At 43.7% G+C, this 124,191-nt stretch overlaps 2 protein-coding genes and 1 long non-coding RNA gene across 32 annotated transcripts; 1 reads left to right on the top strand and 2 right to left on the bottom strand.

Moving 5' to 3' along the window:
- Nucleotides 1–8,224: 8,224 nt before the first annotated feature.
- On the bottom strand, nt 8,225–15,914 carry LOC115693351 (anaphase-promoting complex subunit 4-like). The gene is made up of 3 exons (XM_056302517.1): nt 15,767–15,914; nt 8,973–9,056; nt 8,225–8,647 (listed from the first exon to the last, which is right to left on the bottom strand). Exons 1-3 carry the CDS (start codon nt 15,839–15,841, stop codon nt 8,225–8,227), a joined length of 582 nt encoding a protein of 193 aa, XP_056158492.1. The 5' UTR covers nt 15,842–15,914.
- A 25,944-nt stretch (nt 15,915–41,858) lies between these two features.
- On the bottom strand, nt 41,859–65,425 carry LOC115693352 (anaphase-promoting complex subunit 4-like). Of its 30 annotated transcripts, none has more exons than XR_008814369.1 (7): nt 50,369–50,614; nt 50,146–50,211; nt 50,021–50,077; nt 49,882–49,937; nt 49,385–49,490; nt 48,628–48,693; nt 42,380–42,758 (listed from the first exon to the last, which is right to left on the bottom strand). XR_008814369.1 is itself a non-coding variant. In XM_056302609.1 (4 exons), the coding sequence occupies exons 1-4, from the start codon at nt 59,320–59,322 to the stop codon at nt 41,939–41,941; spliced, it is 576 nt and encodes a 191-aa protein (XP_056158584.1). In that variant the 5' UTR covers nt 59,323–59,490; the 3' UTR covers nt 41,859–41,938. The 30 variants fall into 30 exon arrangements, 3 of the variants coding, with proteins under 3 accessions (XP_056158584.1, XP_056158586.1, XP_056158585.1); XR_008814370.1 differs by having other exon boundaries at nt 49,385–49,474; XR_008814364.1 differs by having other exon boundaries at nt 49,385–49,539; nt 50,369–50,612.
- On the top strand, nt 50,010–65,393 carry LOC130134859 (uncharacterized). The gene is made up of 3 exons (XR_008814373.1): nt 50,010–50,101; nt 65,054–65,152; nt 65,310–65,393. It is a non-coding gene; the product is annotated as an uncharacterized LOC130134859 (long non-coding RNA).
- Nucleotides 65,426–124,191: the final 58,766 nt, after the last annotated feature.

Below are 124,191 nucleotides of genomic sequence, written 5' to 3'. Positions count from 1 at the left end.
GGGAAGAACAATTGCCTTTAGTGGAATTCGCATATAATAATAGTTTTCAGCAGAGTATCGGAATGGCGCCGTTTAAAGCGTTGTATGGCAGGACACGTAGGACGCTCGTGTGTTGGAACGAAGTGGGAGAAAGGACTATCACCGGGCCAGAGTTAGTCCAACAGTCGGTTGAGGCAGTTAAGATTATACGCGAAAGGCTGAAAACAGCAGAGCCGTCAAAAGAGTTATGCAGACAGAAGGCGGAGACCTTTGAAGTTTCAAGTAGGAGATCACGTATTTCTGAAGGTGTCACCCATGAGTGGTTTATCTTGGTTCAGTAAGAAAGGCAAGTTAAGTCCGAGATACGTGGGACCGTTTGAGGTGTTGGAAAGGATTGGGGATTTAGCGTATCACCTTGCGTTACCGCCAAATATGTCGCAAGTGCATAATATGTTTCACGTATCGATGCTGAGGAAGTACGAACCGGACCCAACACATGTGCTGAACTACGAAGAGATAGAAGTTGACGACAGAATGTCGTGCGTTGAAAGAACAATCAGGATCGAGGATCGGAAAGAACGAGTTTTGAGGAACAAGACGATCCCGATTGTCAAAGTGGTATTGGAACGTCATGGGACTGAGAGCACAACTTGGGAAAGCGAGGAGTTGATGCAACGTCATTACCCCCAATTGTTTTTCGAGGACGAAATTTTTGTAAGGGGGGAAGATTGTGACATTCCGAAATTTCGCCCAATTGGGAATTATGAAATAGCCGATTTTATAAATGTACTTGAATGCAGTCTCACCCGGAACTAATCATTGCGGGGATACTAACCATTAGGGAAAGGCTAATGGGGGATTTAAATTCGTACGACTAGAGGAATTCGATCGCGAACTGACTTTCGACCATAAAATCGTTGAGGTGACATTTTGAGCCAGTGTAGGCCGATCTTAGGATAGTGATGGGCCGATTCGTTATTGTCATACACGTGGATCACGAGTGATTCCGTTTGACCTCGAAATGAATTGACGAACGATCCATAATCTATTCCAAACGATCGTACTCATCGGAACTAGTGATCGATCCTCGCGATTTTATTGACAATCGAAGTCGTTACGGTCTAAATAAATTGCACGTGACTCGATTTAGTATCAGTCATGGGTCGATTCTGCGAATTTCCCGAAAAGCCGCCTGTTAGTCAGAGATATGCACGAGTTACATTATATAGAATTTAATTATTAAATTTAGACCAAATTGGGCATCGAAAAATTAGGAAGTCACGGCAGAACGTTAGGACGACGTTGCGGGTGTAACGTGCGATTTTTGGGTGTGCCCGAATCCTTCAGAAAAATTCAATTTGGGCAAGAAAATGAGAAAGTGACCATTTTACCCCTAAAGATTTCTAAAGGGCTAGTTATAAAGGGCAAGGGCATTTTGGTAATTTTGCTCTCAAATTTGGAAAAGACAATTTTGCCCTTGAACATTTTGAGAAATTACAAGATTGCCCATGGTTATTTTTTGAAAGATTCGATCTCGGCCGTCGGTTTCAAGATAAGATCGAATCTGGGCCGTCGGATGAAAAGATTAGAGAAGGGCATTTTGGTAAATTGCCAATTATGGGTCAAAACTTGGACAAAAAGCCTTGACCCATTCTCTCTCTCACCCTCACGGCTCCATCTCTCTCTCCCTCCCGAACTCTCTCTCTCTCCCCGTGAGCCTCCCCCTCCCGCCGTTCGCCGCCCCTTGGCCGTCCGGCCACCGTTCGCTGCAGCACCGCCTGTTCGCCGCCTTCACGCCGAGCCGTCGCCACCGTGACTCTCTCTCTCCCTCTCGGTCTCCCTCTCTTGGCCGTGAGTCCCACCGGCCGCCGCCCAAGCCACCGTCGCCCGCCGTTCCTCCCGATCACCGCCGATCGTCACCGCCGCCGCAAGCCGCCGTTAGAGCTTGGTTTTGCAGCCGCTTTCGCTCTAACCGTGTTAGTTTAAAGCTTGGTAAGTCGCGATCTAAACCTCGCCTAGTATATCGGGTTATTTCGGGCCCGTTTAGATGCGATTTGGTGGAAATTAGGAATTAATTGGATAAGCGGACCTTAGGTGTGACATCCTGAAAATTGTCAATTTGGGATTTGTGAAATATTTGGTTTTATAAATGTACTCGTAGTTAGTCCTCGCCCGGAACTGATCATTCTTGGGACACTAACCTTTGGGGAAAGGCTAATCAGGGATTTAAATTCGTGCGACTAGGAGAAAATTCGATCGTGAATTGACTTTCGACCATAAAATCGCCGAGGTGACATTTTGAGCCACTCTTGGCCGATCCAAGGATAGTTAGGGGTCAGTTCACCACTGTCATAGTAGTGGATCGCGGGTGATTCCGCCGAATCACGAAATGAATTGACGAATGATCCTAAACCTATACCGAATGATCGTACCCCTCGGATCTAGTGATTGATCCTCGCGATTTAAATGACAACCGAAATCGTCACGAACCGAACGAACTTGCACGTGACTCGATTTATTATCAGTCACGGGTCGAATATGCGAATTTCCCCAACGAGCCACCCGTTAGTTTGAGAAACGCTCGAGTTGCGTTTAATAAAATTTAAATTATTTGTTTGAGCCCAAATCGGACACCGGAAAATTAGGAAGTCACAACGGGGCGTTAGGACGACGTTGCAGTTGGAATGTGTAATTTTGGATTGTCCCGAATCCTTTAGAAAAATTCGATTTCGATGGGAAATGAAGGAAGTGACCGTTTTGCCCTTAAGGCTTTCTAAAGGGTTAGTTTTATGAGGCAAGGGCGTTTTGGTCATTTTGCCCTAAAATTTGGAAAAGACACTTTTGCCCTTGGACTTTTTGAGAAATTCCAAGATTGCCCTTGGATATTTTGGGCAAGATTCGATCTCGGCCGTCGGTTTCAAGATAAGATCGAATCTGGGCCGTCGATTTGGATTGTGAGAGAGGGGCAAGATGGTAATTTGCCACTTTTGGTCAAAATGTGACTATTTAAGTCCAAAACCCATTCTCTCTCCTCATTTCCTCTCTCTCTCCCTCACGGCAGCCCCCCCTCCTCACCGTGAGCTCTCTCTCTCCCCTCTCCCGTGACTGTGACCCACGGCAAGGAAGCCGCGCCGCCGCCGTGCGCCGATCGCCGTCCGCCGTGCCAAGCCGCGCCGTTCTCTGCCGTCCCCGTCAATCACCGCCGCTTGTCGCTCTAGCCGAGGTAGTCTAGGGCTCGGTAAGTCGCCCCCTAAACCCTATTTAGGATGTCGGGTATTAACGGACTAGTTTAGACTCGGTTTAGTGTGGTTTTAGGGGCTGTTTAGCGTTGGATTAGGGGTTGATTGTGCTGGAATTAAGTGCTGTAATTGTGGACCGATCATGGCTGAGAAGTGGGTTGGATTATGGTGATCTAGAGACCAATTTAGGGGCTAATTAAGGTTGATTTATGAGCTGGGTTAGAGCTAGAACTTGAATTTTTGAAGTTGTTGTGAATCTCGGATTCGCGGTTACTGTACCCGTCCAGTTTTATATTTTTGTGGAGAATTTTTTGGGCCTAATTTGAGGAAGTTTTCTTCATGAAATTTGCTCCTAACATCTTGAAGTATGACATAATTTAATTTGGGAATTTTTGGAAATCATTTGAGTCCATTCGGAAGTCCATCTTTGGACCGAAATGGGTCTGCCCGATTTACTGTTCACCAGACCTTCGGGTCTGTTCGAATTTTTATAAATTTTTCCAGGCCTATTTTCAAAATACTTCCTTCACAAAAATTGTTGGAGACATTTGTGGCTATAACATATAAAAATTTCAAGGCTTTCCAAAGTGATTTGGGTACTGGATGAGATGCATTTTGATGGTCAGGTGGCTTGACCGGACGGGTTGATTTTCATCTGATTCCAAGTGGCAAAAAGAGGTGTTTACAGTTGGAACTGGGTTTTGAGTTCTTCACGGAAAATGTTTATCAAGATGTTTTGCACAACATATCCAAATTTCAGAAATTTTGGAGTTCGTTTACTATTTAATTGAATGGGATTTCGGTCACTGTGTAAACTGCCCAATTTTACCCCGATTCTTTGGATGTTCGTTTTTATGAGCGGAATGGTGGGGGTGTCGGGGTTGAATAGTTGCTGCCTCGTGACCAGAATTTATGCTTGAATATGTGTTAGATGAGTTGATTTGAGGATGAAATGAGGATGTTTCGGGGCTGGAGTGAGACTGATTAGAGTGCCGGACGATGTGGATTGAAATGACGGACATATAGTCCGATTTGGAGACGAATTGTGTCGGTTTGAATGGGCTGTGATGTGGCTGTGTTGTGGTGCCCGTTATGACTTGAATTATGCGTGGAAATGTTGAATTTGTGCCTTTGAACGTGGCTGTGTTTGTGGGCCCGTGAGTGGCCTTGTGTGTTTATTGTACCGAGATTTGATGGATTGAAATATGCTTGATTGTGTGCACGCTGGGGCCGGATTGAATGAATTGTCAAATAGGCCATATCAAATGCTTTGTGAGCATGAAAAGTGTATGTGAAATGTTGGGTGCACGGGCCGCGTGTGATTGGCCAACTGAGTGGCAAGTGGTTGTTGAGCATGTGCATGAGCAAGAAAGTGAATGTGGTGTGGCATGTGCGATCGTGGGAATTGTGCCGTCCTGAGGCGTGTTCGTTTACGCGGGACGATGCCCGGTATTACCGGAAGACTGCCAGCCTGAGGCATGTACTTCAACGCGGGTTGCGCAGTAGGTGGCAGATGTTGAGCCTAAGGCGTGTACTTTAACGCTGGCAAGAAACATGGCCTGAGGCGCGTACGCTTACGCGGGCCCGAAAGTGTTGTGAAAATTGGTCGCAGTGAACCTGAGGCGTGTACTGTAACGCAGGTCACTGGCGAGTGGTATGGAAAGGAATGTGATGAGGCAAGTGGGAATGCGTGAAACATGAACTAAGCATGCATGTGTTTGCATATGATGTGGGTGCGACTAACGTGCAGGTAGCACGTGTGATAGGCCCAGGTAAGATCAATTGATGTGCCTGCTTTGTGATGATAGTATGTGTGTGATTGTGTTTTGTGTGATTGTCTGGAGGTACGTGATAGCCTAGGTGGGGTTTAGGGTGTGTGCTTATTGAGATGTGATCTCATGGTTATTTCAACCAATAATTTCAGAACCCTGGCCTGAGCGATGAACCTTCCGCCGCCGCCGCAGCGTTTTGCAATACCGTTGCACACCGACAATAACGTGGTAGAGTACCCGACAGACGAGCATGAGGCTCAGGAGGATTCAGACTCGAGTTCTGAGGAGTCGGATTCGGAGTGGACGCCATCTCGAGGGCGTAGGGGCTAGAGTAGGGGTTGAGAGTAGGTCTTTTGAGGTGTACCATTTTTGGATGTTAGGATATCCAGGCTATCGATCCTTTTGATGTTGATGGTTAATAGTTATAAGTTCGGTGTGCTGGTGCATATGTATGGTGGTTTTGTAAATTGTGAATATTGTATAAGTTTGGAAGAAAAATGAATATGTATCTTCTCCTTTGTTTATCCCAATTTTTATTTGCCCGGGTATTAGTGGCTTTCGGTGATCGTTTTTAAATCTCGATAAGTTTAATTGGGTCGGCGATATCTGGGACATCGCATTAATCGACCAGAGAAGTGTGTCGCGTGCTCGATGGGGTTCGGAGCGTGACATTAGGCGTGAAATCGGGAATTTTGGTGGAACTTTAGAAGTCAATTGATGGCTGTGATGTGTGGTTTGAAGTGCTGTGATGGGCTGTTTGGTACGTGGTTAGTACCATTAGAACTGGCTCGTAATTTGATGGAAGTGTCGTGAAGAGCCGAGAATGAAATATTGTGATTTTGGGTGTGAAAATGGCAAATTGATGGCTGTGATGTGTGGTTTGAAGTGCTGTGATGGGCTGTTTGGCGTGTGGTTTGCGCCATTAGATCCGGCTCGAAATTTCATGAAAGTGTCGTGAAGGGCCGGGATTGAGATATGGTCGTTTTGAGTGCGAAAAATGCCAATTTGTGTGTTGGTTGTATGTTGTGATGTGACTGAATAGGATTGATTGATTTGGGCGCGTCTGAGAGCGCGTATTTGATGCTCGAGTGTGTGCACGTGTGAGACTTGTGATGTGCGACGTGCGTGTGATCACTAAAAGGCCCTGATGCGTGTTTACGCGGGGTTCAGATAAAATCTGGTATGTTGGTGTGTACATGTGATCACTAAATCCCTAAGGCGTGTTTACGCGGGGAATTGAACCGGCCTGAGGCGTATTTACGCGGGTCGTGATACGACTGTGGGATCGGGCCGAGTATTATAAGCTCGGGTTGCGATCACGTATGCCTGTCGCATTTGGCGCGGGCTGAAGAAAGTGGAAATTGGTCCGAGGCATGATCAGCTCGGGTGAGATCGGGATCGGACCGAGGCATGGTAAGCTCGGGTTTCGGTCACGTAGGCCTGTCGCATTTGGCGCGGGCCGAGGAAATGGGATCGGACCGAGGCGTGTGATGCTCGGGACACGATCGTGTAGGCCTGAGGCGTGTTTACGCCGGCCGAGGAAATGGGATCGGACCGAGGCGTGTGATGCTCGGGGCGCGATCGTGTGGGCCTGAGGCGTGTTTACGCGGGCTGAGGAAAGTGAGATCGGGCCTGAGGCGTGTTTACGTGGGTCGCGATGGCAATTAACGAAAATGATGTGATTGGTGCGTGACCGAGCGTGGAATGTGGAATTGGAAATGTGGTGTGTTCGATGTGTATGTGGGCATGAGAATGTGAGTGATTTGTAGTGCGTGTGGTTGAGATGCGTGTGAGAATTGTTTGTTATGATTGCGGACTAATGTGCAGGCTATTTATGCCAAGAGTCTAGGTTAGTGTGATCGTGTGGATGACGATGTTTGTGTTTATTGCTTGGTTGTGTCTGGATATGTCTGGAATACGTGGTAGCCTAGGTAGGGTTTAGGTTGTGACTTATTGAGAAGTGTCTCATGGTTGTTTCAACCAAACCATTTCAGAGTCCCCGCTTGAGCCATGAACATATTGAGGCCGACTCGGAGCCGTCGGGTGAACAGACAGCTGAGGAGGATTCAGGTGGTGATGCCGAGAACAATGAATCAGAGGGGACGCCTCTGAGAGGGCGTAGGGACTAGTTCTGGGAGCGAGGCAATAGTTTGAGAGTGCCCCATTTTTGGATAATGCTGATCCTTTTTGTATTTTGGAAGTTAATAGTTACTGGTTCGGTGTGATTGTAAATTATAATGGATATTGTAAATCTTTGGAGGTGTAATGTATATGTATACATATGTTGGCGGTTCTGCGATCTAGTTATTCCTGGTAGTCTCCAATTTTATTGTCTTGGATTTTATAATTGTTTCCGCCGCGAATTAACTCTGATGGGAACATTGGGTCGGCGACGTGTTCCTGGGACGTCGCACTGATTCGACCGAGCTGGAGGGAAGTCACGGGTTCGATGGGGTTCGGGGCGTGACATAAACTGCATTATTCTCCAAAGCTAATCAATTCTAGCTCATAAGTTAGAGTTCTTTGCCTAAAATGCATCTAACCTAAAAGGCATCAAACATGAATGCAATATATCATCCTATACATATTTACCATCTCTAATAGGAAAGTATTAGGCATATTTACCATGTTAACTGTTGCGATATGCCTATCAATAAATACAATTGTCGATCATAAGTTTGACGAAATAAAGTTAACCTCTGATAACAATAAACACAATTTTATCGAACTCGATACAATATTGTTTGGTAAACAAAAAGTAACGCCATGACTTTATGTTTTTAAGTTTATCATATTGATAATTCATTATATGCATGCTATTTAGTTATGTAAATGTTTCTTTAAGTTTGTATTTGCGTTGTACATTATTTCACACTCGTTTTTACGACATCATATTGCATGAAAGTTTGACAAACATCTTGGCCCTCCAAGTAAATTTTCTTATGAAGTCTAGACTAAGGTTTCTGCAATGTCCTTGGCCTGGATTAAACTTGCTGGAAAGGGGAAAATTTTCATAGGCTCTCTCAATCTTCCTAGAACAGAGCAAAAACCCAATAGTCTGGAGTAGAGCAGAAAGTATGTAAGGCAGGCCAACCTTAGGCTAGAAAACAAAAAAGCCGCAGATAATTATTCAGTATCGAAGTTGGAAATGTCATTTCTTAAGTGACCAACAGAAGTGAAATCTAGCCTGGGAAATGGCATAAACATCTAGAACTTTTACAAGCATAACTTCACCTAGTATAGTTGTTTACTTAACCAGCCCATTACTTTCCAGGCAATGCGATTTCTTGCTAGTCGCCCATCAAATCCATTTATTAAGAAAAACTGCTGTATGAGAAGCAAGAACAAGGAAAGGACACATCGACTGAATTTGATAGACCATCTTGCTAAGTATTTGATTTGAACAGACAGGACGCTTACAATATTTCCAATTGGAAAGACACCAATTATACTGAAGCACAAAACCCCATCTTTATCTCCACCATAAAGGATATGGAAACACTGCTTTGAAGAATTTGAGAGCTCTACAAATGAATTTTGAACATCGTCAGTTAAACCAACATCTCTGGGTACTAGTCCAGGCATTCGAACTCTTGGAGCTGGAGGGAAGAATTGAGTAGTGCGATCTTCAAATGTCAAAGAGTTACCAGAAGCGTTCTATAAAACAAATGAATAATTACTTTCCAGTTGGAAAATAAAAAGATGAAAAAAAATATGAGATTAAAGCTAAGAAGCCAAACAAATCAACAAGTTACAGATGACTCCAAACATACGCTTTCAAAAAATCTTCCATAAACCATACTAAAGCTTTTGGACTGTGAAATAAGATTCTAAGTTTGAAAAAGAAGTACTTAAGAAAACCAGAATAAAATAACTACTTAACTGCAAAGGAAGCATTATGAAAGGTGTTAGCCATAAAATATCCGCTATTGGTAATAAAGATCACGAAGTTGTATCAACTTTTAAGTTGAAAGATGCATACTCTATTCACTTGGGCATCCTCCTCCCAGTTGAGACACACCACAGCTGCCATATGGGACTTCAAGCTTCTTAACAGTTTTCCATTCTGCTTAATATATATACTGTAACAGTCTGAATTTTCGACCCTTTTCCCGGGATTTAGGAAATGAATTTGACCAATGCACTATAGTGAGATTTCACCGGGACCCGTGCATTCTCGGGATGCTAACCTGGGGGTAAGGCTATTACGGGATTGAGTTCGCATGACCAAAGAACTCGACCTGGGTTCGATCTTCGACCATATGGATTGACAAGGGAATGTTTTGAGCCAACCGAGACCGGTCTATTTGATTGATCGTGTCCGAAGGGAACTAGCGACAGACCCTCGCAATTATATGACAATCGAGATCCTCCCGGGTAGAGTAAACTTAAACGTGATTTGACTTGGTGTCGGTCACGGGTCGAGAGCGCGTAATCCCAATGAGCCACCCGTTAGCCAGAGATAAGCTAAAGTTGCGATTGTTCAATTTTAGTCATTTCTTGGAATTCGGGCCCGGGAATCGAGAATTTTGAAAGTGACAATTTTGAGCGGCCGGTGACGTTTTTGGCTTGGCCAACCTTGGGGCCACCCATTTCTGCAAAAAAATAGATTTCGGTTCGAGATCGGAAAAATTACGATTTTGCCCCTCGGGACCCCAATGTCGATTTTGAGGCCGTATGAGATTATTTTCGAGGCCGATGTCATTTTAGGGTGGCACGCACATTTAGAGTCATTACGGTCAAAATTGGAATTTTGGCTCGAAGTGAAAAATAATATTATTTTATTCCTAGGACTTTGCAGTCGATTTTCGAGGGCTTAAGAAGCTATTTTCACGATTCCGACGCTATATTATGTTGGCCACACACATTTGGGGTCGGTACGGGCAAAAAATGGAATTTCGACCCGGGACCGGAAAAATGACCATTTTGCCCCTGGGCCATTTTTAGTTCCGAATTTTGGGAAAATTTTGGGGATAATTATTTGGATAATTCAGCTCAATTATTGGGGCCAAAGACCAAAATCCCCTCAATTATTTGGATAAGATCAACCAAGACCGTTGGATTAAGGGCATTTTAGTCAAATCTCCCCGGATCGGCGACACGTGTCCCCCACCGACCCCACTTTTTTACCAATATTGACTCTCTCTCCCCTTCACCTCCTCATTCGGCCACTCCCCCAACCAGAACTCCCCTTCCTCTCTCTCTCCACAATTTCTCTTCTTTGCCGATTCTCCCTTCGCCGATCGTGAGCTCGCCATCGCCGGAGGCTGCTGGGCAGCTGTTCCAGCCCCTTGTCCAGCCCGTTTGTCCGCCTTTTCAAAGTAAGTGACTTCCCCCAATCGACACCTAGGACCTCGGGTATTGCTAGGCTCGTTTAGGGTTCGGTTTAGGTGATTTTCGTGGTTGTTTTGGACTGAAATAGTGGCTGGTGGTTCGGGTGGTTGTGGACTGATTTGGAGACTGAAAATATGAGGTTTGGGAGGTTCGAATAGGGCCGTGATGATACGGAACGATCACGGTTTGAATTCGTGTGATTTGGTGTGATTTTCGGATTTGTGACTACTGTACCCGTCCGGTTTGCTATTTTTGTGGAGAATTTTGGGGGCCGAATTTGAGGAAGTTTTCTTCATGAAAGTTGTTCCCAACATCTTGAAGTATAACATATTTTAATTTGGGAATTTTTCGAAATCATTTGATGCCATTCGGAAGTCCATCTTTGGACCGAAATAAAACTGCCCGATTTACTGTTCACCCGACCTTCGGGTCTGTTCGAATTTTTATAAATTTTTCCAGGCCTATTTTAAAAATACTTCCTTCACAAAAATTGTTGGGGACATTTGTGGTTATAACATATAAAAATTTCAAAGCTTTTCAAGGTGATTTGGGTGTTGAAATAAATGTATTTTGAGGACAAAATAGTCTGTTAGAGCGAACAGATTTTGGTCTGATTTCGAGGGACAAAAAGGCATGGTTGTAGATTGAACCGGATTTCGTGTTCTTCATAAGAAATGTTTATCGGGATGTGTTTTGTAATATATCCAAAATTCAGAATTTTTGGAGTTCATATATGCGATTGTATGGTTTGTGATTGTTGGTTGATTCTGGATTGTGTCTTGGGCTGAATGTGCCGTGATCGTGTGCCGAGAGTGTGTGGCCATGAGGCGTGATGGTGTAATTGCGCATTGAGTTTGCGTGCCAAGCATGGGTGTTCAGGTGGTGTTCGTGTGACGAGGATGTGAAATTGTGATGTGTGTGTGAGGTGCGTGTGTTTGGCCGTGTGGTATGTGTGCAGAGTGTGAAATTGTGATATGTGTGTGAGGTGCGTGTGTTTGGCCGTGTGGTATGTGTGGAGAGTGTGAAATTAAGGTACGGGAATGTAGGATGGATTGGAAAAGTGATACCTTGAGGCGTGTTCGTTTACGCAGGGTAAGGTCCGTCCTGAGGCGTGTACGTTTACGCGGGACGATGGCGTCCCTGACGAGGTGACGATGCCCGGCCCGACGGGGTGTCGATGCCTGACGAGGTCAGAAGACCGTTGGCCTGATGCGTTTTACGCGGGTGCGGTAGAAGGAAAGTTGAGTGTAGGATTCCGTCCTGAGGTGTGTTCGTTTACACGGGACGATGCCGTCCCGACGAGGTGACGATGCCCGGCCGACGGGGTGACGATGCCCGACGAGGCCGAAGACCGTTGGCCTCGATGCGTTTTACGCGGGCGCGATAGTGGTGGAAAGGTTGAGGATGAGCTGGATTGGGCTTGATGTGCGAGATTTGTGAAAGTTGACGCGTGGTGTGAGTTCGTGTGCGAGTGTGATTTATATCGCGTAAGTAGTGCTCAATTATGGGGTGAAAACTGCTAGGCATGGTATGGGACGTGCCCTAGTGGGTTTTACCTTATAATCGAGGTATGTACGCGTCTGTGATGTATTACTGTGAGGTGCTGGCTGTATTATGGTCTAACGTGCAGGAACGTGCATGATGGGTTCCAGGTAGGTTCGTGTGTGATTGTTAGATTGATTGATCGTTGTGTGAGATGCGTGTTCTATTTGGTGGTACGTGAGTGCCTACATGGGGTTTGGGGTTGTACACTTATTGAGATTCGTCTCATAGTTGTATAATCCACAATTTCAGACCCCCAGCTGTAAACCCGGGAAGTTCGCCTCTTCTTTTTGGAAGGTCGAGGAACCGTTTTTGGTGCCCGGTGGAACTGCAGGTGAGTGTCCGGAGGCTCAAGCCCGAAGAATCAGGAGCAGAACGGAAGGCGATCCTTAGGTTTTTCCCTATGGTATTTTAGGAGTTGTTTAACTTGGGTTATCCGATAGTGAAGTTAAGATAACCAAACCCCTGAATTTTTGTTAATACGATGGCGGAGGATGTTCGTTGGTATTTATGTCTGTAATATGATGTTTGTATATTTGGTGATGTATGAAGATGTTGTTTGATTCTTATGGTGTTCTACCCCGTCGTCGTCATCTTTCTGTTCGGGGTTTTTATATTCGCTTCCGCATGTGGCTCTGATGTTTGGGTTGGGTCGGCGACGTTCCTGGGACGTCACAATATTTCGACCGGAGCAGGGGATGTCGCGAGCTCGATGGGGTTCGGGGCATGACATATACCATGTTAGAAATGATTATACCACGGTGTGCATAACTGCTGCAAGCACTAGCATATTAAAAGCAGCACACTGCATATCCATAGTTCCATAAAGACAACTACTTTGGTAAGATAACATTAATTATGTACAAACAATCTCTCTTCTCAGCAAAATTAATCCATGAAGTGGATGATTAGTAATAAACTGGTAGAAATCTCAAAGAAACAGAATTGCAGCAGCCTCAGCCGAGTTCTCAGCCATTCCACTCATGACCAAGCAGCTATAGCTTAATAAAACCATAACCAGTTATATACAAACTTTTCCACCAACAAGCATAATTGAGGCAGATACAAATCCTATTGCCTTCCTAATATTGACTGAACTTAACATATTTTACTAATAATTGATAGAAGCTATTAATTTTGATGAAAATGAGCATGTCACAGATGAATATATGATACCATCCACTTAGACCATAGATTCTCACAATGAGCTGGACCCCAGTAAACACTATGCTGTAATTTGTCGTTGACATTTGAAATAGTTTCAATCATTGATGACAACATTAGTAGCGAGGTGAAAATTTTTTGTCCTACACGAGAATGCAATTGAGCACATCAATCAGATTCAAGTCCTAAAGTATACAAATCTATTGAATGAGTAGATTCATTCTGTATGATATGTGATTAAAGTAATTCACCGCTGATTTCACCGATTAAATATGAGTCAATCAATTTCCTTGATTTATAACATAACTCATGCATCAAACAATGTAGTGTCAAAAACATTTCTTGGTTTTGATGTAGGACGATCTGTCCCACAATAAAGAATAAATATTTATGCATCACACAAACCGCCTAAGCATCACACCTAGGATTTCTTAAGCATCCCACCAAAGAGGAATTGCATCACACAATCCGCAAAGCAAACACTTGCCAAGTTCTATAAATTATCAACTTCGAAAAGTAAAAATTACAACTATATTTGTAGACTCTCTAAAAGTTCTACTCATAGTTGAAATAGGAAATCTCTAAACAAGAAACATAATTGCAGTATACATAAGATCCTACTACTCAAACTTAAAAAAAAGAAGGAAACTTTGTAAAATCCTAATAACACTCAAATCCTAGTGGATAATTTTAGTGATGAAACTTCAAGACGAATCCTGATCCTTGTTTGAGTTTCAAAGTCAATCTTCACCAAAACATTGGTAGTCATCTTGCATGATTTTGTCGGCTGCATCAGGCTTAGTGGATGGTTTGATTGTCTTATACTAAGTTCTATGAATGGGAAACCAAATACAATACTATGTACACGATCTTTGTGTCCTTGTAGTCAAATGGGTACTTATTTGACAAAAGAAAAATAATTTGTAGCAATATCTCATGTCTGTAACATTAGTCGAATTTGAAGTATCTTTATCATTAGTTATTACCTAACAATAAAAATAACACCATACTTTACAATTAATTTACATCTGTCATGGAATGCCAATCTCAAACAATATATCAAATTTTATGATTCCACTGGATGAAATTCAAGATCCACAATCCATAGATTTAATTTTTTGATTCATGACTCAAATTTCCATGTGACAACTAAGGGTGATCCTAAGTGGTTAACATGTGATGTCAAAATTGTGGCTACCTACTTAACAGTTAACACAATTAATAAACGAATATTGTTCCGGGTTCAAAGTTCAAACTGCGAAACACAAATTGACTCTTGTAATCTATCTAAGTAAACAATAGTGCCAACTTGATTAACAACCTGACCTATCATGACCTGTTTATATTTAGTTCAGTAAGTTCTCTAATAATAAATCATACATGAATTTTGTTCCATAGTGGTTACAAATTACAATTTGATCAGACCATATAAATATAACATTTCATGTAAACCTAGGATTTTGTAAGCTTACGGCTAGTTTCTTTTCAAACTTATTTGACATTGATGAAGATATGCATATTGTACATATGCCGTGTTGGTCATGTTAGGATTGGAATGACCCATTCAATTCAATCTAACTAGTTAAATGGGTATTCATCTCTTGTAATTTGTTGACCTATTAAACAAATGGGTCATTTCGAATAGAGTTTTTCTAATAAATTTTTTTGTTGAGCATATCCTCGCTTTCGATTGACCTATCTAGCAATCCATTGTTAACTTGAAATTGACAGACATGACCAATAAAAATGGATTGCCATCTCTATTAGCAGCTGAAAGTTCGGCCGAGCAAGTTTTCTATTTGCACTGCATCATGCAGATTTCGAACAATTCAGAATCTTTCCCAAGAGAGATTAGAGAAAAACAAGTGCTTGATGATAAAGAACTACACGGGGAGGAATTTCTAGTTGAGAAGTAATGAGGATAACATTCAAGTAACAACATAGAAAACTTCCTTTGACATCATACAGTAAAACTGTACCGTCTTCAAGCCCCAAGACAACAACCTTGCCATCAGGATGCCAGCAGGATCATGTTATACATTTACCTGGAGTGGAGTAGAATGATCAAGAAGAGCCAGTACTGAGGAGACGCATTGAAATGTGCAAAGAAAGTGAGTTCATTATAAACAAGAAAGAACAGAAAGAGAGAGATAATGAAAATTTTTTCCCAATAAAATTAACAGGAGAAGAGAAAAGATAGAGCACACACATTAACCGACAAAATGTTAATCAAAATTTGGGAAATGAGGCAAAACATCATAAGTGTACAAAGTAACTGAGAGGATATGGGATTTCTTTGGGTTAGTAGGTCATCTAAAGCGAGGGAAATTAGATCTTGTTGGCAGGCTCCAATCCAATATCTGAATCAAAAAACAAATCTTGTCGTTCAACTATGGAACCTCAAGGTGGAGTGGATGCATGAAAGCTTACTTCAGGCGAGGATTACAAGTGTACTAGTATTTACAACTTAGGATCGTAACAGAAACCATTCAAAATTTGCTCAAGTGCTATAGTGCACTCAAAACGTTCTTCATATCTAGAAGACAATATGACGAATGAAGCATTCAGATGTTTTTGGAGAAGAAATCTCCTCTCTAAATTTTTCCAGTGAGAATTGACAGCAAGAACTAGCAAGGCTAGGCATCTAATCCTAAGCTCTTAGCCTCTTACTAATTTGAATTACCAAAAGATTAAGTCATATAGGAACTTAACATACTCGGATGCAGCTCCCCTTACCCTCCTAGTCTCTTTGCATTCTCCAATTCCTTCCTCTGTCCCTCCTGACCAGATTGTCATACAAGTACGCAGCATAGCTCGAGATATATCCTATTCAAAAGTTGAACTCCCACCAGCCAACTTGATTAATCACAATGATGTGACGAAATGCCCTCTTGTAATGAGAAAAAGATAAATTAAACTTCAAGCAATACAAAACATGAGAGGCTTTCCGCCTATAGTCTATATTTTAGTAAAATTACATCGTGAGAGTTGCCATCAGAAATCTAAGAAGATCTTTTTAGATGCCTGATGACATTTATATGGTCTTCCTGCAGGGCTAAACTCGCCAACTCCAAGTGGGCATCAAGCATTTAGCTTCGACATAGCCGCTTAGCTAGTCTATCTAGCATAAATGGCATCCGTCCGATTCATGTTAATTATTTTCATGGACACTTTAACTGGTGTACAAAGAAGGGCAACAAGATGGCCGTACAGGAGTATGGTACACTTACGGTCGGTGTTGATGACTGTCGGCTAGGTTATGGAAAAAATCTCCCAAGGCAACAACCTGGTTGAGAAGTTGATGAGAATCTATCATGCCTGGAAATAAAATCCCTCAATTCAACTAATACCAGCTTGGAATTCTTTTACTTGCAACTAAGTCGTCTCTAGATCTCCACTCGCATCGCCATCATTCGCTCTTCGTTTCTGTGTAAAAAGACCAACTCCTCAGTTCGACGTTCACCTTCTCATTTAGACTTTCAAGCACTTTATACCTCTGTATTCGTTCAATTCTCTCCATCGAACGCAATTCGTGCTAGATCGGCAATCACAGTTGGTTCCTATAAGGAAATAGGAAGCGGACCACATTTAGGAAAAGCGAAAGAAGTAGAACGAGATAAGGGCAATGACTCACAGAGCACACCCCAAGCCATCGTTGAAGAAACGAACACACTGAACAAAGAGAAGAGAGAAATTTTCTCGAATCGTAGCAATTACCAGGAGAGGTTGTCCACAGCCTCTTGCCAATCGAAGCGACGAAGCACCACCCACCTTCGAGTCCTCCCGTGTGACCATGGCCAGCAAATCCTTCTCCTGATTCCACTCACGCCATATTCAATTAACGCCCATCGGAAGAAATCGAGCAACAGCCTCACCAAACCGAATCGGAAGACAATCGAATCGACCTTGAAGCCGAAACGGAAGCACGCGCCGGCGACCCTTCTTCGTCGGTCTCCCATTGCTAGAAAGCTCCGCCTGCTGGAGCAAACCGTGAGGAGTATATAGAAGCGTGCGAGGAAATGGGCCGGGCCGGACTTTATAACTATATAGCCTTGTCAAACAACGCACGAAGTGCCCCCTTCGGGCCCATGTAGGCTGCAAGAAGCGGTTGATTAATTATTGAAATGTAATTTGGAAAAAAAGCAATGTGATGTCTTGTCAATCATGTCATCCTCATTCACTTTGAATAAGGAAAGCAGGTTAAGGAGTTGTTCAAATTGGCAATCTTACAAGAAACATGTTCACGACCTGCTTAGAGACTACCTATATAAAAATTACGATAACGTATGGAGTCGATGTTTAAGCATTCTAATGTCAATGCCATTAAACTTATCCAAAAGCTCCTTTAAGAAAGATTTTCCTATATTCAGTACATACTCACCTATATTTTTATTTGCGTATTGTGGTTATAAATTAGATTTTCAAAGTTGACTCAAGATACATAACGTTTTTTTTGTACATCTCAATGTACGTAGGATATTATGATGGCCGCGATGGACAATCCATCGGACGCAAGTGGAATGGGCAACGGCGGAGATGATAAATCGGCCCAATCTCCTTCACGAAAGCTGAAAAGAAATAGATAGAGTCGTGGAAAAGGAGAAGTTAGTCCAAGAAGAGTTTGATATCCTCCGGCTCAACTACATTAAGGTATGTGCCAGGGAGGCCTTCAGGCTCCACCCGATCGCGCCCTTCGACGTCGCGCACATCACCCTGTCAGATGTCGTCGTGGCTGGCAACTGTATCCTCGGGGGCAACAACATCCTCGCGAGCCGGATGGGTCTTGGCTGAAACCCTAAAGTGTGAAGATGAAACACGCATGAAATGAGGGTTCCACATATTTTACCAAGCTCACTCTCCCTCCTTCCCTCCTTTTTTTTTCAAATTAGTATTTATTTTTTGCTAACGTGGCATGTGAATTAGCACCACCTGGCAAATTTTTGCCATGTAAGCATTGTGACGTCAGCAAACTGATAGAGTGCTTCCGAACATGCAAATTACATGACTCGATTGGGAGTAAGAAAATGTTCAAGAACCTAACTTTTATATTTAGCAAGAGCTAGTTATTTGAAAAATGTACTTAATCATTTGTTCTCTATCATCCCATCTTGGGGGGTCTCGTGTAACGGCCCGAATTTCGACGTAATTCCGGATCAATAAATTGATATTATTTCGCATTTCATTTTAGTAAGTCTCGCCTGTAACCGATCATTCTCAGGATACTAACCTTTAGGGAATGGCTACCTAGGGAAATGTACGTGGACCTAAGAACTCGATCATGAGTCGACCTTCGGTGACGATCGAGGTCGCCATGACTTAGAATAACTCTAGGTTGATACGCTAATCCCCAAACAGCCTGCGTTAGTGAGAGACCCTAAAATTGAGATTGGGCGATTTTGATCGCGAAATTGATCCGGACTTGGATGTTGATTTTCGAGGTCGTGCACAACTAATTTTACGAGGATGACGTCATTTTAGTGTGGCCAATGATGTTTGGGGTAAGTACGGTCGAAAAATGGAATTTCGACCAGGAACTCAGAAATTATAGTTTTGCCTTCTGTGGGCACCGAGAGGCTGAATTCGGAGGCCGTTTGAGGTTATTTTTCACGGCCAAGGTCATTTTAGGGTGGCCATAACATTTAGAGTGGTTTTGGCCAAAAATTGGAATTTCGACAAAAATTGGAAAATAATATTATTTTATTCGAACTTTGCAGAATCAATTTTCGAGGGCTTGCGCGATGAATTTTCGTGATTCCGATGCCATATTATGTTGGCCACACTCATTTGGAGTTGATTTAGCCAAAAATTGGGAATTTAGCCTCGGGACCGGAAAATTACGATTTTGCCCCTAGGCCTATTTTTGGGTATTCGAATTTTTGGGGATTTTGGAAATTGAATTTGGGGATTAAGTGTGGATAAATATCAGCCCCAAAATATTGGACAAAAATGCCCTTAGATATTTTGCGGTTTTGGAAGAATGTGGACCAAGTGTTATAGGGGCAAAATTGGAATTAAGAAAAAAAAATTGGTCAAACTCGGACCAAATATTTAATTGCTTCTCCCCCTCTCTCTCTCCCTCATTCGCCATTTCCCCTTCTCCTCCCCTCCCTCACCGAAATCCCCTTCTCTCCTTTCTCCCCTCACCAAACCATCTTTCCCTCTCTCGGCCGCGTGGACGCCTTCGATCACCGCCGGGAGACCGTCGCCGCCGCCATGTGCCGCCGTGAGATGCTCGGCCAGCTGCTCCCCCTTCGCTCTAGCCGAGTTAGTCTAGAGTTCGGGTAAGTCGCGATCTAATCCCTATTTAGGACGTCGGGTATTTTCGGACTCGTTCGGGTATGGTTTAGAGGATTTAGAGTTAATTAAGGCGTTGATAATGATTATTGGTGGTTGATCATGGTTATTGGTGGCTGAGTATGGCTGGTAGTGGTTGTTGCGGGTTGGATTAGACGTCGGGAAATGAGTTTTGGTGGTTGGAATTCGGTAGAAATCGGTTCGGGGTGAATCGCGGATTCACGGTTACTGTATCCGCCCGGTTTACTATTTTTGTAGAGAATTTTGTGGGCCGAATTTGAAGAAGGTTTCTCCATGAAAGTTGTTCCCAACATCTTAAAGTATAACATATTTTAATTTGTGAATTTTTGGAAATCATTTGATGCCATTCGGAAGTCCATCTTTGGACCGAAATAAAACTGCCCGATTTACTGTTCACCCGACCTTCGGGTCTGTTCGAATTTTTATAAATTTTTTCAGGCCTATTTTCAAAATACTTCCTTCACAAAAGTTGTTTGAGACATTCGTGGTTATAACATATAAAAATTTCAAAGCTTTTCAAGGTGATTTGGGTGTTGAAATAAATATATTTTGAGGACAAAATGGTCTGTTGGAGCGAGTTGATTTTCGTCTGAATTCAAGTGACCAAAATAGGTGTTTCTAGTTGGAACTAAGTTTCGAGTTCTCCACAGAAAATGTTCAGCAAGATGTTTTACGCAACGTGTCCAAATTTTAGAATTTTTGGAGTTCTTTTACTATTTATTTTGATGAGATTTCGGTCACTGTTTAGGGTTCGGTTTAGGGGTTTATGTGGCTGTTTTGGGGGCTGAGATGAAGGCTGGTATTTGGTTGTCGTGGGCTGATTTGGGGACTGATTTGGCGAAGAAATTGGTGAGGATTTGTAGGCTCGATGATGGCTGTGATGTGTGGAGCGATCGCAGTTAATTTGTATAATTGATTGGAATTATTGTGACTGTTTGGAGACTGAATTAGAGGCTGGATATTTGTTGGTTACGGACTGATTTGGCAATGAAAAATTAAGGTTTAGTAGATTTGGATAGGGCAGTGATATTGTGGATCAATCGGGATTAGGTGTTGGGCTGAATATGGCGTGGCTGTGTGTCGTGTGTATGTGGCCGTGAGGTGTGGCGGTGTGGTAGTGTGAATGCGCATTGAATTCGCGTGTTAAATGTGTATGGCCGTGTGTTGTATTCGTATGACAAGAACGTGTGTTTGTGAAGTGTACATGAGATGTGAATTGGTGCGTGGCTATGAATGCGTGTGAGGTGTGTATGTTTGGTCGTGCGGCGGTGACCGTGTGTAAAGTGCGGTTTGAGTGGAACGAGGATACTGAGAAATGTGGAATTGGTTTGGAAGGATCCGTCCAGGGGGCGTGCGTTCACAGCGGGGCGATTTACGTCCCTCGATTTATGGTAGACGATGCCCGCCTGACGGGGGTGATGATACTGGCGTGGTCAAGACCGTTAGCTTGATGCGTTTCACGCGGGCGCGGTAGAAGGAAAGTGTGTGTAGGATTCCGTCCTGGCGTGTTGGTTTACGCGGGACGATGCCGTTCCACGACGAGGGTGACGATGCCCGGCTCGACGGGCTGTCGACGATGCGTGCGAGGTCGAAGACCGTTGGCTTTGATGCGTTTGCGCGGGCGCGGTAGTGGTGGGAAAAGAGTTGAGAACGACGGGATTTGGCTTGACATAGTGAGGATTGTGAAAGTGATGCATGGTGTGAGTTAGTGTGCGAGTGTGTTTGTATCGTGTGATGCAGTACACGATTATGGGGTTAAAATCCTGCTAGGCATGGTATAGGGACGTGCCCAGAAGTGAGTTTGCTTTATAATCGGTGCACGCGCCGGGCCGTGATGTATTCTTTGTGGTATGATTAGCGCGTGTATTGATATGTGGAAAGTGTGTGATGACATGTGTGCAAGAATTGTATGTTGGGATTGTGGGCTAACGTGCATGGTGCGTATGCAGAGAGTCGAGGTATGTGTGAATGTTTGATTGTTGGTTGTGTGGTTGTTTGGTTGCGCGTTTGGACGTGTCTGGAATTACGTGATAGCCTAGGTGGGGCTTAGGTTGTGACTTATTGAGATGTGATCTCATGATTGTTTCAACCAAACCATTTCAGAGCTCCCGCCTGAATGTCGAGATTGAGGTCGACTCGGAGTCGTCGGGTGAGCAGATAGCTGCGGAGGATTCAGGTGGTGATGCCGAGGACAGTGAGTCAGAGTGGACGCCTTCGGGGGCGTAGGGGATGGATGCGGGAGGAGGGTGCAGCACAGTTTTGGGAAGAAGAAAACATGTGAGCAAGTTTCGCCATAGAAGCAATGAAAAAAAAAAAAACCAAATAATAAATTTATTGATTTCATTTAGTCAAATTTACTTATTGATTTCACAATTTTTAATTAATCCAAAGCCAAATTAATAAATCAAAATTTATAAGTTTTACCGGCAAATGGTTTTTCTTGGTTTTTTTTTTTTTTTTTTTTTGGTCAAGGTTTTTCTTGGTTTAGTTTAGCGCTCGCTCTAATATTTTTCCCTCCTTCTTGACTTGGTCAAAAGTAGGCTTTAAAAAAATAAAAGAAAAAATAAGAGATATAAAGGGAAAAAGGAGAGCACGCACCAGGGAGAAAGGAAAAGAAAGGGAAAAGAAGAGGAATAAAGGGATAGAAGAAAAAAAGGAAAAGAAGAGAAAGAGAGAACTTTGCGTGTACGAGTCAAGCGGACCTCAACCGCAAGAATAATCCGTCACCGTCAATCGTGACTTTTGCAAAGTCTCCAACACGGGTCATCTTTGCACGTGCTTTTGTTTAAAAGCTTAATGCCACGAAAATCTTGAACTCGATAATACGCGATAAATTTATTCCCAAATTAATTTTTTGATTACAAAAATCTCAAATTCCAGACATCTGCGATAAATTTACCGCAAACTAATTTTTTTACTAGAAAAATCCCAAACCTAAGATACCTATGATAAATCTATCTCAAATTAATTTTTTCGACCACCAAAATCCCAAACTGATACATATGTGATAAATTTATCATCCGTTAGTTTCCGTTAAATTTTACTTCATCAAATTACCGAGCTGGATGACACGTATAGCTTGGTAGGTGTACCAATTTGGAGTTTTACCCCTCCATTTGTCACAAGTGCTTATCAATTTCTGATTTTTTCGTGTAATTAATCCAATTTAGCATAGGATAAATTTTATCACAAGTGTACAAATTTGAAGTTTTTTGTGGTAAAAAAATTAGTTTTGGTAAATTTATCACAAGTGTACCGGTTTAGGGTTTTTCGTGGTCAAAAAATTAGTTTTTGGTAAATTTATCACATATGTAAGTTTTGAGTTTTCATGATAAAAATTAGTTTTAGATAAATTTGTCACATATGCATCGAGGCTTAGAATTTTTCATGGTATTAATCCTTTCTTTAAAGATAAAAATGGTTTTTTCTTACTCGGGTTCTAACTTTGAACAAAAAGTTGTTCAACTTCAAAACATTGCTAAACTTGATTTCGTTTTTTGGTTTGAAATTGAAATGATGGAGAAATTTAACCGTGAGGAGTAAAATTCTTGGAAATTAAAGTGCAACGAAAAAGTGAATTTGGATGAAAGAGTAGATTAAACAAACTTACGGTGAAATTGCATCTTTTTGCTCTTTGTCGCTTCCTCGTTCGTGCCCCGACAATTCTCTCTCTCTCTCCGTCTTTTCATTTTTTTTTTTTCTTTTCAACTCCTCCCCAGAAGCTGCCTCCCTCTGTTCTTCTTTTTCTTCCTTTTCTTTTGCCGACCACTTCTCAGTTTTTTTCTTTTTTCTTTATTAAAGTTTTCCGTCTTTGCCGACCATAACCCCTTTCTCTCTCTGTATTTCTCTTTCTTGGCCATGAAGAAAAGCTCCATCCTTTTCTTTTTTCGGAGCTCTCTTTGGCAATGATTATATGCTGAAATATCTCCCGCCCCACTTCGCGAGAATCCTGCGCCTTTTATGCCCTGAGATTTTCTTGTTTTCATTAGCCGTGAGTTCCGGTCCGCACTCACGGTTCTATCTTTGAACAAAAGTTGTTCAACTTGGAAAAATGTAATGAACTTGATTTCGTTTTTTTTGGTTTGAAATTAAAATGATGGAGAAATTTAACCGTGAGGAGTAAATTCTTGGAAATTAGTGTGCAAAGGAAAAGTGAATTTGGATGAAATGTAGATGCTTCGAGAGTAGAATTATAACTGGACTTAAAATTTGAGGTTTTTTGGGCGTTAGGATTATATAAAAAAGAGGGAAGTGAAAGTTGATGAGCTTCGCTTTGTTTTTAATCATCTAGGACAGATTTGTAATTAGATAGCATATAATTTTCTTTCTCGCCCTCGTGCCTAGTGGCTAGGTCTCACCAGTCCTTGCTTAACTTGAGGCTACTGCTCTTATCTATCAAGTCTTTGTCCATTTCTTATTTCGAATGAGTGGCTGTGCTTACCACTCTTCTCTCTACTTAATTGTGAAGTTATCAATTAATCATTTAATCAAATTTATTGATTTCACAATTTCTTAATCAACCCAAAGCCAAATTAACAAAGCAAAATTTACAATTTTTCCAGCAAATGTTTTTTCTTGGTTTAGTTTAGCGGTTGCTCTAGTATTTTGTCCTTCTTGACTTGGTCAAAAAGTGGGCTTTAAAAAAAGAAAAAAAAAAGAAGAGATACAAAGGGAAAAAGGAAGAGCACGAACCAGGAGAGAAAGGAAAAGAAAGGGAAAAGAAGAGGAAGAAAGGAATAGAAGAAAAAAATAAAAGGAAAGAAAAAGAGAAAGATAAAATGATTTTTGCGAGTACGTGATACGAGGACCTCGCCCGTGAGAATAATCCGTCAATGTCAATTGTGACTTTTGCAAAGTCTCCTGCGGTGGTCACCTTTGCATGCCCTTTTCTTTAAAGATAAAATGATTTTTCTCACTCTGATTTTAATTTGAACAAAAGTTGTTCAACTTCAAAATAGTGCTGAACTTGATTTCATTTTTGGGTTTGAAAATGAAACGATGGAGGAATTTAACCGCGAGGAGTAAAATTTTTGGAAATTAAAAGTGCTAAGGAAATATAAATGCTTCGAGAGTAGATTAAGCAAATTTATTTTAAATTGCATCTTTTGCTCTCTGTCGCTTCCTCACGCGTGCCCCGACGATTCTGTCTCTTCTTCACTTTTTCTTTTCACCTCCTCCACTAGAATTGCCTCCTCTGTTCTCCTTTTTCTTTCTTCTCTTGTGCCGATCACTTCTCGCTTTTTCTTTATTAAAGTTTTCTCTCTTTTGCCGACCACAACCCCTCTCTCTCTCTCTCTCTCTGTATTTCTCTTTCTTGGCTGTAAAGGAAAGCTCCATCCTTTTCTTTTTCGAGCTCGCTTTGGCAATGATTATATGCCGAGAATCCTCTGCTTTTTTATGCCCAGATTTTCTTGTCTTTGGCCGTGAATTTCGGTCCCTAATTGCCGAAATTGTTTCATGTGAAGATGGAAACTCGCTCTCTCTTGACCTCGTCCTAAAAGTTCTTGTCAGTAATTCGGATCACGTGGGATTGGACATAAAGTTTCAGAATTTTTTTAGACGAAAAAATTGGGGATTAATGTAGCATTGGGTTTAAAATTGAAGGTTTTTTTGAGACAAAAAGAAAAGTTCGGGATTAAATTAAGACTGAACCTAAAATTTGAGGATATTTAGGGAATTAAGACAATATAAAAAGAGGGAAGAGGAAGTCAAGGAGCTTCACCTGTTTTAATCATCCAGGGGCAGATTTGTATTAGATAGCATATAATTTAACTTGAGGCCACTACTCTTCTCTACCAAGTTTTTGTCCATTACTTATTTCGAATGAGTGACTGGCCCCCTACTCTTCTCTATACTTAATTGTGAAGTTACCAATTATTTTTTTTTTATTTATAGATGTCTAACTTATTGATTCCATTTAGTCATATTTATTGATTTCACAATTTCCTTATCAACCCAAAACCATATTAATAAATCAAAATTTTTAATTTTTTCTGGCAAATGTTTTTGCTTGGTTTAGTTTAGCAATTGCAATCTTCCTTAAACACCTATAACTTGTAATGTGTGTTAGTTCAAATATTTGTATTATTGAATGAAGTTGAAATGTGCAGTCTTAATTCATTTAGATTAAATAGAACTTTATATAATACTTATACATAAATGCATGTGGGTTCCTCTTAAATAACAATGGGTAGCTATGTTAATAAAAATGTTGAATAGGTTTTACTTACCACCCAAGCATATTATTTTCATCCAACAATTCATTTAATATTGATCTATTCCTATTAAATAACGATGGGTAGCTATCTTTTATAAATATGTTAAATAGGTTTTACTTACCACTCAAAATATGTTTAAGCATATTAATAATGTTATTCAACTTTTTTTTTTGCTAGAAATAATGTTATTCAACTTGGTTGGTGCAAGATGTGAAGCAATTTGTATGTTCAATAGTGAGTCCATCCATTTAGATACCATGCAATGCATTTTTTATTTATTTAGTTACTCAATAAAACAATGCTCTCCGGACATTGAATCAACTCCAGTCCAAATATTTGTATTAAGAATTGAGTGAAATGTTAAAAAAATAAATGCATTAATTACTTCATGTAACAATAGAAAGAAGCTTTATTCTGATATCAATGTATGACAATGCAAGCTAAAAGAATTATCAATGCTATTTATATACCAACAATCCAAACTAAAATGTCAATACTTGAAATTGTGAAGTGTAAAAAAGAAGAAGTGCTCGTGCATTTCACGAGCACTTTTTTTATAGTACTAATTTACAATACTTTATAAGTGCTAAATTATCACATTAAATTCAAGAGCTAAACTGTGACATTCCGAAATTTCGTCCAATTGGGAATTATGAAATAGCCGATTTTATTAATGTACTTGAAGGCGCCTCGCCCGAATCGATCATCATTGTGATACTAACCATTAGGGAAAGGCTAATGGGGGATTTAAATTCGCACGACTAGAGGAATTCGATCGCGAACTGACTTTCACCATAAAATCGTCGAGGTGACATTTTGAGCCGTTGTAGGCCGATCTTAGGATAGTGATGGGCCGATTCGTTATTGTCATACACGTGGATCACGGGTGATTCCGTTTGACCCCGAAATGAATTGGACGAACGATCCAGAACCTATTCCAAACGATCGTACTTATCGGAACTAGTGATCGATCCTCGCGATTTTATTGACAACCGAAGTCGTTACGGTCTGAATAAATTGCACGTGACTCGATTTGGTATCAGTCACGGGTCGATTTTGCGAATTTCCCGAAAAGCCGCCCGTTAGTCAAAGATATGCACGAGTTACATTATATAGAATTTAATTATTAAATTTAGACCAAATTGGGCATCGGAAAATTAGGAAGCCACTGGCTAACGTTAGGACGACGTGGCAAGGTGTAACGTGCGATTTTTGGGCGTGCCTGAATCCTTCAGAAAAATTCAATTTGGGCAAGAAAATGAGAAAGTGACCATTTTACCCTAAGGATTTCTAAAGGGCTAATTATAAAGGGCAAGGGCATTTTGGTAATTTTGCCCTCAAATTTGGAAAAGACAATTTTGCCCTTGAACTTTTTGAGAAATTACAAGATTGCCCTTGGATATTTTGGAAAGATTCGATCTTCGCTAGTCGGTTTCAAGATAAGATCGAATCCGGCCGTCTGGATGAAAAGATTAGAGAAGGGCATTTTGGTAAATTGCCAACTATGGGTCAAAACTTGGACAAAAAGCCTCGACCCATTCTCTCTCTCCCCCATTCTCTCTCTCTCACCCTCACGGCTCCATCTCTCTCTCCCTCCCGAACTCTCTCTCTCTCCCCATGAGCCTCCCCTCCCGCCGCTCGCCGCCCCGCTTGGCCGTCCGACCACCGTCCGCTCTGCGTTCGCGCCCTCACGCCGAACCGTCGCCATCGTGACTCTCTCTCTCCCTCTCGGCCTCCCTCTCTCTTGGCCGTGAGTCCCACCGCCGCCGCCCAAAGCCACCGTCACCCGCCTGTTCCTCCCAATCACCGCCATCGTCACCGCGCGCAAGCCGCCGTAAAGCTTGGTTTTGCCGGGCTTTCGCTCTAACCGTGTTAGTTTAGAGCTTGGTAAGTCGCGATCTAAATCTCGCCTAGTATATCGGGTTATTTCGGGCCCGTTTAGATGCGATTTGGTGGAAATTAGGAATTAATTGGATTAGCGGACCTTAGGCGTGAAATCGGGAATTTTGGTGGAACTTTAGAAGTTAATTGATGGCTGTGATGTGTGGTTTGAAGTGCTGTGATGGGCTGTTTGGTACGCGGTTAGTACCATTAGGACCGGCTCGTAATTTGATGGAAGTGTCACGAAGAGCCGAGAATGAAATATTGTGATTTTGGGGTGTGAAAATGGCAAATTGATGGCTGTGATGTGTGGTTGGAAGTGCTGTGGATGGGCTGTTTGGCTGTGGTGGTTTGCGCCATTAGATCCGGCTCGGAATTTCATGAAAGTATCGTGAAGGGCCGCGATTGAGATATGGTCATTTTGAGTGCGAAAAATGCCAATTTGTGTGTTGGTTGTATGTTGTGATGTGACTGAATAGGATTGATTGATTTGGGCGCATCTGAGAGCGCGTATTTGATGCTCGAGTGTGTGCACGTGTGAGACTTGTGATGTGCGACGTGCGTGTGATCACTAAAAGGCCCTGAGGCGTGTTTACGCGGGGTTCAGATAAAATCTGGTATGTTGGTGTGTACGTGTGATCACTAAATCCCTGAGGCGTGTTTACGCGGATCGTGATATGACTGTGGGATCGGGCCGAGTATTATAAGCTTGGGTCGCGATCACGTAGGCCTGTCGCATTTGGCGCGAGCTGAAGAAAGTGGAAATCGGTCCGAGGCATGATCAGCTCGGGTGAGACCGGGATCGGACCGAGGCATGGTAAGCTCGGGTTTCGATCACGTAGGCCTGTCGCATTTGGCGCGGGCCGAGGAAATGGGATCGGACCGAGGCGTGTGATGCTCGGGGTGCGATCGTGTGGGCCTGAGGCGTGTTTACGCCGACCTAGGAAATGGGATCGGACCGAGGCGTGTGATGCTCGGGGCGCGATCGTGTGGGCCTGAGGCGTGTTTACGCGGGCCGAGGAAAGTGAGATCAGGCCTGAGGCGTGTTTACGCGGGTCGCGATGGCAATTAACAAAAATGATGTGATTGGTGCGTGACCGAGCGTGGAATGTGGAATTGGAAATGTGGTGTGTTCGATGTGTATGTGGGCATGAGAATGTGAGTGATTTGTAGTGCGTGTGGTTGAGATGCGTGTGAGAATTGTTTGTTATGATTGCGGACTAATGTGCGCAGGCCGTTTATGCCAAGAGTCCGTGTTAGTGTGATCGTGTGGATGACTGATGTTTGTGTTTATTGCTTGGTTGTGTCTGGATATGTCTGGAATACGTGGTAGCCTAGGTAGGGTTTAGGTTGTGATTTATTGAGAAATGTCTTATGGTTGTTTCAACCAAACCATTTCAGAGCCCCCGCTTGAGCCATGAACATATTGAGATCGACTCGGAGCCGTCGGGTGAACAGACAGCTGAGGAGGATTCAGGTGGTGATGCCGAGAACGGTGAATCAGAGGGGACGCCTTTGAGAGGGCGTAGGGACTAGTTCTGGGAGCGAGGCAATAGTTTGAGAGTGCCCCATTTTTGGATAATGCTGATCTAGGATGCTGATCCTTTTTGTATTTTGGAAGTTAATAGTTACTGGTTCGGTGTGATTGTAAATTATAATGGATATTGTAAATCTTTGGAAGTGTGATGTATATATATACATATGTTGGCGGTTTTGCGATCTAGTTATTCCTGGTAATCTCCAATTTTATTGTCTGGGATTTTATAATTGTTTCCGCCGCGAATTAACTCTGATGGGAACATTGGGTCGGGCGATGTGTTCCCCCGGGACGTCGCACCGATTCGACCGAGCCAGAGGGAAGTCACGGGTTCGATGGGGTTTGGGGCGTGACAACCCGGTTTAATTGGTATCGGAGCAAGGACAGCTCGATTTAAGATGATCAGAGCTTGGAGTGATAAGGAGTGGAGACCCAGGATGGTGATAGTCGGTTAGAGGAAACTTAGTAAGCCATAGGTATACTTAGTGTTACACGTATTCTAGACCTGTTTGTTGTGATTGTTGGTTGGATTGGAATGTGATAATGTTGGATGCGCAAAGGCCTGGACTCGAGGTAAGTACGAACCCAATTGATGTGGTTTGGTGCTGTGTGGTTGATTGTCTGCTAAGTGGATTACTGTGTGAATTCACTGCCTAGGCCTAGACTGGATTAGTTGGCCTAGGTCTCTAATTCCCGTATAGAATTATAACAGGTAGTATAGTGATAGAAAGTTGGGACTATGAGCAGTGAAGGAAGAGGTGTAGGACGGGACCCAAGAAGGGGCGCAGGAAGAGAAGCAAGAGGCAGAGGTCGCGCTCGAGCTAGAGCGGTAGAGGACCTTGGAATGGGTGCCAGAGCGATAGAAAACCCCGGAGTTGGTGTTGAAGCAGCATAAATCTCGGAGTTGGATGTTAGTGGCCGTAGCTAATCTTCGAGTGGATGGAGTGATAAGGGCCCTCGAGGAGGTTGGGGTTTTGATGGGCAAGCAGACTTAAGAGCGAAAATGCCACCATTGCCCAAGCTATTGAGGCTGCATTAGCCGCGGCCGTAAATGGTAATAATGGAGATCAAGGACAGGGGCAAGCGAATGCTAATCGACTAATGCATCAACTAGTCGAACAGTTTATGAAGTTGAAGCCCCCTAAGTTTGATGGCCGAGGTGATTTAGAGGCTGCGTCATTGTGGATAGAAGAATTGGAGAAGGCTTTTGAAGTACTGGAATGTAATGATGAGGAGAAAGTGACGTTGGCAGCGTATCAATTGCAAGGGAACGCAAATGATTGGTGGGAGGCCACCATGGGACGAGTATTTCCCGCTGGTACTGCACAGAATTGGGCAATGTTTGTGGAGACTTTCAATAGCAAATATTTCTCCGAGAGTGCCCAAGAACAAAAGTTGGCGGAGTTCATGAGACTTCAATCAATGGCGCAGAACAATGGGAATAGTATGAGGCCGATTTCACTCGGTTGCCTAACTTTGCCCCGAGAATGGTGGAATATCCACTAGATAGGGCTCGGAGGTTCAGAGAAGGTTTGAGATAGGATCTTCGCAGCCAGATGCTTTTTCTGAATCTAAGGGATTATAATGAGATTTATGAGCGAGCTCAAGCGATTGAGCGGGATCTGGTGGATAGGAATGTCGCTTCTGGGTCGAGGTTTGCCCAAGGTAGGGACAATCGCAATTTGGGAAAGAGGCCGATGATAGATAACTGACGCTTTGTCCTTCATGCTAGAAAGAATATAGGGAAACCAGCCCATTTTCAAAATGATCCATGTCGGGTATGTGGAGGAAGGCATGGGACTGGACCGTGTCCCAGTAGGAATATGGTATGTTATAGATGTGGCGGAGAGGGCCACCAGGCGAAGAATTGTCCCAACAACAGACAGGCGAGACCGCCAGCTTTATCGCCGCCGCCTAGAGTTAGAAACCAGGCTGGGCCGCCTGTACCTCCGAACCAGAATAGGCCGCTGGCTCAAGGACGAGTGTATGCAATGGCCAGAAGGGAAATGGAGAATGCGTCAGGCGTGGTCACAGGTATGGTTTCTCTCTGTGATCATGCTGCATGTGCTTTATTCAATTCGGGAGCGTCGCATTCCTTTGTGTCTGATCAGTTTGTTGAATTGACTGGTATGGAACCGCGATTGCTTGACGTTGTGTTATGTGTTACCACCCCGTTGAATGATAAGATTTTAGTTTCGTTGGGGTGCCCGGATTATAAGATCGTGATTGGTGATAGGGAAGAGAGGATTGATCTAGCGGTCTTAGCAATGTATGATTTCGATGTGATAGTGAGAATGGACTGGCTAGTCAAATAGAGGGCAGTAATGGATTATGATAGCAGGGTGATCCAATTTAATCCTGTTGGACATCCGGAATTCAAATTTGTAGGAAATCGAGGAGAGACCTCAATTCCTTGGATTTCGTCACAGGAAATGACGAAATTGTTAGACGAAGGATGTGAAGGCTTTCTAGCGGCTGTAGTTGATTCGACGGCTGAGGAGCCGAGGCTAGAGGATATAGCCGTGGTGCGCGATTATCCCGATGTCTTTCCCCCCCAGGAATTGCCGGGATTGCCACCAGAACGGGAAGTGAAGTTTGTGATCGAGTTGGCACCTAGGACGGAGCCAATCTCGAAGGCGCCTTATAGAATGTCGTTATCGGAATTGAAGGAATTAAAGGTGCAGATGCATGAGTTATTGGACAGAGGATTTATCCGTCCAAGTGCATCTCCATGGGGAACACCAATTTTGTTTGTGAGAAAGAAGGATGGGTCACTGAGGCTGTGCATAAATTATCGACAGTTGAATCAGGTGACGATTAAAAAATAAATACCCTCTTGCCAAGGATCGATGATCCGTTTGATCGGCGCAAGGGGCTTCGTGTTCTCTAAAATTGATATGAGAACAGGATACCACCGATTGAAGATTAGAAAAGAGGATATACTCGAAAACGGCATTTAAGACGAGGTGGGTCATTACGAGTTTACAAAGAACGCCGTTTGGGTTGACGAATGCCCCTGCTGCGTTATGGATTTAATGAATAGAGTGTTCAAGGAATTCTTAGACCAGTTTGTGATAGTCTTTATAGACGATATATTGGTGTATTCGAAGAGTCCTGAGGAGCATAAATTCCATCTGAGCAAGGTTTTGCAGACCTTAAAGAGAGAACGCACTGTATGCTAAGTTTAGCAAGTGCGAGTTCTGGCTTAATCGAGTTGCTTTTCTCGAACGTGTGATCTCAGGAGATGGAATTTCGGTAGATCCGACAAAGATTGAGGCCGTAATGGAATGACCGAGACCAACAGCAGTAACGGAAGTTCGAAACTTTTCGGGTTTAGCCGGATATTATAGACGCTTCGTGGAAGGGTTTTTGGCGATAGCAACACCGCTGACACATTTGTTGAAAAAGGAAGCGAGGTTTGAATGGACAGACAAGTGTGAAAGGAGTTTCCAAGAGTTGAAGCATTGACTGACGACGGCACTGGTGTTGACTATTTCGTCGGGACTTAGAGGATATGAGATATATAGTGATGCGTCGTTGAAAGGGGTGGGATGTGTGCTGATGCAACATGGGCAAATAGTAACCTATGCATCAAGGCAGTTAAGGCCGCATGAGTTAAATTATCCAACGCATGACCTGGAGTTAGTCGCAATAGTGTTCGCCCCGAAGATTTGGCGACATTATCTATGCGGAGAGAGATTTCAGATTTATACCGACTATTAGAGCCTCAAGTATTTATTCTCTCGTAAAGAATTAAATATGAGGCAAAGTCACCGGATGGAGTTGCTGAAGGATTATGACCGTGATATTCTATATCACCCCTAAAGGCAAACCGGGTAGCGGATGCGTTGAGTCGGAAATCAAGCATCACGCACTTGATGGTCAAGGAATGGACCTTATTAGAGAAAGTACGAGACTCGGAGTTTAAGTTCGAGGTGAGTCAAGTCGCAAGCCTGCTAGCCATGCTCAGGATTGAGCTGGAAATCCAGGCTAAGGTTAGGGCTTCACAGACTACAGATCAAGAGACCCAGAAAATTCTTACGATGAACTCTACTGAGAGGAAACCGGACTTCCAAGTATCTGAGGATGGGATATTGAAGTTCCGAGGATGAGTATGTGTGCCAGACGATGCGGAACTGAAGGAGGAAATTTTGTCGGAAGCGCATCATAGTAGCTATAGTATCCACCCTGATAGCACGAAAATGTATCAAAACTTAAGGCAGTATTACTGGTGGAATGACATGAAGGTAGACATAGCCAGACATGTGGCTAGATGTCCGACTTGCCGCCAGTGAAAGCGTAACAATTCGTAAGCCGGGGAGGACCGTTGCGACCTTTGGAAATCCCGAATGGAAGTGGGAACATATCACAATGGATTTTGTAATGGGATTGCCAAGGAGCTAAAAAGGCCACGATTCCATTTGGGTGATTGTCGATAGAGTGACTAAATCGGCACATTTCTTGGCTGTACGAAAGGATTTCGCACTAGATCGATATGCTGATTTGTATGTGCAACAGATTGTTAGATTGCATGGGGTGTCTGTGACAATTACGTCGGACCGTGATCCTAGGTTTACTGCCAATTTTTGGAAAAGTCTACAGACGGCATTGGGGTCGAAGCTGCAGTTTAGTACTGCTTTATCATCCTCAACGGACGGGCCGGGCCCGAAAGGACGATTCGAACTTTAGAGGACATGCTTCGGGCATACGTGCTCGATTTTCAAGGCAAGTGGGAAGAACAATTGCCTTTAGTGGAATTCGCATATAATAATAGTTTTCAGCAGAGTATCGGAATGGCGCCGTTTAAAGCGTTGTATGGCAGGACACGTAGGACGCTCGTGTGTTGGAACGAAGTGGGAGAAAGGACTATCACCGGGCCAGAGTTAGTCCAACAGTCGGTTGAGGCAGTTAAGATTATACGCGAAAGGCTGAAAACAGCAGAGCCGTCAAAAGAGTTATGCAGACAGAAGGCGGAGACCTTTGAAGTTTCAAGTAGGAGATCACGTATTTCTGAAGGTGTCACCCATGAGGGGATTATCTTGGTTCAGTAAGAAAGGCAAGTTAAGTCCGAGATACGTGGGACCGTTTGAGGTGTTGGAAAGGATTGGGGATTTAGCGTATCACCTTGCGTTACCGCCAAATATGTCGCAAGTGCATAATATGTTCCACGTATCGATGCTGAGGAAGTACGAACCGGACCCAACACATGTGCTGAACTACGAAGAGATAGAAGTTGACGACAGAATGTCGTGCGTTGAAAGAACAATCAGGATCGAGGATCGGAAAGAACGAGTTTTGAGGAACAAGACGATCCCGATTGTCAAAGTGGTATTGGAACGTCATGGGACCGAGAGCACAACTTGGGAAAGCGAGGAGTTGATGCAACGTCATTACCCCCAATTGTTTTTCGAGGACGAAATTTTTGTAAGGGGGAAGATTGTGACATTCCGAAATTTCGCCCAATTGGGAATTATGAAATAGCCGATTTTATTAATGTACTTGAATGCAGCCTCACCCGAACCAATCATTACCGGGATACTAACCATTAGGGAAAGGCTAATGGGGGATTTAAATTCGCATTTACTAGAGGAATTCGATCGCGAACTGACTTTCAACCATAAAATCGTTGAGGTGACATTTTGAGCCAGTGTAGGCCGATCTTAGGATAGTGATGGGCCGATTCGTTATTGTCATACACGTGGATCACGGGTGATTCCGTTTGACCTCGAAATGAATTGACGAACGATCCATAACCTATTCCAAACGATCGTACTCATCGGAACTAGTGATCGATCCTCGCGATTTTATTGACAATCGAAGTCGTTACGGTCTAAATAAATTGCACGTGACTCAATTTAGTATCAGTCACGGGTCGATTCTGCGAATTTCCAAAAGCCGCCATTAGTCGAGATATGCACGAGTTACATTATATAGAATTTAATTATTAAATTTAGACCAAATTGGGCATCGAAAAATTAGGAAGTCACGAAACGTTAGGACGACGCTTGCGGGTGTAACGTGCGATTTTTGGTGTGCCCGAATCCTTCAGAAAAATTCAATTTGGGCAAGAAAATGAGAAAGGGACCATTTTACCCCTAAAGATTTCTAAAGGGCTAGTTATAAAGGGCAAGGGCATTTTGGTAATTTTGCTCTCAAATTTGGAAAAGACAATTTTGCCCTTGAACATTTTGAGAAATTACAAGATTGCCCATGGTTATTTTTTGAAAGATTCGAACTCGGCCTCGGTTTCAAGATAAGATCGAATCCGGGCCGTCGGATGAAAAGATTAGAGAAGGGCATTTTGGTAAATTGCCAATTATGGGTCAAAACTTGGACAAAAAGCCTTGACCCATTCTCTCTCACCCTCACGGCTCCATCTCTCTCTCTCCCCCCGAACTCTCTCTCTCTCCCCGTGAGCCTCCTCCCGCCGCTCGCCGTCCCTTGGCCGTCCGGCCAACGTTCGCTGTAGCACCGCCTGTTCGCCGCCCTCACGCCGAGCCGTCGCCACCGTGACTCTCTCTCTCCCTCTCGGTCTCCCTCTCTTGGCCGTGAGTCCCACCGGCCGCCGCCCAAGCCACCGTCGCCCGCCGTTCCTCCCGATCACCGCCGATCGTCACCGCCGCCGCAAGCCGCCGTTAGAGCTTGGTTTTGCAGCCGCTTTCGCTCTAACCGTGTTAGTTTAAAGCTTGGTAAGTCGCGATCTAAACCTCGCCTAGTATATCGGGTTATTTCGGGCCCGTTTAGATGCGATTTGGTGGAAATTAGGAATTAATTGGATTAGCGGACCTTAGGTGTGACATCCTGAAAATTGTCCATTTGGGATTTGTGAAATATTTGGTTTTATAAATGTACTCGTAGTTAGTCCTCGCCCGGAACTGATCATTCTTGGGACACTAACCTTTGGGGAAAGGCTAATCAGGGATTTAAATTCGTGCGACTAGGAGAAAATTCGATCGTGAATTGACTTTCGACCATAAAATCGCCGAGGTGACATTTTGAGCCACTCTTGGCCGATCCAAGGATAGTTAGGGGTCAGTTCACCACTGTCATAGTAGTGGATCGCGGGTGATTCCGCCGAATCACGAAATGAATTGACGAATGATCCTAAACCTATACCGAATGATCGTACCCCTCGGATCTAGTAATTGATCCTCGCGATTTAAATGACAACCGAAATCGTCACGAACCGAACGAACTTGCACGTGACTCGATTTATTATCAGTCACGGGTCGAATATGCGAATTTCCCCAACGAGCCACCCGTTAGTTTGAGAAACGCTCGAGTTGCGTTTAATAAAATTTAAATTATTTGTTTGAACCCAAATCGGACACCGGAAAATTAGGAAGTCACAACGGGGCGTTAGGACGACGTTGCAGTTGGAATGTGTAATTTTGGATTGTCCCGAATCCTTTAGAAAAATTCGATTTCGATGGGAAATGAAGGAAGTGACCGTTTTGCCCTTAAGGCTTTCTAAAGGGTTAGTTTTATGAGGCAAGGGCGTTTTGGTCATTTTGCCCTAAAATTTGGAAAAGACACTTTTGCCCTTGGACTTTTTGAGAAATTCCAAGATTGCCCTTGGATATTTTGGGCAAGATTCGATCTCGGCTGTCAGTTTCAAGATAAGATCGAATCTGGGCCGTCGATTTGGATTGTGAGAGAGGGGCAAGATGGTAATTTGCCACTTTTGGTCAAAATGTGACTATTTAAGTCCAAAACCCATTCTCTCTCCTCATTTCCTCTCTCTCTCCCTCACGGCAGCCCCCCCTCCTCACTGTGAGCTCTCTCTCTCCCCTCTCCCGTGACTGTGACCCACGGCAAGGAAGCCGCGCCGCCGCCGTGCGCCGATCGCCGTCCGCCGTGCCAAGCCGCGCCGTTGGCTGCCGTCCCCGTCAATCACCGCCGATTGTCGCTCTAGCCGAGGTAGTCTAGGGCTCGGTAAGTCGCCCCCTAAACCCTATTTAGGATGTCGGGTATTAACGGACTAGTTTAGACTCGGTTTAGTGTGGTTTTAGGGGCTGTTTAGCGTTGGATTAGGGGTTGATTGTGCTGGAATTAAGTGCTGGAATTGTGGACTGATCATGGCTGAGAAGTGGGTTGGATTATGGTGATCTAGAGACCAATTTAGGGGCTAATTAAGGTTGATTTATGAGCTGGGTTAGAGCTAGAACTTGAATTTTTGAAGTTGTTGTGAATCTCGGATTCGCGGTTACTGTACCCGTCCAGTTTTATATTTTTGTGGAGAATTTTTTGGGCCTAATTTGAGGAAGTTTTCTTCATGAAATTTGCTCCTAACATCTTGAAGTATGACATAATTTAATTTGGGAATTTTTGGAAATCATTTGAGTCCATTCGGAAGTCCATCTTTGGACCGAAATGGGTCTGCCCGATTTACTGTTCACCAGACCTTCGGGTCTGTTCGAATTTTTATAAATTTTTCCAGGCCTATTTTCAAAATACTTCCTTCACAAAAATTGTTGGAGACATTTGTGGCTATAACATATAAAAATTTCAAGGCTTTCCAAAGTGATTTGGGTACTGGATGAGATGCATTTTGATGGTCAGGTGGCCTGACCGGACGGGTTGATTTTCATCTGATTCCAAGTGGCAAAAAGAGGTGTTTACAGTTGGAACTGGGTTTCGAGTTCTTCATGGAAAATGTTTATCAAGATGTTTTGCACAACATATCCAAATTTCAGAAATTTTGGAGTTCGTTTACTATTTAATTGAATGGGATTTCGGTCACTGTGTAAACTGCCCAATTTTACCCCGATTCTTTGGATGTTCGTTTTTATGAGCGGAATGGTGGGGGTGTCGGGGTTGAATAGTTGCTGCCTCGTGACCAGAATTTATGCTTGAATATGTGTTAGATGAGTTGATTTGAGGATGAAATGAGGATGTTTCGGGGCTGGAGTGAGACTGATTAGAGTGCCGGACGATGTGGATTGAAATGACGGACATATAGTCCGATTTGGAGACGAATTGTGTCGGTTTGAATGGGCTGTGATGTGGCTGTGTTGTGGTGCCCGTTATGACTTGAATTATGCGTGGAAATGTTGAATTTGTGCCTTTGAACGTGGCTGTGTTTGTGGGCCCGTGAGTGGCCTTGTGTGTTTATTGTACCGAGATTTGATGGATTGAAATATGCTTGATTGTGTGCACGCTGGGGCCGGATTGAATGAATTGTCAAATAGGCCATATCAAATGCTTTGTGAGCATGAAAAGTGTATGTGAAATGTTGGGTGCACGGGCCGCGTGTGATTGGCCAACTGAGTGGCAAGTGGTTGTTGAGCATGTGCATGAGCAAGAAAGTGAATGTGGTGTGGCATGTGCGATCGTGGGAATTGTGCCGTCCTGAGGCGTGTTCGTTTACGCGGGACGATGCCCGGTATTACCGGAAGACTGCCAGCCTGAGGCGTGTACTTCAACGCGGGTTGCGCAGTAGGTGGCAGATGTTGAGCCTAAGGCGTGTACTTTAACGCTGGCAAGAAACATGGCCTGAGGCGCGTACGCTTACGCGGGCCCGAAAGTGTTGTGAAAATTGGTCGCAGTGAACCTGAGGCGTGTACTGTAACGCAGGTCACTGGCGAGTGGTATGGAAAGGAATGTGATGAGGCAAGTGGGAATGCGTGAAACATGAACTAAGCATGCATGTGTTTGCATATGATGTGGGTGCGACTAACGTGCAGGTAGCACGTGTGATAGGCCCAGGTAAGATCAATTGATGTGCCTGCTTTGTGATGATAGTATGTGTGTGATTGTGTTTTGTGTGATTGTCTGGAGGTACGTGATAGCCTAGGTGGGGTTTAGGGTGTATGCTTATTGAGATGTGATCTCATGGTTATTTCAACCAATAATTTCATAACCCTGGCCTGAGCGATGAACCTTCCGCCGCCGCCGCAGCGTTTTGCAATACCGTTGCACACCGACAATAACGTGGTAGAGTACCCGACAGACGAGCATGAGGCTCAGGAGGATTCAGACTCGAGTTCTAAGGAGTCGGATTCGGAGTGGACGCCATCTCGAGGGCGTAGGGGCTAGAGTAGGGGTTGAGAGTAGGTCTTTTGAGGTGTACCATTTTTGGATGTTAGGATATCCAGGCTATCGATCCTTTTGATGTTGATGGTTAATAGTTATCAGTTCGGTGTGCTGGTGCATATGTATGGTGGTTTTGTAAATTGTGAATATTGTATAAGTTTGGAAGAAAAATGAATATGTATCTTCTCCTTTGTTTATCCCAATTTTTATTTGCCCGGGTATTAGTGGCTTTCGCTGATCGTTTTTAAATCTCTGATAAGTTTAATTGGGTCGGCGATATCCTGGGACATCGCATTAATCGACCAGAGAAGTGTGTCGCGTGCTCGATGGGGTTCGGAGCGTGACATTAGGCGTGAAATCGGGAATTTTGGTGGAACTTTAGAAGTCAATTGATGGCTGTGATGTGTGGTTTGAAGTGCTGTGATGGGCTGTTTGGTACGTGGTTAGTACCATTAGAACTGGCTCGTAATTTGATGGAAGTGTCGTGAAGAGCCGAGAATGAAATATTGTGATTTTGGGTGTGAAAATGGCAAATTGATGGCTGTGATGTGTGGTTTGAAGTGCTGTGATGGGCTGTTTGGCGTGTGGTTCGCGCCATTAGATCCGGCTCGAAATTTCATGAAAGTGTCGTGAAGGGCCGGGATTGAGATATGGTCGTTTTGAGTGCGAAAAATGCCAATTTGTGTGTTGGTTGTATGTTGTGATGTGACTGAATAGGATTGATTGATTTGGGCGCGTCTGAGAGCGCGTATTTGATGCTCGAGTGTGTGCACGTGTGAGACTTGTGATGTGCGACGTGCGTGTGATCACTAAAAGGCCCTGATGCGTGTTTACGCGGGGTTCAGATAAAATCTGGTATGTTGGTGTGTACATGTGATCACTAAATCCCTAAGGCGTGTTTACGCGGGGAATTGAACCGGCCTGAGGCGTATTTACGCGGGTCGTGATACGACTGTGGGATCGGGCCGAGTATTATAAGCTCGGGTTGCGATCACGTATGCCTGTCGCATTTGGCGCGGGCTGAAGAAAGTGGAAATTGGTCCGAGGCATGATCAGCTCGGGTGAGATCGGGATCGGACCGAGGCATGGTAAGCTCGGGTTTCGGTCACGTAGGCCTGTCGCATTTGGCGCGGGCCGAGGAAATGGGATCGGACCGAGGCGTGTGATGCTCGGGACACGATCGTGTAGGCCTGAGGCGTGTTTACGCCGGCCGAGGAAATGGGATCGGACCGAGGCGTGTGATGCTCGAGGCGCGATCGTGTGGGCCTGAGGCGTGTTTACGCGGGCTGAGGAAAGTGAGATCGGGCCTGAGGCGTGTTTACGTGGGTCGCGATGGCAATTAACGAAAATGATGTGATTGGTGCGTGACTGAGCTTGGAATGTGGAATTGGAAATGTGGTGTGTTCGATGTGTATGTGGGCATGAGAATGTGAGTGATTTGTAGTGCGTGTGGTTGAGATGCGTGTGAGAATTGTTTGTTATGATTGCGGACTAATGTGCAGGCTATTTATGCCAAGAGTCTAGGTTAGTGTGATCGTGTGGATGACGATGTTTGTGTTTATTGCTTGGTTGTGTCTGGATATGTCTGGAATACGTGGTAGCCTAGGTAGGGTTTAGGTTGTGACTTATTGAGAAGTGTCTCATGGTTGTTTCAACCAAACCATTTCAGAGCCCCCGCTTGAGCCATGAACATATTGAGGCCGACTCGGAGCCGTCGGGTGAACAGACAGCTGAGGAGGATTCAGGTGGTGATGCCGAGAACAATGAATCAGAGGGGACGCCTCTGAGAGGGCGTAGGGACTAGTTCTGGGAGCGAGGCAATAGTTTGAGAGTGCCCCATTTTTGGATAATGCTGATCCTTTTTGTATTTTGGAAGTTAATAGTTACTGGTTCGGTGTGATTGTAAATTATAATGGATATTGTAAATCTTTGGAGGTGTAATGTATATGTATACATATGTTGGCGGTTCTGCGATCTAGTTATTCCTGGTAGTCTCCAATTTTATTGTCTGGGATTTTATAATTGTTTCCGCCGCGAATTAACTCTGATGGGAACATTGGGTCGGCGACGTGTTCCTGGGACGTCGCACTGATTCGACCGAGCTGGAGGGAAGTCACGGGTTCGATGGGGTTCGGGGCGTGACATAAACTGCATTATTCTCCAAAGCTAATCAATTCTAGCTCATAAGTTAGAGTTCTTTGCCTAAAATGCATCTAACCTAAAAGGCATCAAACATGAATGCAATATATCATCCTATACATATTTACCATCTCTAATAGGAAAGTATTAGGCATATTTACCATGTTAACTGTTGCGATATGCCTATCAATAAATACAATTGTCGATCATAAGTTTGACGAAATAAAGTTAACCTCTGATAACAATAAACACAATTTTATCGAACTCGATACAATATTGTTTGGTAAACAAAAAGTAACGCCATGACTTTATGTTTTTAAGTTTATCATATTGATAATTCATTATATGCATGCTATTTAGTTATGTAAATGTTTCTTTAAGTTTGTATTTGCGTTGTACATTATTTCACACTCGTTTTTACGACATCATATTGCATGAAAGTTTGACAAACATCTTGGCCCTCCAAGTAAATTTTCTTATGAAGTCTAGACTAAGGTTTCTGCAATGTCCTTGGCCTGGATTAAACTTGCTGGAAAGGGGAAAATTTTCATAGGCTCTCTCAATCTTCCTAGAACAGAGCAAAAACCCAATAGTCTGGAGTAGAGCAGAAAGTATGTAAGGCAGGCCAACCTTAGGCTAGAAAACAAAAAAGCCGCAGATAATTATTCAGTATCGAAGTTGGAAATGTCATTTCTTAAGTGACCAACAGAAGTGAAATCTAGCCTGGGAAATGGCATAAACATCTAGAACTTTTACAAGCATAACTTCACCTAGTATAGTTGTTTACTTAACCAGCCCATTACTTTCCAGGCAATACTGATTTACTGCTAGTCTGCCATCAAATCCATTTATTAAGAAAAACTGCTGTATGAGAAGCAAGAACAAGGAAAGGACACATCGACTGAATTTGATAGACCGTACTGCTAAGTATTTGATTTGAACAGACAGGACGCTTACAATATTTCCAATTGGAAAGACACCAATTATACTGAAGCACAAAACCCCATCTTTATCTCCACCATAAAGGATATGGAAACACTGCTTTGAAGAATTTGAGAGCTCTACAAATGAATTTTGAACATCGTCAGTTAAACCAACATCTCTGGGTACTAGTCCAGGCATTCGAACTCTTGGAGCTGGAGGGAAGAATTGAGTAGTGCGATCTTCAAATGTCAAAGAGTTACCAGAAGCATTCTATAAAACAAATGAATAATTACTTTCCAGTTGGAAAATAAAAAGATGAAAAAAAATATGAGATTAAAGCTAAGAAGCCAAACAAATCAACAAGTTACAGATGACTCCAAACATACGCTTTCAAAAAATCTTCCATAAACCATACTAAAGCTTTTGGACTGTGAAATAAGATTCTAAGTTTGAAAAAGAAGTACTTAAGAAAACCAGAATAAAATAACTACTTAACTGCAAAGGAAGCATTATGAAAGGTGTTAGCCATAAAATATCCGCTATTGGTAATAAAGATCACGAAGTTGTATCAACTTTTAAGTTGAAAGATGCATACTCTATTCACTTGGGCATCCTCCTCCCAGTTGAGACACACCACAGCTGCCATATGGGACTTCAAGCTTCTTAACAGTTTTCCATTCTGCTTAATATATATACTGTAACAGTCTGAATTTTCGATCCTTTTCCCGGGATTTAGGAAATGAATTTGACCAATGCACTATAGTGAGATTTCACCCGGGACCCGTGCATTCTCGGGATGCTAACCTTAGGGGTAAGGCTATTACGGGATTGAGTTCGCATGACCAAAGAACTCGACCTGGGTTCGATCTTCGACCATATGGATTGACAAGGGAATGTTTTGAGCCAACCGAGACCGGTCTATTTGATTGATCGTGTCCGAAGGGAACTAGCGACAGACCCTCGCAATTATATGACAATCGAGATCCTCCCGGGTAGAGTAAACTTAAACGTGATTTGACTTGGTGTCGGTCACGGGTCGAGAGCGCGTAATCCCAATGAGCCACCCGTTAGCCAGAGATAAGCTAAAGTTGCGATTGTTCAATTTTAGTCATTTCTTGGAATTCGGGCCCGGGAATCGAGAATTTTGAAAGTGACAATTTTGAGCGGCCGGTGACGTTTTTGGCTTGGCCAACCTTGGGGCCACCCATTTCTGCAAAAAAATAGATTTCGGTTCGAGATCGGAAAAATTACGATTTTGCCCCTCGGGACCCCAATGTCGATTTTGAGGCCGTATGAGATTATTTTTCGAGGCCGATGTCATTTTAGGGTGGCCACGCACATTTAGAGTCGTTACGGTCAAAAATTGGAATTTTGGCTCAGAAGTGAAAAATAATATTATTTTATTCCTAGGACTTTGCAGTCGATTTTCGAGGGCTTAAGAAGCTATTTTCACGATTCCGACGCTATATTATGTTGGCCACACACATTTGGGGTCGGTACGGGCAAAAAATGGAATTTCGACCCGGGACCGGAAAAATGACCATTTTGCCCCTGGGCCATTTTTAGTTCCGAATTTTGGGAAAATTTTGGGGATAATTATTTGGATAATTCAGCTCAATTATTGGGGCCAAAGACCAAAATCCCCCTCAATTATTTGGATAAGATCAACCAAGACCGTTGGATTAAGGGCGTTTTAGTCAAATCTCCCGGATCGGCGACACGTGTCCCCCACCAGCCCACTTTTTTTACCAATATTGACTCTCTCTCTCCCCTTCACCTCCTCATTCGGCCACTCCCCCAACCAGAACTCCCCTTCCTCTCTCTCTCCACAATTTCTCTTCTTTGCCGATTCTCCCTTCGCCGATCGTGAGCTCGCCATCGCCGGAGCTGCTGGGCCGGCTGTTCCAGCCCCTTGTCCAGCCCGTTTGTCCGCCTTTTCAAAGTAAGTGACTTCCCCAATCGACACCTAGGACCTCGGGTATTGCTAGGCTCGTTTAGGGTTCGGTTTAGGTGATTTTCGTGGTTGTTTTGGACTGAAATAGTGGCTGGTGGTTCGGGTGGTTGTGGACTGATTTGGAGACTGAAAATATGAGGTTTGGGAGGTTCGAATAGGGCCGTGATGATACGGAACGATCACGGTTTGAATTCGTGTGATTTGGTGTGATTTTCGGATTTGTGACTACTGTACCCGTCCGGTTTGCTATTTTTGTGGAGAATTTTGGGGGCCGAAATTTGAGGAAGTTTTCTTCATGAAAGTTGTTCCCAACATCTTGAAGTATAACATATTTTAATTTGGGAATTTTTCGAAATCATTTGATGCCATTCGGAAGTCCATCTTTGGACCGAAATAAAACTGCCCGATTTACTGTTCACCCGACCTTCGGGTCTGTTCGAATTTTTATAAATTTTTCCAGGCCTATTTTAAAAATAATTCCTTCACAAAAATTGTTGGGGACATTTGTGGTTATAGCATATAAAAATTTCAAAGCTTTTCAAGGTGATTTGGGTGTTGAAATAAATGTATTTTGAGGACAAAATAGTCTGTTAGAGCGAACAGATTTTGGTCTGATTTCGAGGGATAAAAAGGCATGGTTGTAGATTGAACCGGATTTCGTGTTCTTCATAAGAAATGTTTATCGGGATGTGTTTTGTAATATATCCAAAATTCAGAATTTTTGGAGTTCGTATATGCGATTGTATGGTTTGTGATTGTTGGTTGATTCTGGATTGTGTCTTGGGCTGAATGTGCCGTGATTGTGTGCCGAGAGTGTGTGGCCATGAGGCGTGATGGTGTAATTGCGCATTGAGTTTGCGTGCCAAGCATGGGTGTTCAGGTGGTGTTCGTGTGACGAGGATGTGAAATTGTGATGTGTGTGTGAGGTGCGTGTGTTTGGCCGTGTGGTATGTGTGCAGAGTGTGAAATTGTGATATGTGTGTGAGGTGCGTGTGTTTGGCTGTGTGGTATGTGTGGAGAGTGTGAAATTAAGGTACGGGAATGTAGGATGGATTGGAAAAGTGATACCTTGAGGCGTGTTCGTTTACGCAGGGTAAGGTCCGTCCTGAGGCGTGTACGTTTACGCGGGACGATGCCGTCCCTGACGAGGTAACGATGCCCGACCCGATGGGGTGTTGATGCCTGACGAGGTCAGAAGACCGTTGGCCTGATGCGTTTTACGCGGGTGCGGTAGAAGGAAAGTTGAGTGTAGGATTCCGTCCTGAGGTGTGTTCGTTTACACGGGACGATGCCGTCCCTGACGAGGTGACGATGCCCGGCCCGACGGGGTGACGATGCCTGACGAGGTCAGAAGACCGTTGGCCTGATGCGTTTTACGCGGGCGCGATAGTGGTGGAAAGGTTGAGGATGAGCTGGATTGGGCTTGATGTGCGAGATTTGTGAAAGTTGACGCGTAGTGTGAGTTCGTGTGCAAGTGTGATTTATATCGCGTAAGTAGTGCTCAATTATGGGGTGAAAACTGCTAGGCATGGTATGGGACGTGCCCTAGTGGGTTTTACCTTATAATCGAGGTATGTACGCGTCTGTGATGTATTACTGTGAGGTGCTGGATGTATTATGGTCTAACGTGCAGGAACGTGCATGATGGGTTCCAGGTAGGTTCGTGTGTGATTGTTAGATTGATTGATCGTTGTGTGAGATGCGTGTTCTATTTGGTGGTACGTGAGTGCCTACGTGGAGTTTGGGGTTGTACACTTATTGAGATTCGTCTCATAGTTGTATAATCCACAATTTCAGACCCCCAGCTGTAAACCCGGGAAGTTCGCCTCTTCTTTTTGGAAGTTCGAGGAACCGTTTTTGGTGCCCGGTGGAACTGCAGGTGAGTGTCCGGAGGCTCAAGCCCGAAGAATCAGGAGCAGAACGGAAGGCGATCCTTAGGTTTTTCCCTATGGTATTTTAGGAGTTGTTTAACTTGGGTTATCCGATAGTGAAGTTAAGATAACCAAACCCCTGAATTTTTGTTAATACGATGGCGGAGGATGTTCGTTGGTATTTATGTCTGTAATATGATGTTTGTATATTTGGTGATGTATGAAGATGTTGTTTGATTCTTATGGTGTTCTACCCCGTCGTCGTCATCTTTCTGTTCGGGGTTTTTATATTCGCTTCCGCATGTGGCTCTGATGTTTGGGTTGGGTCGGCGACGTTCCTGGGACGTCACAATATTTCGACCGGAGCAGGGGATGTCGCGAGCTCGATGGGGTTCGGGGCATGACATATACCATGTTAGAAATGATTATACCACGGTGTGCATAACTGCTGCAAGCACTAGCATATCAAAAGCAGCACACTGCATATCCATAGTTCCATAAAGACAGCTACTTTGGTAAGATAACATTAATTATGTACAAACAATCTCTCTTCTCAGCAAAATTAATCCATGAAGTGGATGATTAGTAATAAACTGGTAGAAATCTCAAAGAAACAGAATTGCAGCAGCCTCAGCCGAGTTCTCAGCCATTCCACTCATGACCAAGCAGCTATAGCTTAATAAAACCATAACCAGTTATATACAAACTTTTCCACCAACAAGCATAATTGAGGCAGATACAAATCCTATTGCCTTCCTAATATTGACTGAACTTAACATATTTTACTAATAATTGATAGAAGCTATTAATTTTGATGAAAATGAGCATGTCACAGATGAATATATGATACCATCCACTTAGACCATAGATTCTCACAATGAGCTGGACCCCAGTAAACACTATGCTGTAATTTGTCGTTGACATTTGAAATAGTTTCAATCATTGATGACAACATTAGCAGCGAGGTGAAAATTTTTTGTCCTACACGAGAATGCAATTGAGCACATCAATCAGATTCAAGTCCTAAAGTATACAAATCTATTGAATGAGTAGATTCATTCTGTATGATATGTGATTAAAGTAATTCACCGCTGATTTCACCGATTAAATATGAGTCAATCAATTTCCTTGATTTATAACATAACTCATGCATCAAACAATGTAGTGTCAAAAACATTTCTTGGTTTTGATGTAGGACGATCTGTCCCACAATAAAGAATAAATATTTATGCATCACACAAAACTGCCTAAGCATCACACCTAGGATTTCTTAAGCATCCCACCAAAGAGGAATTGCATCACACAATCCGCAAAGCAAACACTTGCCAAGTTCTATAAATTATCAACTTCGAAAAGTAAAAATTACAACTATATTTGTAGACTCTCTAAAAGTTCTACTCATAGTTGAAATAGGAAATCTCTAAACAAGAAACATAATTGCAGTATACATAAGATCCTACTACTCAAACTTAAAAAAAAGAAGGAAACTTTGTAAAATCCTAATAACACTCAAATCCTAGTGGATAATTTTAGTGATGAAACTTCAAGACGAATCCTGATCCTTGTTTGAGTTTCAAAGTCAATCTTCACCAAAACATTGGTAGTCATCTTGCATGATTTTGTCGGCTGCATCAGGCTTAGTGGAACTTATTTGACAAAAGAAAAATAATTTGTAGCAATATCTCATGTCAGTAACATTAGTCGAATTTGAAGTATCTTTATCATTAGTTATTACCTAACAATAAAAATAACACCATACTTTACAATTAATTTACATCTGTCATGGAATGCCAATCTCAAACAATATATCAAATTTTATGATTCCACTGGATGAAATTCAAGATCCACAATCCATAGATTTAATTTTTTGATTCATGACTCAAATTTCCATGTGACAACTAAGGGTGATCCTAAGTGGTTAACATGTGATGTCAAAATTGTGGCTACCTACTTAACAGTTAACACAATTAATAAACGAATATTGTTCCGGGTTCAAAGTTCAAACTGCGAAACACAAATTGACTCTTGTAATCTATCTAAGTAAACAATAGTGCCAACTTGATTAACAACCTGACCTATCATGACCTGTTTATATTTAGTTCAGTAAGTTCTCTAATAATAAATCATACATGAATTTTGTTCCATAGTGGTTACAAATTACAATTTGATCAGACCATATAAATATAACATTTCATGTAAACCTAGGATTTTGTAAGCTTACGGCTAGTTTCTTTTCAAACTTATTTGACATTGATGAAGATATGCATATTGTACATATGCCGTGTTGGTCATGTTAGGATTGGAATGACCCATTCAATTCAATCTAACTAGTTAAATGGGTATTCATCTCTTGTAATTTGTTGACCTATTAAACAAATGGGTCATTTCGAATAGAGTTTTCTAATAATTTTTTTTGTTGAGCATATCCTGCTCAGATTGACCTATCTAGCAATCCATTGTTAACTTGAAATTGACAGACATGACCAATAAAAATGGATTGCCATCTCTATTAGCAGCTGAAAGTTCGCTGAGCAAGTTTTCTATTTGCACTGCATCATGCAGATTTCGAACAATTCAGAATCTTTCCCAAGAGAGATTAGAGAAAAACAAGTACTGATGATAAAGAACTTCTGCAGGAGGAATTTCTAGTTGAGAAGTAATGAGGATAACATTCAAGTAACAACATAGAAAACTTCCTTTGACATCATACAGTAAAACTGTACCGTCTTCAAGCCCCAAGACAACAACCTTGCCATCAGGATGCCAGCAGGATCATGTTATACATTTACCTGGAGTGGAGTAGAATGATCAAGAAGAGCCAGTACTGAGGAGACGCATTGAAATGTGCAAAGAAAGTGAGTTCATTATAAACAAGAAAGAACAGAAAGAGAGAGATAATGAAAATTTTTTCCCAATAAAATTAACAGGAGAAGAGAAAAGATAGAGCACACACATTAACCGACAAAATGTTAATCAAAATTTGGGAAATGAGGCAAAACATCATAAGTGTACAAAGTAACTGAGAGGATATGGGATTTCTTTGGGCTAGTAGGTCATCTAAAGCGAGGGAAATTAGATCTTGTTGGCAGGCTCCAATCCAATATCTGAATCAAAAAACAAATCTTGTCGTTCAACTATGGAACCTCAAGGTGGAGTGGATGCATGAAAGCTTACTTCAGGCGAGGATTACAAGTGTACTAGTATTTACAACTTAGGATCGTAACAGAAACCATTCAAAATTTGCTCAAGTGCTATAGTGCACTCAAAACGTTCTTCATATCTAGAAGACAATATGACGAATGAAGCATTCAGATGTTTTTGGAGAAGAAATCTCCTCTCTAAATTTTTCCAGTGAGAAACGACAGCAAGAACTAGCAAGGCTAGGCATCTAATCCTAAGCTCTTAGCCTCTTACTAATTTGAATTACCAAAAGATTAAGTCATATAGGAACTTAACATACTCGGATGCAGCTCCCCTTACCCTCCTAGTCTCTTTGCATTCTCCAATTCCTTCCTCTGTCCCTCCTGACCAGATTGTCATACAAGTACGCAGCATAGCTCGAGATATATCCTATTCAAAAGTTGAACTCCCACCAGCCAACTTGATTAATCACAATGATGTGACGAAATGCCCTACTGTAATGAGAAAAAGATAAATTAAACTTCAAGCAATACAAAACATGAGAGGCTTTCCGCCTATAGTCTATATTTTAGTAAAATTACATCGTGAGAGTTGCCATCAGAAATCTAAGAAGATCTTTTTAGATGCCTGATGACATTTATATGGTCTTCTGCAGGGGCTAAACCTGCCAACTCCAAGTGGGCATCAAGCATTTCTGCATCTGACATAGCTGCTTAGCTAGTCTATCTAGCATAAATGGCATCCCGTCCGATTCATGTTAATTATTTTCATGGACACTTTAACTGGTGTACAAAGAAGGGCAACAAGATGGCCGTACAGGAGTATGGTACACTTACGGTCGGTGTTGATGACTGTCGGCTAGGTTATGGAAAAAATCTCCCAAGGCAACAACCTGGTTGAGAAGTTGATGAGAATCTATCATGCCTGGAAATAAAATCCCTCAATTCAACTAATACCAGCTTGGAATTCTTTTACTTGCAACTAAGTCGTCTCTAGATCTCCACTCGCATCGCCATCATTCGCTCTTCGTTTCTGTGTAAAAAGACCAACTCCTCAGTTCGACGTTCACCTTCTCATTTAGACTTTCAAGCACTTTATACCTCTGTATTCGTTCAATTCTCTCCATCGAACGCAATTCGTGCTAGATCGGCAATCACAGTTGGTTCCTATAAGGAAATAGGAAGCGGACCACATTTAGGAAAAGCGAAAGAAGTAGAACGAGATAAGGGCAATGACTCACAGAGCACACCCCAAGCCATCGTTGAAGAAACGAACACACTGAACAAAGAGAAGAGAGAAATTTTCTCGAATCGTAGCAATTACCGGGAGAGGTTGTCCACAGCCTCTTGCCAATCGAAGCGACGAAGCACCACCCACCTTCGAGTCCTCCGTGTGACCATGGCCAGCAAATCCTTCTCCGGATTCCACTCACGCCATATTCAATTAACGCCCATCGGAAGAAATCGAGCAACAGCCTCACCAAACCGAATCGGAAGACAATCGAATCGACCTTGAAGCTGAAACGGAAGCACGCGCCGGCGACCCTTCTTCGTCGGTCTCCCATTGCTAGAAAGCTCCGCCTGCTGGAGCAAACCGTGAGGGAGTATATAGAAGCGTGCGAGGGAAATGGGCCGGGCCGGACTTTATAACTATATAGCCTTGTCAAACAACGCACGAAGTGCCCCCCCTTCGGGCCCATGTAGGCTGCAAGAAGCGGTTGATTAATTATTGAAATGTAATTTGGAAAAAAGCAATGTGATGTCTTGTCAATCATGTCATCCTCATTCACTTTGAATAAGGAAAGCAGGTTAAGGAGTTGTTCAAATTGGCAATCTTACAAGAAACATGTTCACGACCTGCTTAGAGACTACCTATATAAAAATTACTGATAACGTATGGAGTCGATGTTTAAGCATTCTAATGTCAATGCCATTAAACTTATCCAAAAGCTCCTTTAAGAAAGATTTTCCTATATTCAGTACATACTCACCTATATTTTTATTTGCGTATTGTGGTTATAAATTAGATTTTCAAAGTTGACTCAAGATACATAACGTTTTTTTGTACATCTCAATGTACGTAGGATATTATGATGGCCGCGATGGACAATCCATCAGACGCAAGTGGAATGGGCAACGGCGGAGATGATAAATCGGCCCAATCTCCTTACGAAAGCTGAAAAAGAAATAGATAGAGTCGTGGAAAAGGAGAAGTTAGTCCAAGAAGAGTTTGATATCCTCCGGCTCAACTACATTAAGGTATGTGCCAGGGAGGCCTTCAGGCTCCACCCGATCGCGCCCTTCGACGTCGCGCACATCACCCTGTCAGATGTCGTCGTGGCTGGCAACTGCATCCTCGGGGGCAATAACATCCTCGCGAGCCGGATGGGTCTTGGCTGAAACCCTAAAGTGTGAAGATGAAACACGCATGAAATGAGGGTTCCACATATTTTACCAAGTTCACTCTCCCTCCTTCCCTCCTTTTTTTTTCAAATTAGTATTTATTTTTTGCTAACGTGGCATGTGAATTAGCACCACCTGGCAAATTTTTGCCATGTAAGCATTGTGACGTCAGCAAACTGATAGAGTGCTTCCGAACATGCAAATTACATGACTCGATTGGGAGTAAGAAAATGTTCAAGAACCTAACTTTTATATTTAGCAAGAGCTAGTTATTTGAAAAATGTACTTAATCATTTGTTCTCTATCATCCCATCTTGGGGGTCTCGTGTAACGGCCTGAATTTCGACGTAATTCCGGGATCAATAATATTGATATTATTTCGCATTTCATTTTAGTAAGTCTCGCCCAGAACTGATCATTCTCGGGATACTAACCTTTAGGGAATGGCTACCTAGGGAAATGTACGTGGACCTAAGAACTCGATCATGAGTCGACCTTCGGTGACGATCGAGGTCGCCATGACTTGAATAACTCTAGGTTGATACGCTTAATCCCTAAACAGCCGCCCGTTAGTGAGAGACCCTAAAATTGAGATTGGGCGATTTTGATCGCGAAATTGGATCCGGACTTGGATGTTGATTTTCGAGGTCGTGCACAACTAATTTTACGAGGATGACGTCATTTTAGTGTGGCCAATGATGTTTGGGGTAAGTACGGTCGAAAAATGGAATTTCGACCAGGAACTCAGAAATTATAGTTTTGCCCCTGTGGGCACCGAGGCTGAATTCGGAGGCCGTTTGAGGTTATTTTTCACGGCCAAGGTCATTTTGGGGTGGCCACGCACATTTAGAGTGGTTTTGGCCAAAAATTGGAATTTCGACAAAAATTGGAAAATAATATTATTTTATTCCCGGAACTTTGCAGTCAATTTTCGAGGGCTTGCGCGATGAATTTTCGTGATTCCAATGCCATATTATGTTGGCCACACTCATTTGGAGTTGATTTAGCCAAAAATTGGAATTTCGCCTCGGGACCGGAAAATTACGATTTTGCCCCTAGGCCTATTTTTGGGTATTCCGAATTTTGGGGATTTTGGAAATTGAATTTGGGGATTAAGTGTGGATAAATATCAGCCCCAAAATATTGGACAAAAATGCCCTTAGATATTTTGGTTTGGAAGAATGTGGACCAAGTGTTATAGGGGCAAAATTGGAATTAAGAAAAAAAAATTGGTCAAACCTTGGACCAAATATTTAATTGTTTCTCTCCCCTCTCTCTCTCCCCATTCGGCCATTTCCCCTTCTCCTCCCCCTCCCTCACCGAAATCCCCTTCTCTCCTTTCTCCCTCACCAAACCATCTTCCCCTCTCTCGGCCGCGTGGACGCCGATCACCGCCGGGAGACCGTCGCCGCCGCCGTGTGCCGCCGTGAGATGCTGGCCAGCCGTTCCCCCTTCTCGCTCTAGCCGAGTTAGTCTAGAGTTCGGGTAAGTCGCGATCTAATCCCTATTTAGGACGTCGGGTATTTTCGGACTCGTTCGGGTATGGTTTAGAGGATTTAGAGGTTAATTAAGGCGTTGATAATGATTATTGGTGGTTGATCATGGTTATTGGTGGCTGAGTATGGCTGGTAGTGGTTGTTGCGGGTTGGATTAGACGTCGGGAAATGAGTTTTGGTGGTTGGAATTCGGTAGAAATCGGTTCGGGGTGAATCGCGGATTCACGGTTACTGTACCCGCCCGGTTTGCTATTTTTGTAGAGAATTTTGTGGGCCGAATTTGAAGAAGGTTTCTCATGAAAGTTGTTGCCAACATCTTGAAGTATAACATATTTTAATTTGTGAATTTTTGGAAATCATTTGATGCCATTCGGAAGTCCATCTTTGGACCGAAATTAAACTGCCCGATTTACTGTTCACCCGACCTTCGGGTCTGTTCGAATTTTTATAAATTTTTTCAGGCCTATTTTCAAAATACTTCCTTCACAAAAGTTGTTGGGGACATTCGTGGTTATAACATATAAAAATTTCAAAACTTTTCAAGGTGATTTGGGTGTTGAAATAAATATATTTTGAGGACAAAATGGTCTGTTGGAGCGAGTTGATTTTCGTCTGACTTCAAGTGACCAAAATAGGTGTTTCTAGTTGGAACTAAGTTTCGAGTTCTCCACAGAAAATGTTCAGCAAGATGTTTTACGCAACATGTCCAAATTTTAGAATTTTTGGAGTTCTTTTACTATTTATTTTGATGGGATTTCGGTCACTGTTTAGGGTTCGGTTTAGGGGTTTATGTGGCTGTTTTGGGGGCTGAGATGAAGGCTGGTATTTGGTTGTCGTGGGCTGATTTGGGGACTGATTTGGCGAAGAAATTGGTGAGGATTTGTAGGCTCGATGATGGCTGTGATGTGTGGAGCGATCGCAGTTAATTTGTATAATTGATTGGAATTATTGTGACTGTTTGGAGACTGAATTAGAGGCTGGATATTTGTTGGTTACGGACTGATTTGGCAATGAAAAATTGAGGTTTAGTAGATTTGGATAGGGCAGTGATATTGTGGATCAATCGGGATTAGGTGTTGGGCTGAATATGGCGTGGCTGTGTGCCGTGTGCTGTGTGTATGTGGCCGTGAGGTGTGGCGGTGTGGTAGTGTGAATGCGCATTGAATTCGCTTGTTAAATGTGTATGGCCGTGTGTTGTATTCGTATGACAAGAACGTGTGTTTGTGAAGTGTACATGAGATGTGAATTGGTGCGTGGCTATGAATGCGTGTGAGGTGTGTATGTTTGGTCGTGCGACTGTTGACCGTGTGTAAGTGCGGTTTGAGTGGAACGAGGATACGGAAATGTGGAATTGGTTTGGAAGGATCCGTCCTGAGGCGTGTACGTTTACGCGGGACGATGCCGTCCCTGACGAGGTGACGATGCCCGGCCCGACGGGGTGATGATGCCTGACGTGGTCAGAAGACCGTTAGCCTGATGCGTTTTACGCGGGCGCGGTAGAAGGAAAGTGTGTGTAGGATTCCGTCCTGAGGCGTGTTCGTTTACGCGGGACGATGCCGTCCCTGACGAGGTGACGATGCCCGGCTTGACGGGGTGTCGATGCCTGACGAGGTCAGAAGACCGTTGGCCTGATGCGTTTTACGAGGGCGCGGTAGTGGTGGAAAGAGTTGAGAACGAGCGGGATTTGGCTTGACAAGTGAGGATTGTGAAAGTGATGCATGGTGTGAGTTAGTGTGCGAGTGTGTTTGTATCGTGTGATGCAGTACGCGATTATGGGGTAAAATCTGCTAGGCATGGTATAGGACGTGCCCGAGTAGGTTTTGCTTTATAATCGAGGCACGCGCGCGGCTGTGATGTATTGCTGTGGTATGATTAGCGCGTGTATTGATATGTGGAAAGTGTGTGATGACATGTGTGCAAGAATTGTATGTTGGGATTGTGGGCTAACGTGCATGGTGCGTATGCAGAGAGTCGAGGTATGTGTGAATGTTTGATTGTTGGTTGTGTGGTTGTTTGGTTGCGCGTTTGGACGTGTCTGGAATTACGTGATAGCCTAGGTGGGGCTTAGGTTGTGACTTATTGAGATGTGATCTCATGATTGTTTCAACCAAACCATTTCAGAGCTCCCGCCTGAATGTCGAGATTGAGGTCGACTCGGAGTCGTCGGGTGAGCAGATAGCTGCGGAGGATTTAGGTGGTGATGCCGAGGACAGTGAGTCAGAGTGGACGCCTTCGAGAGGGCGTAGGGGATAGTTCTGGGAGGAGGGTGCGCCCCATTTTTGGATAGTGCTGACCTAGAGAGCTAATCTTGATATTTTGGTGGTTTGGAGTTTATAGTTCGGTGTGCTTATAAATTATTTTGTGGTTTGTATTGGCGGATGATGTAAATATTTGGAAGTGTAATATATGCTTGGTGGTTTGACGATTTATTCATTCCCGGTGTTCTCCAATTTTAATGTCCGGGATTTTTGACTGCTTCTGCCGCGATTTAACTTTGATGGATCGTTGGGTCGGCGACGTTATTCCTGGGACGTCGCACTCTTCCGATCGAGGAGAGGGATGTCGCGGGCTCGATGGGGTTCGAGGTGTGACATCTCGTCTTTCTTCCCCTTGCAGATCTATCACAACAAGACACAACTTTAATAGTTGTGGAAAACCAGCCTTGTTCACGGAAGTCCCTTCTAACATCAATTTTGCAGGAAAATTGCTCAATTAGTCCCAAACTTATTGTACGGATGTCATTTAGTCCCTATACTTTTTATTTTTGCCGATTTAGTCATAAATCATTGTGCATAATTCCAATGTAATCCTTGTAGCCATTTTTCGTCGAAAATCACCGACGTGGCAGTGTGCCACGTAGGACTGAGTCCCCATATCAGCGATTTTTAGAGAAAATTGGCCGAAAGGATCCTTAAAAGATGATTGGAGGTAGTATTTGTAATTTGGCATTCGCTTTGAGTCAAAACCCTAATTTTCCCACTCTCGCCGCTCATCCCTCTTAGCTCTCGTTTAGTCTCACACCTTTTACTTCTCACTCTTAGTCTCACGCGGTCACGCGGGGCCGCCTCCCTCAATCCCTCTTGCCTCGATGCCTCATTCTCGCCTCCCTCTCGCTTGACCCCACCTCCAGTCTTAACTATCGCCTCCTTCTCTCGCTCTCGTCTCTTAGTTTGCCTCTCTCAGCTCACGGATACTCTCGCCTAATGTCAATGTCCCTCAACTAGGTTGCAATACCCTCTGTAAGACACGAACCAATTTTGAGCAGAACAATCAGTTCGCCTTCCAAAATCCTCACGTCTCACAAAAAAGTTCAACTCAGCTTCAATCAAGGATGTGGCTTCAATTACCAGTTGCCTCATCATACCAAACGACCCTCTCAAATGCAACAACAGCAAAAGTGGACTCGAAATCTTCAATGGGAAACCCTCATCGAGTGCTTACCAAAAGCAGCGATCGACCACAATTTCCCTCAAACTTCTCGAACATAGCTTGACGTTTCGCTTCAAATCGCGGCATTCCTCCAACCTAATGCACTCAAGAACAGGACCACCCTTCAAAATTTCGTGCATCGCCTTATCTGTGATCTCCGAGCCGCAAATAGACAGGGGCTTGAGATTACTCCAAGTGACACTCCTACTAAATGGGAAGCTAAAGAGCCTCAAATGCAGGTTCACCAACGAATCCAGGGGACTGAGCTCAGGCGCAAAATAGTCGAGAAAATCGATGTCGATGTGGAACTTCCTCACCTTAGGCGATGCGTAGAGGATCAAGAGGCTGTCCACAGACGGGGCATCATGCCAGGGGAAGAAGAAGACGAGGTCCGGGGCGGTGTCCAGACGGATCGCCGCCGCTTCGACAAGACGCAAGTTGAGACAGTGTGTGCGACGTTGAGGAAGGAGAAGATGTGGTGGATCACCGAGTCAGGCAAGGTGCTGATGTGATCAACATCGTCGCCTAGGGTTGCACACCGACGAGAGAAGGGCGATGAGGTCTGCAATCGCTTCTTCGCCATGTGGGTTCGACGATTGAACGGGAAGGAGAGCCTCCAGTTTTAGGATTCTTTTCGCTCGACTGGAGTTTTGGCTTCCGGTGGTGCGACACGTGTCGCTCGGTGGAGGGACGACCATTTTCCCGCGCCTTTTAAATGCAGAGCGGCGGCTATGCAGTGGATCGCGAGCTCGAATGTATGTACAGATTTTTTTGGACTTCTAATCCATCTATGAGGCTATGATGACGGGGCTTGCTTATCTTGGAATGCTTTGTAGACCTGATCAATGGATGATTCGAGCCGGATCTCGCGCTTGAAAATCTTTATCCTAGCTCATCCGAAAATATATATATCCATAACTAACTTCTCTAAGATAATTCTTCAGCGAAAACCATATTCATGAGCAAGTATGACATCTCATGAGCTTAAAGATTAAAATAAGTCAAAGACGTGTTAGGAGAAGTCATGGTGGAGCTACGTGGAGAGGGCGCCCTTGCAAAAGTTGGAAGGTTCGGATTTTAAGGAGGCGAATTTTCTTAATTCGGGTGGAAGGTGTTCATAATATTTTGAAAGTGGACAAATATCCAACCAAAAAAAAAGAAGTGGATAAATCAAAATTTTAAATCTTCTAATGGTTGCCGCCCATAGAGAGAACTATCTACACACAGGCATACACGCTCACAGAACACTTTCCCCAACCGATGGTTGTATAGGCTCTCTCAATCTCCTAAAACACAGCAGAAACTCAAAGAGTCTAAAACAAAAGCAGAAAGTCTATACAGCAGGTTAACCCAGAAAGACACCAAATTCTCCTTTAGGTGCTTCAACCGCAGTATAGGTAGAAGGAGCACTCAGGGCAAACAACAAAAGCTACGGATAATTGTGCTGCATCGAAGTTGGAGGTGTCATCTCTGAAGTGACCAATAGAAAGTGAAATCTAGAACTCTGACAAGAATTAACTTCACCTAGTATAGCTATTTACTTAACCAGCCCATTACTTTCAGGCAAAACTGATTTCTGCCATTAGATCCATTTATTAAGAAAGACTGCTGTATGGAAGCAAGAAAGGAAAGAAGTACTCGTTGACTGAATCTGATAGACTATACTGCTATATATTTGATCTGAACATACAGGAAATTTGTAATAAATCGAAAAGAAACTTTATTGCAGCAGCATCAACCAAGTTCTGAGCAATTGTACCCATGACCAAACAGCTATAGCTTAATGACATTACTGGTTATCTACGAACTTTTCCCCCACAAGCATAATTGAGGCACATACAAATTCTCTCATTTAGGAGTCACCCAAATTATTACCTTCCTAATTTGACTGAACTGGACATATGTAACTTTGAAAGAAACTATTAATTTGATGAAAATGAGCATGTCATGGATGACTGCTTCTATATGACACCATCCACTTAGACCGTAGATCCTCACAATTAGGTCAACACCAGTAAACACTACTTTAATTCGTCATTGACATTCGAAACATTTTAGATCATCGATGACAACATCTGCAACAAGGTGACAATTATTTGTCCTACATGAGAATGCAATTGAGCACATCAATCAGATTCAAGTCTGACGACATTGAGATGGTATTCTGCAGGGGGTATTAAACCAGAAATAATATTACATCGTGAGGGTCACCAACAGAGATCGAAGGAAAACTATATAGATGCCTGACGACATTGTGATGGTATTCTGCAGGGGTTAAACCAGCCAACTCCATGTGGGCAGCAAGCATTTCTGCATCTGACATAGCTAGTCTATCCATCATAAATGACATCCCCTCCGATTTGAGTTCTATATCTTCATGGACACTTTAACTGGTGTACCAAAACAAGCAACAAGATGGCAATACAGGAGTAGGGTACACTTGCGGTTGGTCCAGATGACTGCCAGTAAGGTTATGGAAATCTCCTAAGGCACCAATCTCGTCTAGAAGTTGATAGGAATCTGTCATGCCTGTAAATAAACATCCCTTCATTCAACTAATATCAGCTTGGGATTGGTTACTTGCAACTATGTCATATCCAAATTTTCACTCCCATTTCAATATCATTCACTCTTCATTTGTGTGTAAAACACCAACTTCTTAGTTCGACGTCGTGTTCTCAATTAGACTTTCAAGCACTTTACCTCAATTATTCACCAACTCTCCATCAAACGCAATTTGAGCTACATTGGCAATTGAAGTGGTTTATTTGGGGAAAAGGAGCGTAACACATTTAGGAAAAGCAAAAGGAGATAAGTACAATGACATAAAGGGGCACACCAAGCCATCGCAGAAGACACGCACAAATTACCAGGAGAGATGGTCCACAGCCTCTTGCCAATCGAAGCAACGAAGCAACCCCACCTTCCTTGGAGTCCTCCGTGCGACCATGGCCAGCAAATCCTTCTCCGGATTCCACTCACGACATCTTCACCCGCCCGCCAACCGGAAGAAATCGAGCAACAGCCTCACCAAAACTGAATCGGAAGACAATTGAATCGACCTTGAAGCTTAAACGGAAGCACGCGCCAGCGACCCTTCTTCGTCGGTCTCCCATTGCTAGAAAGCTCGGCACAGAAGCGTCCGGAGGAAATGGGCCGGGCCGGACTTCATAACTGCTGACAGCTGCTGGCGCCAGATCTGGCTCGACGGCAACCCAAGGGTTTGATTTCTTTTTAATAAAAAAAAAAGAAAATTTGCAACTGAAGCCCTTTGCAACATTTTATTACCAAACACTACTTAACCCAAAATTGCTTTACAAAGATTTTTTACTAAACGCAATTTGCATTTCCCCAAAACCCTTTAGACCAAAGGCCTTTGTATTTCCAAAGGGCTTTCAAAATGTTGAATCAAATGCACCCTGAGAGCTGACAAAGGAAGACTCGTCAAACAGCTGCATCCTAATCTCGTGTCTTCGGCCGAACCATGCCTTAGGGGAGAGAGAGAGAGAGAGAGAGATGATTCAAGGGGAAGTCTAGTGGACTGAATTTACAGCAATGAATGGCTTAGGTTGAATTCAAAAGACGTTACATTCAAAGCTATTACAATGTAGTGAAAATGCATTAAGCTACACAAAAAGATAAAAGAGCACAAGGTAGTAAGGAAAAAGATCCAGCCATCCAGAAAGCCAAAATTATACATTGCTGTAACTCGATCTTGTCTACGGAATTGAAATAATGCACGAGATACAAAATTTGAATGATAAGAACAAGTGATCTGCACTTGATTGATGGGGCGTCTCATAGCTTTCTGTCCAAAGCATATGCCTCACTTGGAAGTCTTCATTTTACAAAACGAACTTCCCTCAACACTGTTGCCGCCATCTCCTATGATAGTATAACATCCATTTTCTGCTTTGCAAATGTTTGCGCCTAATAAAGGTATGCAATAAAAATGCTGAACCAGCTCACTTATTCCTACAGACACCACAACAAATACGAAGCCTTTCTCGATCTCGCTTCACCAACACCAGCTCTTGCCCCTCTCCCACTCAATCCAAAAGGTATTCTCTTTTTCATTCCGTTATCCTATAAATACAGCTTTTGGGCCGCACCACTAATCCGGGACTACCCCAGAATCTTAGGTGAAACTTAAAAAAGCCGGAAGCCAAAGTGTGAAAAAGCCTCATGTTTTACCTGTCGTGGCTTCCAATGTATATATCAATTGGCATACGGCAAGGCATTCTCATTCAAGCATCTGGTCGGGTTGTGGTGAAGGATGAAAGAAGACCCGCGGCCTGCACAGGAAAAACATCACTGAATTTCAATGAGGCAGCAGCTGAACTGTCCTTGAATATGCCCACTTGACCATTAGTCAGGATGGATCCCAGTTTCAATGTGTTCTCTCCAAATCTGCTGCCAACCTGGCCAATTGTGAGAGGAAATAATATCAGAAGCATGTCATAGAACATGGAAAAAGACTTTCTTTCCAAAACACCTAGCCAAATATCTGACATCTCTGAAAATAAAATCTTCTCACAATTACAATGTTCGGCAAAAAGCCAATGTCTACTCCCGATGTACCAAAACAACATGAAGTACGTGGAACTATCTCGGTGCACAACTACGCAAACAAGCACAAAAAAGGAAGGCCAAAGTTAAGAACTTCTATCACCACTTTCAGACAGTTACACCACTGAATTTTCTAGCAGTGTCCCAGACTATTGGTACTTATTACATTCCATGTCACAAATGACTCGGTTAACTCAAACATTAATGCATGCAGTGAAACAGAAAACCCCCAATAAACACCCCGGCAATCAAAGATATAATCAAATTTAAGTTTCTCCAAATAATAAAATATGAAAGCTGAAAGATTAAGTCCAAATAGAGCTTAGAAAGTTAGACATATCATCTCCAACACAGATGTTCACGACACAGCTCTATAAAGCAGGTAGATGACTAGCCAGGGACATGATAAAATAATATATAACAAGGTAAAGAAATAGAAGCAAAAGAAAGAAAGCACACTCACCTGCATAAAAGACTTCAACAATGGAACTTGCTACTCCTGAAGACGATCTGTCGTCCAAATCAATCGTTCAAGAAATTTCTCCATTACTATAAGATTTCTGACTCTTCGATGAAAAACCTTCTATAGAAACACCAGTAGTTGCTTTAGAGTCTTCCTTGAAGACAATGCAGGTACACTGCAGACAGAATTCAATAATAAGAGAAATCTGGTCACGAAAGCTCAAATATTTTTCCTGCAGACACACACACATGGAAAGGCATATTTAACCTGATTGGAAGTATTTAAACCGGGGAACTGTGGAGCATCTCATAATATTTGATTCTGAATTCAAGGGCAGTTTCTGCACTGTATCCACATACAACCGATTAAGTTGTATGAAGAACCCGAGGAGGACAGCATGCCGTAAATATGACTGTCTTTCATTCTCCCACAGATATGGCTCTAACCTTTGATGAATGAACAAGAAAGCACTATTAGTTAACTGCAACAAAATGAAGAGTTATAATCACGAAACCACCTACTGGGACGTAAACATAACTCAGCTAGTACTAGATAGATGGTCCAATGGTGTCAATTAGCTATTTCTTGCTACATTTTAACATGGTAAGTAAACCTCCAAAATTGTAACTATTTTTGATGAATTCATATGAAGTCATCACCGATAATCCTAGGGACTTCTAATTTGTGTCCCACCTTCTTCCCTCATCTCTCATGTTCCTCCCTTTCCACCTTTTCCCAAAAAAGCATTAGTACGCAGTCATCTTTGGACAATATATCTACACTATAACTAAATGCACAAAATTGAGCATCATCATCTAAGCATCATTTACAAGTGAAAGAGCTGTTCACGTATCAGAATAATCTCACATGCAATAACTTCTACCCAGGTTTAACAAAAGGGCAACCACTTGACCATGAAAGAAAATTCTTTCTATTCCTACTATTGTCATTTATCCTCTAATCTAAACACGGATCATATAAAATCTTCCATCTCTTAGCTTAAAAGATATTCTTGGAAACAATTTTACATGAAAAACAGAATCAAGGTATAGAATTGTCGGATGCAAATATTAGTGAGGAGCGAGATTGGATTTTGTAAAAACATCTTGGAGTACTGTCTGCTTGTGGAATATATACTGCAAAAACAAATCCAGTAACTTACGTGAGCCAGTCCACGGGATCCAATCTCTGCAACAGACAATGTACCAATCCCTCTATACATGTTCTGATGGCAGACTTTTTCTGTCTTTGATCCTTTTGCCTAAACGAATACTTTGGCTTTGAACTTCTAGACAACTCCTCATCCATAGTGGAATCACCTCCAGAAAGAACATCATATATGAACTTTAAATCTAACATAACTTCCAAAGCTCCTTTATTTGATCACTTTAGATCCATTAGCTTCTTCAGTAGAAAGGTAGTTTCCATATATATCAGTCACCTGTAAAAGCAAAAACTGTCAGTAAATAAACACCAGATTAAAATAAGCTATAAAGATGAAGAAATCACAAAAACCACAGTAGGACTGTCCACAGAACTGAGTAAATGATAAAAGTCAAAAGACACAACTTGTAAGGTGTTATTCATTATGAGGAAAGTAAGAGGACTTTATGATATCGTAAGACCTAAACACTATAAATCAGAAAAGGCTCTTTACAGCTTCACAAGGCAATAGTAATCATGACTTTCACAAGGCTCTTTACAGTGACCTTGATCAACATTTGCATTTGATCACTGTAGCCGGCAAGGGTTGTCGGAGCTCGCCGGCCATTGGACTCTAATAAGATTTGTTAAGCTTATCCTGCTCAGATTGACCTATCGAGCAGTTCACTGTTAATTTGACATTGGCAAACATGAACCATAAACATGGATTGCCATCTCTATTAGCAGCTAAATGTTCATTGAGCAAGCTTGCTGTTTGCATTGCATCATGTAGCTTTTGAGCAATTCAGAATCTTTCCCAAGAGAGATTAGAGAAGAACACATTCTGATGATAAGGGATTGTTGCAGGAAGAATTCCCAGTTGAGAAGTTGTGAGGGTAATGTTAAAGAAATAACATAGAAAATTTACTTCAACATCATGCAGTAAAACCATACCGTCTTCAAGTCCCCAGACAACAACCTTGCCATCAGGACGCCAGCATAATGATGTTATACATTTACCTGGAGTAGGGTAGAATGATTAAGAAAAGCCAGAATTGACGACACACATTGAAATGTGCAAAGAAAGTGAGTTCATCATAAACAAAGAACAGAGAGAGAGAGAGAGAGAGAGAGAGGATGAATAATTTGTTCCCAAAAAAATTAAAAGAAGAGGAAAGATAGAGCACACACATTAACCGACAAAATGTTAATCAAAATTTGTGAAGTGAGGCAAAACATCACAACTGTGCAAAATAGCCGAGAGGGTTATTGCTCACTTGATATGGGATTTCTTTGGGCTAGTAGGTCGTCTAGAGTGAGGGAATCTATATCTTGGTGGCAGGCTCCGATTCAATATCTGAATCAAAAAAATAAAAAATATCGCTGTTCAACTATGGAACCTCGAGGTGGAGTGGATGCATGAAAGCTAACTTCAGGCGAGGATTACAAGTGTAACTTAAGATCTTATCAGACACCATTCAGGATTGGCTCAAGTACTATATTGCACTCAAGACATTCTCCATATCCAGAAGACACTATGACGAGCGAAGCATTCAGATGTTTCTGAAGAAAAAAATCTCCTCTATAAATTTTTCCAGTGAGAATAGACAGCAAGAGCTACCAAGGCTAGGCATCTAATCCTAAGCTCTTACGAATTTGAATTAGCAACAGATTAAGTCATATAGGAACTTAACATACCTGGATGCAACTTCCCTTACCCTCCTAGTCTCTTTGCTTTCTCCAATTCCTCCCTCTGTCCCTCCCGACCAGATTGTCATACAAGTATGCGGCATAGCTCGATTTATATCCTATTCAATAGTCAAACTCCCACCAGCGAACTTGATTAATCAATATGATGGACGAAATGCCCCTCTGTAATGAAAAGAAGATAAATTAAACTTCAAGTAATACAAAACGTGATTAACTTTCCGCCTATAATCTATATTTCAGTATCCACTAAATCTCTCCTTGTAGGGCATGCTCATTCATTAAAAGAATGCTCAATCAGTAAAAGAAGAGGAGCCAGCAGTAAAATTTCAATGTGAGAGTCACCATCAGAAATCTAAGAAGATCTTTTTAGATGCCTGATGAACATTTAGACGGTATTCTGCAGGGGCTCAACCTGCGAACTCCAAGTGGGCATCAAGCATTTCTGCATCTGACATAGCTAGTCTATCTAGCATAAATGGCATCCCCTCCTATTCATGTTAATTATGTCATGGACACTTTAACTGGTGTACGAAGAAGGGCAACAAGATGGCCATACAGGAGTATGGTACACTTACGGTCGGTGTAGATGACTGTTGGCTAGGTTATGGAAAATATCCTCTAAGGCAACAACCTGGTTGAGAAGTTGATGAGAATCTATCGCGCCTGTAAATAAAATTCCCTCCGTTCAACTAATACCAGCTTGGAATTCCTTACTTGCAACTAAGTCGTCTCTAGATCTCCACTCGCATCGCCATCATTCGCTCTTCGTTTCTGTGTGAAAAGACCAACTCCTCAGTTTGACGTTCACCTTCTCATTTAGACTTCCAAGCACTTTATACCTCTAAATTCGTCCAATTCTCCATCGAACGCAATTCGTGCTAGATCGGCAATCACAGTTGGTTCCTATGGCGAAATAGGAAGCGTAGTACATACAGGAAAAGCGAAAGAAGTAGAACGAGATAAGGCCAATGACTCACAGGGCACACACCAAGCCATCGTTGAACAAACGAACACACTGAACAAAGAAAAGAGAGAACTTTCTCGAGTCGAAGCAATGACCGGGAGAGATTGTCCACAGCCTCTTGCCAATTGAAGTGACGAAGCACCACCCACCTCCGAGTCCTCCGTGTGACCATGGCCAGCAAATCCTTCTCCGGATTCCAGTCACGCCATCTTCAATTAACGCCCATCGGAAGAAATCGAGCAACAGCCTCACCAAACCGAATCGGAAGACAATCGAATCGACCTTGAAGCTGAAACGGAAGCACGCGCCGGCGACCCTTCTTCGTCGGTCTCCCATTGCTAGAAAGCTCGGCACAGAAGCGTCCGGAGGAAATGGGCCGGGCCGGGCCGGACTTCATAACTATATTATAGCCTTGTCAAACAACGCCCAGACTCGTGGGACATCATATTGATGCGAATACGGTGGTGGATTTGTTGTTGAAATGTGAATTTGGAAAAAAAGCAATGTGATAATTGATCCTCAATTTACCATTTGAACAGAAAGAAATATGCTCCTGAATTATTCGAATCGGCGTTAGCATGACTATTTTTTTCGCCCAAATGGAAAACAATTAAAACATTGAAAAAAATAAACGACTTAAAGTCTTATCGCTAAGACCAAAAGCAACCAAAAAAAAATGTCTTGTTGCAAATAGGTGGAACTTATCGAACAATTGCAAATTCAAATCAACTTACCGGATTATCGCCACAGTTAACTTTACCGTGTTCATCGTAAAATCAATTCACGGGCCCGAAATGCTGCCATTGCCAACCGTTATTTTGCTGGATCGATCAACCGGGTAGGAACGGAAGCATTTTCCAGACACATTCACATCAGGCGACGGGAAGCCGCGGTGCACAGATTTCGAGCACTTCTACGGATCTAGTCGCTTTTCAGCTCCGGACGCTTCGTGCACGCCATCACAGATATGGCTCCTGACGGGAAGTCCTCTTGAGTTGTTGATTCGCAACAATGCATATTCAAGGATGACTTTATCCGATTAATGTCTACTTTCTGGACTTCATCGGCACACGTGATGTCTATATGTGTAGTCTATCGGTTGACGGAATTGGAAATGGACAATTCAATACTCTTGCATTAAAATGAATCGGAAGGGAACTCGATCATTCAAATTAACGTGTTTTCCACGTCTATTCACCCGCGCATGATCTATAATAACTAAATTATGTACTCGTGAAAATCGTTCCTTGAACCCTTAAGGACAACCCAAAGAGTTTTAACTCTGGGTGTCCATAAGTGTCGATGTCGAGGAAAAGCTTGACAGGCTTCAATGTACAAATTGCAAAATGGGTTTTGTCGAGGAATTAGTGTGCGGCACCTGTAAGTTTATCAAATAGAGGAAATACCACGAAAAATCTTCAACTATGTCCATTTTGATGCCAATGCCTTTTTTTCTTTTCTTTCTCTTTCTCTTTTTTTTCTTTCGCTTCTTCCTTTAGCTGGTCACCAGACCTTGGCGACCAGCCAGAGGTGAGGGACCTCATCGTTGACTGGGGTCTCGTGACCCAAGCGATGGCCACCTAAGGTCGTGAGACCTCGAGTAGCCCTCGCTTGGGTCGCACAACCATCGCTAGGGTTTGCATGACCCCAACTAGCCCTCACCAGGGGTAGCTCGAGGTCGTGTGACCTTAGTTGACAGCTGCTGGCGCCAGATCTGGCTCGACGGCAACCCAAGGGTTTGATTTCTTTTTAATCAAAAAAAAGAAAATTTGCAACCGAAGCCCTTTGCAACATTTTATTACCAAACACTACTTAACCCAAAATTGCTTTACAAAGATTTTTTACCAAACGCAATTTGCATTTCCCCAAAACCCTTTAGACCAAAGGCCTTTGTATTTCCAAAGGACTTTCAAAATGTTGAACCAAATGCACCCTGAGAGCTGACTAATAGACTTGTTTAAGGGTTATTAGGATTAGTTTAGTGGTTAATGGATATGGTTGAATTGTGGGTTGGACATGGCTGATTTGTGGAATAATTTGTGGGGATTTGGAGGCCAATTAGTGGCTGTCCTTGGCTGATAGGATTCCTATGATTATGGACTAATATCATGGAGTCGATGGTTGGAATGTGTATTGAAATGTGATGTGTTGGTGATTGTGTGCGTGGCCGATACATCGCGGCACATGGGAGTGAAATTTGGTACTAAGTGTGGTTGGTTTGTGTTGAGTAGAGGGGGCTGAGTTGATTTAATGTTATTGAAGCTTGAATATGACGTGGAAACTGATTGAATCATGTGGCGTATGTGATTGTCCAAAGGTCCTGAAGCGTGTTGACGCGGGACGAGCCCGGATTGATCGGAGGGCTGACCTGTAGGGTGTTGACCCGGGTCATGTGAAAGTTTGTTTTTGAAAGATCCTGTGGGGTGTTGACTCGGGACAGAGCCCGGATTGATCGGAGAGCTGACCTGTGGGGTGTTGACCCAGGTCGTGTGAAAGTTTATTTTTGAAAGGTCCTGTGGGGTGTTGACCCGGGACAGAGCCCGGATTGATCGGAGGGCTGACCTGTGGGGTGTTGACCCGGGTCGTGTGAAAGTTTGTTTTTGAAAGGTCCTGTGGGGTGTTGACCCGGGACAGAGCCCGGATTGATCGGAGGGCTGACCTGTGGGGTGTTGACCCGGGTCGTGAAAAAGTTGGATGGATGCGCATGTGTTTTGTGCATGGATGATTTGGGTGAATGTACGTATGTATGGTGTTCGAGTGATTGTGATGTACTTTTGGGATATTATTGCATTATCATGATTTGACTAATGTGCAGTGTGGGCATGTGATTGGATGACGAGGTAAGTCCATTTATGTGAATTAGATATATATGTTATCGGTTAGATTGCATGCTGAACTTGTCTGGGTACGCATTGGCCTACGTGGGGTATAGGGTGTCTGCTTATTGAGATGTAATCTCATTGCTGTAATGCAAACCATTTTCAAATCCGCGACCATGATTGATTAAGAGACGCCGCCAAGGTACCTCGGGGATCGAGGACGGGTCAAGTTACTCCGTCTTTTGTATGCCCCATTTTTGTAGAGGAGTTAAGCTTACCACTCACTGGCCCTTTTTGATGAAAGTGTTTCTGTTATTTGTGGCATAGCTTGTGGTTGTCTTTTGTGAATGCTGTAAGTAACTGTCAAACATATGTAATGAGTTTTATTGATTTATGCAAGTGTTATCCCTTTGTCATTGTTATTTTTCTGGGTTGTTTATTTCGCTTCTGCTTGTGTATACTGGTGGGTGTTTCATTTGGGTCGGCGACGTGTCCTGGAACGTCGCGTTCAATACGACCATCGAAGGGGTGTCGCGAGCTCGTTGGGTTTGGGGTGTGACAACCCCGTTGATTTGGTATCAGAGCAAGGTTAGCTCGATCCAAGTTGGTCGAAGCCCGGAGTGATAAGGAGCGATGACTTTGGGGTAGTTAGTTAGGGAGACTTGTATGCCATGCGTACCCCAGACTCTATGATTGTGATTGCTGAGTGATATTATGCACTAATACGTGAAATGCGGGTGCGATAGGACTTGAGGTTAGTGCACGATCCCTGTTCTTTGTGATTGAGTGAGGTTGTGATTGACTGCCTGCTTAGTGAATTGTTGTGATTCATTGCCTAGGGCCTTAGACTGGTATAGTTGGCCTAGGTCTTTAATTCCTGAGAGGAATTATAGCAGGTAAGTGAGTGGTGTGACCCTGTGAGTTTGAGCAGTCGAGGTCATGTAAGTCCGCAAGCTAGAGTTGTAGAGAGTCCCAGAGTGGATGGAATTCTGAGGGCACGCGAGGAAGTTGGAATTTTAATGGGAATGATGGGAATCAAGGTCAAGGGCAAGTTAATGCAGTCAGACAGATGCAATAACTGATTGAGCAATTTTTGAAATTGAAACCTCCGAAGGTTCGATGGGAAGAGGTAACCCTGAGGCTATATTACTTTGGATAGAGGACTTAGAAAAAAAAAGGGCTTTTGAGATATTCGGGTGCACTGATGAGGAGAAAGTGACCCTGGCTATATATCAACTCCAAGGAAATGCAAGTGATTGGTAAGAGGACCCCCAAAGTAGGATATTTCGAAGGGCATAATTCCAAGCTGGGGTGTCGTTGTCGAGGCCTTCAATGAGAAGTATGTTCAGAGAGTGCGCAAGGACAGAAAATGACATAGTTTCTTCGGCTTCGCTAAAATCAGATGTCAGTCGATCAGTACGAGGTCAAGTTTGTAAGGTTGCCTAAGTACGCATCAAGGATGGTCAAGGACCATGTGGATAGGACAAGGAGGTTCCGGGATGGATTGAAACCGGAACTCCGCAGTCAGTTAGTACTCTTGAGTCTTAAGAGATTACAATGAGTTGTATGAGAGGGCTCGATGGTTGAAATGGATATGAGTGACAGGGCTGCTGCTTCTAGATCGTGGTACGCGCCGGTTAGGGACAATAAGAACTTGGGAAGAAGTCTATGACAAAGAATATGAGACTTGTCCCTCCGGTAAGGAAGAACTTTGTAAAGCCGAACTACTACTCCAACGCCGCATGTCGGTCTTGTGGGAAGAGGCATAGGAATGGCCATTGCCAAGGTAGAAGTGGAGCATGTTGTGGATGTGGACAGCATGGTCACTAAGTGAGAAATTGTCCGAACCGATAAGCTAGACCGTTAATACAGCAACAACAACCGCAAATAGGATATTAAGCGGGAGTTGCCCCGCGGAATAACCAGATTAATCGCAGGCACAAAGAAAGATGTACGCAGTGGTTGGGAAGGAATCAGAGGATTTGTCTTGAAAGTCTGGATGCGTTATGTGATGATAGTGGGTGCAACAAGAGAAGATTTTGAAATTATAACTTGAATGGTCATGTAAGACTTATAATCACTGATGGTGAGTAGGCGCAATCAGTTGAGGATTTCTAAATTACTGATGACATTTTTGGACGGGTTCGGAAGGATGTGTGTTGCTTGGAAATTTCGGATTCTGTAAAGAACTGGGGTAATTTGTTTTGGGAGACTGTGGATTGAAATTGGATGGATTGAGTTTTGTCTTTGAGGTATAGGAAGATAATTATTTTGTGGTTGACTAGTTGGTTGAGGAACCAAGGCTAAAGGACATAGCCGAGGTGTGTAATCTTCCCGATGTCTTTCCTCAGGAATTGCTGAGATTGCCACCTGATAGTGAAGTGGAGTTTATGGTTGAGTTGGCCCTAGGGACGGAACCAATTTCGAAAGCGCCCTATAGGATGTCGCTGTCAGAATTGAAGGAATTGAAGGTTCAAATGCAGGAGTTATTGGATAAAGGTTTTATTCGTCCGAGTGCGTCTCCATGGGGAGCGCCAGTGTTGTTCGTGAGGAAAAAGGACGGGTCCTTGAGATTGTGCATCGACTACAGACAACTGAACCAGGTGACCATTAAGAATAAGTACTCGTTGCCAAGGATTGATGACCTATTTGATCAGTTACAAGGGGTGTCAGTGTTTTCTAAGATCGATTTGAGGACTGGCTATCAACAATTGAGGATCAAGAAGGAGGACGTGCCGAAGTCGGCATTGAGGACGAGGTATGGACACTACGAGTTCACGGTGATGCCGTTTGGACTGACAAACGCCTCTGCAGCCTTTATGGATTTAATGAATCGGGTGTTCAAGGAATTTCTGGATCAGTTTGTAATTGTGTTTATAGATGATATCTTGGTATACTCGAAAAGTCCCGCTGAGCATGAGTTACATTTGGAAAAGGTTCTACGGACTTTAAGGGAACATGCACTCTATGCTAAGTTCAGTAAGTGCGAATTCTGGCTTCATTGAGTGGCGTTCTTAGGACATGTGATATCCGGGGAAGGAATTGCGGTGGACCCGATAACGATTGAAGCCATCACGAATTGGCCGAGGCCGACAACAGTAACCGAGGTTCGGAGCTTCTTGGGTTTAGCGGGTTATTACAAACGCTTTGTGGAAAGGTTTTCGGCATTAACGACGCCGTTGACGCGATTACTAAAGAAAGAAACGAGGTTTGAATGGACGGATAAGTGCGAAAAGAGCTTCCAAGAATTAAAACAGAGGTTGACGACTACGCCAGTGTTGACAATCCCGTCAGGTTCGGGAGGATATGAGATCTACAGTGACGCGTCGTTAAGAGGATTGGGATGCGTACTAATGCAACACGGAAGAGTAGTGGCATACGCATCGCGACAATTGAGACCGCATGAGTAGAATTATCCGACGCATGACTTGGAGTTGGCCGCAATTATTTTCGCTCTTAAGATTCGGAGACACTACCCGTGTGGGGAGAAATTTCAGATTTATACGGACCATCAAAGTTTAAGGTACTTGTTCTCCCAAAAGGAATTAAACATGAGACAGCGTCATTGGATGGAACTCCTTAAGGACTATGACTGCGATATTATGTATCACCCTGGGAAAGCTAATAAAGTAACGGATGCACTGAGCTGGAAATCGAGCATCGCGCATATGATAGTCAAGGAGTGGCCTCTGTTGGAGGGAGTTCGGGATTCGGAATTTAAGTTTGAAGTGAGTTATGTCTCGAGTCTCCTTGCAGCATTAAGGATTGAACCGGAAATCTAGACTAAGATTAAGGCTTTACAGTCGACAGACCCGGAGATTCAAAAGATTTTGGGTATGGAGGTCACAAAAAGGAAATCGGATTTTCAGGTATCCGAGGACGGGATTCTGAAGTTCCGTGGACGGTTATATGTACCCAGTGATGCAGAAATGAGGGAAGAGATTTTGTCTGAAGCATACTGTAGCAATTACAGTATTCACCCGGATAGTACAAAGATATATCAGAACTTGCGATAACATTATTGGTGGAACGGCATGAAAGTGGATGTAGCCAAGCACGTGGCCAAGTGTTTAACATGTCAGCAAGTGAAGGCGCAACATTGCAAGCCGGGTGGAATGTTGCAGCCATTGGAAATTCCCGAGTGGAAATGGGAACACATCATGATGGATTTTGTAATGGGATTACCAAAGAGTCAAAGGGGTCACGATTCGATTTGGGTGGTAGTCAACCGATTGACAAAGTCAGCACATTTTCTGCCAGTACGAAAAGACTTAGCCTTGGAAAGGTATGCCAAGATTTACGTGTGACAAATAGTCCGTCTGCACGGAGTGCCAGTGACAATCACTTCATACCGTGATCCTAAATTTACTGCCGCTTTTTGAAAAAGTCTTCATACGGCACTAGGAACGAAGTTACAGTTTAGTACGGCCTATCATCCCCAAACGGATGGCCAGTCTGAAAGGACGATTTAGACTTTAGAAGACATGCTGCGAGCGTGTGTATTGGATTTTAAAGGTAGTTGGGAGGAACAGTTGTATTTGGTTGAATTTGCCTACAATAATAGCTACCAGCAGAGTATCAGAATGGCACCATTTGAAGCGTTATATGGCAGAGCTTGCAGAACACCGGTTTGTTAGGACGAAGTTGGTGAGAGGAGCATCACGGGTCCCGAGTTGGTTCAGCAGTCAGTCGAAACGGTCAAGGTGATTAGGGATAGGCTTAAAACCGCTCAGAGCTGCCAAAAGAATTATGCAGACCGGAGACGCAGGCCTTTGGAATTTCAAGTAGGGGACCATGTTTTCCTCAAAGTGTCACCAATGAGAGGATTATCACGGTTTGGCAAGAAAGGAAAATTGAGCCCGAGGTACGTGGGTCCATTCGAAGTCTTAGAGAGAATCGGCACTTTGGCCTATCGTCGTGCGCTATCGCCAAATTTATCTCATGTTCACAACGTGTTCCATGTGTCTATGCTAAGGAAGTATGAACCGGACCCGACCCACGTGCTAAATTATGAAGAAATAGACGTGGACGACAGAGTGTCATACGTGGAAAATCCAGTGAGGATCGAGGACAGAATGGAACGAGTGTTGCGGAACAAGATGGGAGCACCATGGAACCGAAGGTGCGACGTGGGAAAGCGAAGAGTTGATGCGACACCAATACCCCCATTTGTTCGAATAGTTGGGTTGGATTATAAATTTCGAGGACGAAATTTTTGTAAGGGGGGAAGAGTTGTGACATTTCGAATTTCAACCTATTTTTGAGATTTATAAAAAGTGTAATTTGTCAGTGTGCTTATAGTAAAATCTTGCCCGGGAACTGATCACTCTCGATTTTTTTTTTAAATTAGAGATTTCGCTAGAATCGCATTCGATCGAATTTGGCCATTATTTAGAGCCCAAAATTTGGTGTCGAACTTCTCGAAGTTTCAGGACGAATTTAATTGGACGGTGTCGATATTATTGTCGCCAGCCTCGATATTGCCCAGGATATGTGGAAAGTGAAATTTCGACCCGGTGCGGAATTGGATTAGTAGACCTCCATCGTAGAGTGTTTTGGGTTATTTTCATTTGGCCCTTTTTTCCTAAATTATAAATAGGATTTTCGTGGACCGTTAGACCGTTTTTGGATTTGAATCGTGACCGTTGGATCGCGATCATTGCTTTGACCTTTTCTCTCTCTCTTTCTCTCTCCCCTCCACTTGCTGTGCATGTTCCCCCCATGCAACATCCCTTCCCCCCTTGTCAGACCCGTCCACTCCTCTCTCTCTCTCTTCCTTTTCTTTCTTTCTTTTTCCTTCTTCCTTTCTTCTTCTTCCTCTCTTTTACTTCTTCTTCGCTGGTCTTCTCTTCCGGCCGCGACTGTTCCGGCCTCTTGCTTGCTGCTTGCCGCCCGAGCTCGTCGCCGCGGTGCCACCCCGGCTCCGCCATAGTAAAGTCGCGCCGCCGCGCCGTCCGCTTTGCTCCGCCGTGCCTTCCGCCTGTTGCCGGTATGCCTGCGCTGCACGCGAGCAGCAGCTCGCCGCTGCATCCGCCGCGGCCAAGCACTGCCTAGCCGCCGGCCAGCTCGTTCGGTCGTTCGCCAGGCGCCGCCGGCCAGCTCGTTCGGCCGTTCGCCAGGCGCCGCCGCCCTGCCAGTCACCGCGCGACCATCCCCTCCCCTTGTTCTCTCCTCCTCGACGTCTTCCCTATCTAGCTTCGCCTCGTCCAGTCGACGTGCGTCGCCGTTCTAGTCACCGCCGTTGCTCCGTCCACTACCACCCAGCCCTCAGCCACCCTGCCCAGTCACCTGCAGTCGCCGTGCCCGCCTGGTCCGCCCAACGCCGCCCCAGCTCAGCCTTGGCTGGACTGTCCCGGCCATGGCTGAGCCTCTGCCGCCCAGCCGCCGTCGTTGTCGCTGTCGCCGTGCCACCCAACTAGTCGGCTGGCCAGCCAGCTCGCCGGCCAGCCAGATAGATTGCCGGCCAGCCAGCCGAGCGTGCCCAGCCGTGCCCGAGCTCGCCGAGCCGTGTGCCCAGCCCTGGGCCGAAATGCCCAGGCCGTGCCTAAGCGTGCCCAGTCACTGCCCTTTCCATGGCCGAGTGTCCCAGGCCGTGGCCGAGTGCCGCGCCGAGTTGCCGGGCCGTGGTCGAGCCCCGCGCCCATCGCGTCCTCGCCCGTGCCGAGTCGTCATTGTTCACCGGGCCATTTTGAGCTCGTGTAGATTTTTCTCGGGCCAAATTTAAGTGACTCCCTAAACCTTATCTAGTACATTGGGTATTAATAGACTTGTTTAGGGGTTATTAGGATTAGTTTAGTGGTTAATGGATATGGTTGAATTGTGGGTTGGACATGGCTGATTTGTGGAATAATTTGTGGGGATTTGGAGGCCAATTAGTGGCTGTCCTTGGCTGATAGGATTGCTATTATTATGGACTAATGTCGTGGAGTCAATGGTTGGAATGTGTATTGAAATGTGATGTGTTGGTGATTGTGTGCGTAGCTAGTTCATCGTGGCACATGGGAGTGAAATTTGGTACTAAGTGTGGTTGGTTTGTGTTGAGTAGGGGGGCTGAGTTGATTTAATGTTATTGAAGATTGAATATGGCGTGGAAATTGATTGAATCACGTGGCGTATGTGATTGTCCAAAGGTCCTGAAGCGTGTTGACGCGGGATGAGCCCGGATTGATCGGAGGGTTGACCTGTGGGGTGTTGACCCGGGTCGTGTGAAAGTTTATTTTTGAAAGGTCGTGTGGGATGTTGACCCGGGACAGAGCCCGGATTGATCGGAGGGCTGACCTGTGGGGTGTTGACTCAGGTCGTGTGAAAGTTTGTTTTTGAAAGGTCCTGTGGGGTGTTGACCCGGGACAGAGCCCGGATTGATCGTGTCACGCCCCGAACTCTACGGGCGCGCGACCATCCCTCCGAGGTTCGCAAAGGACGCGACGTCCCAGGACTCGCCGCCGACCCAAAATCGCAGTATGACAAACATGCGCAAGCGGAAGCAAATAAAATACCCCGGACAATGAATAATTAAAATGGGGTAGTAGAAAGACACAATTTCAAAACAACGAAAGCAATTTTATACGCTTGGCATAAATCACTTCGTTCATTTATACAGTTTCAAAATGGGCTACTCACAACTTCCAACCACATTTAACAAAAAGGAATAGTGGTGGAAAATCTTAACTCCTCTACTAAAAAAGAATGGGGCACACAAAAGTCGAGGCGACCCGGCCTATCCTCGATCCCCGTGGTGCCCTGGCGCCACCTTCGAAACGGTCATGGTCACAGATCTGAAATAGTTAATTCAACAATGAGAATAAAATTCTCAATAAGCAACAACCTAAACCCTACATAGGTCAATACGTACCCCAGACAAGTTTAAGCACACAATCTAATCACGCGTAATAAACTCACATGCACGTACCCGGCTCATTTCGAATCATGAGCCATCTTTGCATATAAACCCATTTGCTATAATATGATCACATCACACAAACATACTCAAATCATACAATCGCCATACACGTGCACATTCGTACTATCCAGCCATGACCCGCGTAAACACGCCTCAGGTCCTTTCCCACAACCCGCGTCAACACGCCTCAGGTTGATAGCCCTCCGATCGTTTCGGGCTTGTCCTGCATAACACGCCTCAGGACATTTTCCAACCCCGCGTAAACACGCCTCAGGGTATACTTACATTTTCATGCCATCTAACTACGACCCGCGTGAACACGCCTCAGGTCTTTTCTCACAATCCGCATAAACACGCCTCAGGTTGGTAGCCCTCCGATCGATCCGGGCTTGTCCCGCGTAACACACCTCAGGACATTCTAAACCCCGCGTCAACACGCCTCAGGGTATCTCAAACCACACTCGCTACACAGTTCAATCAATTTCCACATCATTCACTTAATCAAGCCAAACAATAATATACTCGCTCGCCAGCCATTCTAATCAAACCGAGTAATCATAAATTCACTATAATTCCCACAGAATTACTCACAATAAATCAACCACGCGAAAATTCCAATAGGCCATCAAGCTCGGCCCCCCTAACCTTGCACGTCCTATTCATATTTCCAGCATCAATTTCAACCTCCAAAACATCACAAATTGACCCCCAACCTCGGCCCTCAAACCGGCCATAATCAACCCACCTATCGACACTAACCGATCACCATCAACCCCAAATTTCGCTCGCAAAAGCCACAATGAACCAGCCATATTCACAACCACTAAATCGCCACATTTAACTCACATTCAACATCGCAACATAACCAACGTCACCCAACAATCCAGTCATTAATCAGATCAACACCGACCGTTCCCCAGCCACAAAGTCACTACGAATTGACCCCAATACCAGCCACGATTAACCACTAATCGGCCCTCCACTCGGCCCACAATTAACCCCTAAATCTCCCTAATCTGTCCCTAAACAAGCCCGATAATACCCATTATACTAGGTAGGGGTTAGGGAGTCGCTTACAAAGTTTTAGGGCGGCGGGGGTAGGGTTGGGACAGTTCGGGACGGCGGCAAGCCGCGGCGAAGCGGCTGGTTCGGCAAAGGGGACTCGGCTATAGTTGGTGCGGGCCGGCTAAAGGCGGCAACAGTCCGGCGAGGCAGCAGGGGGCTCGCCGGACCTGCAGTAGCTCCTGCGGCGACGAGCGGACAGAAGGCTGGATGACGGAACAGGGGAGGGGAGGCGCTGGCTTGGCTGGAACAGGGGAGGGGAGGAGCTAGGTTGGCCGGCCAGGCGATGGGGTGGCAGTCGGTGGTTGAGGCAGTGACGGCTGGCCGGGAGCAGCGTCGGCGCGGCCATATCTGGCCCGAGCCGGAAGGAAAGAGAGAAGGGAAGGGAGAAACGGGAATGATCGGCGGCACGGACGGCAGCTCCGAGTCGACGGGAACGCCGGCCGGACGGGCAATGAGGCGCGCGGCTGCGGACGGCGGCGCGGTGGAAGACACGCGCACGAAATGGGGTGGGAAAACCAGATCTGGAGCAGAGGGAGGAGAAGGGCTCATGGCGGAGGAAAACGGCCGGGGGGTGGTGGTGACGACAGTGGGCGGCGGCGAGCTCCAGCGATCGGTGCTCCGGCGATCAGCGCTCCGGCCGAGAGGAGGAGGACGGGTGGCTCGGCTGGGGCAGGCTCGCGACGACGCCGGCTGGTCGAGCGGCCGGACGGCCAGGGGGGTGTGCGGCGCGCGGCGTCGGGGCCGGATGCTCGGCGGTGGTTGGCGGTGGCACGGCCGAGAGAGGGTGAGGGGCGGAGGACAGACGCAGCTACAAGAGGAAGAGGGAGGGGGACGCACGCGGGGGTGAGGGGAGGAGAGAGAGAGAGAGAGAGAGAGAGAGAGAGAGAGAGAGAGAGAGAGAGAGTGTGTGTGTTCAAGTCAACCCACTCAAGTGCAATCCAAGGGTCCAAAATTGATCTTGGCGAGCAAGCCAAGATTTAAGGGCCACGAAAATTCATAGTTTCAATTAAAGAAAAATATTAGAAGACACTAATTCAAATAAACACCGAGGGAGGTATACTGGTCTAGGTCCGCACCTGGTCCAAATTTCACTTTTCACATATCCCGAGCAATCTCGAGACTGGCCACAATAATATCGACACCATCCAATTAAATTCGTCCCGAAACTCCAAGAAATTCGACACCAAAGTTTGGGCTCTAAATAACGGCCAAATTCGATCTAGTGCAATTCTAGCAAAATCTCTAATTTTAAAAACAATAACCAAGAGTGATTAGTTCTCGAGCGAGATTTTACTATAAGCACACTAACGAATTACACGTTTTATAAATCTAAAAAATGGACCGAAATTCAGAATGTCACAGATCGGAGGGCTGACCTGTGGGGTGTTGACCCGGGTCGTGTGAAAGTTTGTTTTTGAAAGGTCCTATGGGGTGTTGACCCGGACAGAGCCCGGATTGATCGGAGGGCTGACCTGTAGGGTGTTGACGTGGGTCGTGTGAAAGTTTATTTTTGAAAGGTCCTGTGGGGTGTTAACCGGGACAGAGCCCGGATTGATTGGAGGGCTGGCCTGTGGGGTGTTGACCCGGGTCATGAAAAAGTTGGATGGATGCGCAGGTGTTTTGTGCATGGATGAATTGGGTGAATGTACGTACGTATGGCGTTCGAGTGATTGTGATGTACTTTTGGGATATTATTGCATTATCATGATTTGACTAATGTGCAGTGTGGGCATGTGATTGGATGGCGAGGTAAGTCCATTTATGTAAATTATATATATATATATGTTATCGGTTAGATTGCATGCTGAACTTGTCTGGGTACGCATTGGCCTACGTGGGGTATAGGGTGTTTGCTTATTGAAATGTAATCTCATTGCTGTCCATTTTCAGATCCGCGACCGTGATTGATTGAGAGACGCCGCCAAGGTACCTCGGGGATCGAGGACGAGTCAAGTTACTCCGTCTTTTGTATGCCCCATTTTTGTAGAGGAGTTAAGCTTACCACCCACTGCCCCTTTTTGATGAAAGTGTTTTTGTTATTTGTGGCATAGCTTGTGGTTGTCTTTTGTGAATGCTGTAAGTAACTGTCAAGCATATGTAATGAGTTTTATTGATTTATGCAAGTGTTATCCCTTTGTCATTGTTATTTGTCTGGGTTGTTTATTTCACTTCCGCTTGTGTATACTGGTGGGTGTTTCGTTTGGGTCGGCGACGCGTCCTGGGACGTCGCGTTCAATGCGATCATCGAAGGGGTGTCGCGAGCTCGTTGGGGTTCGGGGCGTGACAGTGTACTTATCACCCTATTTATAATAATTTATCAACTAAATAGTGATAGCTTATCACTCAAAACTTCGATAGATTATCGTTCCTTTGACGATAGCTTATTGTCCATTTGATGATAGCTTATCGCATAAATGACAATAATTTACCACTAAAACCTCGATAGCTTATCGCATAATGGGCGATAGCTTATCGCTAAAACTTCAATAGCTTATCGTATTTTCTCGATAACCTATCGAGTCCACTTATCACTTATCGCGATAACTTATCAACTAATCCCTAATTAATTAGCAATAAGCATAATTAACTTAATCTAAAAGACATCCTAGTCAAGTTTAATGTACTAATCAAGGGATTAGGGTGATAACTCACCCGGAAACGATTTCGACTACATGGACACGACGGTGGCGACGAGGGCTACGCATGGCTCGGTTCGGAAACGACATAGAATGACAACGGATGGCTGGACAACAGCAAACAGAACCAGTGGGGGCTGGCTTGCACGGTGGGGGCTCGGACCGACGGCGAAAACAGCTCGAACGGGTGGCACACGACGACGAGAGGTCACAGCAGGCTGGTAGTGGTTCGGTGGTGGTTCTGGCCGGCGAACAGCAGCCAAAGGGGGCTGAGATGGTGGTGGTCGAAGGAAGAAAAGAGGGAGAGAGAGAGAGAGAGAGAGAGAGAGAGAGAGCCGATTGGTGGGGGAGAGTGGAGAAAGAGTGAGTGAGAGAAATGAGAGATAAGAGAGAGAGAGAGAGCCGATTGGTGGGGGAGAGAGGAGAGAGAGAGTGAGTGAGTGAGAGAACTGAGAGATAAGAGAGTGAGTTTGGTAGATATTTACCTCTCTCCAATGTCTTCACTCATCATGGTCAAACCCCCAAAGTCTTCACCCATTAATGTCAATCCTATCTTTGTCTCTTTGTTTAATAAGGGTAAAATGGTAATTTCACAAAGTATAGTATAAAATACTATACATGTATATGAGCTAATATTTTGTACGGGCTCGTATAAATCGAGTTTGGGCTTGAATTACTAATGGGCTTGAAAATGGCTAAGTGGGCTTAGTGGGCCTCATTGGACTCACTTGGGCTTGCTTGGGCCCAATTGGGCCGAAGCACAAAGGTGCGTGAGGTCCATTGGGCCTTCGTCCGGCCCACTTCTTTGTGGACTCCAATTCTCGGCCCGCTAACTCCTTTTCCGAGAGTTTCGAGCAAACCGATAAACAAGTAGTTCAATGAGGCGACATCCAATAATTTAGTCTTGAAATCCTCGAAGGTTTGATACCCAAATTCGGATTCTAATTAGTGGTCAAAATCGATCAATTGCAACTTTAGTATATCTCAAACTAACATGCGGCTTTTAGAAGTTACGTGTATTCGACCCGTGGTTAATTTGATATCCAACCACGTTTATGCCTTCTCGAACCATGGATGATCTCGGTTGTCATGTAATTGCGATGAATCAATCGCTAGTTCCTAAGTACATGATCATTAGGAATTGGTTTAGGGTCGTTCGCAATACATACAATGGTCATGCAGAATCACCCGCGATCCGAATGTATGTTATTGGCAAAACATTCTATAAGCATTTCTTGATCGGTCTATAATGGTTCAAAATTATTCATTGTCAATCTTTATGATTGAATTGTCAATCCATAGTCGAGTTCTTAGGTTGTGCGTACTTAATTTCTTAATAGCCTCTCCCTAATGGTTTAGTCTCTCATGAGTGATCAATTCAAAGTGAGATTTAACTAATAGTGCATCGATGAATATAATCATTGCATTACATCCAGAATAGGGTCGAATTTGAGGATGTCACAAAGATTTTAAGCATTAGAGCCTTGATTGATGATTAGAGGGCTTCATCCTTTGCGTACAAAGGGGCCGTTGTGCGATTGACGATGTTTTTGAATTCATGGCGGAGGGTTCCTTCGACCTCATTAATTCACCCTTTAACTTCGTCGAGTTCTTCAATGAACTCCAACATCATGTTTCTCATCCTCGTGAGCTTCTTATCTACCGCGGTCATGGCGTCTGACGAGCTATCCCTTCTCTTGGATTTCCCATAGGTCTTTTCTTGGGCAACTTGCTCTTGGGAAGCCCTTTCATCTACAACAACTGAAGCGAGTTGTTCTTGGTTTGAGATTCTCTTGACCAGTTGGTGTGCTTCTCGATCTACTTGGATGGACTCTCTACTTACTCTGATACCACTTGTCACTGGTCGATAGTTTGGGATCGAACCCATGTGGCGACTTAGGCTTTCTTGGATTGCTGGAGCGCCTAAGCCAAGCTTTTTCTCGTTCACTCACTCGCTCACCAGGATCATAAAGAGAGAATCTAGAGAGAGAAGCTCTGGAGATAATGAAAATGCTTCAATTGATTTGGATGCTTCAAATGAGGGGGGAGAACACCTCTACTTATAAAAAGATTCGACTCATTACAACCTTTGATCGAGTGGTCGAGATCGCATCTTCTCGTCTACCAACTACTGGCATTTATGTCGAGAATGCTTCGACATTGTATGGTCCTTGTCGCATGGGAACCTCATGACCATGATATTCTCCCCTACCCATTCGAGCGACATCCTCGGCACTCTTGACTTGGGGTTGTTTGATGACTTCTTTAAGTGCTTTTGATTCTTCCGAGGCTTCTTCATTTTTGGCTTCTCGGTTTGTTGGTGCTGTTTGATGCCCTCAACTTCTTTGTTTTTGGCTTCTTTTGATGGGGTCTTGCCACTGCCACCCATCGCCGGAGGGGCCAACGGACATTGTTGGTCCTGGGCAACGGTGGCCAGCTCACTAACCCCAGGCGAGGCCTCCTTGGCCCCATGCAAGGGCCGATGAGGCTTGCCTTGGTCTGGGCATCCAAATCTAGGCAACGCTGGCCCTCACCCGGGGCTGGCAACCTCAACCCAAATCTTAGCGAGCATCGCCGATGAGGCCTCGCTCCGGCTTAGCGGCCGGCCCAGGCGAAGGCCAGCATCGCCTAGGGTGAAGGTGGCCGGCTCACTAGCTCTAAGCAAGGACGAGCGAGGCTCGCCTAGACCTAGGTCTAGTTGGCCACCCTCACTGACCCCTTCAACCATGGGTGGCGGTGGCACATCGGAGAGGCCAGTGCCTTTGTTTTTTTTGTTTTTTCAAATAAAATTTTAGCCTTTTTTAGTTCTTCAATCTAATTTAAATAAAATTTGTAAAAGAAAATAATAAAAAATGACACATAGGAGTGAGAAAATAATTAAAAAAAAAATACTACGTCAGCATTTTTTGTTGACCAAATTGACGGTGGTAATGGAATGACTTCATTGTACTAATTTGACAAGTTTCACTTTTTGAAATTTTTAGAATTCAATTATATTTTGACAATAAGTTTTAGGGCTTTTAGTACACTTATCCTTTTTCTTATACTATGCCAATATAAGCACCTCTTTTATGTCTGGTGTAACATTCTTTTTAATTTTATTATTTGCATCTTGATTCGACATCCCTAGCTATTCAACATAGATATGATAAAAGGAAGCAGGTGAATAGAGATATATGTATGGGAGCGGCTAGCATCACGGTCCATTGCAAAATGACAATGGAACGGTCAAAGGAGAGCCACAAATCCTTTTGGAGGAAACCGGTAACCGGTTTATAATTTTTGACTCTAGGTTTTCACTCTTTCCTTTTTTATTGACTTCTCTATTTCCTTATAGCAAACTCAAATTTATAGACAAAATCAGAAATGGCCCACATAATCAAATTTCTTGAATATGCAGAAAGAAAAAATAAATTAAATATCGAAATATAAATAATTACAAGTAGAAGAATATTATCACTCACTAAAACGAATTCACTAATGTCATTAAAAAGATCTATTAAATTTAAAATATAGAAAAAAAAACTTGAAACGTTAACTTCGCAACTCATAAAGAAATCATTGTGCAATGAAATAGCTCCTCATTCCTTTCGCTCAAATCAAATTGCTCTAGAAAAACTTTCCAGTGACCTAAAATTACGACCAGTGATATCGATTATGCATAAAACACATGAAATAAAGAATAGATCAAAATAAGAATAATGAATTAGTAGATAATTCAACCAAAAAAATTCCTCATTTCTAATATATTCAGGACAGCAAACTAAAAGTTAATATACATGATAAAGACTTGTAAATGCTTTCACGAGAAACACTTGTTTGGATTTGGTATATAATTTACATCTTATGATCCTAAAGGTGATTTTTTTTATAGAAATACTGTGTTAAATGATCAAATTTGTATACCCTTTGTCGATATATGTGCTTGTTTTAATTCTTTCTAACACTATTTTGCAAAGTTCAAACTAGATATCCAGTGCCGTCCAATCTATACAAGATTCTCCATAAACAAAGTTTACTAATTGTTCTTATCTTGATATCGGCAAGCTTTGTGTTTCGTTTTCTAACGTTTTTATAGTAAAAGATTAGCTCAAGAAATTTTTTTAGAATTTCTTTAAAGAAACAAATCAAAGTGATAATATTTAAGAAAATTGATTCTATGAGCCATCTTCTGATTTTGTCTCTAAAATTTGAGCTTGCAACAATGTCGTGCCGCACTCAATTCAGTCCTAAAGTGCGCTGGGAGGTACTTTCATTAATCGCGAATGATAGAATATCTTATCACTAATGAACGAGGGTCTTTCCCTGACCATACCTCATGAGACAGCGTGTATTTATTGTTTTGTTTTCTATTTAGCCTATATTTCGTTTTGGAGTCGCCACTAGTCCTTAATGGTTGACTAGAAGCCTAATCGAGATAAGGGAGAATTATCCTGAATTCTACGAACCAGAGATTTCATGGGTATGGGGATTTGGTTACGTGAACGACCTCGTTATCGAAATCCCTAACACTCTTTCGGTACCTAACTCGATTTGAAGTATATAACGTGTTATGCAATTTCTCAAGGCTTATATGCTAATCCTAACCATTCTAAATGGGGAAATCAATCAATAAGGAAATGCATAATCAATTTCAAATCACAAATGTCATCCTAATATTGTTCATTTTTAAGGGTTGTGTTGTTTTTAGGGTGTCGCGACCGACCTTCGGCTTTTAACATAAAAAGGGGATCTCGCCTGGTACGCGCTAAGTTTAGGTCTAGGACATAACTCGGGCTCTCCTAAGCCCATACCATATCGCAACTTAGGGTTTAGGTTTTTAATCTACAAGTGATTTTCATATAGGAGTCACCACTAATCAATTTGAGGTGGATTGATTAGAAACCTAACTAAGGTAACGGGAAAATTACCCTACTCCTACGAACCAGATATTAATTGAGTCTGGAGACTTGGTTACACTAGTTAGAGTGACTAGTGCACTTTCGGTACCTTTTTATCCTGTTCATTTCAGAAAATATTTCATCAGGTAGTTTGGATTGATTTTAAGACATTTCTTCTAACATGTGAGGTGATTAAGCGAGTGCATAATCATTAACGATTAGCAGTCAAACTAAATATGCAGCCTAGGGTTCTAACCCTAACTAAGGCGACAACATTTAAAACATGACAATTTATGCAATAATATCACAATTATAAACATGCATAATAATAATACAACAGTAGTAAAAATAACATCCGAAATCCTACTGTATAGCCCTATAGGCTTATCTAATATAAACATGATTATTAATCAGATAATTAACGTAATTTAGAAAAATATTCAAAAGTACTAATTTCTAAACTACTTCCTAATTTTAAAAGAATAAAAAATGATTTTTTTTATTTTTTAATAATAATAATAAACACGATTTAAAAAAATCAATTTTTTTATTTTAAAAAAAATTATTTTTAAATAATATAATAATATAATATTCGACCATTCGACCAGGTCGGGTCGAGTCAAAATTGACCCGGGTCAACGGATCCGATTAAAAAGAGTTGACCCGGGTCCTGAACCGGATCGAGCTCCTTGCCCGACCCGGATCCGACCTGACTTTTCCCCCTTTCACAGACTCGGTTTCTTTCCCTGTTTTCCCCTATTTCGGGGGATTCGCTAGAGACGGATGAGAAGCTGCTCATTTCTACCTGGCGACGCCATGCCCCGTTGTCGCCCCGGCCAACCCGGATCGAGGTCCAACTCCATCTGGGCCTCTGTTCTCCGGCCAACTTTGACACTGTCGGACGGAGGCACCTCCGGTCAACCTTTAAACAAAACAATGGTGGTGGCTGGGACACGGTCGATGGCTAGGCGACCAACTCTCGGAACTCTAAAACACCTAGGGACACCAAAAGGGAATGTGACACACGCGGGTAACTCGACGCCGACCAAAAATGGATGACCCAAAACCGGATCTCATTCAAATATTTCATCGAACAGCTGGAGCTCGTGGCCAAAAAAAGGAAACCCGACTTATTCAAGGGGTCCGGCTTGCTCCGACTACCACAACCCACCTCTGACGACAAGTCTAGACCGAGACCAGAGATGGTATGAGCCGGGATTCGCGTGAAACGGCCGGCTCGAGTCCCGGCTCACCTGCATAAGAAAACATGGGATAACATGGGAGCCGAGAGGACTTGCCGGTCGGGGTTGACTCTGTGGGGTTGCCGGCTGGCTTCCTCTTCAGCTCTTTCAAACGCTCAATCTCGCTCAAACTCTTTGAAAAACTCTCTCTCTCTCTCTTTCTCTCTCTCTCTCTCTCTTCCTTGCTGGCTTATATAGCCGACGCCGGCCACTTGCTTCGCCCCGGAAGTCGTTGCCTTAATGGCCTGCACCGGCCTACCCTGCTCTGTGACTTTGGTGGCCTTGATTGCGCGATCGAGCGGATAATCCGCGTCGTTGCAGGCAGCCGGTCGGGGCAAGAGAGAACAGGGGAGAAGGAGGAGAGAGGGAGAGAGGCTGGGCTGGTATGGGGAAAAAGAGTGGGTTGGGCCTAGCCCAGCTCGCGAGGAGGAAAGGAAAAGAAAGGGAAGCGAGCCGGGCCCGCGTGGGGGGGAGGAAAGGAAAGGGCCAGGTCGACTTGGCCCCGACCTGGATTTTTTTAAATTTTTTTTAAAATTTTTTTAAGAGAGGAAAAGAAAAATATATTCTAACAATGCAAAATGCACCTATGTCTATACGCAATGTCTATACGCAATACAATTGAAACTAAATAATTTTTTTGGTTTAAGAATTAAGGACATTAACTCCTAAATTTTGTGTAATTAAAAATAGGTGTCAACAGCTGCCCCTCTTTGAAGTTAAGCTCGCAGAGGTTGCATTCAAAGATAAAATGACACCTGATTTTGGCCCATGCATGTGTGAAGGATATTATTTTGGCGGGACCATGGGTCCCAATTTTTTAATGATGAGATATAAGATGATGCATGATAAAGCAAATAAAAATATACCTGAGGTTACTTACCTTGCCAAGAAGATAGAGTAATTCAAGATAGTTGATATTGTGTGTCTAGGACCCAAACCTATCTTTAGTCACCTTGACGGGGGAAATCGTTTGTCCAGGACTTGAACCTATCTTCGATCGCCTCGACGGGATTTTGTTTGTCTAGGATCCGAACCTTTCTTCTATCACCTTGACTGGATTTTGCTTTGTCGAAGTACCTTCATCTTATCAGAGGTACCTGAAAAGGCTTGATATGAATAGAGGAGGTTGATCCATTGTTCAGGAGGGGTATCAAAACAATCGTAGGTATATAGTGAACAGAGGGATCAGTCCAATATTCGGTTGGTGAAAAGAGAGAATGGATCCAATGTTCGGTTTTGCTTGCTTAGTACCCCAAATCTTTCTTCGGGTGCACCACAGGGCAATGAAAGTGCCTGCTTAGTACCTGATCTTTTTGTTTAGGCGCACCACTGAGCGATTGAAATGCCCGTTTAGCATCTGAACTTTTCGTCGGACGCACCATAAGGCGATCGAAGTGCCTGCTTAGTACTTAAACCTTTTTATTCGGGCGCACCACATGACAATTAAAGTGCCTGCTCGGTACCTAAATTTCTCTTCGGACGCACCGCAGGGCAATTGAAATGTGCTCGCTTAGTACCAGAATTTTTTGTTCAGGCGCACCACAAGGCGATGAAGTGCTTGTTTAGTACCTGAATCTTTTTGTTCAGGCACACCACAGGCCGATTGAAGTGCCTGCTTAGTACCTGAATCTTTTTGTTCAAACGAACCGCAAGGCATTTGAGTGCCTACTTAGTCCCCGAAGCTTTCCTCGAGCGCACCACAGGGCCATGAGTGCCTGCTTCGTCCTCAAAATTGTCTTCGAGCGCACCACAAGGCGATGAGTGCCTGTTTAGTCCACGAATTTTTTCTCGAGTGCACCACTAGGCGATGAAATCGCCTATGTAGTACCTGAATCTTTTTGTTTAGGCGCACCGCACTACAAGGCAATTGAAAGTGCTTACTTAGTACCTAAATCTTTTTGTTTGGGCGCACCATAGGGCGATGACTGCCTGCTTAGTGCCCGAAGCTGTCTTCGAGCGCGCCACAGGGCGATGAGTGCCTGCTTAGTCCCTGAAGCATTCCTTGAGCACACCATAGGGCGATGAATGCCTAGTGGGTCCTTGCCAACAGGTTTTGAGAGGGACTTCGGTATGCAAAAGTGTACCATGTTAGCTCAACTTGGGAGAATATTCGAGAGTCTTTGGGACGTCTTTGGAGGCAATCCAGACGTCTGGCGCTTTTTGAGTCTTGAAGGACATTTTATCTATTAGAGACGATTAGCGCAAATATGCATACATTCATCAAGGATATAGACAAGCTAGGTTATTCCAGAATGGGCATTTTAAAGCTCACTAGAGCTGTAGATAACTCAGTTAAAGCTCATACATGATGGTTTTGCCATGTTTGCATCACCAAATATCCACTGAGGGTAATTATTGATGAGACAATTTTCGCTCACAAGGTGGACTTCTCAAGATGCTGAACGAGGGATATTCAATCAGAAAGGACTTTCCACTCTCTCTCATTGAAAAAGGTTATTCATCTCGACCATTAATGCGGGAATATTGAAAATACTCATTCTGACCATCGTCACATCAACAAGGATTTGAGTTTTCTGGCAAGCGGTACGATCTTACCAATATAAGAGGTCTTTATCAGGATCGTAATGCGAACCTATCTTCTATCACCTTGACTGGATTTTGCTTTGTCGAAGTACCTGCATCTTATCAGAGGTACCTGAAAAGGCTTGATGTGAATAGAGGAGGTTGATCCATTGTTCAAGAGGGGTATCAAAACAATCGTAGGTACATAGTGAATAGAGAGATCAGTCCAATATTCGGTTGGTGAACAGAGAGATCGATCCAAAGTTCGGTTTTGCTTGCTTAGTACCCCAAATCTTTCTTTGGGCGTACCACAGGGCAATGAAAGTGCCTGCTTAGTAACTAAATCTTTTTGTTTAGGCGCACCATAGAGCGATTGAAATGCCTATTTAGCATTCGAACTTTTCGTCGGACGCACCATAAGGCGATCGAAGTGCCTGCTTAGTACTTAAATCTTTTTATTCGGGCGCACCACATGACAATTAAAGTGCCTGCTCGGTACCTAAATTTCTCTTCAGACACACCGCAGGGCAATTGAAATGTGCTCGCTTAGTACCAGAATTTTTTGTTCAGGCGCACCACAAGGCGATGAAGTGCTTATTTAGTACCTGAATCTTTTTGTTCAGGCACACCACAGGCCGATTGAAGTGCCTGCTTAGTACCTGAATCTTTTTGTTCAGACGAACCGCAAGGCATTTGAGTTCCTACTTAGTCCCCGAAACTTTCCTTGAGCGCACCACAGGGCCATGAGTGGCTGCTTCGTCCTCAAAATTGTCTTCGAGCGCACCACAAGGCGATGAGTGCTTGCTTAGTTCCCGAAGCTTTCCTTGAGTGCACCACAGGGCTATCTTCGAGCGCACCATAGGGCGATGAGTGCCTAGTCCTCGAAGCTTTCCTCGAGCGCAGCATAGGGCGATGAACGCCTAGTGGGTCCTTGCCAGCAGGTTTTGAGAGGGACTTCGGTATGCAAAAGTGTACCGTGTTAGCTCAACTTGGGAGAATATTCGAGTCTTTGGGACGTCTTTGGAGGCAATCCAAACGTCTGGCAATTTTTGAGTCTTTAAGGATATTTTACCTATTAGAGATGATTAGCGCAAATATGCATGCATTCATCAAGGATATATACAAGCTAGGTTATTCCAGAATGGGCATTTTAAAGCTCACTAGAGCTGTAGATAACTCAGTTAAAGCTCATGCATGATGGTTTTGCCATGTTTGCATCACCAAATATCCACTGAGGGTAATTATCGATGAGACAATTTTCGCTCGCAAGGTGGACTTCTCAAGATGCTGAACGAAGGATATTCAGTCAGAAAGGACTTTCCACTCTCTCTCATTGAAAATGGTTATTCATCTCGACCATTAATGCGGGAATATTGAAAACATTCAATCTGACCATCGTCATATCAACAAGGATATGAGTTTTCTGGCAAGCGGTACGATCTTACCAATATAAGAGGTCTTTATCAGGATCGTAATGCGAACTTATCTTCTATCGCCTTGACTGTATTTTGCTTTGTTGAAGTACCTGTATCTTATCAGAGGTACCTAAAAAGGCTTGATGTGAATAGAGGAGGTTGATCCATTGTTCAGGAGGGGTACCAAAACAATCATAGGTACATAGTGAACAGAGGGATCAGTCCAATATTCGATTGATGAACAGAGAGATCGATCCAAAGTTCGGTTTTGCTTGCTTAGTACCCCAAATCTTTCTTCGGGCGCACCACAGGGCCATTAGTGCCTGCTTCGTCCTCAAAATTGTCTTCGAGCACACCACAAGGCGATGAGTGCCTGCTTAGTTCCCGAAGCTTTCCTTGAATGCACCACAGGGTGATGAGTGCCTGTTTAGTCCACGAATTTTTTCTCGAGTGCACCACAGGGCGATGAAATCGCCTGTGTAGTACCTAAATCTTTTTGTTTAGGCGCACCGCACTACAAGGCAATTGAAAGTGCTTACTTAGTACCTGAATCTTTTTGTTCGGGCGCACCATGAGGCGATGAGTGCACTGCTTACGCCTCGGCAGCCCAGCTTGAGTCTTCGAGCGCGCCATAGGGCGATGAGTGCCTCGCTTAGTCCCCGAATCTATCTTCGAGCGCACCACAGGGCGATGAGTGCCTGCTTAGTCCTCGAAGCTTTCCTCGAGCGCACCATAGGGCGATGAATGCCTAGTGGGTCCTTGCCAACAGGTTTTGAGAGGGACTTCGGTATGCAAAAGTGTACCGTGTTAGTTCAACTTGGGAGAATATTTGAGAGTCTTTGGGACGTCTTTGGAGGCAATCCAGACGTCTGGCGCTTTTTGAGTCTTTAAGGACATTTTATCTATTAGAGACGATTAGAGCAAATATGCATGCATTCATCAAGGATATAGACAAGCTAGGTTATTCCAGAATGGGCATTTTAAAGCTCACTAGAGCTGTAGATAACTCAGTAAAAGCTCATGCATGATGGTTTTGCCATGTTTGCATCACCAAATATCCACTGAGGATAATTATCGATGAGACAATTTTCGCTCGCAAGGTGGACTTCTCAAGATGCTAAACGAGGGATATTCAGTCAGAAAGGACTTTCTACTCTCTCTCATTGAAAAAGGTTATTCATCTCGACCATTAATGTGGGAATATTGAAAACACTCAATCTGACCATCGTCACATCAACAAGGATATGATTTTTCTGGCAAGCGGTACGATCTTACCAATATAAGAGGTCTTTGTCAGGATCGTAATGCAGGACTGCTCAATGGCTTAACAAAGGAGACTACCCGAGTCAAGGCTATGAAAGAAAAATACTCCACAATCATCACTGGATTTACAAGTCAAAAACCATGTAAAATGAGATAGAAGTAATCTTACTCGCACTTCCTTGAGCGATGTTTATAAACATTTGAAACTCTACATTAATTCAAGTGCCATAATCAGGAGAGACTTTATGAGGTATGTAACGTAGGCTTGGTTCACAGGTTGAGGAACGAAAGAATCATTGGGCTAAAAAATATGTATAAGGGGTGAAAGTTAGCGATCATCTTGGCATTGTCACCAGCCTTCTTCTCCACCGTCGGAATCCTCTTGGAAAACTCCTTGGGTAATTTGGCGCTTTGGCTTCTTGGACTTTTGTTCAATAATTACAAATTCGCTTGGGATACAAATTCCTTTATGATCAGAATTCATGTTTTGATTATTTTATCTATTGGCATTGGCCTTGCTTTTACCAGGCACACTGTTTTTTATATGCCCTTAGTTTTTAGCATTTTTTTATTATGGGCGTTGGCTTTGCTTTTACCAAGCACACTACTTTTTCATGCCCCTAATTTTTGTTGATTCATTTCATCATTTTTTTTTGCTGTTTTTTTTGTGTTGTCAGGAACTAACCTAGACAAGTTTTGAACAAAACAATATTATTAGGCTCTTAGGGTCTTCATCCTTATTCGGCACTATGGATCATGATGCTCGAACTGTGGTGACCTTCGCCTTGCTCCGGTATGGGGGATAATCACCAACTGGGTTCGTACGAAATGAAATCGTTGGCTCAATTGGGCTAGCAAGAGATATAAGTGTATGGTATAGAAGAAGAAATGCTCTTCGTCATCCTAGGATAATTAAATCACCGTGAGAGTTCATCTGCAATAATAACACTCAAAAGATGCAAGTGAAAGCAAGAAAATTTCTATGCATTTTTCTCACCTTGTGCTGCCAACTTACCTTCGGTTGCCCCAGTGTGGAGTAGTTCTTGACAGGGGTAATTTGAAAGGAACCTCCAAGTGTATGGGCTCAAAATGGTTAAGCAAAGTATCACAAGTAGTGTATGGGGTAAAGAAATGAACTGCATCTCGTCATTTTACCTATTGTACCTTATGCGAAAAATCCCTTTACCTTGCATACATGTAATCTTTTCACTCGTCTCGCTAAGGATCAGTACATGAGGATGTGTATAAACTAAGGATTGCTTTTCGTCATCTTGACATATCTCATTCAGCATACCCGAGCAGTTCAACACCATTCGTCGAATTGTCAAAATTTTCACATGGAATTGGTGAATTAAACAGGTAAAATTACTGCGTAAAATTTCTTTTCAAAAGACATGTGATGCATTTGGGGGGAGGATTAAACATCTATTTGCTGTAACATGTTCCCTCTTTCTTTGATTCTTTCTACTCTTATAAAAAGAGTTTTAGGGAAAGAAAGACTTACCTGTGCTGCAACTACGGCAAGGCAAACCTACAAGACAATAAGAGAGACCATGTTAATGAACAGCTCTTTGAGGGATAGAAATTGAGAACGATACAACATTACCCTTCATGTTTCCCTTCACTTGAGTTTAAGCTAGCAATTCCTTGAGCTTTCTCAAATGTCAACAATTCCTATTGAGAATAACATGAGCTCATGTTAGTAATAAGGTGATTAAGGGTAAATTGAGAATGATACAAATTACCCTTCTTCCATTTTGCCTTCAAAGCTAGTAGAGTCTTTTCTTTCAAAACTCCTTTCTGGTTCATTTTGAAGCTTGAACGAAATCCTCTATAATTAAGGGTGCTTCTAACTAAGTGATCCTATATTTGGCACATGCTATGTCAATGCGGTCTCGGCACGTTTGAGCAGCTTCTCTAGAATCCTCTGATTCCTGACTGCACAGGGCATGTGCAATTGCTTGCATGGGGATCTTCGCAGCAAAACTAATTTCTACTTTAAATGTCTTTGACTTATATGGGTGTGACTACCGTCGAAACTTCCATGTTTGTCAAGATTAGCATTGGCGCCATTTTGTTATATGCAAAGTCCTTTCCAGCTACTTGTGCTGGACTTTTTCTCCAATATCGTCCTATATAAAAGGAAAGGATATGTTATGTCTATGCTAAAGTGGATGAACTTTAGAAATGAAATATACCCTTTTTGATGGACTGGGGGGATTCCATGCCCCCTAGTCTACTCTCCTAATTAAGCGCTCTCTGCACATTAAGGAAGAAATATACTAGTTGTTTGCATGGATTTGGGCTAAGATATGAAACGAGACATATCGTTTTAGTATTCCATCGTTGAGGTCTCAACATTTGTGCTCTATCAAGCTCGCTAGCACGTCAGAGTCTAACATGCTCCTCAGTTCGTCACCTGCAAAAGAAAAGGAATGGAATGTTATTTCCAAAATTTATTATGGAATAAGACATACCCTTTTCTTTCAAAAAGGGTAATCTCTTCTTAGTTTGCCCCTGCCTTTCTTGTACGAAATGATGTTCCGCTCATCATGGAGTCAAGGAATGCGCAGCATTCTCTTTGACTCTCTGGGACTGATATCTTCCACTGGTAGTAATGAGATTTGCCCCATATTTCATTTTGAAGGTTGGATGATCTTCGCTCGGACTGCCCCTATTAGATTAGTCGGTCCACTATCATCACTAGGGTCTGATGTGCTTTTCAGTTTGTATCATTTCCAAATTTTCCCTTCGTAATAATAAATCAAAAGGGAGTATGCTCTGAGACACGAAGTGAGCGAGTTAGAAAAACAAATAGGGCTATGAGCATGCACGTTTTTCTAGCACAATTCTTTCTTCGGTCCTTTGAAAAATTGATAAAACGTTTGTTTTATTTTCAAAAGTTTAGAAACGAGGAAGCATGAGGAAGCGCGGGCCTCAGAACACTTTCCTTTACATGGCTAGATATCATCGACGGGCCGGTTTGGGATGCATCCTCAAGCTCTCAAAATATTATTTATTTAGAACAAGTGGATTTACAACCTTAGGGGAGGGGGAGTTCAAAAAGACATTTATTCCAGCATAAATGACAACAAAAAACAAAATACAAGGATGACCCCTTTTTCAGGGATTCATGCAAAAGGGTGAGAGGAGTTCTACTCAAGCGGGCTTACACCCATTCCCTCTACTGGTCTGAAATGAGAAAGCTTTCTTGTCCAGCAAACTCTGGATTCGGGGCTTAAGAGTGTGGCACTCATTAGTTGAATGCCCTACCTCACCAATATGATAGTCACACTTCTCAGACGGATCATAGTTGGAGAAGTTCTCAAGATTAGGACGCGTCGGCTCGGTAGAGAGTAAGCCCTTCTTCCGGAGAATTGCCAGCACCTGAGATGGGGATCCAAGGAGTGGAGTGAACTGCTTTTTGTTACTTTGCCTTTGAGACGGCTGGCGACTTGAGGTCGGCTGCTATCTACCGCTCATATGAACTGTCGGGGGAGGACAAGCGGTCTAGGTGTATGTGAAATCCACATTTGCCAGAAGCTCATTCTCCTTTTTTGTGCCGAGTCTATTGCTTGTGGAGGCAGGGTTAGTAAACCACCATTTGCGCAATCCCATCTTGATGCGTTCACCTATTGGAATAAGCCAGTTAAGTGACTCAACAGTGGCACTCACCAGGCGGTGTTTGTATTCATATAGAAGAGACTTAATGAACAACTTCATTTATTCATGGTCAGGAAGTTCTAGGGTGACCTGGGTGGCCAAATTCCTCCATCTGATAGCATATTCTTTAAACGATTCACTTTTCTTTTTCTCAACGCGTTCGAGATCATCACGAGAAAATGTGACGTCGATGTTAAATTGGTACTGCTTGGCGAATGCATCGGCGACATCATCCCAAGATTTGAAGGCGTCTACATCCTTTGACATACACCATGTCAACGCCGGCCCCGTCAAGCTTGCTTGAAAAGTCTAAATCATGAGGGGCTCATTATCAACATACTGGATCATTCATACATGGTACATGTGTAAATGGTGCTTAAGGCAAGGGGTGCCATTATATTTCTCGAATTCTGGCATTTTGAACTTTTTTGGCACCTTGACCTTTTTGTACATAGATAGGTCAAGTGGGAGAGAATGCTGCGGGTCCTATAAATGCTTCACCATTTTCTCAACTTTCGCAAGGCGTTTGTCATGTTCTTTCATCGGTGCACTTACAAGTTCAGCCTTCCTGATAGCGAGTGGAAGCGAATTGTCCTCTAGCATGGGCATCTTGCCATTATTGGCTGTGGCTTGATCATTTCCAGTAGACGGTGGCGGTAACATCACCTCAATTGATGTAGGCGTGGGAGTAAGTTTTCCATGGATGGATTACACCTACTTCGTGAGATTTTCGATTACATTGAAAACCATATTCATTTCGTTTTCCATGTTAATGAAACGATTCGGCGCGTTTTCCTCGCCCATTTAATCGGTCTACCTATGAAGAAGTGACAATGAATGAGTATAAGATTTCGTAAGGGATTAGTCCATGACTTAGTCTAGTACTTTTCCCCATCTTGCAAAAAATAAGAGATACAAAAAGTTTTTTTATTATATTTTTTTTACAACGGCAAACCTAGTTGCCGCCTTCGGGGTTCGAACCCCGGCCGATTGGACCGATTCATTCCCCGAGTACCACCAGGCCAAGGCCGTGGTAGTGTCATTGGAGCGCATTTTCTTTTATTTATACACAATTTTCTTCTTTTTTGAAAACGACGAGAAATCCCTTAGGAAAATAATGATTTTAACATGCTTATAAAAATAAGGGCATGAATTGGAAGTAAATATTCAGAAAAAGTTTTAGTGACTATTTCTTCCAAAACAACCACGGTATTAAATCCATAAATGACCTAGACTAATCATGGACTGACCAGGATATTCGAAAAAGAATAAGTAAATTGCAAAGTGCAGGAATAGAAAACTTACTTTACCGGGAATCATGGCAATCACCAAAACATACACACGGAACCTGAGATTCAATTTCTATCTAGAATGGTTCAGTAAAGTGAAGCTAAAAGGATGTCTGACTGTCGCAGTCTCGCGTTGGTGTCAAGTCCTTTTAACCCTAGCCAAGTCGAAAGGAATATTTTATAGTCACGCGAATAGCGGCTAAAGATAGATACTTTACGATATTCAAAAAGAAATTTTGGGGAAAAGAAAGGCAATCTCTACATCGTGGTCTTACGTTCGAGGTCGTATCTTTCTTAATACCATCCTTAAATACCCTATTATGGCCCAAGTCCGACGGCATGATTGTATGTGCAATGGTGTAGTGCTAAATTATTAAAGCATGCACAACAATTCATAAAAAATTATCACTCCAAACTTGCAAGAATATTTAACACCTTAATATTAGGGTTATACTTGGAATCCTCGTTGCCAAATAAAAAAGTTTTTTTAAACAGGATGAAATTTCTAGCTTAAGTTCACTTAAGAAAAAACTTGTGTCCCCAGTGGAGGCGCCAGTCTGTTGTGACCGACCTCCGGCTTTTAACATAAAAAAGGGAGTCTCGTTTGGTACGCGCTAAGTCTATCTCTTGGACTTAACTTGGGCTCTCCCAAGACCATACCGTATTACGACTTAGGGTTTAAGTTTTGAACCTGCAAGTGATTTTTATCTACGAGTCGTCACTAATCAATTTGAGGTGGGTTGATTAGAAACACAAGTAAGACGACAGGAAAATCACCCTATTCCCAAACCAGAGATTAAATGAGTCCGGGGATTTGGTTACACTAGTTAGAGTGACTAGTGTCATTTCGGTACCTTTTTACTCTGTTCATTTCAGAAAAATATTTCATCAGGCAATTTGGATTGATTTTATGACTTTTCTTCTAATATGTGAGGTGATCAAACGAGCGCATAATCATTAACGATTAGTAGTCAAACTAGATATGCAGCCTAGGGTTCTAACCCTAACTAAGGCGACAACATTTAAAACACGACAATTTATGCAATTATATCATAATTAGAAACATGCATAATAATAATACAACAGTAGTAAAAATAACATTCGAAATCCTATTGTATAGCCCTATAGGCTTATCTGACCTAAACATGATTATTAACTAGATAATTCATGTAATTTAGAAAAATATTCAAAAGTACTAATTTCTAAACTATTTCTTAGTTTTAAAAGAAATAAAAAATGATTTTTTTTATTTGTAATAATAATAATAATAATAAACACGATTTAAGAAAATTATTTTTATTTAAAAATAATATAATATTCGACCGGGTCGGCTCAGAACCGACTTGGGTCAATGGATCCGATTAAAAAGAGTTGACCCGGGTCCTGAACTGGATCGAACTCCTCGCCCGATCCGGATCCGACCCGACTTTTCCCCCTTTCACAGACCTGGTTTCTTCCCCTGTTTGCTCCTGTTTCGTGGGGATTCGCTGGAGGCGGCCAAGATGCCACTCATCTCGGCCTGGCAACGCCATGCCCCGGTATCGCCCCGGCCAACCTGGACCGAGGCCCAACTCTACTTGGGCCTTTGTTCTCCGGCCAGCTTTGACACTGTCGGACGGAGGCACCTCCGGTCAACCTCCAAACAAAATAATAGCAGTGGCTGGGACACAGCCGATGGTTAGGCGACCGACTCCTTAAACTCTAAAACACCATAGGGATGCCAAAAGGGAATGCGACACACGCGGGTAACTCGACGCCGGCCAAAAACGAATGAACCAAAACCGGATCTCACTCAGGCATTTCATTAAACTGCTGGAGCTCGTGGCAAAAAAAAGGAAACCCCGATCTATTTAAGGTCTTCGGCTTGCTCCGGCTACCACGACCCACCTCTGACGGCGAGTCTAGACTGGGACCAGGAACGGTATTGGTCGGGATTCGAGCGAAACGGCCAATGCAAGTCCCGGCCCATCTGCATAAGAAAATAGGGGACAATAGGGGAGCCGAGAGGACTTGCTGGTCGGGGTTGATTCTTGGGGGTCGCCGATCGGTCTCCAAGTAATGGCGACGTCGGCTGGCTTCCTCTTCAACTCCTTCAAATGCTCAGTCTCACGTTTTCTCTCAATCTCGCTCAAACTCTTTGAAAAACTCTCTCTCTCTCTCTCTCTCTCTCTCTCTCTCTCTCTGTTTTTAGCTACCAAAATCGACAGTTTCTTTCTCCTCCCCCCTGGCTTATATAGCCGACGCCGGTCACCTACTCCACCCCGAAAATCATCACCTTAATGGCCTGCACCGGCCTACCCTTTTCCGTTACTTTAGTGGCCCTGGTTGCGCGGTCGAGCGGATAATCTACGTCGTCGCAGGCGGCTAGTCGGGGTAGGGGAGAACAGGGGAGAAGGAGGAGAGAGGGAGAGAGGCTGGGCTAGGGGGGGGAAGAGAGCGGGCTGGCCTGGGCCTAGCTTGCATGGAGGAAAAGGAAAAGAAAGGGAAGCGGGCCGGGCCCATGCGGGAGGGGGGGAAAGGAAAGGGCCGGGTTAACCCGGCCCCTACCCGGCCCGGCCCAAGCAGGATTTTTTTAAATTTTTTTAAGAGAGGAAAAGAAAAATATATTCTAACTATGCAAAATGCACCTATGTCTGCATGCAATGCAATTGAAACTAAATAATTTTTTTTGGTTTAGGAATTAAGTACATTAACTCCTAAATTTTGTGTAATTAGTTTTGGGCAATTAAAAATATGTGTCAACATATGGGTTTTAGGGTTTTTTAGGGGTTAGGCCCCTTTTGGGGGTTAAGCCCCTTTTTAGGGCTTTTTAGGGGTAAAGCCCATTTTCATCCCTAAACTGAGAAGTTTTCAAAAGAACAACTTGTTTGTCCCAAAAAATTCTAATTTCACTTAAAATGGGTGACCACAAGTATTCAGACTCATTCTGTAACTTTTTGGAATTTTGGAATTTTTGAATTCGGAATTTTTTTTTGATTTTCTTATTTCCAGGAATTCTAAGTTTTTTAAAAAAAATTCTGAATTTTTTATGATTTCTCTTTTTTAATGAATTTTCTGAATTTTTTAAAAATTTTCTGGGTTTTCTGCAATTTTTCAAATTTTTTTGAATTTTCTGAAATTTTTCAAATTTTTATGGATTTTTTTGCAATTTTCCTATGTTTATGGATTTTCTGGAATTTTCTAATTTTTTCTAAATTTTCTAGAAATTTCTATTTTTTATGATTTTTCTTAATTTTTCTGATTTTCTGAAATTTTGATGATTTTAATTTTTTTTTCTGATTTTCTCTGATTTTTTCTGATTTTCTTTTTTTTATGATTTTTTATTCCCAGGACTTAACCAGATCGATTCAGTCCGGTCTAACCGTGTTGGACCGGCATGACCGGCATGAATCAACACTCTGGTGTGGACAGTGCCAAAATAGCACAATTTTTGGCATTCTTCATTGGGGCATTTTCATTAAACACTTGGTGTGCATTAGGTTTGTCATTGCATTTTCAACATAGTGACTTTTACCTAATCTCCGACGACCCTTCGCCGGTGCTCTGCCTACTATCATTGGTCCTAGGCCATCTACCCATCAACCTAACCCCACCAGATCGCCGTCGGACTACCGTCAATCGGCGAGTTCTAGGTCTAAAAAACCTAACTTGAAACTATTATAATTAGGATTTTCTAACATTTTAAATTAATCCTAATCTGCCTAATCATTCTAACAATCAAAACAACAATTAAAACAACAAAGGGACCAGAAATGACTAACTTGGACAGCCATTGGCCGCGGGAAGGCACTCCGGTGAGACTCGGAAATTCCGGCGAGGTGGTTTAAGGGAACCGACTCATGGTTTATGCACAAATGTGATCCAAAATGCATCAAACAAGAAAGTAAACGATCAGAAACATGTTGAAGGGATCAATGATCACAAAATCAAGAATAAAATCACAGAATCAAACTCAAATTGGCTCGGCACTCATTCTGTAATTCCAACAAACAAGTGGTAGGTGATCGGGAAGGAGTTTTACCTTCTTTGCCGAAGCTCAAATCTGAAATTCCAATTCGATTGGCAGCTGTGGTACGATTCTTCTGCACCTCTACTATAAAGCTATGGTTTCAGCTTCGCTAGGAAAGCCCTGTACTAGCTTATCGAAACTCGGTTTCAAGGCTTCCCGATCAGCTGTTCACTATGCACTTAGGGAGGAGGTTCACCTGAGAGATCGATTTGCCAGCGCCATTTTCGTCAGAATAGCGTCGATCACTCGATCTAAGGACCCTATACCCCCCCTCTCTCTCAGTCTTTCTCTTTCTCTCTCTAGTTTTCTCTATCTTTCTCTGGGGAATTTCGTTGAGTAGGTTCTTTGTGTGAACTGCTTCTTCCACCTGTTTTTGATCACCTTCCTGGGGTGGTTTCAGACCTTTAACTGCCTCGGGAAGTCGTTGTAACGGCTCTCCGACGATAGCTGGAGGTCCCTAGCTATTAATCTCTCCTCGGCATGTGCTGGAATGGGGGGAATTAAGTCGATGAAGGGGGTGGGGCCAACTAGTGTTTTTCCTCTCCTTACCAGTCCAAAGTTGAGTCGAGTAAGGAAGATGACAACCCAGGTCGGGTCGGGTTGGATCCAACCGATCCGATTGACCCGGGTTGGCTAAAATTGCAAATTAAACCCCCATTGACTCATTTTTACGATTCTAACCTTAAATTTCAATTCCTTGACATATTTTACCCTAGCGTATGGGATCAATTTGAACTTTTATTTCAATCAAAAGCCTAAAAACCCCAAATTTGAATTCGGTTCAATTGGGTTTTTATTCAATTAAGTGTCCAAATGACCTAATTATGCTATTCCAAGTCCAAAATTGGATTTCCCGTGATCAATTACCCTTAAGGAAGGTATAGACTTTGATAAAAAATTTCAAATTGAATGAAATCCCCAATTTGAGTTCTAAAATCCTTAATTTTGGATTAATTTTGGGGCTTTTGAATTATTTTGTAAAATTGTGAAATTGAATATACCAATATGAAATTCAAGGTCCTAGAATCATTTTTTGTGAAGATACTACAATTCAAAAATGACTAGAAATGACTTAATTGGATTTTTGGTTCAATTATGATATGAAATTACCCAAGTTTGGGGAAAACATATCCTAAATTGAAATTTTGTAAAATTGAAGTGTCAAGGCTAAAATTGGAATTAAAAGAAGACTAATGACTATTTTTGGAAAATTTTTGGACTTCATTTGGTATTTTGTTTTGATTTTCTCCTCATTTTTACTAAAATAAATGAAGGAAAAATTAAAGAAAAATCTAGAAAAATTATTATCTTTTGTTTTGAAAGAGGTTCCTAAGCATAGCCAAGGTTCCTAAACCTAATCTCGTGATTTTTATGTAAAATTGAAAATTGAACAAAAAATCAGGTGTCAACAAACAAGGAAACATAAAAGTAAAAAAACAAAAAAAGGGAAACCTAGAGTAAAAAATTATAACCGTCCTCTAAATTTCAATACCCCATCCTCGGATACCTGAAAATCTGGCTTTCTCTTAGTAACGTCCGTCCTAATAACCTTCTGTATCTCCGGGTCCATAGACTGCAAAGCTTTAACTTTAGCCTGGATTTCCGGCTCAATTCTTAACGTAGCTAACAGACTCGAGACTTGTCTTACTTCAAACTTGAACTCCGAGTCTCGCACTTTCTCCAATAGAGTCCACTCCTTGACCATCAAATGCGCGATGCTTGATTTCCGGCTCAACGCATCCGCGACTCGGTTTGCCTTTCCAGGGTGATATAGAATATCACAATCATAATCTTTTAACAATTCCATTCAACGTCGTTGCCTCATATTCAACTCTTTCTGCGAAAATAAATACTTGAGGCTCTGATGATCAGTATAAATCTGAAATCTTTCTCCACATAAATAATGTCGCCAAATCTTTAGGGCGAACACTATTGCTGCTAACTCCAAGTCATGCGTCGGATAATTCAATTTATGTGGCCTCAACTGTCTGGATGCATAGGCTACCACTTGTCCATGTTGCATCAACACACATCCTAATCCCTTTAATGATGCGTCACTATATATCTCATATCCTCCAGGTCCTGATGGAATCGTTAATACCGGTGCCGTTGTCAACCTCTGCTTCAACTCCTGAAAACTTCCTTCACACTGATCTGTCCATTCAAATCTCGTTTCCTTTTTCAATAATTGCGTCAACGGCATTGCTATCGACGAAAATCCTTCCACAAAGCGAAGATAATATCCAGCCAATCCCAGAAAACTCCGAACTTCTGTTACCGTGGTCGGTCTAGGCCACTTCATCACAGCTTCTATTTTCGATGGATCCACAGAAATTCCTTCTCCGGAAATTACATGACCAAGAAATGCCACTCGACTAAGCCAAAATTCGCACTTGCTAAACTTAGCGTACAATGCGTTTTCCCTCAAAGTTCGTAATACTTGATGCAAATGAAATTCATGCTCCTCCAGACTTTTCGAGTACACCAGTATATCGTCGATAAAAACAATCGCAAACTGATCTAGAAATTCCTTAAACACCCTATTCATCATATCCATAAAGGCAGCAGGTGCGTTTGTCAATCCGAACAGCATCACCGTAAATTCATAATGTCCGTACCTCGTCCTAAATGCCGTCTTCGGTATATCCTCTTTCCTAATCCTCAACTGATGATATCCCGTTCTCAAATCAATTTTAGAGAACACCGAAGTCCCTTGTAACTGATCAAATAAATCATCAATCCTTGGCAAAGGGTATTTATTCTTAACCATCACCTGGTTCAGCTGCCTGTAATCTATACACAACCTCAACGATCCATGTTTTTTCCTTACGAATAAAACCGGTGCTCCCCACGGAGACGCACTGGGACGAATAAACCCCTTATCTAACAACTCTTGCATCTGCACCTTTAATTCCTTTAACTCCGATAACGACATTCTATAAGGTGCCTTCGAGATTGGCTCAGTTCCAGGTGCCAACTCGATTACAAACTCTACTTCCCTTTCCGGCGGTAATCCCGGCAATTCTTGAGAAAACACATCGGGATATTCACACACTACCGCTATATCCTCAAGCCTCGGCTCCTCAGCCGTTGAATCAACTACTGCAGCTAGAAATCCTTGACACCCTTCGTTCAACAATTTCATCACTTCTACTGACGATATCAACGGAATTGAGGATCCTCCTCGACTTCCCATAAATTTAAATTCCGGATGTCCAACAGGATTAAATTGGATCACCATACTATTGCAATCCATTACAGCCCTTTGCTTAGACAACCAATCCATCCCTACTATCACATCAAAGTCGTACATGTCTAGAACCGCTAGATCAATCAATTCCTCCCTATCCCCAATCACGATCTTACAGTTTGGGCAACCCAACGAAATCAGCATTTTATCATTCAAGGGAGTCGTCACACATAGCACAACATCAAGCAATTGCGGTTCTATTCCAACTAACTCCACAAACTGTTTCGATATAAAGGAATGGGACGCTCCAGGATCAAATAAAGCATACGCGGCATGGTTGCACAGAGAAATCGTACCTGTGACAACCCCTGGTGCGTTCTTAGCCTCTCGTCTAGCCATCGTATACACTCGTCCTTGCGCTGGAGGCCTATTCTGACTCAAATTCTCTGTCTGGGCCGCTCCAGCTTGATTCTCATTCCGAGGTGGCGGCAAAGCAGGCAGTCTATTCTGCCTGGAATTAGGGCAATTCTTTATGTGATGTCCAAATTTTCCGCATCCAAAGCACGCTCCACCCCTGGTCGGACAAGGCTCGTTTCCATGACGACCTCTACAAATCCTACACGGACCATTACCAATCCGGATTGGCTTTCCAATATTCCTTTTTGCTGGTGGAGTGAAACGCCTGTTATCCACCATCGGCCTCTTCCCAGGATTACGATTATTCCAACCCGGGACAAAATCTCGACCCTGATGCGGCGGCCCTATCCACCTGATCTCGCTCAAGAATCTGGGCCCTATCGAATATCTGCTCATACGTCCCCAGATTTATCAATAACAATTGACTGCGGATATCAGCTCTCAATCCATCCAGAAATCTTCGCGCCTTATCCTCTGGATGTTCCACCATTCTCGGCGCGAACTTAGATAATCTCGTGAATTCCGCCCCATACTGATCTACTGTCATCTGACCTTGGCGGAGTCTCATAAATTCCGCGAGTTTTCTTTCCCTAGCATTAGCTGAAAAGTATTTCTCATAAAAACTCTCGGTAAAAACAGCCCAAGTCTTGGCTGTACCCTCAGGAAAAATCCTATCCCTGGTGGCTTTCCACCAATCGTTCGCATTATCCTGTAGCTGATAGACTGCTAAAGTCACTTTCTCATGATCATTACACTCCAGTACCTCCAAAACCTTCTCCAGTTCCTCTACCCATCGAGGCGCAGCCTCAGGATCTCCTTTCCCAGAAAACTTAGGGGGTTTCGGCTTAATAAACTGCTCTACTAGCTGGTGCATAGGTCTATTAGCAACTACTTGCCCCTAACCTTGATTCTCATTAGCAACAGTAACAGCCTCAACAGCTTGGGCAACCAGAGCAGCTCACTCCTGAGTCTGTCGTTCTATTATATCACCAATCCGCTCCAAAGTTCTCATTACAGCTTCCATTTTCGGACCCACAACAGGTCTAACTTCTACTCCAGGGTTTGCTGCTACTCCAGCATCAACTCCTACATTTTCCATCGTTCCAGCACCTATTCCAAGGTCCTCGACGGCTCTAGCTCGAGCACGTCCTCTACCCCTGGATCCTCTACCAGTGCCCTTCCTTGGGACTTTTCCTACTCCTCTTCCTTCGCTGCTCATCGTCACGATTCTACCACTCTACTACCTGCTGTAATTCTACTCAGGAATTAGCGGTCTATACCAACTAGCTCAATCCAATTCTAAGCAGCGAATTAGCACAACCATTCACTCAACAAGCAACTCCCCACTATCAATCACGAAATCACCAACACAGAGGTCTGAACACTTACCTCAGGTCCAGACGCACCTGCAATTCAATTACCACGCAACAATTAACTCACTCAAATAATCGCAACAAACAATTTGGAGGTACGTGTAGCTCATTCCACCTTACAACTCGCTAAGTCTCCCTAAATTCTATCCCAGGGTTTCTGCTCCTTATCACTCCAAACTTCGACCAGTCTAGATCGAGCTAACCTTGCTCTGATACCAATTCAAACTGGGATGTCATGCTCCGAACCCTATCGAGCTCGCGACATCCGCATTTGGTCGATCTGCGCGACAACCCAGGAATTATCGCCGACCTCAATTTTAAATATCAGAGATTTAATTGCGCACACGAAAACCATAAAATACCCGGACAAAAATTTAACTGGGGAAACATTGGGAGAATATAAACATTTCCATTACTCGATCAAACTTGTACCACAATATTTACAAAATACAAACCTTAGTTTACCAGTGCACACATTACTAACCCTTCAAGCGTAAGAACAAAAACCGATGACCTGCCATCCAACCCGTAACAGCCTTTAACACTCCTTGCTTGGCGTCCACTCAGAATCTAACTCCACGTCATCCCGTCTCCCATTTGAAACTCAGCTGTCTCATACTTTATATGCACTGGAACTCCAAAACGTACTGGGGGTGGTGACGGTGGAGGATTCATGACTCAGGTCTGGGTTCTGAAAATGTTTGGTTTACACAATCATGAGAATAAATCTCAGTAAGTACACCCCTAAACCCAACCTAGGCTATCACGTACCTCCAAATAATCATGCAATCACACACATTCACGTACACCAATATCACAAAACAGGCACATCAATTAAGACTGTCAGGCTCAATAATGCACACATTCGCACTCAGTCACGATCACGTCGTATGCAACACGCGTATGTGCCAATTCTCATCCCACTCTTCCTTCCATTCTCATTTTCCGCTTTCTCAATCCTCGCCAGTGGCCTGCGTTAAAGTACACGCCTCAGGCACACTACTATCATTCATTACATCACTTCTGGTCTGCGTACTCGTTCATACCTCAGGCTCTGATCGCAACCTGAGCATCACACGCCCTAGGCCCGATCCCAACTCAGCCCACGCCAAATGCGACAGGCCTACGTGATTGGAACCCAACTCAGCCCACGCCAAATGCGACAGGCCTACATGATTGGAACCCGAGCTTATGATGCCTCGGTCCAATCCCGGTCTCACCTGAGCTGATCGTGCCTCGGACCGATTCTCATACATGCTTTTTCAAGCCTCAGCCTGTCCCAAATGCAACAGACCTACGTGATCGCTGTCCGAGTTTATGATACTCGACTCGATCCCATTCTCGTACTTTCACACCTTCGCATGAATTTCCGTGCACACATTTGCACCCACAATCACGCATTCACACCTCAAACGCGCATTCACGCACAATTTCTCATTTTTCTGCACTCAAACACGTTCAAATCAATTTCAACCCTTCACGGGACTTTCATAAAATTCAAAGACGGACCTAACGGTACCATCCATGCGCCAAACAACCACTCACAGCATATCATACCACACATCACAGCCAGCAAACAGTGAATTCCGCACCTTAAATCACAAAATTACACTCCCGGCTCTTCACGACATTTTCTCGTAATTAATTGCCGGTTCTAAAAATCCAACTTGCGTTCCGAACCAATCATCATAGCCCATGAACAGTAATTCGCAACTTGTGAATAGTAATTCGCAGCTTGTGAACAGTGATTCTTAGCTTGAAATTCCCTCAAATCGTCCTCCAAAAATTCCAAAGTAATTCCTTAAGGCCCGCCATACATTCCCGGTCTAAAGCCCCAACATTTCGCACCCGCACAAGTCCAATTTCACCCAAAATCAAATTATTCGGCGATAACCAAAATCCTAAATCGGGATTAGAGTATGACTTACCGCGTTCTAGGCTAAAACGGCTAGAACGGAAAGCGGCGGCGCTCTACGGCGAAGGCGAACAACTCACGGTGGCTTCCGGCTTGCACGGCGGCGGTCCGGCGGCGGCGTGGGGCTTGCTCGGCCGTGGGTCTTAGCTCACGGTGGAGAGAGAAAAAGAGAGAGAGCGTGAGAAACGGTGGCTTCAAGGCTGGTGGTGGTGCGGTACGGCGGCTTGAGGGCGATCCGGGCGGTGGTGGCGAGCGGCAGTGTCGGCGGTGGGCTTCCGGCGTCTTCACGGTGGAGAGAAAAGAGAGAGGGAAAGATCGGGAGAGTGAAAGAAAGAGGGGAGGGGTTGATCGTGGAATGAAGAAGAGAAGCGAGAAGGAAGACAAGTTGGACTCCACTTATTTATAATGACCAAAGGGTGAATGACTAAAATGCCCTTTACCTTAAAACTTGTCCTTTAATAACCTTTAGGGGGTATTTTAGTCACTTTCTCCGTTTCTTGCCCAAATCGAGTTTTTCCGAAGGATTTGAGCACACCAAAATTTCACACGTGTCACGTACAACGTCGTCCTAGCGTTCCGTCGCGACTTCCTAATTTTCTGGTGTCCAATTTGGGCAAAAATCCAATAATTAAATTCTGTTAAACGCAACTCGAGCGTTTCTCGAGCTAACGGGCAGCTTGCTGGGGAATTTCGCACAATCGACTCGTGACTGATACAAAATCGAGTCACGTGCAAGTCCGTTCGGTGCGTGACGACCTCGGTTGTCATTAAAATCGCGAAGATCAATCACTTGATCCGAGAGGTATGATCGTTCGGTATAATTTCGGAATCATTCGTCACGTCGTTTCGTGGTCCTATGGAATCACCCGCGATCCACTACTAGGACAGTGGCGAACTGACCCCTAACTATCCTTGGATCGGCCAACAGTGGCTCAAAATATCACTTACGCGATTTAATGGTCGAAATCCATTCACGATCGAATTTCCTTTAGCCGCGCGAATTTAATTCTCCCTAATAGCCTTTCCCTAATGGTTAGCATTCCCAGGAATGATCAGTTCCGGGCGAGAATTTACTGCGAGCACATCTCATAAAAGTCAATTATTCAATAAATTCCAATTGGTGGAAATTCGGAATGTCTCACTTATGCCTTCTTTCCCTCCCTACTTAGAAAGCTCGAAAATCTAATCAATTATTCCATAATCTAGGATAGGCCGTGTCCTATTAACCAATGCCTCACAAGCCAAGAGAAGTTGTGGCTTGTTGCCTTTCTGATCTCTGTTGTCATCACATCACGCTTTACAAGTTGCTTCTTGATATAAAATATTGCTGGTCCTATGCACAAACTACTCAGTTCTCTCTAAATTCAGATAGCATCTATACATCATGAGTTCCTGTACAAAGACTACAATAAACCATATGATACAATATGCTACTTCTGAAATGCCAAGACATATCCCAACTATGCACAAGATATTTACAGCATATGATTATCTTCAGCTTACCAGAAAGGACACCACCTGTAATGAGCAAGTTTCAGATAATTAGATTACACAACAGCTGTATTAAGTAAAAGAAGGAAAATTTAACACCCTAGAATGGATCGTGCGACAGGGTAACGACTTATAATGGGGGGATGACTTCAGTGCAGCAAACAGTCTCAAGCAAGACAAGACACTTAATCACATGGTCTAGAAAGAATCAACAGAACCATAACCTTAAGCATGAGATGGAAAAACAGCAGTGTACTCCCAAAGATGTTATGCCAACTCCCCAACAACGATGACAAAACAAGCAGTCCCTCTAATCCTTTGCTCTGCAATTGGAGTTCATTTAGAACTCTCTTATCAGTGCGAACCAATAAAATATCAGGGTTCGTTGGAAATACAAGTTTGAAGGGGCAGGAGAAGACCTAGAAGGATGTGGAAGGAGACTTTAAAGAAAGACACGTAATATTTAGAGTTTCAGTGGATCTAACAAAGGATCGAGCAGAATGGAGTAATAGAATTCATTCAGCTGATCCCACTTAGTGAGATGAGGCTTGGTTTGTCATTAACAGATCTAAACTATTCTATAAGCAAACCCCAGGAAACTTGATTTCCTAATTTGTATGACTTCTCAAAATCTTTTGCAGAAGCAACGACTCTTGTAACTCGAAAACACATTTAAAAACGACAGATCTACGAGGCCAAAATACAGTTACCCCAATCACCAAGCCTAGTATTGAAGTAGCTACCCATTTTCCACAGATCATCTTCTATTTGTCTGAGGTTAAATCTATACCATGAACTCAAGTATCATTTGACAATTTGCTTCATGGAGTGCATGGAAGATTCCAAATACACTAGGGAAAATTAGACCAAACATCCTTATCCAAACCATTCATTTTGACTACTAATACCAATCGAGTCAAGCCTTGAGACATTTGGAATCATATATCACATGCACGCAGGACAGCAGCATTATCAGTACGCATCAACAAAGTGAAATTACGGCACCATACCCAACATATTTCTGGCACAAATTTTCTTGTGATGTAGCTTGAATAATCTGCTTTTGAACTTGAAGTTTGACAGATAAAATATGATTAACTACATGAGAATCCCCCGAAAATAAATTGCTGTGATCCATGGAATGTCGGTTAGGGCTGCTGGATACTGGAGTGCTGGAAAATTCACGGCCCGTAAGCTTATGACTCATCCGAGCCATGACCATCTCAGCACTTTCATTCAGCACCTCATTTGCATCACCGAGTTGATTAACGGCCTATACAAAACATATCAAAATGTAAGCATCGGTTAGATAATGGCAGTTTCAAGATCTTCGTCTTCTGAATTTGTCTACCTGAAGTAGTTCCCTTTCTCGTTGGACTCAGATGACGGAGAGAGAAGGGGATCTGAGCTCTTCGGATGCAGACCACGACTCAGCGCCGCCAATGGGGCTCCGGGGGCAATGGTGTGGTTGGGAGAGAGTAGATAGACAGCTTCGCAGTAATGGAGCAAAGAGAGAGGCGTGTTCCTTTTTTGAAATTTCCGAGAGAATGAAAAGAGGAAGGAGTGAATAGGGAGGGAGAGAGAGCGGAGAGAGTGTCAAAACTTCTCACTAGCGGATGGGATGGAAAAGTAACGGGGGCGGGAGAAGTTTTTTTTTTTTTTTTTTATAAATTTATTTATAGGTAGAAGTTTTTTAAAAAAAAAAATTTTTCAAATTTTAAAAAAAAAAAAAAAAAAAATTTTAATTTAATAAAAAAAACGGTTTCATTTTGTTTGGGGGCATTTTATTTTTTTTTTTTTTATTTATTATTTAAGTTTTTTTTATTTGTAACTAATTTTTTTATAAAATAAATAATTCTTTTTTTAAAATATTAAAAAGTAATTTTTTTTTTTTTGTGATAAAAAAAAAAAAAAAAAAATGATAGGTTTTTTTTTTTAAGAAAAAAAAAAAGATTTTTTTTTTTTTTTTAAAAAAAATATTTTTTTTTTTTTTTAAAAATTAAAAAAAAACAACCTTAAAAAATAAAAAAAATTATGTCCTAAAAAAAACAACCTTTTAAAGTTTTAAAAAACCCTAAATACAATAAAAAAAAAAAAAAAAAATAAAAAAAAAAATTATAAAAAAATTTCTGCTGTTTTTTTAAAATTTCATTTTTTTTTATATAAAAAAATATTTTTTTATTAAAAAAAAAAAATTAAAAAAAAAAATAAATAAATATAATTATTATGATTTATTATTCTTATATTTGTTACCATTAACCTTCTTCCGAGGGGAGGAAAGATACCTTTTTTTTTTTTTTTTAAAAAAATATTCAAAACACCCCCCCTTTTGTTTGAAAAAAAAAATTAAAACAAACGTTAAAAATATACAGCCAAAATTTCTGTGAGATTAATATACATACATAAAGGTCTCTTTCGAGTTAAACCTTTACTTAGTGTGTCACGCCCCGCACCCTACGAGCGCGCGATCACCCCGCGATGGTCGATCATTGAACGCGACGTCCCAGGACGCGTCGCCGACCCAAACGAAACACTCAACGATAAAGGCAAGCGGAAGCGAATTTAAAACAACCCAGACAATAAAATATGACAAGGGATAGCACAAAACAATAATTCCAAATATACAACATTAAAAGGGAATAATGGTGGGGTATCCTACTTCGCTATACAAAAGAGGGGCACATAAAATATGGGGTAACTTGACCCGTCCTCCATCCCCGAGATACCCTGGTGTCGTCTCCAATCAATCACGGTCGCAGATCTGAAAATGGTTATATAATAACCGTGAGAACGAGTCTCAATAAGCAACCCCCTATACCCCACATAGGCCAATGCGTACCCAGACAAGTCGTACATGCAATCTACCCGATTACATATATATAATTCACATAAATGGGCTTACCTCGCCATCCAACCCCATGCCCACACTGCACATCAGTCAAATCATAATAATGCAATAATAGTCAATGAACACATCAAAATCATTCGAGCGCCATACACACGTACGTTCATCCAATTCAACCCAAACACATTTCACATGCGCATCCATCCAACTTTCACACGATCAATCCGGGCTCTGTCCCGGGTCAACACCCCACAGGACCTTTCAAAAACAAACTTTCACACGACCCGGTCAACACCCCACAGGTCGCCCTCCGATCAATCCGGCTCATCCCGGTCAACACCCCACGTGACCTTTCAAAAACAAACTTTCACACGACCCGGTCAACACCCCACAGTCAGCCCTCCGATCAATCCGGGCTCTGTCCCGGGTCAACACCCCACATGACCTTTCAAAAACAAACTTTCACACGACCCGGGTCAACACCCCACAGGTCAGCCCTCCGATCAATCCGGGCTCTGTCCCGGGTCAACACCCCACAGGTCAGCCCTCCGATCAATCCGGGCTCTGTCCCGGGTCAACACCCCACAGGACCTTTCTTACTTTCACACGACCCGGGTCAACACCCCACAGGTCAGCCCTCCGATCAATCCGGGCTTATCAAGCATACACGCCACATAATTCAATCAATTTCATGGCATTCACACGTTCAAATATCACCCAAGTGAGTCCAGACAACAACAATACAAAATTCACCATGCTCTTAGTCATATAAATCAATTTCAATCACCACCCTTTCACCAATGTCAATCTAGCACGCCACATCGGGCAACTCAATTCATGCTCCCGACATCGGCCCACCGACCCGACATTCAAGTCGGCACATTCAATTAATCCAATTCACCCACAAGCGCCACGACAATTCAGTCGGCATATTTATCTCGATCAATCACTAAATCAGCCCGCACAATTATCGCCACAATAATTCACCAATTAAGCACAATCCGCCTAATTAGCCCACGCCTAATTAAAGTCCTAAGCCGCACTAAACACATCCTAAACAAGTCTAAAAATACCCAAAGTACTAGGTAGGGTTTAGGAAGTCACTTACTTGGTTTTGGCCCGGAGAAAATCGGCTCGGGCCTAAATGGCCCGGGTGAACAAGTGCTTAGAACTAGGCGCGGGCACGGGCCAATCGGGCGCGGTGGCCGGCCAACGCGGCACAATGGCGGACAGCGCGCTCGGTGCGCGGGCGCGGTGGCTCGAATGGCATGCCCGGCGCACGGCAAGCCGAACGGGCGAGTGCCTGGGCCGAACGGGCAAGGCGCCGGCCACGGCCGGGCGACGCGCCCGGTCGGACGGGCACGGCGCGGCAAGCTTGGCTACGGCCCGAGCTGGCCGGGCCGGGCAGAGCTAGCTGGCCTGGGGCGGCGACCGGCGGCGGGCGGCGGCGACTACGGCGACGGCGACGGCGGCGCGGTGGTGGCGAGCAGCGACGACGAGCCGCAGGAGGGTGGAGGTCGGCAGGGGTGGAGGCGAGAGGGAGAGAGAGAAGAAGCCGGGCCGAGGCTCTGAGCCGGCGATGCTCGGGCGGCATGGCGGTGGGCGTGGCGCCGGGTGGTGGTGGACGAGGTAGCGACGCGGCAAGTGCGGCGCGAGCCGCTCCCGACGACGATGGGAACGAAGGAAGAAGAAGAGGACGGTGGCCGAGGCGGGTGGCGCTACCGAGGCGTTGGCGGCGGCGGCGACGTAGATGCTCAAAGCGTCCGGGCGATGCTTTGGGAGCTACTGCGGACAGCGGCCGGGACTCGTCGAGCACGGCGGCGAGCCGAGCTCGCGCGCTCGGGAGGGGAGGAAGGCAGCATCGGGGCGGCTAGGCGGAGGTGGCGATCGGATGGTGTGCGGTGGTGACGAGCGGCGGAGGTCGGTCCGGGAGCGGCGATTGCGAAGGCCGGGTCGGCCCAGGGCGGGAGCAGGGGCCACACGCAGGGCTCGTCTGGGGAGGAAGAAAGAAGACTGAAGAAGAAGAGCAGAAGAGAAGATGAGGAAGAAGAAAGAAGAAGAAGGAAGAGGAGAGAGAGAGAGAGGGTGGGGTGTCGAGGGGGAAATGGGCGTGCGTGCATGCGTGATGGACGTGTGCATGCAAGGGGAAAAAGAGAGAGAGAGAGAAGGAAGGAGAGAGGGCGGACGCACGGAAAAGGAAACGTGCAGGTCCGGGGCTCGGCGCGACGAGAGGGAGAGAGAGAAAAGAGAGAGAGAGTAGACGGGACAGGGAACGCGAGCGGGAAAAAGGGGAGGAGAGAGAAAGAGAGAAAAAGAAAGTCGACGCACTCGAATGCGATTCAACGGACACGGTTCGAATCCAAAAACAATCTAACGGCCCACAAAAAGCCTAATTAATATTATAGGGCAATTGGGTAAAATAAAATAATTCAAAACACACTACGAGGAGGTCTCGCTAGTCTAAATCCGCACCCTGGTCCGAAATTTCACTTTTCCACTATTCCTGGCAATCTCGAGGCTGGCCACAATAATATCGACACCGTCCAATTTATTTCGTCCCGAAACTCCCGGAAATCTACTGCCAAGTTCGGGGTCTAAATAACGGCAAAATTCGATCGAGTGCGATTCTAGCAAAATCTCTATTTTTAAAACAAGAACCCGAGAGTGATCAGTTCCCGGGCGAGATTCTATTATAAGCGCACTGACGAATTACACGTTCTATAAATCCCAAAAATGGGTCAAAATCCGGAATGTCACAACTCTTCCCCCCTTACAAAAATTTCGTCCTCGAAATTTACAATCCAACCCAACTATTCACACAAATGGGGGGTATTGATGTCGCATCAACTCTTCGCTTTTCTATGTCGCACCTTCGGTCCCATGATATTCCCAAATCACCTTAACTGTTCCGATTGACTGCTGAACCAACTCGGGACCCGTGATGCTCCTCTCACCCACTTCATCCCATCAAATCGGTGTTCTGTAAACTCTGTCATATAGTGCTTCGAATAGTGTCATTCTGATACTCTGCTGATAGCTATTATCGTAGGCGAATTCAACCAAATGTAGCTGTTCCTCCCAATCACCCTTAAAATCCAAAACACATGCTTGCAGCATGTTCTCCAAAGTCTGAATCGTTCTTTTAGACTGGCCATCCGTCTGGGGATGATAAGCCGTGCTAAACTGTAACCTCGTTCCTAATACCGTATGAAGACTTTTCCAAAAAGCGACAATAAACTTGGGATCATGGTCCAAGGTGATCGTCACTGGCACTCCATATAGATGAACTATTTGTTGCGCGTACAATCTTGCGTACCTTTCTAACGCGAAGTCCTTTCGCATTGCCAGAAAATGTGTTGATTTTGTCAACCGATCTACTATAACCCAAATTGAATCACGGCCCCTTTGGCTCCTTGGTAGTCCCATAACAAAGTCCATCGTGTTATGCTCCCATTTCTATTCGGGGATTTCCAATGGCTGCAACAATCCACCCGGCTTACAATGTTGCGCCTTCACTTGTTGGCATGTTAGATACTCGGTCACTTGCTTGGCTACATCTACTTTCATGCCTTCCATCAATAATGCTGCCATAGGTTCTGATACACCTTCGCGCTACCAGGGTAAATACTGTAATTACTACGGTGGGCTTATGATAAAATTTCCTCCTTAAGCTCTACATCATCAAGCACATATAACCTTCCACGGAACTTCAGAATCCCATCCTCGAATACCTAAAAGTCCGGTTTCCTCTTTGTGGCATCCTTACTCAGGATCTTTTGAATCTCTGGGTCCGTCGACTGTAAAGCCTTAATCTTAGTCTAAATTTACGGCTCAATTATTAATGTGGCAAGTAGACTTGAGAACATGGCTCACTTCAAACTTATACTTTGAATCCCGGACTCCCTCCAACAAGGTCCATTCTTTGACCATCATATGCGCGATGCTCGATTTCTAACTCAGTGCATCCGCTACCTTATTAGCCTTTCCGAGGTGATATAAAATATCGCAGTCGTAGTCCTTAAGGAGTTCCATCCAATGACGCTGCTCATGCTAAGTTCTTTTTGGGGAGACAGATACCTTTAAACTCTGATCATCTGTATAAATCTGAAATTTCTCTCCACACAGGTTATACCTCCAAATCTTAAGAGCGAAAATAATCGTGGCCAATTCCAAGTCATGCGTCGGATAGTTCTGCTCGTGTGGCCTCAACTGTCGCGATGCGTATGCCACTACTTTCCCGTGTTGCATTAGCACGCATCCCAATCCTCTTAACGACGCCACATCAGAAAATCTCATATCCTCCCGGGCTCGACGGGATCGTTAACACTGGCGCGGTCGTCAATCTCCGTTTTAATTCTTGGAAGCTCCTTTCGCACTTATCCGTCCATTCAAACCTCATCTCCTTCTTTAGTAACCGCGTCAACGACGTCGCTAATGCCGAAAACTTCTCCACGAAGCGTCTATAATAACCTGCTACTCCGAGGAAGCTCCGAACCTCGGTTACTGTTGTCGGTCTCGGCCAATTCGTGACGGCTTCAATCTTTGTCGGGTCCACCGCAATTCCTTCTCCGGATATCACATGTCCTAAGAACGCCACTTGGTGAAGCCAGAATTCGCACTTACTGAACTTAACGTAGAGTGCGTGTTCCCTTAAGGTCCGTAGAACCTCTTCCAAATGTACCTCGTGCTCGGCGGAACTCTTTGAATACACCAGAATATCATCTATGAACACAATTACGAACTGATCCAGAAATTCCTTGAACACCCAATTCGTCAAATCCATAAAGGCTGCAAGTGCGTTTGTCAGTCCAAACGGCATCACCGTAACTCGTAGTGTCCATACCTCGTCCTAAATGCCGACTTCGGCACGTCCTCCTTCTTGATCCTCAATTGGTGATAACCAGTCCTCAAGTCGATCTTACAAAATATTGATACCCCTTGTAACTGGTCGAACAGATCATTTACCCTTGACAATGGGTGTTTATCCTTAATAGTCACCTGATTCAACTATCTGTAGTCAATACATAACCTTAACGATCCGTCCTTCTTCCTCACGAATAAAACTGGCGCTCCCCATGGAAACCCACTCAGACGAACAAAACCTTCATCCAATAACTCCCGCATTTGGACTTTCGATTCCTTCAATTCCGACAGTGATATCTTGTAAAGCGCTCCCAAGGTCGGTTTTGTCCCTGGGGCCAACTCAACCACAACCTCAACCCTCCTATCAGGTGGCAATCCCGACAATTCCTGAGGAAAAACCTCGGGAAGATTACACACCTCAGCTATGTCCTTTAGCCTTGATTCCTCAATCAACTAATCAGCCACAAATTAATTATCTTTTTACACCTCAAAGACAAAGCTCAATCCATCCAAATTTCAATCCAACAGTCTCTCAAAAACAACTCACATCGGTTCTTTACAAAATCTGTAATCCCTAAGCAACACTCATCCATCCCAACTCGTCCAAGAATATCGTCAGTAATTTAGAAATCCTTAAGTCGATTGCGCGTATCTACTATAAGCAATTATACGTCGTACATGACCATTAGCGTTACAACTTCAAAATCATCGCCTATTGTACCCAATATCAACACGTAACGCCTCTAGACTTTCGCGGCACATCCTCTGATTCCTTTCCCACCACAGTGTACATCTTTCCTTACGTCCATAGCCGATTCTGATTAATCTACAGGGTAGCTCTCGCTCAGTGTCCTACCTGCGGTCGCTGCGATGGCATTAGTGACCTAACCTGTCGGTTCAACAATTTCTCACTTGGTGACCTTACTGTCCACATCCACAACATGCTCCACTTCTACCTTGGCAATGACCATTCCTATGCCTCTTTCCGTAAGACCGACATGCGGAGTTCGGCTTTCCAAAGTTCTTTCTTACTAGAGGGACAAATTTCATTTCTCTGTCATAGGCTTCTTTCCAAAGTTCCTATTGTCCTTAGCCGGCGTGTACCGCGATCCATATACGGTAACCCTCTCATTCATATCCCTTTCAACCGTTTAAGCCTCGTCATATAGCTCATTATAATCCCTTAAGTTCATTAGCATCAACTGACTGCGAAGATTCGGTTTCAGTCCATCCTGGAACCTCTTTGTCCTATCCACATGATCAATAACTATCATTGGTGCGTACTTAGACAACCTTACAAACTTGACATCGTACTGATCGACTGACATTCAATTTTTAACGAAGCTGAAGAAACCCTGTCATTTTCTGTTCTCGCGCACTCTCTGAAAAGTACTTCCCATTGAAAGCCTCGATAACGACACCCCAACTTAGAAATATGCCCTCTGAAATATCCCACTTTGGGGGCTCTCTTACCAATCATTTACATTTCCTTAAAGTTGATATATAGCCAGGGTCACTTTCTCCTCACCAGTGCACCCGAATACCTCCAAAGCAATGTAGCCTCAGGGTCACTTTTACCATCGAACTTCAGAAGTTTCAATTTCAAATATTTTCTAACCAGCTGGCGCATCTATCTGACTGCATTAACTTGCCCTTGACCTTGATTCCCAACATTTCCATTAACGGCGACAATAATGGCCTCAGCATCAGTGGCAACAGTAGCATTTCGCTCCTCAGTTTGCCTTCCCATTAAAATTCCAACTTCCTCGAGTGCCCTTAAAATTTCATCCCATCTGGAATCCTCTGCAACTCTAGCTTGCGGACCTACATGACCTCGACCTCGACTGCTCAAACTCACAAGGTCACACCACTCGCTTACCTGCTATAATTCCCCTCGGGAATTAAAGACCTAGGCCAACTATATCAATCTAAAGCCCTAGGCAGTGAATCACAACAATAATTCACTTAGCAGGCAGCCAATCATCCATGACACCAAATCACAAGCACAATTCACAAAGCAGGCAGCAAATCACCAACATCACTCAATCACAACCAACAGGTTTCACGTACTCACCTCAAGTCCCGACGCACCTGCATTTCACATATCATTGCATATAATCGCTCAGCAATCATAATCACACGGTCTGGGGTACGCATGGCACACAAATCTCCCTAACTGGCTACCCCAAAGTCATCGCTCCTTATCACTCCAGGTTTCGACCACTTGGATCGAGCTGACCTTGCTCTGATACCAAATCAACGGGGATGTCACGCCCCGCACCCTACGAGCGGGCGATCACCCCGCGATGGTCGATCATTGAACGCGACGTCCCAGGACGCGTCGCCGACCCAAACGAAACACTCAACGATAAAGGCAAGCGGAAGCGAATTTAAAACAACCCAGACAATAAAATATGACAAGGGATAGCACAAAACAATAATTCCAAATATACAACATCAAAAGGGAATAATGGTGGGGTATCCTACTTCGCTATACAAAAGAGGGGCACATAAAATATGGGGTAACTTGACCCGTCCTCCATCCCCGAGATACCCTGGTGTCGTCTCCAATCAATCACGGTCGCAGATCTGAAAATGGTTATATAATAACCGTGAGAACGAGTCTCAATAAGCAACCCCCTATACCCCACATAGGCCAATGCGTACCCAGACAAGTCGTACATGCAATCTACCCGATTACATATATATAATTCACATAAATGGGCTTACCTCGCCATCCAACCCCATGCCCACACTGCACATCAGTCAAATCATAATAATGCAATAATAGTCAATGAACACATCAAAATCATTCGAGCGCCATACACACGTACGTTCATCCAATTCAACCCAAACACATTTCACATGCGCATCCATCCAACTTTCACACGACCCGGGTCAACACCCCACAGGTCAGCCCTCCGATCAATCCGGGCTCTGTCCCGGGTCAACACCCCACGGACCTTTCAAAAACAAACTTTCACACGACCCGGTCAACACCCCACAGTCGTCCGCCCTCCGATCAATCCGGGCTCGTCCCGGTCAACACCCCACGGACCTTTCAAAAACAAACTTTCACACGACCCGGTCAACACCCACGGTCGCCCTCCGATCAATCCGGCTCTGTCCCGGTCAACACCCCACAGGACCTTTCTTACTTTCACACGACCCGGGTCAACACCCCACAGGTCAGCCCTCCGATCAATCCGGGCTTATCAAGCATACACGCCACATAATTCAATCAATTTCATGGCATTCACACGTTCAAATATCACCCAAGTGAGTCCAGACAACAACAATACAAAATTCACCATGCTCTTAGTCATATAAATCAATTTCAATCACCACCCTTTCACCAATGTCAATCTAGCACGCCACATCAGTCAACTCAATTCATGCTCCCGACATCGGCCCACCGACCCGACATTCAAGTCGGCACATTCAATTAATCCAATTCACCCACAAGCGCCACGACAATTCGATCGGGCATATTTATCTCGATCAATCACTAAATCAGCCGCACAATTATCGCCACAATAATTCACCAATTAAGCACAATCGCCTAATTAGCCCACGCCTAATTAAAGTCCTAAGCTGATTACTAAACACATCCTAAACAAGTCTAAAAATACCCAAAGTACTAGGTAGGGTTTAGGAAGTCACTTACTTGGTTTTGGCCCGGAGAAAATCGGCTCGGGCCTAAAATGGCCCGGTGAACAAAGGCCGAACTAGGCGCGGGCACGGGCCAACGGGCGCGGTGGCCGGCCAACGCGGGCACAATGGCCGACGGCGCGCCCGGTGCGCGGGCGCGGTGGCCGAATGGCATGCCCGGGGCGCACGGCAAGCTGAACGGGCGAGGTGCCTGGGCTGAACGGGCAAGGCGTGGGCCACGGCCGGCGACGCGCCCGTCGGACGGGCACGGCCCGGCAAGCTGCCACGGCCCGGCCGGCCGGGGCCGGGCTGGCTAGCTGGTCGGGCGGCGACCGGCGGCGGCGGCGGCGACTACGGCGACGGCGACGGCGGCGCGGTGGTGGCGAGCGGCACGACGAGCCGCAGGAGGGTGGAGGTCGGCCGGGGTGGAGGCGAGAGGGAGAGAGAGAAGAAGGCCTGGGCCGAGGGCTCCTGAGCCGGGGCGATGCTCGGGCGGCATGGCGGTGGCGGAAGGGACGCCGGGTGGTGGTGGACGAGGTAGCGACGGCGGCAGTGCGGCGAGCTGCTCCCCGACGACGATGGGAACGAAGGAAGAAGAAGAGGACGGTGGCCGAGGCGGGTGGCGCGGCTGGAGGCGTTTGGCGGCGGCGGCGACGTAGATGCTCAGGCGTCGGGGCGATGCTGGGGAGCTAGCTGGACAGCGGCCGGGACTCGTCGAGCACGGCGGCGGAGCCGAGCTCGCGCGCTCGGGAGGGGAGGAAGGCAGCATCGGGGCGGCTAGGCGGAGGTGGCGATCGGATGGTGTGCGGTGGTGACGAGCGGCGGAGGTCGGTCCGGCGAGCGGCGATTGGCGAGCCGGGTCGGCGCCAGGCGGAGCGGGGCCACACGCAGGCTCGTCGGGGAGGAAGAAAGAAGACGAAGAAGAAGAGCGAGGAAGAGAAGATGAGGAAGAAGAAAGAAGAAGAAGGAAGAGGAGAGAGAGAGAGAGGGGTGGGGTGTCGGAGGGGGAAATGGGCGTGCGTGCATGCGTGATGGACGTGTGCATGCAAGGGGGAAAAAGAGAGAGAGAGAGAGAGAGAAGGAAGGAGAGAGGGCAGACGCACGGGAAAAGGAAACGTGCAGGTCTGGGGCTCGGCGCGACAGAGGGGAGAGAGAGAAAAGAGAGAGAGTAGACGGGACAGGGGGAACGCGAGCGGGAAAAAGGGGAGGAGAGAGAAAGAGAGAAAAAGAAAGTCAACGCACTCGAATGCGATTCAACGGACACGGTTCGAATCCAAAAACAATCTAACGGCCCACAAAAAGCCTAATTAATATTATAGGGCAATTGGGTAAAATAAAATAATTCCAAACACACTACGAGGGAGGTCTGCTAGTCTAAATCCGCACCCGGTCGAAATTTCACTTTTCCACTATTCCTGGCAATCTCGAGGCTGGCCACAATAATATCGACACCGTCCAATTTATTTCGTCCCGAAACTCCCGGAAATCTACTGCCAAGTTCGGGGTCTAAATAACGGCCAAATTCGATCGAGTGCGATTCTAGCAAAATCTCTATTTTTAAAACAAGAACCCGAGAGTGATCAGTTCCTGGGCGAGATTCTATTATAAGCGCACTGACGAATTACACGTTCTATAAATCCCAAAAATGGGTCAAAATCCGGAATGTCACATAGTGCAAGTATCTCAAAACTCTATCAAAGTGACAAGTAGCTCGGCTTTAAACTTGTACTTTTAAATAATAGAATCGGATATACCACACATATAATAACCTCTTGTTTCAGCGAGAAGTTCTATATCACTCAGCACTATTATGGCCATGTGCTAGTACCTGTTTCATGAGCCCTCTAGAAAGCAACCCCAACATTCATAAGAAGCGGCACCACTTCTAAGCTCATAAAGGTGAAGTATCTTTCATGTGTTTCTGTTACTAATAACACATTTGAACCATACTTCATTAAGAATTTAATTCAACCTACAAACGTAACAGACGATATTGACTTCTCATGTCAGGGTTCATGTCAGTATCAAACAATCACTTAGTAACTTGTTTTTACCCATTAAACCTTGTAACTAGTGATGTTCTAGAAAAAGGTCGAGTTACCATTACTAGTGATTTAATTAAAGGGTTTCAGCCCCGTTTCTTGTGAGGTCATATTTACCATGTCTCTTAGTAAAGCCTTTGTTAAGGAATCAGCTAGATTGTTGTTTGACCTCACGTAGACAATTGTTACGGTACCATCTTTAGTCAATTGTCTCACATACTCATGTCTTAGGCTGTTATGTCTAGACTTATCATTATAAGTGCTATTATAAGCTCTTGCCAAAATAGCCTAACTATCACAATGAATAGAAATATGAGGCATAGGACTAGGTCATAATTTGATATCCATCAACAAATTCCTAATCCATTCAGCCTCTTTCTCAGTTGCTACTAAAGTAATGATTCAAATTCCGTAGGTGAATGAGTTATACACATTTGTTTCTTGCTCGTCCAAGAAACAACACAGCCATCAAATGTGAAAATCCATCTAATAGTGGATTGTTTATCACCCACGCTTGTAATCCAATTAGTATCGGTGTATCCTCCTAATACAACCGAATAATTATTATAGAACAATCCCAAATTTTTTTTTTTAGTTCTCTATATTAACAAAAAATTCATGTAATAGTTTTCCAATGTTCTATACTTGGATTACACATATATTTACTCAACTTACACACGGAATAAGCAATATCATGTCTAATACAATGCATCGCATACATTAAAGACCTTATAGCACTTACATATTCAAGTTGTGCCACTGCTCTACTGGTATTATAATTTAATTTAATACTGGAATCAAATGGAGTATTCATCTCTTTGTAACCAAGATGTTGAATTTTATTCAACATTTTTCAATGTAATCACATTGGCTCAAAGAATAACCCCCACTATGTTTTTAACTTTAATATCCAAGATAGTATCCACTTCACCCAAATCTTTCGCTTTAAAAATGAAAGTCAGATACTTATTAATCTCAATGACTCCAGTCATATTGGTTCCAAAGATAAGCATATCATCAAGATATAAGCACACTAAGACACCATAATCGTTAGTGAATTTAGAATACATACACTTATCAACACTATTGTGTTTGAAACCATTAGACAATATGACTAAATCAATTTTTTTTTATGCCACTTCTTAGCTGCTTGCTTAAGCCCATAAAGAGATTTAATCGATTTACACACTTTCCTTTCATTTCCAGGAAGAACAAAGCACTATGATTGTTCCATGTAAATTTTCTCATTTAAATCTCCATGCAATAAAACAGTTTTGACTTCCATTTGATAAATGCAAAGATCATAAATGGAATCAACTAATAAGTTCAAACAGCTCCACAATTGCCCAAGAGCAATTGCATCATATCCGCTCGTTTCTATCTCATAGCAGAAAAATGCACTAAAAATCTAATCCAAAATCATAATTCCAGAATTTACACATGCCACAAGCATATTTATAAATGTGACTTAATATGGTTCAAAACCACAGTACTGCATTCTCTGCATATATCATATGGCCTTCTAGTAGCATATTTTGCAATTGTGGTCACCTTTGATAGTTTAGTTCTAGCAATTTATACACCACTAACAATCAAAAAGCCTATGCGAACAGAAGCTTATCGCAAATAATTTTCCAATAGCTTCACCAAGACAAACCAACGCTTGAACGAAAAATTGTCCCATGATTAGGATGACTCATAAGCGCTTTCGATTGTGTGCATCCGAATTCGTTAGCAACAAAACTATAATATATATCAAATCACTGAGAGGAGAGTCAATGGAATTCTCCAATTTTCTCATTCTCAGAAAGATCAAACAATAGTAAAAAACTATCTTAACGGGTCAACCACACCGATAGACAGAATGCAATGATCCATTTCTCAATCAAACAATTACCTCGCACAAATCAGGAACCCAGAGAGAGAATCACCAACTAACCTGCAACACGACGACGGAGACGAACAACATGACTGACCAGACATGCGTTGGGTCCTTGTCCTCGGGCAAGTACTTGTTCAGATGCTCCAATCTCACGAACGCCCTCGCGCACGGCCCCCGGAGCCTGCCCACGACGTACGAGTCCCTCCCGAAGTACTTGGCGAGGAAGGAGTTCTTGTTGCCGAGGGTCAGCCTCATTGTTCCCTACAAACCCCTGGCCAACTCCATGCTCATCTCCGCCGCTCCTTCACGTGGTCCACCTAGTTTACCCGAACTCGCCCATCTCATGCCATGTTTCATATGCTCCTTCAGGATCACCCATCCGAAAGAACATTGAGATCAACATATTGTAGGTTTGCACGCGGGCATGCACTGGACCTCAGTCATTTTCATATAAAGCCTAATTGCTTCATCCACCTTTTGTTGTCACAAAGAACCCTTAAGAAGCAGTTATAGGTGACAATGTCGGGGATAACCATTGTTTCCCATCTCTTCCAGAACCTTCATTCCTCTAGTCGGATTTCTTACTCTACACCACCCA

Source organism: Syzygium oleosum, unplaced genomic scaffold, assembly GCF_021117445.2.
Source record: "Syzygium oleosum isolate NSW1041296 unplaced genomic scaffold, Sole_v2.1 Sole_v2.24, whole genome shotgun sequence".
NCBI lineage: Eukaryota > Viridiplantae > Streptophyta > Magnoliopsida > Myrtales > Myrtaceae > Syzygium > Syzygium oleosum.
This window is presented reverse-complemented; position numbering and strand designations above follow the sequence as displayed.

Coding starts and splice junctions, on each gene's coding strand:
- LOC115693351 (XM_056302517.1), bottom strand. CDS start 15,841: ATGCTGCGTACTTGTATGACAATCTGGTCAGGAGGGACAGAGGAAGGA. Junction 9,057..15,766: donor AATGCAAAGAGACTAGGAGG/GTAAGGGGAGCT, acceptor TATATTAAGCAG/AATGGAAAACTGTTAAGAAG. Junction 8,648..8,972: donor AGGATGCCCAAGTGAATAGA/GTATGCATCTTT, acceptor TTTGTTTTATAG/AACGCTTCTGGTAACTCTTT.
- LOC115693352 (XM_056302609.1), bottom strand. CDS start 59,322: ATGGTCGCACGGAGGACTCCAAGGAAG. Junction 50,423..59,295: donor CACGGAGGACTCCAAGGAAG/GTGGGGTTGCTT, acceptor GAGGACTCGAAG/GTGGGTGGTGCTTCGTCGCT. Junction 42,759..50,368: donor GCTGTGGACAACCTCTCCCG/GTAATTGCTACG, acceptor TATATTAAGCAG/AATGGAAAACTGTTAAGAAG.